Source organism: Anastrepha ludens, chromosome 2 (genome assembly GCF_028408465.1).
Source record: "Anastrepha ludens isolate Willacy chromosome 2, idAnaLude1.1, whole genome shotgun sequence".
Taxonomy (NCBI): Eukaryota; Metazoa; Arthropoda; class Insecta; order Diptera; family Tephritidae; genus Anastrepha; species Anastrepha ludens.
Genome location: NC_071498.1, coordinates 114,454,529 through 114,581,529, shown reverse-complemented (window position 1 = coordinate 114,581,529; position 127,001 = coordinate 114,454,529). Strand labels below are relative to the sequence as shown.

The following is a 127,001-nucleotide window of genomic DNA, read 5'->3' as shown; positions in this document are numbered from 1 at the left end:
CCCTAGCGATACCAGATGAAGACCGACCTCTATGAATACTAAAAGTAGTCATCATGTGGGGTATACACCCATAAATACTACATATCGATATGGTACGACGAGAGTAACTTATGTAAACTGCTGTTAATGTGCAACTGAAGTACATTTTGAGCATTTTTTTGTTAATTTATTTTGGTAATAAATATTAATTTTTCCTGTTTTCACTTTAATTCGCTACACCTTTAACTATCGGACCTTCCTTTGTGGAAAAAACTTTTAACAATCATGACCTGATCGCATTTCATTTAAATTTTTGCTTATACAATAGAAACCTTTCGAAAAATTCTTAGAATTGCATTTTTTTCAAACACAACTCTCCTTTAGTCGTTTTTAACAATCCAGGCTCGTTGTCATTTCATTTCATTTACTTATTTAAATCTATGGTTACAGTAACCTCTCGAAACATTCTTCCAATTCTGTAGCATTTTTTCAGAAACACTTCACTTACTTATTTGTAATTCTCCTTTAGTGGTTTTAAAAAAATCAAGCAATTGGATTCCGTTTTCAACTAAAACAACTCCAAAACCTTGCTTGTGTTTTAATACTTGCTCTCACAATTTGATTACAACACTTTCCTCTTTTTCACTTTTCATTAATCTCTTAATAATTTCGTGCCCTTAATATATCCGCTATTAAGAACTCAAATCCAGCAATAACATTTCTCTTTCGGTTGTATGCTTTCGCTTAAAAATAACTTCATCTGTCTTTAATATCTTGACACTTTTCTTAATTCACATACTTCTCTGCTGCTCTCTCAACATGCACAATGCACTTTTCTTATTTGCCATACTTCTCTGCTGCTTTCTCAACATGCACAATGCACTTTTCTTATTTGCCATACTTCTCTGCTGCTTTCTCAACATGCACAATGCACTTTTCTTAATTGCCATACTTCTCTGCTGGTCTCTCAGCATGCACAATTCACTTTTCTTACTTGCCAACCAGGCGCAACTGCAAATCAGTCGCCTTTTTTGTTTAACTATAAATGAACACTTGATGAAAATATCGTATTCAAACTTGGGCTTGAACGCACTAAAGATCGAAATAGAATACAGCGCAATTACTTTAAACAAATAACTATACTTATAAAATCACACAAAATATACGCAAATATAACGGAAGCCACGATCTGTTTGTTGGATTTGTACGACTTCCGCTAATTACAAAGCAAACTCAATATGGCGTCAGCTTCGAATGCACAAGTCGTCGGACTGCATATTGTTGGTAGGTAGACAGTTCACAACTTAAATCAACGTTTAACTGCTTACGTAACGTCGCTCACACATTCACTCGCCGTAACCCAACATACACATATATAACAATTATATATAAATAAGAAACTGAATAAAACATCAATCGTTTTTTACATAAAAATCGTATGACTTTTTCTAATATTGCTACAGTTTTTAGCTGTTAAAAGATCTAAAAAAATATTATTATTAAAGGGAAATAATGAAATTACGAAGAGTGAAAACCTAAGGAAAAAGGAAGAATTATATACAATAAATAAAATAAAAATAAAAATGAAAATAAATAAAAATAGTGTTATTTCTTTCAAATGTGAAATCTTTGCTTTTGGTAAAACATTTAATTTGAGTGATATCTCAAAATTTAGCTGAAGTTTGGTCTTATTTCTAGTTCAAATAATTTGGTTTTACTTTTTTCATCGAAACAACTGAGTTATTTTATACAATTCACATTTTATGCGAATCTTTACATTATTTTAAGTCAAACTAAAAGCACTTTAAAAACGAAAAAGGCAGAGCAAATCGAATGGTATGGAATAAAAAAGCTAGAGAATACCACTTTACGTGATATAATTTTAGCTTGTTTTTAATAATACATATTTATACTTATATTTTCAAGAAATGACTTATATTTTCAATTTAATTAAAAAAAAAACAGATGCAAAAATAAAAAGAAAAATATTACAATATTTGGAAAAGTTTGTCTTTAAGTTATATATAGCATAACATATGTATATTATCTTGTTGTAGTCAAAATCAGTACTTTTTTGACAAATGTAAATTAAAATTGCTACTGGAATCTAAAAAATAAGCTTAAAAATCAATTACTAACCAGTCCAAATTAAAGTAAAGCACAAATCATGATTCTTAAACCGAAAAAAATTAATTAAATTAAATACCTATGTATATCAACCAACAAAACATCGGATTAAAAACTTTCTAAAAAAGTAATACAGAATTGATGAAATATTACAACAACACGTTAACCTATCCAATAACTTATATACAAATATATATTTGATCGTAGCGAAGGTTAATGCATGCAAATAAAAATAATCGAAAAATGAAGTTAGGATTTATTATTCAAATAGTAAGTATTCGATTTAGTAACTATGATTTTTATTTGATTTTCATATTAAATTAAAAATACAATTTTAACTTTCATTAAATGTAAAGCAGCATGGACACATTGAAGGAGTAAAACGGTGAACACATTTAACGGCACTTAAACCTAAGACTTAAGTAAAACAACAATTGAGCTTAGTTTACGTAATTAAAAAATTTGATGACCTCTTTCGAATTTTGTCGCCGCATGCTACAAAAAAAAAAAAGCAAAAAAAAAACAAAAACAAAACAGAAATGACAAATATATACATATAAACAATATTTGAAACACACAACAAAAACACAAACTTTTCTGGCTAAAATAAGCAATGTTATAATTAGCTTAAAAGTGTGTTCTTCTCTATTTTTTCAATAATTTACGATAATAAAATATTTATACGCAAAATTCTAATAAATCTGAATTAATAATGTGAAACAATAAGTGAGTTTATTAAAAAGTAAACAAATAAATATGTAAACCGTAATGAAAATGAAAATACTAAATCAGAAAATGAAAAATATTGTAATAATAATAAAACAAATTTAATATTAGTTAAAATAAAAGAAATCTTGTTTTTTATTGAATTTGGTGAGTCATTTATATTTTAAATACGATAAATAAATGCGAATGTCAAATAATTGCTCATCTGGATCTAAATTACAAGGTGAAGTACAAAATCAACAAGACTGGCGTCATAAAAATGATTTTGATATTTTGATGGCGCCACCTTTTTAATGAGTTAGTGCGTTGGAAGTTACATTCTTAGTTGAATTCCAGTGAAAGCTTCGTGGCATTCAGTTCAGTGAAAGCGAAATTATTGCGTCTAAAGTGTCAGTATGTCTGTGTCATCGGTAAAAAAAATGAGTTTCGAACAAAGAGCTAATACCAAATTTCGTTTTAAAATCGGTGAAACGTTTACCGAAACATTTGAATTGATGAAAAAAGTGTATGGCGATGATTGTCTAGTTCATGAGTGGTTTACACGTTTCAGAGATGGATAAGAGGACATAAATGACAATGAACATACGGACCGCCCAAAATCAGTAGGCATCGAAAACTCTATCGAAATTCTTCGTAAATTTATCAAAAATGCACCGAAATCATCGTTGAAATTAATTGAATCGGAGTGGAATATCTCGAAAACATCGATTTATCGCATTTTAATTGGTGATTTTTGCTTACGAAAGGTTTGTGCTCGTTTCATTCCGCACAAGTTAATTGAGCACCAAAAATTTCTCAGAAATTCAACATTTGAAATACCTCATTAAAGAGGCGAAAAAAGACGAGAATTTCCTTTTATTGTAACTGGTGATGTCAAAGTGCCGAATGGAAGGCCCCGGTTGAGCCACCACCCAAAAAATCGCGTATGGAGAAGTTAAAAATCAAGTCGATGCTCATTTGTTTTTACAATTCCGAGGGAATTGTACGTAAGGAGTTCGTCCCAACGGGCCAAACCGTCAGTGCAATTTTCTATCTTAGCGTTTGGAAGCGTTACTGCGAAGGAGGAAGCTGGCGCTTATTGCATGATAATGCACCACCTCATCGATCCACTCTTGTGACTGATTTTTTGACAAGAAATCGCATTTTAACCATCAATCACTCACCGTATTCGCCTGATATGGCTCCCTGTTACTTCTACCTATTCAGAAAATTGCATTTGGCAATGAAAGGAAAACGTTTTGCGTCCATAGAGGCCATCCAAAAGGCTTGTACTGACATCCTGAAGGGCATTCCGGATTCCGGTCAGTGACCTGAAACACTCTTTCGAAAAGCTTTTAGATCGCGCAAAACAGCCTATCGAGGTCAGAGAGGGGGGCTATTTTAAATAAATAAACTCGAACTTATCAGAACAAAGCTTCTGTCTTTTCTATTTTAGCTCAGTCTTGTTTATTTTGGACTTCACCTTGTATTACATTGTGTAAATAGGTTTTTGGATACACGAACGTAGGTGGCGATCAAAAATGTGCCTTCTAACGTAAAACCACACAGAGCTTCAATGTTATCAATGATTTATTAAATCGATGTTCGGCAGATTAAAAGTAAAAACAATAGTCGTATATATATATATATATATATATATTATAGTACATATATATATATAATTGGCGCTTACACCCTTTTCGGGGGTTTGACCAAGCAACTCCTCCAATTTGTGGCGTGCGTCTTGAAGTTGCTCCGGAAATGGTGGGACTTTTTCATGGCAGAAATACACTCGGAGGCTTGCCATTGCCTGCAGAGGGGCGACCGCTACTGAAAACTTCTTGAACCTACGTCTTCCGAGCGGTAGTCGCGCACCAACCCATTCGGCTACAACGGTCACCGATAAAAAAGAAACAATACTTAACAAAAAAATACAATTAAACACAATACTTACTTTACTCATGTAAATACTATCCAGTAGCTTAAAACACTTCGTTCTTAAAGAGAAATATATCAAAAAAAGTGCAGGCATGCTTTCACCTTACCAGCTGCTCGCCGCCATGTTTGAATAGCTCAGCCGGCATTCCGTCGGCGCCCGCGGCTTTGTTGTTCTTTAGCCGCGTTATCGCTATTCTCACCTCCTCATAGTCGGGTAGCGGAACGATAATTCCGTCGTCGACGATCGGGTATCGGGATCTTCACATTCTCTGTGACATGCGCAGCTATCACTGTTTAACTGGTTCGAGAAGTGTTCCCTCCATAATTTAAGATTGCTCTGGATGTCAGTCACCAAATCGCCGTATTTGGTCTTGGTGCACTTTTCAGGACAGGGGAAATTAAAACTACTCCTACGGCAGCACTTGAAAGAATACTCAACATACCTCCATTGGCATTGCGGCAGAAGGTCTAGCAGCTAAATCTGCCGCAAGACTTAATGTAACGGGTAAATTTACCTGTAAAATATTCGGGCATAACTCAATAGGTATGAGTTATCGGACCAATACGGATTATATGACTTCGAAATACAATTGGGCGAAGAGATTGCGAACAAAAATAGAAGAAGAAGGGTGGAAAATAGATATGAAACCTAGCCCCAATACGCTTAACATATTTACCGACGGCTTGAAAATGATGGACGGTGTAGGTGCAGGGATTTATTGCATAGAGCTAAACATAGGCGGCCAATTAAGCTCCCGAACCATTGCAGTATTTTTCAAGCAGAAGTCTTTGCAGTAAGAAAGGCTTAAGAAATAGCATTCACAAAGACATCGAGCAACTCCAAAATAAATATATACGTTGAGAGTCAAGCGGCAAGAAAGGCAATAAACTCATATGAAATTTCATCTAAAAATGTGAAATGTTTATGAGCTCTACAATATGAGAGGTTAGAATGTCTCTCGGAGTCAGAGCTTCAGAGCTTACTTAGATTCGTACCACTAAGGACCAATAGGTCTATGTGATGGCTTTCAGCCAGCCAAGTCAACCTAACTTAACCTAACTGCAAAAAATTACATCACTTCCATTATTTTTAAGCAGAGGCCAATACATTTTTTATATTTATATCCGCATGAAAACTCATTAAAACAGCTCTGCCCAAATATTTTATTACGTAGAAACCTCCATAAAAAATTCTACCATCTGTTTCATACGATATGGAAAACCTATTTTCCCACAACTGACAATGAGTGGGTAAAGCATGTGAGCCGATAGCTTTTGAAGTAATTGATTGGAATGAAATTACCGTTATATTAAAAGTCAAAATTGTATCGAACTATTAGAAACTCCACTGTTTGACTGGCCAGTGGCGATAAAACATGATGTTAGTCTTACATAAATTCGTAGCAATTGACCGATTGATACAAAAAAAAAATTCGACAGTGGCATTTAGTACACACAATAGTCCTCCTAATGTATTATGGAGTGTTTTTTTTAAGAGCTGAAGAACTTAAAATGATAATACAAAAAAGAAACATTGTTGGAATGACTTTTTTACAATAATTTGGTAGACGATTTCATGGCATTTTTTTTTAGGATTTCCGGCACATGACCGCGGTTAGGAGTTAAATAATCAATCAGTCCAATTTTTTATTACTTTTTCGAATAAATCTAGAATATTGCAATCGTTTGTTAAGCGCGCTGTATGGCAAGTTGCGCCGCCCTGCCGGAATCAAATGACTTCTATGTTTAGATGATTAAATTTAGGGAAAAAAATCAGTCAGTAACGGCAGCTCCTTCCTCATTTCGGAAGAAATAAGGGCCGATGATGTCTCCACTGCTCTATGAACTTCGCGAATGGGTTTTTTTTTTATTTCTTTTTTTTTCAAAGTAAATTTCCACAATTTGGAGGCGTTGCTCTGGAGTTAGACGATACATGATGACTTGCCAAACCTTACGGAACAGAAAAGCCAACACAGTTTGCCATTCTCAGCTGGAAGCCATAGTTATCGATATTGATAGTTCTCGTGTTGCTAAAATAAACACCCGATATATAATTAATTTCGCACGCGTCCTTGAAAATGTGCCGTTTCACGGTTGAAGCGTAAGGTATTTGTTCATAGTTATGCAAATCATAAATCAGTTCAACCGCACTCAATAGTTAATCTTATCAGTATACTCACGCGCATCACAGACACTTTCTTATCAGTGGTTCTATAGACCGTTAAAATGTATGCATATATTACAGAAAAATAGTTCGGTTTATTTGTTTAAATTCGAAATACCTTTTGATTTGTTGTTTCTTTCTCATTATTACAAATTCTCGCTCTCAGTAATCTGATAAAAATCCGAAAATTTATAGATTACGAATGAAATGGTATGTATTTTTCTTTACAAACATAATGCTCATTAACTGATCATTAGTTCTTGATAATTGCACAATCGCCCTTTTAAATATACATACACAAATTAGCATATCCAACAAAAATTATAAAATTATTTACACGAACACCAGTGTCACGGAACACAGCTGTGCTTGTAAATTTCAAATACGCGGCAGTTTGTAGGACAAGAGAGTAAAGTTAATAATTTGTGCTTTAATTAAGTGCGTGAGCCACATTTCTTAGTCTTCTTTCCGTTTAATTTGCGCTAAATTTTGAACATTCGAATTTACATATAACTGCGTATTACTTTAATATTACGGCGGCTCATGGATGAAGCACCAGTACTTTATTTCTCCAAATGTCTTTTACGCGGTCTCCTTTTTCTCCAGGTATTGATAGTTGATGAAGCGCATTCCTTGCACAGTTTGAGCAGTGGAATTTGTTAAATGGCAAGCGAATAGAAGCATATTTCTTGGTTGTACTTTCCAAGCGAATCGCATGAACACGCACGAGTAGAGTGTAAGGGCTGAAAATAAAATATGGAGATTAAATATTATTTCTACCAAAAAACAAACAAAAACAAGAGTAACTAATCTGCTTGTGTTTCTCAGTGTTTGCCAATCAAATAATCATCTGGCTTTTAGCGTAACTCATATGCTTATTAAATACAAACAAACCGGCTCATGAGCAGACCGGTCGAACAATTACTCAGTTAGGTTAATACAAAGAATAGGAATTAAAACAAGATAAGAGCAGCTAGGGTGATGTGAAATGAGATTGACGTTGATGACCAGTGGCTACATCGCGGATGGAAAGGCCTGATAAACTGCTACAACAACAATGTTGAAATTACTGATTCTGAAGGTGTATGAATGCATACATTTGTGTGCGAATATTATACTTACATAACTTATATTAATTATTATGTTAGCTATGAACGCACATGCCCACGACAAAAACAAACTTACCAAGAGTCATTTTCCCTGAGATGAATTTCGGATCTTTTTTGAAATCTGCAATTGCTGCAAGTGGTATTCCCCAGTTAGCTACTGGCCCCCAAAAGTGTGTGCTGCAGCCGATGAATGGAAAGGATTATTTTAAATTATTTCTACAAATTATGCTTAAATGCTTTGCCAACCTCATTAAATAATCCCGAAACTCCTTGCTCTTCAAGCTGTTCACCATTTTGGAGAGCAGACTTTTGTTAGGTGCGCGTTGAGCCATCCTGATGTTGTCTTTCTAAACTGCTGAGATTACTTATTTGAATCACTTCAGAAGCGTGCCCTTTTGTTTGGATGTCTGGCGTGATGCAAAAAATTACAAAAAAAATTTCTTTTATTTACAAATTTCTTATTGTTATCGTAAAACTTTTATTGACACATGTCGGCATCAAAGTGTGAATTTCTGAAATGCCCTTTACTTTGTACCATTAATCACAATTCATTTGTAAAGTGTTTGCGTGCAATTTTAAACATGCAAATGCCCTAACTATGGTGCTTGAAAAGATAAGGAAGATAGCAATCTTTCTGCGACACGTTATGTAAATGACAACGTCCAAATGGATAGCGACAATTCAATACCCACCAAAACAAATCCAAAACCGATCCGCACTGTTCACTCGCACAAAATAAACAAGAGACAAACATCAAACTGTTGACGAGTGACTGACGTTTATCGATAAAATCGTCTGGTCACCTTATCTTGTCCTGTGATGCCACATAACTAGGCATTAATACACCTTCAGGAAATATCGGAGGTGTTCTGAAATCCGCTGTCTATTGAAATCGTAATGAAATAATCGCGCTATGTAATTCAAACGGTTACGATTTATCGGAAACTATGCTCGCATCAGATTACTTTGTATATCGATTTTTCTGAGACTTCCGTTTGAATAATGCTGAAAACAGTGAACGACGTACGCAGCACTAACACGTTTGCAATAGAATTGCCGAATACTTTTTATGCTCAGAGGTGGATTGCGTTCCGATAGTAATTTAAATGGCCCCGAATGATTCTGCAAGATTTTTAACACCTCACTGTGTGAAAATTTTTCTAGAGGTTTAAAAACATTTCCTGTGATTTTAATTTAAATAAATGGTAAACTATATCAAAAATTGGAGCTAAGTAAGCTATTAAACTCAAAGGTATACCCCTCTAAATAGAAAATATCTTGAATTACAAGATTCATAAGCACACTCTCTTTCAGTTATGTGGTGCAGGAAGACATTCAAATATCTGTTTAGTTTTCTTTTATTTTCATTTGTATGATGCTTTGTATTTATTTTGTATAATGATGACGGACCAGTCCAAATCAATACAATTTAGAAAAGTAACCGAATTTCAGAAAAAAATGGCCCCCTCTCCCCCCTTGTGACGCTCTGTGACAAATCTTTACATCCCTCCTAAAAGACACGTGATGATAAAAATAATGATCTATTCCGTAAAAAATACAGGGCTGTATGTCAAAAAGTGTGGTAATGATCTAGGACTATTTTATAATTTCAGAATTTGGGAGAGAAATTTCGCATGGTTAATCTCACCTTTTATTTACGGATTGGAAGTTAAGCACGAAAAGTAGATCTTCTATTTACATGTGAACGTATTATTACGTTGTAAAGTAAACTAAGTGCGTTTAGGAAATGGAGTAGGTGTGAATGGGCCTTATTTTTAAACATTTCTTAGTTTGACCTTGTTTTTAGAAAATTGTTCTAGAAATTTCAACTCCCGGTTTAGAATCATATCGTTGAAACCAAACGGATTTCACTGTCTGCAAATAATTTTCCATACAAATTTAATTGTTCTTCCGTCTTAATATTCTTCTTCATATTATTATTATTATTATTTATTTATTAAATTATAATTAATAATATTATAAAGTAATATGTTTACAGCACTAGCTCCCAGGGCTATCGGCTTCTTGATAATTATTAGTTCCGATAACATTACGCTTACGATATTTCTTTTATGTTTCTTTCGATGACACGAAATTTCTCCGGTTCAAAAATGTCTTTCGTTGGATGTGGCATCACTTATAAAAATTCGGATCTTATCTGAATTTCGGAGTAAGTCTAATTTTGAAGTTGCCAATATAAAAACCATTTAGGTGGAAGTTAATTTGAGTAATTAGAACTTTTGTAGTAAATACTTCAATCTTGATGGATACGTTGTAGGCTATATTGAAAAACAAAGACTTACATATATTATTTCAACTTCCATTTAATAAGTAAAGTCATTCCTATTAATTCGACCGTACACGTAAAAAATAAATATGACACTTGTTTTTTCGGACTAATTGTAAGTTGGGCAGCCCTATTAGAATGTCAGTTTGGTGTATTTTGTTGCTTTGCACAGGTTGGTTTTAGAGTGCGCTTGTGTGATTTTCGTCAAAATTTCTGTTGGGCATTGAATTTGTAAATGAACGTGAAATATAATCAGAGTTTTTCCGATCACATCACGGTTCGAACGTAAAGTAGTTTGAAGGTTACTGCGTCGGAATTATTCACAATTTAATAACGAAAGTAAAAGTGAAATAGTCTTTTCGTTACTGCGTTTGTGTGCGTTTTGTGCGGAGAGTTAGCTCAAGAACAGTGACTGCTGATATTAAAGTTCACATACGTGTTATGCACATTCATTTGCACTCGTGTGAAGTATTTATTTTGAAATAATTATCTTAATTTTATTAGAAATCATTTACGCGTTCATTATTATATCAGAAATGGTTTGATTTAAAACTTTAAAAACATAATGATTGTAATAGAATGCATAAATAAAATCTGTGGAGTGATAACCGAATAACGAAGACTTTTTGTGATAAAATAAGACGTGTGTGAATAGATTTAGAAACTTCAAAAGTAACACAAATTATTAGACCGATCATATTATGATACAATAATTATTAGAAGGTAGTGTGGCGTGATTAAAACATCTGTTTGCGCTTCGTATATACAGTCCCGGACATAAGTTGTGGCACACCTCCCATTATGAAAATTATTGTAAAATATATGCAACATTAATTTTTACGTGTTTTTCTCATTTATTGTTTACTGATGCGGTATTTTTGTAGTTTACTTGATTTGTTATGCTATTACCACTGATATAAAGGAAATTATCAGTGGCCAGGCCCTTAAAAATATATCTTCTGTTGTTAAAGTAAAAAAAAGTATGTGAATCTAGTGAATCTTCATATATGAAAAAATTACCAGGAACTCCTTGTGTTGTATTAACATAAAGATACTCAGCGGGTGATGCTCTCATGCTCGCTTTTAACAGGTTCTTAACCCAAGCAATACTGCAGGTATCACCAGCGTGCCTTGGTCCATGCTCAAACCCTATATATCTGATGAGCACTGCTTCGAGCCGCTTAGTGAATCCATCAACCACAGCAAGGCAGTATTTGCAACCCTGGGATTCACGTAGAGACCCGATTATATCCAAATAAATGTGATAGAACCTACCGTCTGTGCAGGTTAATGAAACCTTGGAGCGGTGATACGGGACGCATTCCGTCACAAGCCCCTTGAGTAATATCTTTGTTCGTCGAAGTAGTGTGTTCAAATTGTAATTGACGAATTTATTTTGAATGAACTAAAATTTCGTACATTACGAATTTAGATGTGGGTTAATTTATTGCTTTTTTTATTTAACACCATTTATAGTGATGAGCAAAAGTCTGCATACACTCCCTATTTTCTTTGGCTTGAAAGTTTTGTTAAAACTTTTTCTTTTTTTTTTTTGCAACTATTGCATAATGTCAAGCAGAAACGAAATAATGAATGTTTACTTTCCTAGTTCATTCGATTCATATAAGAATAAATTCGCCGGGAATCGAATAGTTTTCGTATTATGATGGCAGAAGTTTTAGGAAATGCTGTTCCGCGATAATAACAGATGGCGTGGGTCTCACAATATAATCATGTACAAAAACTTCAATTATATTTCCAACTGCCGTTTGAAATTTTCACAATATATTTCCAATAAGCTCTACTTTCGAAATACGTAAAAAATACTCGATTTTCTTAACAGAACTCACGGGATGGCCGCCGTAATTCTTTTATGTCAAGGTTAAACAGATATGGGGATTGAAATTTTAATCTTATTGACGACAATTTCATGAATTTAGCAAACCGCTGATTTGCTCTCATATTCATATTCGTTACCGATCCGCAATGGTATCAGTGATTCAGAGTCTATTCTGCTTTAAACTCTTCGCGTAGAATGCAACATGCAATGGGGCGCAAATAGAAAAGCGAAAAGCACTCTAGTCTATGTAAAGTATGCAATAAAAATTTTATAAAAAGGTGTAAATTATGGTTGTAAGGAATTCAGTTTGAATAAAACTAACATTTCGTACATAACGAATTTGGATGTGGGTTAATTTATTGCTTTTTTTGTTTAACACCATATATAGTGATGTGCAAAAGTCTGCATACACTCCCTATTTTCTTTGGCTTGAAAGTCCATAAAGTTTACTGAAAATATTAGTGATACAATTTCATTTGAAACCATCTTCTAATATCAATAAACTAAAAAAGTAAATAAATGCCGCGCACATTTCTATTAGGTGGTTGGCCGAGCGCCTCCTCCTATTTGTGTGGTGCATCTTAATGTTGTTCCACAAATGGAGGGACCTACAGTTTTGAGCCGGCTCGGAACGGCAAGTGGTTTAAAAAACATGTCTTAACATAAAAGCTATGACAAAAGTGTACGTAGGTGTGCTACGTTGTGATAAGGTAAAGTACCGTTTTTTTCTTAAATTTTAAGCTTCAAAACTAGCCGAACATGTATTAAACACATAAAAAAAGCTTGTCAAAGAGCAATTCGAAAAACTCTGAACAATAATGGTTTCCCCAGTAGAACACACTCCACAACTCTATTTGCACTTTCTGAAAAAAAAAAATAACTAAGCAGTTTTGCTCATAACTGCAAAGTTTTGCGATGGAAGCGAAAAAGTTTGGAGGAGGAAAAAATTATTCGCTTAATCCGAAGCATTTAGTATCCACTGTGAAGCATAAGCCGCTAGGGCAACGTAATAGTTTGGGGAGCTGTTGCGGCGTCTGGAGTTGGAAGGCTATCATTAAGTGAGTGAAAAATGGGTCATTATAAATACAATACAAGCCTTTACTGGTACATAATTTCACACCTTCGGTGGATACTTTCGAGCTTAGTGCATGTTGGACCTTTCAATAAGATAACGATCTGAAATACCTGACACACTTCCTTAAGGATTGGCTGGTTTACTTTGCACCAAGACAATTAAGCACACCACCGCAAAGCGCAGGTTTGAATATTATTGAATTGGAAATTGTAGAACGCAAAATAAGAAAAAATCAGGTTTCTAGCGCTGCTAAGCTCAACAAACGCATGATAGAAGCCTGGAACAGCACAACAGCTGCAGAGCCAACGTTCCCACGACAGTCGGTTCTACGTTACCGGAACGACCCGGATTTATATCCGGCCAAGGACTGTCACTTCAGCAGCATTCTTCATATATATATGGGGAATGTTTATGCTGCTACAACAACAACAACAACAACAAAGCTAACAAAATTAGTTATCTTCAGCTTCAAGCAGTTATTGATGTTAACGGTGGACCAACCAAATACTAAAAAATCACAATATCTAAAATTAAGTAAAGTTAAATTATTTTTGTACTGGATACAGACTTTTGGTCGCCCCTCGGCAGGCAATGGCAAACCTCCAAGTTTGTTTCTGCCATAAAAACTGCTCATGAAAAATATTGGCCGTTCGGAGTCGGAGAGTCGACGTCGGCTTAAAACTGTAGGCCTCTCCATTTGTGGAACAACATCAAGACGCACGCCACAAATACAGGGTGGCTGATGAATTTTGCTACATTAAGAAACTCAAATAACTTTTTTTTTAGTGTATGGAATTCATATATTTGTTTTTCAAGTTGAAGGTCATTAAATTTTATTAAATGTAGCTTAACTAGTTTTAAAAATAATTTTATTTAAATGCCCCCCATGCTCGTTGACTCAAGTGCGGCATCTTAGTAAAAAGTTGTTCATTGCTGCTTTGAGAGTTACGACAGGAATAGCCGCAATTGTTGCCCGAATGGATTGTTTTAGTTCATCCAAATTTGTTGGCTTTGTTTTATAAACTTCTTGTTTACATAAACCTCACAAGAAAAAGTCAGGTGCAGTAAGGTCAGGCGACCTGGGGGGCCAACGAAATTCGGAGTTTCTTGAAATCAGTTTATTGGGAAATTTTCGTCGCAACTCTGTCATAACAGTCTGGGCTATGTGAGACTTTGCCCCATCTTGTTGAAACCACACAGAGTTGAAAGGAATTCTCTTTCGGCGTAGTTCTGGATAGAAAAATTCTTTCAGCGTTTTCAAATAACGGTCTCCAGTAACCGTGACGGTGTGACCATTTTCTTCAAAAAAAAAAGGCCCGACAATACAGCGTGAAGAAACCGCACACCACACTGTCACGCGAAGAGGATGCAATTCCGTCTCGTGGAGTATCTGTGGGTTAGAAGTACTCCATATTCGACAATTTTGTTTGTTCACATTGCCGTTTAAATCGAAATGGGCCTCATCAGACATGAAAAGGCAGTTTAACATGTTTTGGTCTTCTTCCACCATTTGCAGGATCTTCTGGCAAAATTCCAAGCGAATCGGCAAGTCTGCTGCATTCAGTTTGTTAACCATTTGAATTTTGTAGGGAAATAAGTCTAAATCTTTGTGCATTATTGTTTGCAAAGACTGTCGGCTGACACCAAGTTGAGCAGATAAGCTTCTTGTTGAAACCCTTGGATTGCTTTGTATAGCTGCAGCTACAGCAGCGATCGTTTCCTCCGTCCGAACTGGTAGGTTTCGATGATAAGGCCTTCTTGCGACTGTTCCTTGCTCAGCAAAATTATTCACCAGTCTCATTATGGTCCATCTGCTCGGGGGATCGCCGCCAAACATCCGCCTGTACTCTGTACCAAAACTACGGACTCCAGTGCGTGATAGCGGCGGACTATCCAAATTCTTGTTTGCGTGTCCCAGTTATCCATTTTAATAAATTTTAAAGATCAATCTGCAAATTAAAACAAAAATGGAACAGATAACTTAAAAAGAAAAAAAGTTATTCAATTTTTTTTGGTAGCGGCTTTCATCAGCCACCCTGTACAAGGAGGAGCTCAGCCTAACACCCAAAAAGGGTGTAAGCGCCAATTATTTACGTATAAATAGAGTGTTGTCAACACGGTTCTTACGTTTTTCCCTCATAACTTTGTTATATTATTTTAAATAATGGGTTTTTTACGATTTATTATGATTAGAAAAACTTTTTGTACTTTCAAACCAACTAAAATAGGAGGTGTACTTCGACTTTTCGAATATCTAAACACATAATTTTTTGTTTTCATTTTATTAATGTTTCATTTGTCCCCCTTCCCCTTCTCCACAGTTAAGCAAAAAGTTCCTTTATTTCCGCTTACACAGTTTAAATCGAAAAACTACTCGCTGCAACTCGCGTAAGGATAATATCGTTAAAGTTTAATTTCCGGCAAAGAGCTTGGAAGTGAATGCGTTTACGTTATATTCCTTTCAATAAAAATCTAAATCCAAAGCAAGTAACTCACTTTAATAAAAAATAACTATTTGCTACGCACACATTGTTGCTGCTATAAACGGCCGTACAATTCTCTATCAACTAAGCTCGCAATTCGTCGCACAGTTTATATCCCTACTAAATATATTTTCATCATGACGCATTGGGAAGACTTTTATAATACTCATTTACCACCAACCGATTTCGAGGATAATCGTTCGCTATTGAAAGAGTTTTGTGAACGACACAATAAATTGCAGAACCGCATCGTCCTTATAACGGTAAGTTGTACATATGTATTGGTAAAATGAAATTGACAAATAATAAAAATGTGAATATACGTACATGTATGTATGTGTTTACATATGTATATGTGTATGTAATTGAAGTTAGATTTGTCTAACTGGAAAGAAAAAGTTTACTGGTTGTAAGCTTTAGTATGTAACTACACTAACAACTCCCACCTTGTTTCACGCAGGCTTATCCTAAAATAATATAATAATAATCTTATAATAGAAAATTTATTTTTTGGAACACTTCGAAACGATGGTCCGAACGAATGAACCGAATGCACATTTCAATGAACTCCAATAAGTGGTTATTCTTAATCCTGCCATAAATTCTGTTACAAGTTAAGTCTGTTATAGATATCCATTTATATTACTTTTTTATATTAAAGTTAGTTTTATGTAATCATGTAAATATTAAAAACAAAAATTTGAAATATTCATTCGAAATGGTTACCATTTGCTTTTGCACAATCCTTCAAACGATTATGCCATTCAGCTATTGTAACACGCACGGTTTTCATGGATATTGGCGTCGCTGCTCGAATCAAAGATTTTTCGAGGCTCTCCAAATTTCTTTGATGCCTTCGACAGGCCATTTTCTCCAATTCTGACCACAAACTTTAGTCCAATAGATTTACATCTGGACTTCTAGACGGCCAATCTTCTGCGGCTATGAACCCAGGAATATTTTTTTTTAGTGGTTTTTGGGTGATTTTTGCCTTGTGGGCTGGAGCGGAATCTTGCTGGAAGATCCAACGCTGTGCATTGAAGAGAGTACTGCTCAACTGCTCCACCACGTCTTCTAAGACATATTCCTGGTACCCTTTAGCATCGGTCTTAACCCCTTTTTCGCAGAAATAAAGAGATTTACGCCTTTTCAAGACACTCCCCACCAAACCATTATGGAGGCTAGATGGTGGTCACCCTGAACCTTTGAAAAAAAATTTTTTGGGTCTTTAGAAGTTTTTGGCATGGAATTTGGCGTTTTGCTTATTAAAAACTTCTTCAACAGTCAAAATTTTCTCATCTGTGGAAATAATATTTTCATGGCCGTTGACCGCGTGCCACCGAGGAAGCTGCTTGCATCTGTCGAGCCTAATTTTCTTCAAGCCCGTTGTCAAAAGATGACCAGTTGAGCGAGGGAAGGCTTTTATGTGGCGATCATCTCTAATTAGTCTTGACATGGATGCGGTTGATACATTCATTTCCCTGGACATCATTTTCTCCTTTCTTAGAGGATATCTGAGAATTCTTTCTCGAACAGCTTTTATGGCTGCACTGATTCGCACCACGGGAGGACGACCACTTCTTTTCTGTCTTTCACTTCAGACGTTTGGGAAAAACGATTGATCATGCACAAAACATTCTCGAAAAATTAAGTTTTTTTTCTGCAATTCGAAATCTCACCTACGCTTTTACCACACTTTTGTAGGTATGCAATCACTGCAATGCGATTTTCCTTATCTCCCCACGCCATTGCTAACGAGCGAAATTTCCCACGAAGCTGAGTATAATTAATGTGTAGACAAAGCATGTGAACAAAAACAGAAATAACGAAACTTTTTTTTGCGAGTTTGTTCCCGCCGTATGCATTGTGAAATTTGTCACAGAATTTATGGCAAGACGAAGTACATCATACATACATACAGGGATTCACAGTTTATTTGATGCAGGTTATACTTTTTTAGAAAAAATAAATTGATTCGATGTTTATTAAATTTAATAAAAAAAATGTATACGACGTGTAATAAGATATGTAATATATGTATGTATGTACTGTTTACCATTGCGCAAACAACAATAAGAAAAATAAAGCTTGCTGAAAAAATATAGAATCAAACAGTTGTCTCATCAAAATATGCTCACAGCTTAAATGATTCAGTGTATTTTATATTTTCTCTGAGAATGCAATAACGGTGAAATGTATTTTTTTCTGTTTAGCTTAGCGTCTTAAGTCATTCTCAAAAAATTTGTATAAAGAAAAGTTGAAAAGATTTAAATATTTTAAGATGGGAAAACGGACCCCGCTTGAACAAAGGGAAGACGTTATTCGTCATTATAAAGAGGGCAAAAGTCAACGAAACATTGCAGAAATAGTTGCTATTAGTTCCTCAACTGTCCAGCACATTATAGGAAGGTTTCGCCACGAAAACAGGATAGAAGACAAAGGCAGATCTGCGCCAAATAAAATATTTAATGATGCAGATAAGAGGTGGATTGTTCGCAAAGTTAAAGAAAACCCCGATTTAAGCGCTCCAAAATTAACGAACGAAGTCGAAAAATACTTAGGCAAGATCTGTATTCCTGAAACTGTTCGTAGAGTACTGCGCGCAGAAAATTTTCATGGAAGGACTGCCCGAAATAAACCGTTGATTAATGCTCGTAATAGAAATCAAAGCATAGAGTTTTGCAGACAACATTTGAACAAAGACATTTCGTTCTGGAAGACCGTTGTTTTTGCGGATGAAAGCAAATGTAACCTTTTCAGTTCTGATGGGAAGTCGTACGTTTGGAGAAAACCCAACACTGCGCTTCAACCATGTAATTTGCGCTCTACAGTTAAACACGTTGGGGGTAGTGTGATAGTATGGGGTTGCATATTCTATTGAGGCGTCAGAAATTTAACATTTATCGACGGAAACATGAATAAAGAGATGTATCTGGATCTGCTAAAAGATAATTTAGTACAAAGTGCGAATAAAATGGGCATTAGAGATTCGTTTAGGTTCTACCAAGACAACAATCGCGCATACGTCTGGTATTGTAAAAACTTGGCTTATCTGGAACTGCCCACATGTAGTAAAGACACCTGCACAGAGTCCAGATCTCAACGTTATTCAGAATTCGTGGTCAGTGCTGGAAAATAAAATCATTTAATCGAAATATTATTGTTTTTTACGTTTTTTGAATACCTTTAATTTAGTACATCATTTAAATTATTTTAATTTCCCATATCTTTCTTATGAAGAAACATTTTTTCTTATTAAATAAAACATGTTATTTAACAATAAAAAAATATAAGATTTTTTTCTGTAATGAAAATACCATAAAATATTCATATTTGATATTTTAAGAATTTTTTTTTGGTTGCATCAAATAAGCTGCGAGTCACTGTATGTATACTCAACTTACTTTTTATTAAATTTTCTGAATTCAAAATTTCTCATTTATTTCAATATTAATTGGTAAACATCTTCTTAAAATTTGTATACATTTTGAAGTTTACATAAACATACAAAATAAGCTTCAGTTCAATTTACGCTGTATTTTGTTTATGTTGCAAATCTTCATCTTGGATTGGGGTCACTTTGAATTTATTTATTGGTGTTTCTGATTCAGATATACATATGTATGTATGTATATTTGAAAGTAAATCTAACTTTTTTTTTTCAAATACAATTTAAACAAAAACTATCACGCATTTTCTTTTAAATAAAGGAACAGGCGAGGGAGCCACTGCACCCATAATGGGCCATTTGCAAAATATTGAGGCTACCTTAAGTGTTTGTCATTGCGCTTTATTTATTGTAATTACAAAACATATTTTGGAGTCGTTTAAATTGATGGGAAGTTTTGGAATAAAAATTTTATCTCCAGCACCACAGCGAGTCCAATTTGTTCACCCAAGCAAATGGCTTCTAACTGCCTTCACCATCAGTACTTCCACTGTTGGCTGATTTATTTGGCCGATTTATGGTGTGCGCCTTAATGTTTTTTCACAAATGGAAGGAGCTACAGTTTTAAGCTGACTTCAAACGGCCGATGGTTTTTTATGAGGAGTTTTGTCATGGCAATACACTCAGCCATTGCCTGCCGAGGGCTGACTGCTATTAGAAAAAACTTTTTATCATTTGGTGTTTCATGCACCAACACATTCGGCTACGGCAGCCGACCGCTAGATTAAATTAGGTAGTAATATTTCAGGAGTTTTTACTTAAATATTATATTATAGTTAGTTCATGTAGCGGCCTTTCCCAAGGGTTGAGGGAATTTGCAATTTCTATTGGGTAATGCGCTGCCTCGTTAGTATCTATTCTGTATCTATCGAATAGAAAGGCTGTTCTTCCGCATTCAATTTTGAAAGTATTAAAGCATTAACTGCATTCACCTGCTGATGGTACTTGTCCGTGCATCAGCTATCTGTTAGTTGGTTAAATGACAGTCCAGAGTATTGTTAGCAAGCGCGCGGAAGCATTTTGACGAGAGTAAACGCGAAAAAAGAAAATCAGTAATGGATTTCAAACGTAATAGTGTGATTGTATTACATTTGGAAAATTACAACCAGCGATTATTCGTGAGCTCGAGCACCTTAAGGTAAATAAAGTTTTTGTCTATCGCACCATTGCTCGTCACAATGATACTGGTAGCATCGCGAAACGTCATGGAGGTGGTCATCAAAAGACTGCAACGTCACGTGAAATGGTTCAAAAAGGGAAGAAGCGACTTGAGCGAAATCCCCGACGAAGTGCCAATCAAATGGCGCAAGAACTGAAAATATCTGACCGTAGTATCCGCCGCATACTGAAAAATGATCTCAAAGTCAAGCCTTACACGGTCCAAAAGGCGCATGATATCACACCAAAACAGCAGCAAGTGAGACTTAAGAGAACGAAGGAGTTGCTTCGCTTGGACGACGAGAAAATTTTTCAAATTGAGCAATTCGTAAACTCCCAAGACGATAGAGTTTATTTGACCGATCATTCATACAAGAATTAGAGTAATCGATTGGCCACCAGAAGGCAGCATCCGCCACAGGTAATAGTTTGAGTCGCTGTAACTACAGATGGGTGCTCTCCAATCGTGTTCATCGAGCCTAGCGTCAAGATAGATGCGATATATTATCGGGAAAGTATTCTGGAGGTTGCTTTGAAGCCGTGGGCAGAGAAGCATTTCGATGGCAGACCATGGACGTTTCAACAGGACTCGGCTCCATCTCAAAAAGCTGGCGTGATCCAAGAATGGCTAAAAAACAACGTTCCCAACTTCATAACGTTCACACAATGCCTCTCAAATTCACCAGACGCGAATCTGATGGACTTTGGCTCTTTGGGCCATTTTGGAGAGCAAGGTCCGAACTAAAATATTCACCAGTTTTGAGGCGCTGAAAAAAGTCATTGTCCGCGAGTGGGCCAAAATACCTGCAAATCACATTCGGGTAGCTTCCGATTCGTTTCTGGACCATCTCAAGCCCATAGTCACGAGCAAAAGTAAATTGATGCTTAATTTTATATTATTTTCACACGATTTTTTACTTTGAACTGAATAGAAGTAATTTTCCAAACTAAATTTATGGCCTTTTTAATTGGTTACACTTCAAGTGCCGCACCCTGTTCTTAGTGGAAATAACTTCGGCTGTCACGTATTGACAGTCCCATCAGTCGTTGTTTACAAGGATGAGAGATTACAAGATTTGGCCTTCAGCTGTGGTGAAAAACAAAATTGTGCAAGTAAATTTAGCTGCCCGTCACGGAGTTCTCGGCAGCAGAATTTTGTCCGCTCATTTCACACGTATTCACACACTCGTCCAATCAGTCGTTGTGTAGATGGAAACGAAGCAACATTAGCGTAGACTGTGTTGATTTTTCTCGTGTATCACAAACATAATCTCAGTTTTTCGTCAACAAACCGCTGTCATGATCCCGGTAACTTCAGCTAATCACCTGATTCTGTCAAATTCGCTGAGTGCCGGTTAACGGTCTGATATTGGCCGCACCTCTTGAATTTTTATCACCATGCCTAATAATGCTTACAAGACCACGGTCAAAATAATAGAAATGTAAAAGCAGTATTGCGTGGCATCACCAAACGAAAAAGCACCAGCAACAAGGCAAATGAGCAACCTCGTTAGTGCACTTTCTCAACTTTGCTTTATCTGCCGAACCAACACCATTTCTGTGAAAAAGTGTCACTTTTCCCTTCAACAATTTTGGTTATATTAGAAAATAATTAACTAATTTTGTTGATATTTTTTACGAGGAGCTTTTTTCATGGCAGAAATGCACTCGGTGATTTGCCATTGCTTGCCGAGGGGCGACCGGTATTAGAAAAAACTCTTTCTTCATTTTGGTGTTTCACAGAGATTCGAGCCTACCTTCTCTCTGAATTCCGAATGGTAGTCACACACCAACCCATTCGGCTACGGCGGCCGCTAATGTTATTTCAAACTCGAGAACTAGACAGCTGTAAATGCAAACAGACAAGCAAAGAAGCAAAGGAACAAATAAAGGTCAAAATAAAGATTTTCACTACTTAAAATAATTTCTTTTATTTAATAAAAAAGTTATTCAATAACAAAATTGGGTGATTAATTTTGCGTATATATTCGGCAGTATATATTTTCGACACAATTTAATGACTTTAAATTTGTTTTTGGCCTTCATATTGCAAATTATTTGATGTTTGAACCCCAAAAGCTAAAAACTAAAGATATATTCGCCCAAAAGCTAAGTGTACCTAAAATGGAGTAATTGTACTTAAGGTACCTTTAGAGTTGAAAACGTCGGAGAAAGTAACCTAAATTTTCTATCCTGGTATGCCCGGCCATATAGTCCAACATATAACATATACATCCGTCTACATTAGGGCGGGTCGATTTAAAAATCGCTCATTGCTCTGTGAAAATCGTATTCTAGGGATCAAAATAAGAAACTTTGCCGAAGAAACCATACCTCTAAAACGAATTCTGATGTCCCCCAATTTGGGTCGAACGAAAAATCCCACTTTGACCCATTTAGAGTGCTCCAATTGAGTCCAAATGTATGACCGACTCCCACTAACTTTGGACGGCCGATCCACTCATGCCAGTGGCACACCCCCTGGAACTCCCCTGGGGGGTTCCCCATACAATGATTTCAAAATATCACCATTTTTGGCCTTTACATGAGAAAAGAAACCAAAAATTCGATCCAAATTGGGGGACATCTGAATTCGTTTTAGAGGTATGGTTCCTTCGGCAAAGTTTCTTATTTTGATCCCTTGAATATGATTTTCACAGAGCAATGGGCGATTTTTTTGCCTCCCCACAAAATACACTAAAAGTTCGTCCCAAATTGGGGGACATCAGAATTCGTATTAGAGGTATGGTTCCTTCGGCAAAGTTTCTTATTTTGATCCCTAGAATATGATTTTCACAGAGCAATGGGCGATTTTTTTGCCTCCCCACAAATCGACCCGGCCTAATCTACATACATATATGTTAAGTTTGCATACTCATTACGCTATGTATTTTTTATATCTATGCTAAAATTGTTTTAATAAATCCATATCCTAACTTTGCGTTATTCTACTGTATTTCTACTTGCAGTCAGGTGGCACCACAGTACCTCTGGAGCACAATACCGTACGCTTTGTAGACAATTTCAGTGCGGGCACACGGGGCTCAGCGTCCGCTGAATATTTCCTCGACAATGATTATGCCGTGATATTTATGTATCGCGTCAAGTCGCTGGAACCCTTTACACGTCACTTTACCGGCCAACAATTCTTCGATATGCTCGACATAACGGATAATGGACAGAGTACATCGATAACGGTGAAACCGGATTCAGTTGATGTTTTCGCACCAATACTGGCCAAATATAAACAAGCGCGCGAATCCCAAATGATATTGTATGTTAGCTTTAACACAGTGGCGGATTACTTGTGGCTGTTGCGCGCCGCGTGTGAATGTCTGGCGGCATTCGAGGAGAGAGCATTGTTGTACTTGGCAGCGGCGGTGTCGGATTTCTACATTCCTCAAGATATGATGGTGAGTTTTTGTTGTTCTTTACGCATACATATGTACTATATACTACTATACAGAATATTTGTTTTGAATTGTATTTGTACACTGGTGACGGAAGCACCAGCTTTGAAAATTGGTACGTAGCACAAACTTGGGGACTTTGCAGTAGCAGAAACTATATTTTTTTACTGACGTTGCTATATAGTTCGCATTACCAGTAAATTTATATTGATTCCTGAAAAAAAATTCCAGTAAAAATATTTTTGTACTGATTACTGAAATTAAGAAATAAATAAATTACATCTATCACATTGAAATTTGCTGCCCAGACATTATTATTTTTATCCGTGTCTAAACAGATGGGTGAGCAATGCATCTTCTTCTTCTTGATTAGCGCGATAACCGCTGCGACAAGAGATTTCGCCGAGTTTAACAAAGTCGCCAGTCGTTTCTTTCTGGTTCTAACCGGCGCCAGTTGGCCTTCCTCTTCCTCTGCTGGTACCGCATCGAATACTTTCAGAGCCGAAGCGTTTGTATCTATTCGGACGACATGGCCCAGCCCACGCTTACCCCTATATAAAACTACTACATGCCAGGGTACATCTTCATATTCCTTTCTATGAACACAAAAACTTATTGCCTTGCGAGAAGCGTTGTTAAGCGTTGTTTTTTATTTAATTAAAATTTGTTTAAATGTTAGAAATTAATAAATTTTTGAGTAATATAATATGGGTCAAAGTATACCACGATTACCACGAAAGAATACAATTTTTATATCTCATTAATGCTAGTAACGATTAATTCTAATTTTACTGATAAATGAAGGAAAAGTAAAAATTATAAATTTAGAAGGTTTGTTCAATTTTGGTCACATATTTTAAAACATTTTTAATTTCATGAGGAACTTTCAGGTCGCAGTGCTAAATCCTCTCAGGTGTACATATATAGTCCTTTTAATCCCTTTAGGGCAGAAATATAGCAATAGCTGATTTTTTATTAATTTTTGAAAAATTTTCGCGGTGTGTATCGGCTCTCCGTATTGTAAAATACACTGCATCGAAAAATGCAATAAGACGTATGCTATCCATTCGTTTCAATTACACCCTTCAGTCGACTTTTCATGGCACATACCAGCTTCTTGGTTTCATCAGGCGAAATATTTTGCCACTCCTCTTCGATAATTCGCTTCAATTGCTCTTTGTTTTTTATTGTGTGCTTTCTAATTTAATTTTCCAAAATATCTCAATCGGATTTAAGTCTGGAGACTGGGGCGGGTGTGAGAGCACAGATTTACAATTGTAAAGCAAGTAAGTTCTTATAACTTCCGAACTATGCTTCGGGTCATTGTCTTGCATCACCCTGAAATCCGAGCCGAGACCAAGTTTTTCAGCGCTCTGCTTTAAATAGTCCTTTAGAATAGATACATATTTAAATCTATCCATAGTGCATTCTACAAATGCTAGATTTCCAATACCGCTAGCCGCCATTGTGCCCCAAACATTACATTTCCGCCACCGTGCTTGACGGTAGGAGTGAGGTTTTCCTTTCTGAGAGCAGTATTCGCTTTCCTCCATACAAATCTTCTTCCATCTGACCCAAATATGTTGTATTTACTCTCGTTCATAAATATAACATCGTTCCAAAAGTCATTTCGCTTATCAACATAGGTTTTTGCTTACTCCAATCGCTTTTTTGCATTCTTCGTTGATACAAATGGTTTTCTACGTGAGACGCACCCCTTGTACCTTTAGATTTCAGGAAGCTTCTTATAGTATGTTGGTTCACAACTGGTCACCCAGTTTCCTCAAGGTTCGCTGCAATCTTGGGTGCTCCAATTTTCGGGTCAGCTTTAACCATTCGTTCCGTTATTCGCTCCGTATACTGATTAAAAAATTTGTTTCGTCCCCTCCCTTTTGCCATGATAAACATTCCATTCTTTTCAAACGTTTTTACGACGGATTGAATGGTCGCACGTGGTCTGTCAACAGTTGCTGATATCTCAACCTAGCTCTTTCCTTCTAGCTTTAAATTTACAATTATTTTTTTAATATCAACCGGTACTCAAATGCTTTTTTTGTGCCTGACTCTCCATGTCGAAGTGTTTACGATCAAAAGTATAAAAACGCACTAAACAAAACGAGTATGGTTTCTAGGAACTGTTAGAAATTGTCAAAGAATTGTTAAATCTATTTCATCCTCATAAAGTTAAAATTAATCGAGACCAAAAATCGTTTAATCCTAAAGATATTATCACTTCCTTCCGAAAGTCAGTGCGGAATTTAAAATTTATTGATGTAGTATATCGCACTTGTTACGTTAAAGCGTAACAACTCAAAATCTGAACATTTTCAGTAGAGACGAAAAACTGTTTCCGTAAATATTATTAATATATTACAAGGAAAAAATATGTAATATATCTGCACGAAAATATCATTAAAAACAATATATCGGTTGTTTCATTCTTATTTGTTTAGTAGTTGCGCTAAAATAACAAATTTTTGAGTTGTTACTCTTTTCCTGAAATTTTTTTATGCACTAAGTGGCATATTTTAAGGGGGGAAGCTGGTCTAGAATTTTGAAAAAATCGAAAAATTTTTTTTTGTCTTAAAAGGTGCTTTAGGGTCTTAGAAATAATATACCAAATGAGGGATGCCAGCAAAAATGTCTAAATGCCCAAATTTTTCATTCGACGGCAGTGCCTCGCAGGTATGCCCCGAACGCTACTTACAACTTTAAACGCGTTTTTCTCGAAATCACTTTTTTTAAACTGGCCGAAGACATAACTCGAACAAATCTTTACCGATTCTTACGAAATTTTGACAATACATTCGAAATACCTTTCTCCGGAGACGTACGTAGGATTTTTTATTTATATTACATAGTTTTTTTTTTAATCAACAATTTTATGTCGTTCTTTATAGTGAAAATTGTAACTTTTTGTTCAAACGTGCACCATTTCGCGAAAAAACAAAATATCGAAAAAATCCTACGTACGTCTCTTTCTGTTGTTATATAGAAACTAAAAAAATTTTATTTTTTGATCCAGGACAAAAATTAAGGAGTTTACGTCTTCGGCAATGGACCCACTAGAAAAAAAGGCGCCTTAGGAGAACTGCTGGACAGCGGCCATTTTGAAATTAATTCAGACGAAAAATTTTGTATTTGTACCATGAAAGCTATATTATTAAACCTATTTCACAGATTTTCGATTGATTCCTTTGTTGAGTCAAAATAAATTCATAAAATATGCCCATTTTTTGCGCTCTAAACCAGCTTCCCCCCTTAAACAAACCGTTTGGTTGTAAACAGGCACAATTCAAAATGTTACACTTTATGTGACACAAATTTGTTCAAACACTTGGAGACAACTAAAAATGTAACACTTTAGTTGACACAAAAGAAGTCATTCTGAAAACAAAGAGAGAGTCATAACGGTTTTTTTAATGAAAGACTAGACAAACCACTGAACGATTTTTACAGTGCGTAGAGATGACCACTGTACATTGTTTTCTTGCAAAAAACTAAAATTTGGAAATTTTGAGTTGTTACGCTTTAACGTAACAAGTGCGATATATCCTCTTCTGCCAGAAATGCCGCTTATGTCAAAAAATCCGGCAAATTGATCTCTAAGATATTCAAATAGTATTGTTTTTTTTCATTATGCTACCAATGAATTAATATGCCACCACGTGAAGCAGCTCCGCACCATAAGGCTACCATCGCTATGCTTCATGGTTTGTTTGACTTGTTTTTCTTGCGGTCGGTGACAGCAATGCTGCTTCCCATCCGACTGAAAACGGTTATATGGGTCTCATCAGACCATTTCACTCTTATTCAGTTGTCAAAACCTCAGTGTGTATACTTTTTGCTGAATCTCAACCTCGTTTTTACGTTTTTGTCAGATAATGTTGGCTTTTGTAACTTAATGGTGGCCTCCAAACAGATTTTTTGCAGCGCTCTGGTGTTTTAGCTACTTGATGAATGAATAATCATTTGTTGCTCGTATCGTATCATACATTGCTCGTGCATATCCGAGAGTATATTAAGGCGCCTTTTTGAAACCTTTGGTGGCATTATATTCCATCGTTTAAGAACATTTCCATTTTAGCATTCATTCGTTTAAGTATAAATAGTCACTTCGCTTTAAGTCACTTGTTTCCCCATTGGTTTTTTTTTTGTTTTTGAAACATATCCCCATATACAGTAATTACAATTTCATATGGCTTGACACATTTCGAAAACTACATTTATGTCTGTATGTTTGCATTATTATTCCACATCGCTTATCTTCAAAAGACAGCCTGCTGTACATATGTATGCACCGATGTACTCAGATCGATAAATTGGCGTTTTTCTCAGTCATACATTTTGCACTTTATTCCACTTTGCATGCCATTCATTTTTATTCGATGCGGGCACGTTTTTCTATACCAGTGAATAAGTCGGTTTTGGTCACGTTCACTCATACTTATATGGAAACTTTCAAATCTTCTTTACTTCTGAATGGAACGTTTGCTATTTTTACCAAATATTTTTATAATACCAAAGTGGTTCATATACATATTATATGTACAGTGGCGAGCAAACCTGGCATTCATGGATTTTTGATTGATGTTGAATTGTTTTTCAAAATAATGCTATCAAATTTTCAGGTTAAATGTTTCATTCATTGAGTATTGATACGTACAGGGTGGCTGATGAATTTTGCTACATTAAGAAACTCAAATAACTTTTTTTTTAGTGTATGGAATTCATTTATTTTTTTTCAAGTTGAAGGTCATTAAATTTTATTAAATGTAGCTTAACTAGTTTTAAAAATAATCGAATTTAAATGCCCCCCATGCTCGTTGACACAAGTGCGGCATCTTAGTAAAAAGTTGTTCATTGCTGCTTTGAGAGTTGCGACAGGAATAGCCGCAATTGTTGCCCGAATGGATTGTTTTAGTTCATCCAAATTTGTTGGCTTTGTTTTATAAACTTCTTGTTTACATAAACCTCACAAGAAAAAGTCAGGTGCAGTAAGGTCAGGCGACCTGGGGGGCCAACGAAATTCGGAGTTTCTTGAAATCAGTTTATTGGGAAATTTTCGTCGCAACTATGTCATAACAGTGTGGGCTATGTGAGACGTTGTCCCATCTTGTTGAAACCACACAGAGTTGAAAGGAATTCTCTTTGGGCGTAGTTCTGGATAGAAAAATTCTTTCAGCATTTTCAAATAACGGTCTCCAGTAACCGTAACGGTGTGACCATTTTCTTCAAAAAAAAAGGCCCGACAATACAGCGTGAAGAAACCGCACACCACACTGTCACGCGAAGAGGATGCAATTCCGTCTCGTGGAGTATCTGTGGGTTAGAAGTACTCCATATTCGACAATTTTGTTTGTTCACATTGCCGTTTAAATCGAAATGGGCCTCATCAGACATGAAAAGGCAGTTTAACATGTTTTGGTCTTCTTCCACCATTTGCAGGATCTTCCTGGCAAAATTCCAAGCGAATCGGCAAGTCTGCTGCATTCAGTTTGTTAACCATTTGAATTTTGTAGGGAAATAAGTCTAAATCTTTGTGCATTATTGTTTGCAAAGACTGTCGGCTGACACCAAGTTGAGAAGATAAGCTTCTTGTTGAAACCCTTGGATTGCTTTGTATAGCTGCAGCTACAGCAGCGTTCGTTTCCTCCGTCCGAACTGGTGGGTTTCGATGATAAGGCCTTTTTGCGACTGTTCCTTGCTCAGCAAAATTATTCACCAATCTCATTATGGTCCATCTGCTCGGGGGATCGCCGCCAAACATCCGCCTGTACTCTCTCTGTACCAAAACTACGGACTCCAGTTCGTGATAGCGGCGGACTATCCAAATTCTTGTTTGCGTGTCCCAGTTATCCATTTTAATAAATTTTAAAGATCAATCTGCAAATTAAAACAAAAATGGAACAGATAACTTAAAAAGAAAAAAAGTTATTCAATTTTTTTTTGGTAGCGGCTTTCATCAGCCACCCTGTATTAATTGAAGTTTACAAAATATTAAAAAATAAAAAATATATTACAAAAAATTGAATACAAAATTTGATATGACCTTTAAATTAGTTTCAGTGAAGTCACCATCAGCGCTACGGCGAAAAGAAAAACTACTATTATATTATCAACAAATACAAAAGGAGTGTTGTGGCTCTATTTAGTTGCCAATATATTTGCCCGCAAAATCTGAATTAAAATCCAAAATAGTAAAATCAAAATTCTCCTATCGGAAAATTTATAATTTTTGCTAATGGCATCGTACGTGAATCATATTTGACATGTACAAGCTAGACAGTCGCAGTATACCTATAAATAGACAAGTAATGGAACACGTAAAGGTCAAGCAAATATTTTTTTGTTTTATTTATTTATGTATAAAAGTTATTCAAAAACCAAATTGAATGACTAATTTTGCGCCACCTTGTATTAAGTATTATATAATATATTGGGCAAGCTTCTCCTCAAATTTGTGATGTGCGTTGTAATGTCGCCTCACAAATGGAATGATATTCATCTTCATACTGTTAACTGCCAAATTACAGTTAGTTTTTGTGAGTAGAGCTTTCCATTGCAGGAATGAACTCCGTTTGCGGTTGTACGCCTAAAGACGACCGTTATTAGGGCTTTGAACCCGGACCCACAGATTGGTATTCACTCGCAAACCAATTCGCCAACGCTAGCCAGTAATAAGGAGTATTAAACTAAGCTGTTTAACTGTCTAAAAACGTAATCCCTAAACGGCATCTCTTTCGCTGATGTTCACTAAATATGCCAATTTTCTGCGCCATTGATACAGGCTGCTGCTCAAACTAGCTCAACCTGTTGCAGAAATGTGTCTCGTTTAAGCCTACAAGCCTTCATATGCATACATACATACATATATTTTAATATAATATACAAATGTATCTAGTCCACATGAGTACATCTGTACGTATCGAAATATATATAATTTTCATGCCTGTGGTACTAACATTCGCAATTGCGCCATTTCCAATACGTTTCCTTACTTATACACGCATTCATTGTGATTAAAACTTCACTATTTTTATATTCACAGCCGTCTCTTTTGCGATTATCATCTTCATTATCACCTTTGTCCTCCCCATGACCATTCGCAAAGTCTTTCGCCCGACTATCTCATTCAGCAGTTGACATGATTCAATCGTTTGCTGTTGTTGGCGCACAGCTCGAGTGAAAATGAATGAAATTTGTACATAGTTGGCGCTTACACAGTATGAACATTTCCAGACACATTGAATGAGTGCCGCAATAACGCTATGATATGTTCCTGCTAATGCCTCTGCCAACGATGGCGACAACGTTAGACTCAAGCAACGATGTCAGACTTGGCAACGTTTCAAACACAAAGTTAGCGAGGAGACACTCTCACACACCTGTCATTACGAGGGTTGATAAATAAATACGTGTTATTGAAGATGGAAAGCGTTGTGGAGGGAAGTTGACTCTAGTGTTGTGTATCATCACCTTGTAGAAAACGTCTTCATAATATTCTGATGGGCTATTCGCGATGGGTGCATATCAGTTGTCCCTTGTGCGCAGGGTCTTGCAAGCTTGATTTATTTTTCAATAGTATTTTGTTTGACAGCTGTCACGGTTCGCTTCATGTTTCTTGTGATAGAAAGCTTTTGTAAAATAGCATTCTCGAAATTGTCGGCATAGTGCTATAGTAAGCATAAATGTAAGCGGGTGCGCGGGGGACATTTGCAAAATAATATTTATCGTTCGTAAATTATGGACCGAATTGAGAGACCCTGTATGTGTGTGACTAACTTTATTGTTATTTTCAATATTATTCCATTCAGTTTAATTTTATCATCCGCTTGTGTCCATGCGCCACTCTACTTATTTGCACCCTATAGTCATTCGTATATGCACATACACATGCACAAGCATGTCTTCCACCAGCATTTGACTACTTGCACAATACATATTTCTTTTATATCTTTGGCTCGCCATAGGTGCTTTTGAAAAGTTTGCTTTAGATGTTGGTTGGCACTCGCTCGCCTTGACATTGTCCTTGTCCATTGCCTTGTTGTCAGTATTGCAAATAAACGTACTCTTGGCTTAGTTGGTTAAATGTCGCTGTAGTCGAGTGACTGCTCGGCTGTCGCTGCTTTGCTCTAATTCTTGTTTGCCCTGATGTTGATGTCGTCGATGGTCGTCGATGTCGGACCAAGCCAGTGAATGAGGCACGGATGTGTCATAGTGTGGCCATACTTATGGATGTGCATACATACGTATTCTTAATAATGTCTGTTGTTGTGTGGAGCTTTTGTGGTGGGCGTTATCTGCTTTTCTTGCCGCATGTTTTTTGGATCGATGTTTTTTCTTTGGAGGATAAATAAGAAAATAAAATGAGCATTTGAAGTACTCAATATTGCATAAAATATTAGCGATGTAGCACTATATAAAAACACATTGAAACCGAAATAAATAACATAACATAAAATAAAATAAAAATAGTCATAAAAATAAATAGAAAATAACGTAAAATTAAATAAAATTGAAATAATTCTGAATAAAATTACATAAAATACAATGAAATGCAAACTAAAAGTAAAAATAAAATAAGAAAGTAAATAAAACAAAATTTATAAAAAATTAAATAAAAAATAATAAAAAAAAAGTATGTAAATTAAAAAATTATATAAACAAAATTAAATAATATAACAAAAATAATTATTTTATTGGGCTTGGGAATAAGTTTCCGTCCTCGTAAAAGAGGTATCGCTGCTGAAACTATTTTTGTCTTCGCTCTAGAAATACATATACTCTTGAAGGTGTATATGTATGTGGGGTCTCGATCGCAGTAGTTGACATTAGTTTGAAGTGTAAAGATCCTTTTTTATCTGACGTCAAAAATGTCTACGTTCGCCCCGAAAAAAAAACATTTGTCGGAAGTGATGCTCATTATTACCTTTTAAAGAAAAGTGCAGCTAAAACGAGTCGCATATTGATCAATATTTTCGGTAATCACGCTCCATCAAATACAACTTGTAAAAAGTGGTTTCGACGCTTCCAAAGTCGCAATTTCGACGTGAGTGGTAAAGATCGCGAAGGGGCACCGAAAAAGTTCGAAGCTACTCAACTACAACAATTATTGGATGACACGCATGTCGAAACTTTGATGATATGTCTAAAAAGTTGATTGATGTTCACAGATAAACCGTAAGTAAACGTTTCCACCGCGATGGGAATGGTCCAGTAAGCAGGTAACTGGGTGTCACATCAATTGAAGTAGAGGGATATCGAGAGACGTTTGGTGATGTGTGGGATGCTTCTTGAACGGCAGAAAAGAAAAGGTTTTCTGGATTTATTATGATAACCCTAAGCGTCGAAAATGTGAGGCGTCCCAGGTCCATCGACAGCGAAAAAAGATATTCATGCATCAAAGGTTATGTTGTGCATCTGGTGGCATCAGAAGGGTGTCATCTGTTATGAACTTCTTAAACCATCTGAAACCATCACTGGCGATCGTTATCGACTGCAACTAATACGTTTGAATCGAGCTCTCAAAGAAAAGCGGCTGGAATGGGACGGTAGACATGACAAACTGATTTTGCTGCATGGCAACGCCAGGCCACACGTTGCTATGGCAAATCCCTCCAGAAATATTTCTAGGGGTCTGAATTGGGAAATCTTACCCTTCGGATTACCATCTGTTCCGATCAATGCAACCAACCCTTATTAGAGAGCAGTTCACTTCTTACGCATCGCAAACTGGCCCAATAAATGGATCAAGTCAAAAGAACTCGAATTTTTCGTCAGAGAAATCCGAATGCTGCCTGAAAGATGGAGTAAAGTTGTTGCTTCACATAATATCAGGTATTAATTAATTGTTTAAATAATTCGTAACTTTGACCAAGAAAGGACGGAAACTTATTCCCATACCCAATAAAAATAAAATTTATAAAAAATTAAAGGGCATAAAAAATTAAATGATTTAAAAAAAGTTATAATAATGTAAAAAAATAAAATAAAGAAATAAAAATAGGAAAAAATAAAATTTTATTTAAAAAAATTTAAATAAGGTACCAACAAAAAAAATATAAAAAAGTATAATAAAACAATTCGAGATAGTCAAAATCCGGTCTGATAGTATTTGATAAAATAGTTTCTTGACTAGGCGTTGTCACGGCCATTTTCCTAATTTTTTTTGTAATCGTTTTGATATTGCAACGTTTTGATTATTTAAAGTGCAATCGGTGTTGAATGACCCCTCGATCGATGAGTAGAATGAACACAAACATTAAGAGTTGGGTGAAACATACGCTGAAACGGCGCCAGAAACTATTTTTCTTGAAATATTTCTTGCACCGGCAGCCGGACGAAAGAAAATTAAAAAAAATTTACTTGGTTGGGAGATGGGCGAACCACGTTTGATAAGGAGTTTCATAGGTATACATATTTGCGTGGAAGTTGGCGGCGCATGACTGTTTTTCAGAATTTTTAAAGAGCTTATTTATTTCCCTGACATCATCCCGTATACGAGACTTGAATAAATTTATTTACTAATTATCCCGACATAGTTTTTTTAATTTTTTTTTTTTTCAAAATTACCGTGGGCGAGGTTAGTGACAGAGTTTGCTACTAAAGGGTGATGAATTTAGATGTATCGGATTTTAAAGTGAATAAAAAGTGGATAATCTTTATTAGTTTTGTGTAGAACAATTCATAACATTAAGAATATATTTCTATTATAGCTAACGACTTGAGCTTCCAGGTACATACCGCCACAAATAAAAGTCCAAGTGTGCGATATCACACGATATCAATCGACTAGTCTGCGACGAGCGATAAATTTCTCACCGAAACGACGACGCAGTAAATCCATTGTTTCACAGACTGTATGGCAAGTAACGCCGTCTTTTTGGAACGAATAGCGTTCGCCATTCAATGTTACATTAGCGCCAGCCTCGCCTTGAAGAAATATGGGCCGATGATTCCTCAAGCCCATAGGCCGCACCAAACGGTGAATGTAATGGCACTTCATGAATGGCTTCGGGTTGTTCTTCAGCCCAAATACGGCAACTTTGCTCATTGACTTAGTCGTTAGCGAAAAATGAACATCGCTGAACACCATAAGTTGGCATGAGCGGAATTTTCACAAATCGTCGATTTCTGTAATGCAATTCTACGATTTGTAAAAATTGTTGAGGCGTAAGTCTTTCCCTGATGAAGTGTCAATGAATACTGAAAAAGAAAATGTATTTAGTTTGGCAGTAGTCTGATCTGTCAAAAAACCCCTATTGGAAAAATTACCCTTTACTTCCTGGGGCCAAAAAAATTTAAAGAGAAGTGGATTAAATTTGAATTTCTCTAACTTCAAATAAAATTAATATTAATTTATATAAAATAAAATGGCGTAAAATAATAATTATAGAGCAAATAGAGTAATAAAAGTGGAAATCTCGCTTAGTTCTCCGACTTCTTACTAAAGCTCTTAATATAAAAAGGAAAATAAGGATAAAGCGGCCACCGCAGCCGAATGAGTTGGTGCGAAACTACCATTTGGGAGTGCATAGGTTCGAATTTTCGTGCATGAAACAGCAAAAACCAACCGGAGTCAGGTTAAAACTGATTTTTTTTTTGTGTGTTGAGGTGGTAAGAACTGTAGGTCCCTCCATTTGTGGAACAACATCAGGACGCACGCCACAAATCTCGGCCAAATATCAAACAAAAATGTATGCGTTAATTATTTATTTTTATTATTTATAATTTATAATAAGGATGACGAATTCTACTTGAAATAAGTAACTAAATATCTAGCAGAAGTGACGGGGCCTCGACGCTATCAATGGCAAATTTGTGCTGAGGTTTCCAAATTTTGCATGAGTTATCTAAGCGCCCGAACTTTGTTACGAATTATCGCCATTTCACTGTCATTGAATTTGGAATATTTATAAAAAGCCGCGGGTTATAATACAAAAGTTTACATATCAAATTGTACACAAATCCTTTAAAATGTATATTATTTGACATTTTTATCCGACAAAGTAAAACAAAATGGAGCCGTTGTATATACACGCATACCTACATCTAATAACAAGAGAATAAACGTAAAATAAAGTGAAGGAAGTGTCTAAGTCACACTGACCTAGTTGCAGCAGCGACTACGTAAATCCTAACAAACTCTGCTACATGGGTACAAATAAAAATGAGCTAAAGCCTTTTCTCCAACAACGACATGGTGCTGTGCACAACATCATACATACAGTGGCTCACAGCTTATTTCGTGTGCCTTTTTATCAAAATAAAAAAGTTTAATATTTTTGTATAAACTTTATTTAGAAAAAAAACTTAAACGTACATTCAAAGATAAATTATTTCTTGTTACAAACATACATAAATAAACTTAAATTATTTCTTCTTAAGTAATATATTTACAGCAAAATCAAAATTATAAGTAAATCCACGTCACACCTTATTTCGTGTGCTTAACCAAACTAGAAAAAACATGATTTTTTTTTTAAATTTATTAAGGTTTTACTAATCTAATATTTTGTAGGGTAGCCTTGCATGGAGCTAACAAGTTTTCCAGTGTATTCAGGAGATATTTTCTCCCACTCCACTTGCAATGCTGTTTTTATATCTTGTTTGTTGCTTATGTTATGTTTTCTAATTGTTTGATCCAGAATATTCCATAAATTCTCTATTACATTGAGATCAGGTGATTCTGCTTGCGTTTTTACAACATGAGGGCAATTCCATATAAGCCACCGTTGCACTAATTCCGACTTATGCTTCGGATCATTGTCCTGATAGTACCTGAACCTGTCCCGAATGCCTAATTTTTCAGCACTTTGTAGTAAATTATTTTTTAATAAATTCAAATAAACTGTTTTATCCATAATTTCGTCGATAAAAACCAAGTTTCCGACACCAGCTGTTGACATGCAGCCCCAAACCATTACATGGCCCCCATTGTGTTTTACTGTTTCTTCGGGTCCAGCTCCGCGTTGGGCTTACGCCAAACGAAAGACTTTCCATTGGAACCAAAGAGGTTTAATTTGCTTTCGTCGGCGAAAATAACGTCATTCCAAAATTTTTGGACTTTATTAACATGGTTTTCGGCAAACTCCACCCTTAATCTTCTGTTACGCTCATTAACAAACGGTTTGTTTCGAGCTGTACGACCATGGAAATCAGCTTTGCGCAGAATTCTTCTTATTGTTTCAGGATTACATGACTTACCAAGTACTTTTTCAACCTCTTTTGTCAAAGCTGGCGCACTAATTCGTGGGTCTTTTTTAATTTTTCTTAATATCCACCTTTCATCAGCTTCTGTAAAAATTTTGTTTGGAGCTTGGCGGCCTTTGTCAACCATTTTTTTTTCACGAGAAAAGCGTTGAATAATGTACTGTACTGTGGAAGTACTTAAATTTACAATTTCAGCAATTTTTTTCTGCGACTTTCCATTTTTGTAATGCTTAATCACTAATTCGCGCCTTTCAATCGACGTACGACGACCCATCACGGTATTTTTAAATTAAGCTGGACAACCGACTACTTTCAATGTGTAAACTAAATAAGGATATAATCCAATATACTATGCAAAACAAATTTCCTATAATTGCTAACCGGTTTACTGGCGCCGATAACGGTAAAAGTGAACACACGAAATAAGCTGTGACGTCAATTTACCTAGTATTCTGTTTTTGTTGTAAATATTCTACTAAAGCCGAAAAAATTTGAATGCATTTATACATGTTTGTAATTAGAAATAATTTATCTTTGATTGTGCATTTAAATTTTTTTTAAAGTAAATCAAATAAAAATAATTTTACAAATCTTTAGTTTAACATACACCCACACGAAATAAGCTGTGAGCCACTGTACATACTTAGCTAAGTCAACTGTTGCCTGCAAAGCTATACAAAAATAATATTAGGGTAGTGAACAGAGCAAGTGCGGGATGTGTAGGACCAAAAAGGAGCGAAATTATGCAGATCAAATCAGTTTACAGCGACACCGACAATGTCGCAACTAATGCGACTATAAAAAACAAAAACGGGAAATTTTATATAATATATGTATGTGGAAATCTTTGAATATGAATGTTGATAACTTTTATGGCTGTTGTTAGTACGAGATTAGAGATATTTTCAAATGTGTTATCACTTTTCGGATTTTTGTTTTTTGTTTTCAAATATCTTGCTTATTTGAAGAAATGGAATTAGTATCACACGGGACATTACACGTTTAACTATAAATTAATAAATAAATTAAATAACTCTGCTGAAATGAAACACACTCTTAATTTGGAACTTACTACCCGTCGTGTGCAACAAATTTTGCAAGCGGATTCTAGTCTAGAATATTTAAAATGAGTACCTCAACCTAAGTGAACCACACCACACAAACAGGCCCGATTGATTGACTTATTACTTTTTCTGATGATATTTTCGAGGAGGAGCATGACAACACAGCTTTCTTGCTTCTAAAGCAACAAAGTGTTTTTGGCAGCGAAAACATGCTTATTTTCGCTTGCATCCCTGACTAATCGAGAGAGAACCTGCGATTGAGTTCTCGGCGTCTTTAAAACTTGCATGTGTTTCTTAAATTTAGTTAATATGTACTTGAATATTTTGATAAGCAGCTATTTTAGCTTCTTCGGTTGTGTCGAGGAAGGTTTACTTAAGGGGTCTCGGTGGTTTAGAGGTCCAAAATTTTGGGTATTTTCAGGAATTTTTTTACAATAAAAAAATGAAAGACGATATTTAAATTTTTTAGGCTTTTTACTTAACTTCTTTAACATACAAAAATGAAAAAAAAAAATTTTTTTTTTAAGTTTAATAGTTTTAAAAATGGCGCTGAAGTTGACCCTCCTGAAAAATTTAACCTGGACGGTGTTTGCCCATTTTGCCTCTTCTATTTATCTGAAATACAAAAACCAAAAATAAGTATTAATCAGTATGATTGTAGCTAAGTTCCGGATGGAAAAACAATTTTTTTTGTCAAAATGGCGCGGTTTTGAATTTGAAACTCTAAACATCGGTTTTATTTTAGTTTTTTAATCAAAGAAATACAAAATATTGGGTAGTCGAAAAAGTCTTTTCGTATTTTGTCAATTGATGTCGTTGGAGTCATCTATCTCTATTGTTACCAATCACATTGTGTCATATCATATGGTGTTAGAAAGGTGACATTTTAAACTTCATTTAACCAAAAAATAATTAAATTCGGAGAAGTTGAAAAAAGTTATAGCTGTTCAAAAATGAGTGAAAATAATGAAGAAATTTGCTATATTTTAAAATTTGTGTATAAAATGTATAAAATGAAATTTGTGAAGTTTACGGAGACGATGCTGTATCAGTTCGTGTAGCACAACAATGGTTCGCTCGCTTCCGTTCTGGAAATTTCGATGTGAAAGATGCACCTCGCTCCGGTCGACCTATCGTTGAAAAAGTCGATGAAATTATGGAAAAAATTGACCAGGACCGTCACATAAGCTGTCATGACATCGCCAAGGCACTAAACATTCATCATCAAACGGTTTCGAACCATTTAAAAAAGGCTGGTTACAAAAAGAAGCTCGATGTTTGGGTACCACATGAATTGTGTGTGAAAATTTTAATGGACCGAATAACATCTGCGACTCTTTGCTGAAACGAAATGAAATCGAACCATTTCTGAAGCGAATGGTAACAGGAGACGAAAAGTGGATCAAATACGACAATAATGTGCGAAAAAGATCATGGTGCAAGGGTGGTGAAGCTCAACAAAGGGTCGCAAAGCCGGGATTGACTCCTCGAAAGGTTATGCTGTATGTTTGGTTGGATTGGAAAAGAATCATCCACTATGAGCTGCTCCAGCCTGCTCGAACGATTGATTCTACACTTTACTGTCAACAACTGATGAGATTGAAGCAAGCAATCGAAAAAAACGCGGCCAGAACTGATCAGCAGAAAGGGCGTCGTCTTCCATCAGGACAACGCTAGGTCACACACATCTTTGATGACTCGGCAAAAACTGGGAGAGCTTGGCTGGGAAGTTTTGATGCATCCACCATATAGCCCTGACCTTGCACCATCGGACTATCATTTGTTTCGGTCAATGCAGAACTCGCTTAATGGAGTAAAGTTCTCTTCAAGAGAAGCCTCTGAAAATTACTTGTCGCAGTTTCTCGCCGAGAAACTATAAAAGTTTTACACTGACGGAATAATGTGTCTAGAAGAAAAATGGCAAAAGGTGGTTGACCACAATGATACTTATTTGGTTTAATAAAGTTCATTATAAATATAAAAACAAATGAGTTGAAGTTTGATTAGAAATACGAAAAGACTTTTTCGACTACCCAATAATTAAAATGATAATATGATTCTAGTACGTGCGATAGCCATTGAATATTAAATATTAAAATTTCAGGCTATTCGGTAGAATCGTTTTTTTTTTATTTTGACAACACCAGACCGAAAAAAGTCGTTTCGAGATAAATAAGTTTAGGTACAAGAGCTACAATATTGAGAATTTCCGCATGGAAATTTCGCAGTCTATTCTTAAGATAATATACTTTCAAAATATCGAAAAAACAAAAAAATCGATTTTTTGAAATGTCTAGACCACCGGCTCCCCTTAAATTCTTCTTTTTTATTCACTTTGATTTGAATCTATGTAGTTTCAATTTTATCTTGTTTTATGTTTATTTTGCCAAACACCCAACATAGTGTATGCGCCAATTATTTATTTATTTTATTTTTATGCTTATTCTGCGCTTGTTTTGCAAATTAATCAAATTACTTCAAAAGCCCTAAATTGCCCAGTACTAAAAGCCGTCAGCATTCATTTTCCTTCCCTGTAATTCAGCGTATTTCCTTTTTTTCTCTTGAAGTTCATTATTTTCTTCTTACCACATTGCGCTCTGCAGCACCTTTGCGTGGTTTTGGTGCACAAATACATGGATATCTAAATTTAATATTTATTGGAAACGTGAGTTCATTTTAATCTGATATGAGTGGAATTGAATTATTTTGTATGAATAAGCTAAAATACTCGTACATCAATACACATACATATAAAAAAAAAAAAACACAAAACCATCGCTTAGTGCTGTGTGCTCTTATTCGAGTACAAGTAGAAAAAATTCACTGAACATTTTTGGCATGAAATTCGTGGCGTAATATTACACTTGAAGCTGAATTGTTTGTATTGGTGGCTTCCGAGTGCACGTGTGTGATTGATGTATATAAGTATGTGCAGCATATGCATATGTATAGGTAGACTTCGCAGAAAATTGGCAAAATGTAAGTAGTATTTCGATTTGGTTGAAACCTTAAGAAATAATACTTTTATATATAGGGGTTTTCAGTAAGGGCGGGTAGATGTTGAAAATGTCAATCGTGGCGTTTGCTGTGTGGCACGCAGCGCCGTTCTGCTGGAACCACATGTCGTCTAGGTCCATAAGAAATTGGTTATCATCGTTGTGTAGCGCTCGCTGTTGACGATTCGAAGCCCAGTCAGCGAACAAACGGCGTTATCTATGGTCATCAACTTTGAGCTCCTGGGTCAGTTGGATCTTGTACGGGTGTAGGCCCAAGTCCCGACGCAAAATTCGCCAAGTTGAAGTCTGCGAAAGGCCAAGTTCTTCTGCACGGCGAGGAATAGACTGCCTCGGGTTCTGCTGTACACTTTCACGGACCGCGGCAATGTTCTCGGCTGATCTTGCGTTCCTTGAACGTACGGGTGTTGGCTGATTGTTTACTGATCCGGTCGTCTCAAATTTGGCCACCAAACGTTGAAGGCCACCACGTCTACCGAAAAATGGGCGCAATGCGCGCAACGATTGCGTTAATGAACACTCATTTTGATAATAAAGTTTTATCATTTGAACGTGCTGTTCAATCGTGTAACTTGCCATGATGATTTGGCATAAACAACTGAATTTGACAGATGTCATCAAAACAAAATGGCTGCCACAGGGCGCCAAAATCGACCCACGCCAATTGAAAACCCCTTTATATGTGGCACTTTGAAATCAAAAAAAAAAATATTGAACAACTTTGCATGTTGAAAATATGGAAAGCGTTTTTTGTTTTCAAAATTTAACAGCTCCGAGACTATCAGACGGATTTTAATACAAATTCCAGACAATATAGCTTATTTTACACAGTTTAATACATTTATATGAAAAACATAAAAAAAATTTAATTATGCCTAAAAAAGTATAAATTGTTATATTTTGTACAATATTTATTGGTGCGCAACTAAGTTCTCGCTGTGTTTTTGATGAAACTACAACTTTATTCTGAAAAAATTGTTACAAGTGAATCATTGCCCATCGCTGGCTACTACTTTTTTCATCCTACTGGTAGATCTCGTATACCGTCGCTTTAAAACTGTTTATCTTTTGATGCTATCCACGGATCAAGCCATTTTTTGATGTCTTCATATGAATGGAACTGCTGGTCAGCTGGACCATGTGGCATCGATTGGAACAGGTGATAATAATCGGACGGCGCAATATCTGGAGAATATTGAATTGGGCTCAATTTGAATTGCTGTAATGAATCCATTTTTCATCACCCGTCACGATGCGGTGAAAAAACCCTTCCTTTTTTGCCACTGGAGCAGTTGTTCACAGGCGAAAAAACGACGTTCAACATCCCTTGGTTTTAACTCATAAGGAACCCAAGTCCCCTGTTTCTGAATCATTCCCAAAGCATGCAATCGCTTGGCAGGAAACTCCTAATACTGAAGCAAGCTCTTCTTGCGTTTGACACGGATCCTCATTGAGCAATGCCTCCAATTCAGCGTTTTCGAAGGTTTTTTGGTCTTCCTTCACGGGGACGGTCGTCAACATTAAAATCGCCGTCTTTCTCTCGATGCGCTTCAGCCTCCGTTTTTCTTTTCGAATGATAGAGGAAAATCAACATTATTCGGCACAAAATCAGACATTTTCACAAACCCAAAAGTAGATGATACCAAAACAAAATCACTAATGTGTCGAAGCAATTTGATTGCCGTATGTCTAAGCTTGGTTTAAGACGTTTAGGTATGTTACAATCCACTAGCACACACTGCAGGCGGCGTCTATTGACAACTTACACTGAAGAGCAAAACTGTAACAAAATGTAATACTTTCTATTTCAACACATTTTTTTTACACATGTTTTAACAAATCAAATATTTTTTTTGCATAACTTTATTGGCATGTATGTACTCACTCCTTCAAACCGGTTTGGTGTCAATGCAACAACAACAACACTAGTAGCAAGCAATAATGCAAATAAAGACAAATGTTACAGTTTTGCACTCACTCTTAATTTTCAAATTTTCCGTTATTTTTCTCGTAATTATATATTTGGTGGATTTTTAATTATTATAAACGTGACCGTGAATAAGACAAAATGTTAAATCGGGAAGTACAACGCCAAATAATTGATTTGCTGAAGAAGGGCAAGTCTATAAGGAAAATAGCTAAAAAATTCGAAGTGAGCCACATGGCTGTGCAAAGGCTGCGGAAAAATGTACCAGACGCTGTTCCCAGTAACAAAGGAGGCCGGCCAAGGAAGATAAGCGACCGCGATGCCCGCCATCTGGCAAATTTGGTAACAAGCAGCAAGGCGGTCACTCCCAAAGAAGCACTAAAGATGCTGGATATTGATGCCAGTCAGTGGACAGCCAGGCGCAGTCTGTCAAAACGGGTCTAAAGGCAGCGGAGAAGAAAACCAAGCCAATGCTGACAAAAAGACATGTGCGGTTGAGGCGGGATTTTGTTGCGGCTCGCCAAAGCTGTACAGTTGAAGATTGGGATCAGGTACGTCTTTATAAATGGATTATAAAAGACCTTTTTTCATAAAATTTCAAAACGATTGCAGGTTATTTGGTCTGATGAAACCAAAATCAATCGATTTCAGTCAGATGGTCGGGCCTGGTATTGGGTTAAAGACCCAAATGCAGTCCAGCCACATCACATCAAGCAGACAGTAAAACATGGTGGTGGCTCCATTATGGTGTGGGGCTGCATTTCCAAAAATGGTGTGGGTCCTTTAGTACGAATAGACGGTATAATGCGGAAAGAGGAATACCTGGCCATATTGCAACAAAATCTGCCGGGTGTAGTGGAAAGTAATTTTTCAGCAAGACAATGACCCTAAGCACACCGCACATGTTGTACGAAATTGGATGCAACGCCAAAAATTTCGTAACTTGAAGTGGCCTCCACAATCACCGGACATGAACCCAATCGAAAATTTATGGAGTCATGTAAAATCGAAGCTTGCCGAATATTCAAGTCCGCCCAGTGGAGTTAATGAGCTGTGGGAGCGAACACGCGATGTATGGGATGCTATTCCGACTGACTTTGTCTTGAGGCATACACGAAGTATGCCCAATCGTATCCACGAGCTGAAAAAATCCAAAGGATATTGGACATCTTATTAATATTTATTTTATTTATTGTAAAAAATAAAAAATGGGTTGAGTGCAAAACTGTAACATTTGTCTTTATTTGCATTATTGCTTGCTACTAGTGTTGTTGTTGTTGCATTGACACCAAACCGGTTTGAGAGAGAGAGTACATACATGCCAATAAAGTTATGCAAAAAAAAAATTTGATTTGTTAAAACATGACTAAAAAAAATGTGTTAAAATAGAAAGTATTACATTTTGTTACAGTTTTGCTCTTCAGTGTAGTTGCGCACCAATAAATGCGCTGGTTTAAATTTATCAATTTTCCTACAATTGTTATACAAATTTCCAAAAGAATAATCCAAATAAACGACATCAAAGGTTTCACGTCTTCTTTTGGTTTGTTGAGCTGTTTTACATATACCGATATATTCAGCCGGAACATCAATGTTTTTATTTTTCATCGCTCGCTCGCCTCCATTTGCGTGAGGCAATGTTTTGTTCAAAAGTAATATTATAGGCATCTTATTTTCGCTAAGCGTTATAAATGAGCATATCTTGGCAGCGCTAGAATAGAGCTGCCTCAAATTATGTAAAATAGCGAGTTTTACCAGTTTTATAAGGTACTAGCGAAAACCCGCCCGTTCCGCTGGTCGTCTTTAAAAAAATCTAGATTAATTAATTAAATTACGCCGAAAAATACTGTGTGTTTTTTATAAAAATTCTCGCGCATGAATAGCAATGAAAGAAGTTTCAAATAGTAGTAGCAGTTAAAAAACGTTTGATGTGATTTACTTTATTACTTTTTTTATTGTAATGCTCTTTGATATACAATATTCTTCGTTTTTCCATGCGTTGTTGAATAAATGAACAATACCGATGGCTTACCAACTCTTGAGCATGAAACATAAAGTTGGCCATGAGAAAAACATGGGTATTCTAAATCAATACCACAAATTGATAAAGTTTGGCCTTGTCACTTATTAATAGTAATCGCGAATGCAAAGCGAACAGGAAATTAATACCGCGAATACCAATACCATCGGATATGCCGTTTGAATTCAAACGTCTTCACCAGAGTATTTTCCATTCAAAATTGTTGCTTCAATGACGTTATTCATCAATCCCTTAACTGTTAATCGAGTGCCATTACATAGTCGTGGTTGAGTTATGTTTCTCAACATAATAATCGGTGCTCCTATTTTCAAGTTTAGCATGTGTGGCGGTAATCCAGGTAAATCAAGGGAATTCAAAAATTCAGTGGGATAATTTACAATATCATCTTGATTTGTCACAGTGTCAACGGATCGATATGTTTGTTCTGGACTTGGTATGTTAGCCAAAATAGCCGCATTCACTTCATTCACATCTTTATTTTTGCCAGCCATGATGGCTCGTTCACTAAGCTAATCATGATTTTTGTAATTTTGAGGCAAATTTGGGAAAATACTTTGAATTAACTGTTCTTTCGTTTGACTTATTTGACAAAAGTTTGGTTGTAAAGTTATTAAACCAGTGAAATTATCGACAGGAACTTTGCCATTTCCAATATCCAATAATTGCTGTGAAAACTCAGCAGCTGATGGATCATTTTGCATTAGAACTCGTACATTTGTAGTTAGTTTGAGTGTTTGAACATGTCTCCACAAATATGATGATTTCAAACATGCAGCCAATTCATCTGCTACAGTTGCTCGAGGAATAACAGGCAGTGTTTGTCTAAAATCACCTGCCAGCAGCACTAAGGCACCACCAAACATTTCATTTTTACTACGTAAATCTCGTAATGTCCTATCAAGCGCTTCCAGTGACTTTTTATGTGCCATCGTGCACTCATACCATACAATTACGTGTGCGAAAAAGCGGAGAAGGAGAAGAGAACTGTTCTATTCCCCCCCGCTTTAACCCAGCTATGTGTTGAGGTGCAAATGACTTTTTTGCGTGAAGTCTGATATAAATGAAGTTCTATTTACTCTTCTTAAATTTATATAAACTTTTCCAGGCGAAGTAAAAAATCTGACATATACCTATGTGCTTCAACCGTATATTTGTGAGTACACAGGTAATACGTAAATATGTGACTGATATAGGTAATACCTATCTCATATTAGCATAACCTTTCTGCAAAAAATTAAGGAAACAATCAACAATCACGCCGGCAATGAAACAATGAATTTTTCACTATAACTGACTTCAGATTAACGTTTATATAATAAGCGTATATGTAACATTTTAAAATTTTTTTATAATTTTTTTTTTTAATTTTAATAATAAGTGGTCTTCCTCTTCCTCTTCCTTTAGCTATTCCTTTTCCTCTTCCATCTCCAGCTCCATCTCCTTTCTTTATCCCGGAAACGGGCAGTAAAAATTACTTCACTTAAAAGCTTTCATCAACAGCTTCCATCTGATACCCATACTGTACAATCACATCCAAGGGTACCTTGGTCCACCTTTTCGGCTATATCTCGAGACCCTGGTCACTCAGAGATCTAAAAAATACTCTGTATTAAAGCACTCATCAGTAGCTTTGATTTGATACCCACAATGTAAAAACACATCCTAGGGTTACCCGGGTCCTCGTTTTGGCCTTCGGCAGCGCCATCTGGTGGCGAGTGGAATCAATAAGCATATTATACTAACCTTCACCGTGGAAAAATATATATATATACCAAATTTCATAATAATCGGCCCAAAATGTATTCAATTCTAATGAATGCTATGTGCGGTACAAAAAATACGTGCGGCAAATAGCAAAAACACACTCACTTAACCGACGCACCGCACACACACGCGTTATCGAATTTCAGCCAAACTTCACAGAAACCTTTGCCAAAGCAACACCAACAATGTGTGAAACTTTGATTGTTTTCCTTACACGCGTTGCTGAGATTATCCCGGACAAATGCACACTTTTTTCGGCTTAATTTTTATATATATAGATAACCATACTCGCTAGCGGCGAATCTTGCTCGATAACTTTGTTGTTGCTTTCATATGCAAATTTTTCGCCAAATGAGCAGAGAAGTGGAGAATAGAAGAGACTTTATGTTTGACGGCTACATTAAGACCGGCATTACTCATAAAACAATTACGATTTTGATAAGTATAACCATCACTATAAACCATGACTGGATTGTCCTTTCGACAGAGAGCTTTTTTGAGCGCACGAGTTAAAAATATCTAGCCCTGTCTAATAAGCCACATGCGGGGTGTTTTTATTTTATTCTTGTTTTTTTTTTTCTGTGGACTTTACATATTTGCATAACAATGCGTAGCAACTAGTAAGAACGACATTACGATAAAGTAGTTTTTTTTGTTTTTTGTCCATGAGGTATTTTGAGTTGGGCTATCTACCTGCATTAAAATCTCCATTTTTATATTGTAAAAAGTGCACTCAGCACGTTTGCATACTAAGCCAACGATATTTTCAATTTTGACGGCCAAAACCAAGGTAAATAAAATTTAAAAAAATTGAAATAAAAAATTAATTCTCACAGTTGATGAAATTTAATGTGGAACTAATGTCCTAGCCTGCCTGTCACGTTATGAAATATGAAGGTTTTGAAATATTAGTTCATGGATTTTTTTATTAGTTCACCAATTTTGGGCGATATTCACGAAATTGCGTTCTGTAGACCCGCGAAACACAGCTGGTGATTCAACACCAAAGTCGAAACGAGTTTATCCATTCATCGTTTTTGGTCTGGTCCATGTCGAAAGACATAGAAAATCATTATATGAAACTATTAACGATTTAATTACGAGTTGAACCAAGATGAATGTTTCAAGTACCTGTGAGCAACAAAACTTGCACTTGTACAATATGATAAAACTTTTTCATTAAAGCCATAAAATTTTTCAATGAAAATATTCAATTTGGTATCCTATCTTGAAGCTTAAGTAGCATCCTACGTATGTCTTGCTTTTTGGGATAAACCCAGCAATTTTCAATGGAATTAAAATCCGAATAGTTGTTGGGCTCAGATAGTATGAGTACTCGATATTCAAAGCATGCGTGCCTCACTTAGCGATGCGCAATGTTGTATGAAAGCGTAATCCTTTGCATTTGTATGGACCATCTAAAACAGTTTCTAAAACTCTCATAGACTAGGCAGATAGCCATGTTTCCTTTTCAAAATAAATGAGTCCTGGATGTTATGCAGGTCCTGATCATCACTGCCGGTGGATGTTAAACGCCCAATGTAATGAAGTTACATGGATATCTCGTCCACTCCCTCCTCCACACAAATTAGTTAACTTCCGTTATCTCTTCTCGACGGGATTCGGAACTAACGATCACCTAAAATATAAAATAAAGGGAAATATTTCTTTTATGTTGAAGCTTAAATTTTTTCAAACAGTATTTTAGTCCAAGTTGGTATGCTCCAATGCCGTACAAAATTCGAAAATTTTAATATGGTTTTTTAAGTAATTTGCTTTATTTTGAAGTTGATGGTCTACAAAACTGCACATTCAAAAATAATCTCAAATATCTGAAATCGATGTTTTTAAGTTTTTATATTAGGTATCGGCCGCCGTAGCCGAATAGATTAGTGCGTGACTACCATTCGGAATTTAGAGAAAACGTAGGTTCGTATCTCGGTGAAGCACCAAAATGAAGAAAAAAGCCGTGGAGCTTAACATTACTTCAAGTACACCTGTAAACATCTTTTCACCATGTTTTGCAGCAGCAGTCTGGAGAATGAGGTGAAATCAAATCAGCACCTGCTCCTCAGCGGCCCTGTTTTTTGCGAGGCTAGTGAATGCTAACTTGAATGAATTTTGGCTCTCTCTGCTTGAGTGCGCCTGAGCATACAGTCCGTTTGGATATTTGCCACATCCTGAATTTATTATCATCATCACGAAGCATTTCTCATAGCGTTAACTAACCATAGCTCGTATATTGTCTTTATCTATTCCTCTTCTTCATCCCAATGGTAGCACAACGTACGAATTCAAGCTCACATTCAAATGAGCCCGCTTCCATTTGGGAGCAATCATCTACCCTAACCTACTTATTGATCGAATATCAATCATTCAGTTTTTAACTCTTTTAAGTTTTTAAAGTTGTATTTAGTTGAAAAGTTGATTTTTAAAGCGAAACAGAAACAAACAACAGGCGCCAGTCAGTCATAACTGTACAGTTATATCATCGGGTGTGTTCGTTTAAAAATTAAATTCAAATGCTTGTATGTCACAAGGATTTTCATTTAATATCAAATGCAAATCATTCGAACGTCGAAATAAATTATATTATATTCATGACAGTTGCAGCGAATTCAATTCATAATTTCATCTTGCTAAATGGGCGTTGTAGGCAGATTTATATTTGTGAGACTCAATGTTAGTTGGATGACAGCTGGGGTTGTCCCCCATTCTTGCTCATAAATATACATCTCTCTTTATATTCTTTTAAAATGTTCAAACGCACTTGTTTCGATAACGCAACCTGGGCTTACCATTGCTTAACACGTTGACTGCCGCGCCGGCACCCATTGCCCGGCGCATTGTACTGCCGCGCCGGGCAATGGGTGCCGGCGCATTGTTTTTGGTGTAATATTGCGTCAATTATATTTTCTGTCGTTTGATTTTAAAATTGAAAACATATAACAGGATATATATATATAATGTATGACAATTCAAATATATGTAAATATGTGATGCACACTTGCGGCGCTGTGTGATAACCAGCAAATTTCGCTCGGCAGTCAACGTGTTAAGCACCAATACTGCACATCCAGCCAAACAGGCAGACCGCAGTTTACGCCATCTTCGCTAAGTGACAAACTGAGCTACCGTTTTTTTTTCTTTTCATTTGTTTTTGTTTTAATGGACCCCCCATCCTTTTTAATGCCTTTGGCTTCATTTCCCCCCTCCCCTCTTCACGTATACAGGGCCTTTCTAGCTCGAGTACCTTTTTTAAATTCAAATTAAACATATACATATATATTTTGAATTAAAATGCATTAGCTGTTTATTGTCATACATATATGTACTAGGTTGTTCCATAAGTTTGACTGTTCGATAAGAAAAACATAATTTATGGTTTGAAATACAGTTTATTATTCAGTATAGTCTTCCTGAACACCAGTACACTTGTTCCAACGAGATTCCAATTTATGGATTCCATCTCTGGAGTGAGAATCTGGAAGGGCTGCAAAATACGTTTCCACAGTTGTTATAACCTCATTATTTATTGAAAAACGATTTCCACGCAGGAATTTTTTTAGGTCTGGAAACAGATGTAAGCCGCTTGGGCCAAATCAGGTGAATACGGTGAATGCTTCAACAATTCGAACTTTAATTCATGGATTGAACATTGTCAAAATGCTCTTGTGGCACGGTGCATTTTCTTGATGAAAAATAATTGTTTGTTTTTGCAAAATGGGAATCCCACAATTTTTTTCCTTCAGTTGGTCTAAGGTGATATTCAGAATTCATTGTTTCACCAGTTTGCAAGTAATCCACAAACAAAATTCCTTTCTCATCCCAAAAAACTGAAGCCCACACCTTCTTGACTGATTTCTGGGCACTACCTCCGTTCGGAACCGAAGAACCATTTTCGCACCACTCTTTAGACTCTTGTTTTAATGTAGAGTCATGGTGATAGACCCAAGTCTCATCCATCGTGATGAATTGATGCGCAAAATCCACTTTATCCTTTCGAAAACTCTCTAAATGGTGCTGAGAGAGTCGCATACGGATAGGTTTTGTTCCATTATTAGCGAAAGCGGCACCCATGTGCACACAGCTTTCTGATACCCAATCTTTCAGTAAAAATATTCCTGACATTGTTCAATGCCTATGGCTTCTACTAAATCTTTTTCAGTACCTCGCGATTTACGTAATACGATATCCTTTATTTTTGCATTTTTTCTACCATTTCTACCATTTCTGGTGTTGCTGCGGTTTTTGGTTCTTGACGTGGATCGTCTTCAAGAGTGCAACGACCACGTTTAAATTCAGCAACCCATATTTCTACTGTGCTAATTGATGGCGAAAAGTCTTTATACACTTTGAACATTTGTTCATAAATTTCCTTTTTCTTTGCTTTTAAAACTTCCGAAAATAAAAATTCAATCTGCCCGGTACTTGATTTTTTTCCGTTGTAGAAAATACTGTGACACGTCGAAATGGCTTGTAAATATATAATAAAAAAAAAAAAATAAAAAAAAAGAGGTTGTCTGTAAAGTCGGTTTACTGACGATAGTTTAACGTGACAACGTCATAAGAAAATACTGATGTAAGGGTTGCAATTTTCAAAACAAAATTTTAATTTTATTTGTTTGATAGATATTTTGTATGGATATAGAGGAGGGGGTAAATGGAATTGCAATGGAATAGGTCAAATTACATTTACACAAACGTGAAAAATGACGAAACATTTATCAAATTCATGAAAGATATCTTCAATTTCGATTGTGCATCAGACGTTAATAAGTCAACAACACTAAGAGGCATCATCATCGATTTGACTTTCTCAAGACACATTACACTTGAAACACTCCCTTTCATTTCCTATTTTTCCTATCATCGTTTATTCTCAACAGAGAAATGGTTCATTACCATGCACACAGGAAGAAGGCATATGCAAATACAAGTATGTGAATTTATATACAAATGCGCATATACATACATATACATACATATATATGCTCACTCAAGTAGGACAGAGCCAGATGTCGAACGTTGCCGAACGCGGGGGCCGATTGTGCTCTTTGTCGTTCGTTCCGCGCTCCCGCTTGCAGTTCAAGCACGTTAGTTTACATTTGCTTGCGTACGAAATAGATTCGTATATTTGATATGTCCATATGACTTGTATGCATCTTTACATATAGATTTGTTCTTTTTGAAAATTGCGCGAAATTGTATATGTATATGCATGTTTATATACATATATTAGTATACAACATATCTTATAAGGTATGTGGTAAATATTACCATACATTTTTTCCTTCATATATAATAAAAAAATTAATAATAATAACATTAAAACAACAGGTATTATTAACAAACTTGGTTTTATTTTAAATTCTTCAAGTAAATCAAATTAATAATAATCAATAAGAAGGCATATGCAAATACAAATACGTGAATTTATATATGTACATATGCGCATATACATACATATATACGCTCACTTAAGTAGGAGAGAGCAAGATGTCGAACGTTGCCGTTCGTTTGCTTTGTTTGCTTTGTCGTTCGTTCCGCGCTTTCGCTTGCAGTTTATTCAAGGTAACGACAATGAGCAAGGTAACGACAATGAGCAAGGTAACGACAAATGAGCAAGGTAACGCCTAATGAGCAAGGTAACGACACATTTTTTCGTGCGTGCAGCCGGCTAAATCGAATTATAAGACGTTATCACGCCAAAAAAAGTCATTTGGCTAGTAGCAACGCCCTCTCTTATCGAACCGCAACACTTATTAAACAACCTAGAGAAGGCATCCAATTTATGAATGATAAATTATATTTTCCAAATGTGAAATTTTCGATGGCATTCGGATATTATTGGGGCTGTGTATTTGTCATTTTCACGCCGAATATTATCTTTCAGAACTTCAATTGCTATTGATTTCTTCACATAAACCATACCTTTGAGATGGCTGCATAGAATGTAGCTCAAAGACGTTGAATATGTAGAGGGATCTTGGCTGCCAAATTGCTACAGGATATCATGAAATTATTCTCCCCGGGAATTTTTTATTACTACAATATTATAAAATTATTTTTTCGTAGGCACTGCCTTGCTGAAACCACCTATCTTCATTATCCATAACAATACTAAAAAATGTGTTCCGGTGATGTCCGATGCTGTAGACTCCGTTCAATTGACAAATTTTAACCTTGAATGCTTCTATTCTATTTTCAATAGAATGGCCGAGACGAGCGAGCACTGGTGCTTTATGCAGTGTGCCGCGTTATTCGACTCAAATTTTAGGTTTAACTTTTCTTATTCCGGGCTTTGTTGTACCATTTAATACCCAAAAATATCGCCAATTTTGCGAAAAGTAGTTTTAACTTATCCAATATTTTTGTAATTGCGTTTTGCATTTTTCTGAATCCTTTTCATATAAAATCGAACTAATAATAAATTGTAGATTTTTAAATTCACATTTGTCAAAAGAAATCCCATCGAAGTATGGCAGCTGTCAAAATAAAACACTGCTAAAACAGAAACTCCAACTTGAATGGCCCTCTATGTATATAGTGCATCTATGAACTTGTATATAAGTAGTATTTACATAACGCTATTACATAGCAGCAAAAGGATTTATGAGACTTCAAGGCTATATGCGCAGCACAGTCGAGCGAAGCAACGTTGGCGTTTGTGAATGAAGTACAAATTCCTGCGTTCGCTTTTTTCACTGTCTTTTATTTTCGCCTTTAAAATTTTTTTTTACGTTTCGTTGCCTAATTAAAGTGTAAATAAACTAATTAGATAGATGCTTTTGATTGACACAGGCGGACAGGGGCAATTCAAAGTGAAATTGTAAAATGTATGGTAAAATAGCAGTAAAGAAGGCGACATGCTCTAATAAAAAAAAGGCAAAGTAACGTAATGGCGGCAAGGTCAAATGTTAATTATTGAAATGGCTGTAAAATGTGTGCATTAAATATTTGGTATTTACAACTGATAGGGATTGTAAATAAAAGTAGAGTCTGTCACATAAAAGACGCAGACACTGGTGTGGGAAAACGAAACTATTTTTTAAATTTAAATGTTTACATCAACACTTACTTATGCCATAAATTTATAACATTTTCAATTTCCAGTGACTTTGGAAAATAGTTCTCATCTTTCAGCGCCCAATTCTTCAAATTTGTTGAGTAAATTTGTGAAATTTTACACGACTCGCACTTTTACGAAGCTTCGATTTGATTGCGACTAAATATTTTTAATTTTAAATTGAACAAAACTGTAAGAGTACCTTTGGCTGCCACGTCGCAGGGGTCAGCACAATAGTTCCCGTCCATTTCTCACGTATTCTTACGCTCTTTCAATCAGTCGGCAACGAAGTAACATCGGCGATTGCTGTGCTGATTTTTATCGTATATTAACACCATTTCAGTTTTTGTCAACCTCTGTTGTAAACTAGCCGCTGTCATATCCCTTATTACGTCAGCAAATCGGTAGATTTCTTCAAATTCGTTGAGAGCCGATAACGGATTGATATTGGACACACCTTTGCATTTTGTACATCGTGGGCTGATTATGGCTGCCAATCCAAAGTGATTACACCATTCCGTTCCGGCCGTTTTTGAAATTTTAATATGATATTTTAAGTTATGCTTATAATCAAAAAAACCTAAAAATGATTTCAAGTGTTATGTTCGCACCTTTTCCAAACACTTTGTCAAAAAACCTACAATTTGGAAAGTGCTCGACCTTGAATAAAGCATAGCTCATCGGTAATACATTGAAAAATTGGATGTGGGTGAGCTTTCGTGTCAGATAATCACATAAGTCGTCCAGCAATACGCTGTTTTGGAGATGTTAGTTGACTCAGGCGAAGCTGTGATTTGATATTATCTAAGACTTTTTTTTGAAAAGTGCCGTAAAGTTCGATGTAGGAGCCTGCAATTTCGAATGAATATAGCTGAAAAAAAGTCCGAAACCATCGATTATCAAATTGAATTGAAAGGATAAGCCAGTACAGAATAAACTAAGAGAATTCTTCCAATGAAATATATTCATTGATCAATTGGAAAATTTACTCATTCTAAACAATAAAAGAAAAGTCATTGAGAAGTATGCAATAACGATTTTTATAGGTTAACTTCGAATTCATATATGTTAAAGAAGCTCAGAATATGAAAAGAGAAGGCCTGGTCCTCATCCGCCTCAAATACCATTTTCGCACTCTGAGCTAACGCTACCCTCGCCGTTGGGTGCAAGCAACAGCATGGTCAGAGAGCTTAGTTGCAACTTAGACTACTACACATTGCTGCCCTGCTCTCGCAGAATACAATGCCGTTCATCGTGCGCTGCATTGTCCAGGGTGTGCCGGCGCTATGTCCGTAAGCGCATCTAGAAGGCAGAGAGTAGGATTTACACCGCACAGAAAGTGATTTTGCTTTTTGCTTTACGGTTGCTGCACATAGAAAGTGATGAAATCCATCACTTCGAGCCTTCACGTTTTTTTATATCGCTGCCTGAGGGACATTTTCAGGAACAGTTGAAAGGAACCTCAGAAAGAGCTTGAGTGAATTAAAATACATTGCCAAGAACCGCACAAGATGGCGTGCAGGCGTGGTTGATGCCTTATGTCCCATGAGAGATTGAGAACCGGAGGAAGAGGAAGTATTATACGGTGTCCCAAGATAATTTATCACGAACATAGAGCCCTAATCCTTAATAACTTAGAACTTAATGTTAGAAAGTATTGAGATTGCAAAGATGGTTCTTGGGCAGAGTTTCGCAGTTGCACATTTAAATAAAGTCGATACTACAGGTTGGGATAAATTGTAATTTCACCATTCCTTATTTGGTGTGAATGCACCTACGGTCAAAATAATAGTAGTGCCTGCACTGTGAGGAAGAACTGAAGAAGAAGTAAGCTTGTTTCTGTTAATTATTTTTGTTGTTTTTATTTTAAAGAAATATGACTGTTTACAATAAAATCATGAAAGTAAACTTACAAAAATAATTCATTATAACGGTATTTAAAATTAAATTTCATACGAACTTTTGCATATGGGCGGTCAAAAAAAAGTACAGGGTTGCCCATATTCGACGGACCCATCTGGCAGCCCTGTATCTTTTGACAGAGATGTCAGATCGCTTAATGACATACCGCGTTGGAAGCGTCAGTCCAAGCAGATTTTTACCATTGAACAGTACACGCCACGCGAGCGCTACCAAATTGTTGAAATTTACATTCAATAAAAAAAGTCAATTGTGAAAACTCAACGTGCGTATAAAAAATTAAATACTGTGAAAAATCCGCCTTCTAAGGACACCATTAAACGTTTGTACGAAAGGTTTTCGACTGGTGATGCTCTTTCTAATCCAAAGAGGCCAAATAGAAACCGACCAAGGCGATCGGATGACAATATTGCTCTTGTACGGGCCAGTGTTGAGACGTCGCCAAGGACATCCCAAAATCGCCGTTCTCAGCAGCTGGGCATTGCTCGGACCACGTTACAATGAATTATCCGGATTGGTTTGCATTTGTTCCCGTATAAGATTCAGTTGACGCAAAGATTGTTGCCTGCGAACAAGCCTCGTCGATTGGAATGGGTCCAAAGAGTCATCGAAATGACTGAAGATGACGAGCAATTTTGGAACAAAATCATCATGTCCGATGAGGCTCATTTCTTATTGAATGGGACGGTAAACAAGCAAAATTGTGCCACTGAAAATCCTCACGAAATTCAAGAGGTACCTCTTTACGACGAAAAAGTCACTGTTTGGTGCGGCGTTAGTGGGAAAACGGTTATTGCGGCCCATCTTCGAAAATGAAGAGGGTCAAGCTGTTACCGCCAATCAGGAGCGTTATCGCGATATGATAACCATTTTTGTGATACCAATTATTCGTCGAAAGCGTATGAGGCAGTTCTGGTTTCAACAAGACGGCGCTCCACCACACACAGCTCGCACCGCAATCGATTTTTTAAAGAAATTGTTTCCTCGTCGTTTGATGTCGAAAAATGACGATTTTGAGTGGCCACCTGTGTTCGATGTTACCACAATTAACGAGATTTTCACATCGCTTCTTAGGCATCGATTGCCATGCCCACTCTACTCTTACTCAAGCCTTGTTATTACTTGTTCGAAGAGCATCAGCAACTGCCTCTTTCACATCGCATCACAAATTCTCTATTGGGTTGATGTTTGGAGACTGTGCAGGCAATTTCATATCCTCAAACCACGGCTTGCTTGTATGCTTAGAGTTATTGTACTGTTGGAAGACAAAAATAGTGGCATTTCTTCACGAGCATATGATAACATGACTTCCTCCATAATTCGAATTTAGACGGTACGGTCCACGGTTTTCTTGATCCAGTATATCGGTCCTACACCATACAATCAAAAATATACCTAAATAATAATACTTTATTCTCCATGTTTAATGGTTTTAGTTGTACTCGGAGTTAGCAGGTCGTCTAACGTATTGGTGTGGTCCTCTCGCACCACATAGCACGATTTTGGACTCATCAGTGCACAAAATATTTCTCCATTCCTCGGTAGACCAATTGAAGTGCTCATTTGCAAACTTTAGCTTTTGTGTCACATGCCTGCCTAGTTCTGTTCAAGAGAACGTTTACGAATAGTTTCCACGCTTGCTTCCACCTGCAGTTCACTTTTAATTTAACGAAAGGATTATTCTTTGAATATTTAACCAGACGATCAATTGATGGGACGCCGTCTACTTGTTTCCGGTTGGAATTTATATTTTAATGCGGTACAAATCATTGAACAGCCCACAATAGATTCAGCTTCTTTCAAAACTTTCCCTTTCGAAATTAGTTTTTTGTTAAGCTTGAGCTGTTCAGCGGTGCAATGCTTGCCTTGTCCAATATCTGAAAAATGTTCAATCATATTTTCACAAAATATTATGGAAATACAATGCATCAAAAAGTGTAATACTCACCTTTTTGTAGATTTTTGACTCAAATAAATATTTTATATTGATTTTTCCGCAGCTCACTTCTACTACTATTATTTTGACTGACTCATCTGCCAATAGTCTTGAAAATAAATGAAATTACGGCACCAAGTGCTAATGTATACAGTTATAACGGCACTCTTTTTTTATTGAACTCTATCTATACAACAGTATCTTAGAGAATAAAGCACAAGGAAGACAACGAGAAAAAATAAAAACATTAAAATATGTGGGGGGTTGTGCTAGTATTACTATTATTTTGATCGCAATTGTAGTTATAAACATGTAAATTCTACTTGGATGTCGATGCCCTCCAAATTACTTCTGCATTCGTTGTAGTAAATATTTATCCCTTGTGCCCATCTGCGTACATTTTGTTGAATAACTTTTTTCCTATGATATACTGATATAGGAGTACGAAAGTTGCTGTACATAATATTATTGATGTATTCAGTTATAAATATGTTCTTACAACATAAATAAATAAATATTTATCGAATGTATACAACTATTTCGGGATATAGAGGACTTATACTCGTCGGGGTACCCGGGTACCCAGGTGGCAGAGTATGTGGATTTTTTGTGGGTAGCAACACAAGGGTTATATAAATGCAAAAATACATCATTTATGCATATAAGTATTTAACAATAAAATAACAATTTTTGCTTCGTCCTTCTTGTTCTAATAATTTCATCTCTGCGTATATTTTATTCATGAGTCACGCATAGTCCAAAGTCTAGTAAATGAAATTGCAAACATATCAACAAAGCATTATAATATATTATTTACATACATAAATGTACAAATATACGGAAGACAAAGCTATTTATATATGCGCATACTTGTGAACGTCGTATATAATAATATGATATATTTTATTATGACTACCAAGACTGGCTAGACGGCAGGGCGTATGAGTAACCCCTTGATAAATATGTAAATGGGATTGCTGAATAAGTTTTAGGTTTCATGCAAGTTTTAGGGGAAATATTTTTCCGCTAAATTTCGATGGTGAAATTAATACTGCCTCGATTATTCGAACTATAAGTAGATTAAATATGCGGCATTTTGTTCGATATACAGTGGCTCATAGCTTACACAATACATACTAACAATTCCAATGTTTCACGATTACGAAACTAAGAAGAGTATCAACGAGATATTGGTAGGATTGTAAAAAGGAATAACTCAAGTTTAACACTTCTTGTGAAATTATATGTATATAAATAGCTGAAAACTAAGAAAACTGCTTAGTTTACGGTCACAGCTTATACGGAAAACTTGAGGCCGACAGTGAAACATGGCGGTGACAGAGTCCTGGCCTAGGCTTGTAGGTCGACTGCTGGTAGCGGAAGGTTGATGTTTATTGGAACCAATTTTTTTTAAATTATTGTCCTCCCAATAGACAAATTTAATTATCTATAAATTCTAAAGAATAATCTGTCGCAGAGTGCCTTGAATCTGTTGATTTGATCAGGATAACGATCACGAACTAATCAATTAAAAAGAAAGCAAACTCTTAATTTCGCTATTGAAGAAGTCCTCGTTCCTATTGGTGGAAAACTTGACCAGCTCATTTTCACAAACTCCTCTTGATGCCATTTTTGTAACATACATTTCTTCAAATGAATGTCTGAGTTTCTCTTGCATCTTTAAAGTTGAGTGCGAGCTTGTATCTACTTCAATCTGATTAGTTGCTGAGAGTAGGGGTCTGACAATTGAATGATTGGCTCGAGGGAAACAGCTCATAGTGTATGATAATTCCCTTGAATCCCGCTAAATACACACTGAAACCTTTCTTGCCGAGCTTGGAAATCGTTTGGATCGGTTCACTGCTATTTGAGTACGATCCTGTTGTTCTTGTGTGTAATCAGCTACTATCCGCTTCAAAAATGGGTAGGCCTTGTTAAGTTTCAGTAAAGAATCGCAGGCATCAAGTCAGTCCAAAATGTTTATTTGTGTGTGTCTAGTGGAATAAAGTGCTTTTTCTTCTACAAATTTCTAAAGTCGGGTTTCTGGTTTCAGTTCAGTTCTTGATAGATGGATGAAGTACTTACATCCCGTTCAAATTCAATGATTTCTATGATTCATTCATAAAAACTGATATTGCCGCCTTCAAAGCACTCCCCATCAACTGCAACGCACGTATGCCAGCGTTTTATCCAGCTCTCGAAACATTTCTGGAACTCGGTATAACAATCGCAAGGAGCCATATCAGGTGAATTCGATGGCTGTTGGGTGGTATTCGTTTCGTTCTTGGTCAAGCAATTTTGGAAAATGATGGTGTTGTGCGACGGTGCGTTATCATGGTGCAACATTCACGAGTTGTTTTCCCACAAATCCTTTCTTTTTGGCAAATTACTTCACGTAAACGCGTTAGAGACGCCCAAATAATTAACTGTCTGCATTTTTGGCAGAAATTTGTTGGTGTACAATACCGTTATAATGCACAAAAACCGTGAGCATCACTTTCTTTTTTTGACTGAAAACGATGTGGGTTTTTGATCTTGGTTGATTCGGACATCTTCACTCCCGCGCCTGATGTCTGGATTGCGTGTCGTACTCATAAACCCACGTACCCACGTCTTGTCTCCAGTAATAATGCCTTTGATGAATGTTGGGTCAGACTCAACCTTGGAAATCATGTCTTTGGCATCAAATGATCCTCTGCCAGCTCTCTGATGGTTAATTTGCAGTTATTGACTAGCTTTTCTTTACTTTTATTCATGTTTTCATCACGCTCTCTTCTGAAGTATTCTTCGTGCCACTCGTAAACGTCTGTTTTCTTGATAGTATCATTTCCAACATTTCATCAAAGGTTTCGCACCATTGAACTCATTTTCAACGCAAAATTTAATGCAAGCTGGTTCTTGCAAATTCAAATCCATTTTTAAAACAGTAAAACATCGAAAACCCGTGCAGAGGTACATTTACTCAAGACGGCGTAACTTTTACAAATGGCAGGCCTTGGCGATAAAATTTTAGTAGGAATAGGTAGGTGGGTGAAATAGTTGAAGTGCCCGTCTGGCACTCCCCAGGCTGTCGCAGAAAGGAGCGTCCAGTGACAGAGTTTACAGAGAAAGTGCTCAACAGTCTCCTTTTCTGAAAGGTTCCCTTAGCTTCTGCAATGGGGGTTATATGGTAACCCTAGCTTTTCCGCGTGTGCGCCGGTCGCCCAGTAACCACGAGTTTGAAAATTGAATGGCGAGGAGTCCAAGGGACTTTCTGAGTCCTTCGTATATCGTATTGGGACCAAAAGCTTTTCGAAATAGCACATGAAGTAATGGAGCTTCATCTTTTCTGCGCTTTCCTGAGAAATATTTTGTGCAGTTCCCCTTTAAGAACTGTCAGGGGGATGCCGATAATCGGGTTACAGGTCGCTGAGGCCAATTCTCTCCCTTTCCTGGCAAGCGCATCAGCAATTGCATTTCCCTCTATGTTCCTATGTCCTGGAACCCAGATCAGAGAAATGTTACCTACTCACCCAAGAGATTTGATCTCAGAGATATTATTTACTGATGTGGCAACCTAACAAAAAATACAGGACTCAAATCAATAGACTTATTCAGAATAGAATTGTTCTGTCAGGGGGATGCCGAATCGTTGGAATCACTGATTTGCTGTTACATACGTTTTTGCAACCTGGTCTTAGAGGTACTAAAAAATTATCGACATTTCTCTCTTTCAACCTCTATTGTATATATCGTAAGATAAGGCTTATTAAAGAGTACTTGCGAGAAATGGTAAGAACTTTTAACTCCTCCTTAAAGTAAGTTGAATACCTTCCAATACCAAAGCGGGTTCGTTGGGATAATGACCGTTTATAGCTTCATATGTTGCCATATTGAAGACGTTCATTTAATAGGCACACCTTGTCGTAACGTCGTTATGTATATACGAATATATTTATTAGTCGGTTTGCCAATTGCCAAATGGAAAAACATATTGGCGAATGTGTGTATATTTATTATCCTAGCATTCACTTGTAAAACGCCTACGTAAAACGTTCGTTCCGCTGTGCGGGTGTGTGAATTTATTACTTGTACGCTTGCTTTTTAGGTTTATGGTAGAATTTTTATGTTTATTCCGAGTACGCTTATTAACTTTTCTTCCCTCGGTACATATCTTCTCATTGTCTAAGTGCGAATGAGTTTTTCTATGTTTTATTCGTTCAAGCAATGACTTTAAATGATAATCAATAAATACAGGGTGGTTCAAAAGTTTCTGTTCACCACATATTTGTCCATAAAATTGGAATGTATTGAAATTCAACCATACTCAAGAGAGACAATCAATAACTCTATGCTACCACGGCAATTACCTAAAGTTTTAATAGAAACTCCGTAGTTTACCGTTAATTTTTTATCATGTTTTGTTTGTTTAGCTCACTATTTTCATTCCTCCCACGGTTGGCTCCGCAGTAGCGAACTGTTACCCCAGTTTCCCAAGATTTTAGCTCTAGCTCACGAATGGCTACAGTATTTACATTAAGGTCCTTAATCTTTAATGGATTTTTCGGTCCTCCACGTCACACCACAAAAAAGGCTAATAGTGTTAAATCATGGCTCTGAGGGGCCACATCGCCGAGACGGCTGTTGACACGATTACCTAACGTGGCGCGCAAAAGATCGGTTGCGAAATGGCGCGTCATCGTGCTGGAACCAAAGATCATCCAAGTACATGTCTTAAATTTCATGCCACAAAAATCGGTTTCACGTCTCTGCAGTGCTCACAATTGACCGAAATGGCGATTCCAGCAACATTTTCAAAGAAAAATTAGCCAATATTGCCCCAGCTCCGGACTGTTACTCTGCAAAGATGCATTGGCATCGATCCCGTGTCGGTTCTTTGATCCCCAAATGTGGCAGTTTTTTTTTTGTTAATGTTGGCGTCTACATATGAAAATGCACTTTCTCAAAAAAGTTGATCTTGACTTCTTTTCAATAAATGCACTGTTTGCGTTACACAGCATTGACTTCAGAAATAAGTGCGGAATATGTTCCAATGTTGCTCAAGCGTTGCGTTGCGATTCATTCCACTTAACGGAAAAATGATACTGAATTTCCGTTTAGATTTACTGCGCAAAAGAGCAGTCGCTGTCAAATAACATGTGATTAAAAGAAAACCAATCCATATGATCACCCTGTATGCTCAAAATCCCATAAAAGTATATTTGTATCAAAGTATGTTAACGCACTTTCAGAATGGAGTTAGCTCAATTTTGCTGACTTAAGAAAAAATGTTATGTTAACAGTGATGACAGCATAAGAAATGTTAAGCTTTTTATGAGGTGTTTTCGGGCGCAGCCAAAGCCGAAACTACACAAGCAAGAGAGGAGCCATTAGTTCAGTTTTGTAAGGTACAGTTTTCGTACAGAAAATTCCTCTTTTCTTTATTTTTTACATAAAGTAGTGTGGAAATAACAAAAGCTAAAAAAGCTGCCCCTAAGCATGGAACCTGCTCTGTCAATCCTCTATACATAAAATTGCAGGCAGTTCTGCTAGCAACAAACCTTAATTGTAAGCGAAAAATAGCTGTTTGAGTTAACTCAATTTCTGGAAACTTAACTGGAGTTGAGTTATTGGTGCAAGTAGGCAATAACACTGTACCCGTTAAGAAAAGATGACATTATTTTTAGGTGAAGAAAACAACAATGCCAAGATAGTATTAAGTCCTGCATCGAGGAATACTACAAAAATAAAATAAGGTGTTTTATATTTCAAATTGTCCTCAAACAGCAGACGTAACGGAAATGCAGTATAGTAATTATAAAGGAGGAAAAGCTGTAGAATGCTGCATCACCTGCCTTGTTCTTAAACGTCACAATTTTTTTTACAGTGCATCAAAGCTTTTCTAATATGGTCTCAAATTGATCTAAATTATTTGAAAAAACTCGTCTAAAACTGCATTTGTCATAAATAATGCCTTTAAGAGTCTGGAATAAAATGGAATGGCACATACCTGTTTTTGAACATTTCAACCCAATGTTTTTGCTTGGGGCATTTTATTTTTTATTTTTAAAAATCTGAAAAATAATAAGTTTATGGGGTCGGTGAAATTTTTTCACCAACCTTTGAATTGTCGACTTATACGGTCGATTATTTTCACCAGGACGATCATTTTGTTAATAAGTTTCAACAATTTTAACGCGTTGTTCTATCATGCAAAATTGTACATCTGTCTACTTGACAATTATCAAAAATGGTACCTTGTAGAAATTATTCACCACTGACATCTAGGCGCCACTTTTGAAATACCCTTTACTTACATCCATTTTCGTTTTCGGGAAGTTTTTGTTTTGTACGCTAATGTAAATGCATCGAAAGCACGTACAGCAAGTAAATGTATTAATAAACTACCAAATTTTGTTATTACGTTTTCAGTAAAAATATTCAAAAGTTTAAACAGCTCTCGTGTAAGATTTCAATGTATTGGGTTGGGGTATAAGTTCGTAGCGTTTTTGCCAAAAACTTTTATTTAAACAAAATTATATCAATAAGTTAATTAATTATATGTTCGCCGTTGCTCGCTCTCTCGACCAATTTGTTGATGCCGTTCCGCCAAAAGTCACCTGGTCTGGGGCCAAAGAAGTTGTGCCAGTTTTTAAGGGCCTCTATGCTATCGAAGGTAATTCGCGGAAAAGATGGTAATCGGTCGGTGCAAGGTCCGGAGAATACGGCGGATACTAAAGGACCACCCATTCGAGCTCTTGGAGTGCAGCTTTGACGACTTGTGCAACATGAGGTCTGGCGTTGTCGTGAACGAGTATGGTATTTTCAGCCGTGGCGATCAGGTTTTTTCAGTCGAATAGCCTCATTCACGCGGTGTAGCTGGGCAAAGTAGAGCTCCTTCTTACCCCTGGCCTTCTTTTCAGGCATTTCCCAATGCACTGTGCCCTCCCAGTCCCACCGAATACATACCATGATATTTTTTGGATGAAGTTTCGCGTTGACTCTCGCCTTGGCGTATCTCTTGGAACCATCCACTCCTTTCTCTGCTACATATTGATCTATAGGTACCATTTCTCATCTCTCTCCACGATTCGGTGCAAAAAGGGTGTTGCTCGATGGCTGGCGAGATGCTAAGAAGCAATTTGAAGGCGACTTTCTTTTGTTTTTTTCTTTGAGCTTGTGAGGCACCCAGCCAGTTGTGATTGCAGTTAATTTTTTCCGACAATTCACCACTGGTTTGGCGACCGTTCTCCTTCGAAAGTGATTGAGACGTTCTTCATCGAATCCAGAAGGCCTTCCGCTGCGGGACATGTCATCGACGTAAAAGTCGCCATCCATTTTGGGACTTTGCAAACCACATCCGTTCTGTAGGCTCGTAAATTTCTCGGGCTGCTTCGGCAGCTTTTTGACTTCGAGGGAAAGCGAAGAAGAGCAAGTATCGAAAATATCGATTTTTGCCTTCTGGGTATTCCATTTCTAAGCCTCAAAACTACTAAAAAATACAATTAACATAGTTTTGTGGAGCAGAAAGAAAGAAAGGAAAGAAAATATAAAACCGCTATGAACTTATTCCCCAACCGAATACATACCTATGTACAGTCTGATTGAATGCAGTGCCGTAGCTTGATAATTAAATAATGTATCGAAAAAATAGAAACACTGTTTTAAAGAGGACAAATTATTAATAAAAATATCTGCGTTATTATTATATTACTCGTCTTTTAGTGCATTGCAAGGTCTATTTGTTGGAAATATTATGTTTTCTGAAGTTTTTTTTCTAATAATGCCCATAAATTTTCTATTACGTTTAAGTCAGGACACTGGGCTGGTGGCTCCATAACATATGGACAATTCCATGCAAGCCAGGTCTGCACTATTCCCGACCTATGCTTAGGGTCATTATATTGATAAAACCTGACGTTTCGTCGTAGACCCAGCTTTTTGGCACTCTGAAGTAAATTGTGTTTTAGTACACATACAGAGACATGGTCTTGTGCATAATGCCATCAATCAAAACTAAATTTCCCATCTCTGATGCTGCCATGTAAGGTCAAACTGTTACACCTTCACCACCGTGTTTTACAGTCGCTCATAGATTCTTCAGCTCCAACTGTTTATTTGTTTTCCGCCACACACACGATTTGTCATCTGAGCCAAATAGATTAAATTTCGACTTGTCAGAGAAACTTACGGTCTTCCAAAACTTTGAGATCTTAGAAATGTGCGTTTTTACGAAGTTTAAGCCGGAAACTTTATTTTTTGACATATGTACGGTTTGTTGGGTGGCACTCGGCCATGGAAATCGGGTGGCCGCAAGAGGCGGCGTATTGTTGGTGCACTACATGATTTGCCAAGTAAGTTTTCGACATCATGAGCCAATTTTTGAGCCGATTACTTGAGGTTTTCACTTATTTTTTTATGACCCACCTTTCGTCACTTGCAGTAAGGATTTCGTTTGTGGCCTTTCTTCCTTTGTTCTTTACTCTGTTTACTCTCACTAAACGTTCTATTAAATGCTGCACTGTAGATGATGGTATTTTCACTATTTCAGCTATTGAACGCTTCGTTTTGCCTGTTTTACTATATAATGGTGAATGACCGACTCGCGTTGTTCAATTGTTGCAGGTCGCCCCATACTTTAAATTATTGATGTTTTCTCTCGTTTCACTGCGGAAACATGTGCGTGTTATTAATAAACATAACGGTACAAATTCGTTTGACATTCTTTGCATCAAATAAACTGCTCAATGTGGAAAGTGCTGAAAACAATGAAAATGTGATCTTGAAAAATAACTTGAATTCTTCAAAACTGCATCTTTTTTTTGTCATATAGGTTAAGTTTTGTTAGTTAATAAGCTGCCGTGCTTAAATCTTTGAATATTGTCTTACATCAAATAAGCTGGCACCCACTGTAAGTGCAATATTTTTATGAAGGCTGTTATGTATTTTAAGTTATTAATATTTTTAATAAACTCGCATTGCTGCATAATTATCGTAAAATCCCGTTCAACGCTTTTCATTCTTTTCTATTATTATATGTAATTGCAGCCTACTCACAAAATACAGTCTGGTCAAGGTGCTCCGACGATTTCATTGCAGTTGGTGCCAAAAATGTTGGCTCCATTGGCAAGCCTATGGGTGCCTCATGCATTTGTTGTCTCTTTCAAATTGGAAACTGACGAGAATTTATTGATTACGAAGGCTCGCGACAGTTTATACAAATACAATCATAAGGTGAGTACACGTGCACTTGAAAGTTGAACAATACACAAACATACACACATACATATATATAGCCATACAATATGATGTACATATTGGACTTTATGTTAATATGCTTTTGCTTGGGTATATTCTCAGGCAATTCGCACCATTAGCATTTTTAAGAATTCCCTTACACAACACTGCATGTTGTGCAATTTAAAATATCAATATTTGCATTTGTGGCCTGAACTCTGTTGGCCTGGCGGTCTGTTGGTAATGACAGTGGTCGGCAGCACGACAATCAAATAGGCTGCCATGCCAATTTTTCATGGCAAAAACATGCTCCTGCACTTACATACATACACACATACAAGTTATTAATAAATAGTTGCTGTTTTGTTGGCGATGTACTTTTTGTACATTCTTTTAGGTTTTTTAATTGATTAAATAATTTAGCGGTATAGGCTTGGGCAAAATTTAATTTTCTTTGCCTTAAAATTGGCTTAAATATAAAATTTTGAAATATGTAAGACTTTAATATTGCAGAGAGTATTTTCAATTTATTTTAATTTCATTCAAATGTACTTTTAAATGCGAGAACGACAAATACATTGCCATATTTGGGCATTGGAAAATATACTATAATATGTTTAGAAGCCTTTACCTAACTCGCCTGGTCGTATGATTGGGCCATTTTTCTTCGAAAATTCAACTGGAAATGCGCTTTCCGTCAACTGATTGCGATGTCGAGATATGTACAACTTTGGCCAAAAGTATTAGGCACCCCATTAATTACTGAATTTCTCGTTTTAAAAAGTGAAGTAATTATTTATTATTAATAAATCGGTACAAATCAAAAGAATTAGTGATAAGAACATTACTATTTAGTAGGTCCACCTTTTGAATTAGACCAGCAATCCTCTGGGACATGTAGCGTACAAGCTTTGCACTTTCGGCTGCACTTATGGCGCTCCACTGGTGAATTAAAGCATTTTTCAGGACTATTTGCGATATTAGCTGTGTTCCTTTGCTTTACGTTTAGATCTGAAGACTGTGCTGGTCAATCTAACAAAACAATGTTATTGTCTGTAAACCAACGCATCGCAGTCGCTGATTTGTGACAAGGAGCATTGCCTTGTTGAAATTGAACTCCATCTAACTCGCATCGCCGAAAATGCGCGTAAACGAAAGCAAAAGCACAGTTTTTAATACATTTATGTACCGACAGCCATAAAGGCCCAGATCACAATGTTGCCTCCCCCATTCTTAGCAGTGGTTACCACGCAATTTGAATGGTATTTCTCGCCAACGCCTGGAGTGACGTTTATGAAGCGACAAGAACGTCACACCAGGTGTTCCAAATACCTGTAGAAAAGCAAAAAAATCGTTTTAAAAGATTTGTGCTATGGTTGCTGATATTTCAAAAACTAAATTAAACATGGACTGACATCCCACCAAATTGACAACCTCAATCTAAGACTTCCCTTCCTCACTTAAAACTTGGATTCTCGCTCTTTTGTCGTAACAAAGTACACTGTTTTAGGAATTTCGATAAAAAGAAATTATTTACATCCGCTTGATAATTTTGTACTAAAGATTATTTTCACATTGACTGACAAATTAAAATTACCAAAATATTTTAGTATACCTTTAAAAATGCCATTTTTTAGACTTTACGCATCAAGTGTGGCATTTTTGTTTTTTCCCCCCTTGTTCTCTCCTCTAGAGAGCATAGGGCCTCGACAAGACTTGTCTTGCGTTGGTTTCGTTAATCTATTTGATTTCTGAGAGGATATGTGATTAGCCTGCTCCTACCAGTTCTTAATAGTGGGAATGCCAACCTCTCGTTGCTTACGAACAACGCCTTCTTACTGCTTGGAGCGCCAACTGTGTTTCACATTTTTCTGCCAGAAGGATCGCACAGATGGATGAGGACTTCGCTAAATTTGGTGTGTCAAGTGAACCATTGCTTTTCCATAATACAATTTATTGTTGTAATCAAAGGTTAAATATGCTAGCGGCATATTTGCAAAAAGCAGTGGTCACTTTGGTAGCCACATTTGAAATTACGTATATTTTAGTGGGGTGAATAATACATTTGGCTAAGGCTGTATGTTGACAAAATTTTTTGATTTATTTTTTGTGGTACAACAAAGTGTAAATAGAGCTTCAACTACGGCTGAATGTCATAAAAAGGGTCACTAAAAGAATTTCCTTCTACAAGTTGGGACGTTTGGAAAATATAATTTGTCGTTCATAAATTGTTGACTCTCTACCACGTACGTCAGTGAACAGATAATATATCCCCTCTCAAAATATGTGTCATTTGAGAGCTTATATTTTTTACCAGAATCACACTGTGAACCCAGCCTAAGCACTTAGGCTTATTTAATGTGAACTAGGCGCTTTATTTAGTTTGAAACTATGCAGTATTAGTCCGTTGTGACACCACTATGCGACACGGGAACCTCATATATTTTTCTTCATAAAACCATTTTGTGGCTCTTATGAAGCGGAGGATTATCCTAAGATATTTACCAAGACGACCTTCTCTGATTTTAGCTAGGGGTGGACAATTGCAAATTAAGTGCTCAACTGTTTCCTTCGCTTCCTCATCTCTACAACTTCTTCAATATTTATAGGAGAAAAGTCAATGGCCGCTTATACAAACCACGACCTTCGAAATATCCTCTCTTGCGATGCCAACTGGCCTTTTGGATAACAGGATAATGTTATTCTTAATTAATTTACTCATGGCCATAGGTATCCCAATAGTATCAGGTCAGTCCATAAGTTCATGCGTATTTTATTCATAGTTTCACTTTTGTACGATTTTTGCATACAACAAATTATTCGCAGAATGTAACGGAACTATTTATATTTTCTTTGCATTCAACAAGTGATTTTAATCGCGGATAGAAGCACGTGTTGTTAAAAAATAAAATGGAATCTTCGAACGCGTATAAGAGGCATATTTTGTATTTTTTTTATAAAAGTGGTAAAAATGCAACAACTGCTGCTGCAGAAATAAACACTGTTCACGGAGAGGATACCGTGAGTGTAAGGACTGCGCAAAAGTGGTTTTCAAAATTCCGAAGTGGCAACTGCGACGTGGAGGATGCCCCGCGCGCTGTTCGTCCTGAAGTCTTTAACTCCGACGCCTTGCTTGCTAAGCCGTGAAAGCTGAGCCAAATTTGACAATCGATATGATAGCTCAGAGGTTAAATTCATCGCATGGAACAGTTCACAGGCACCTGGTTCAGTTGGGAAAGGTTTCAAAGCTGGGAAAATGGGTTCCGCATAGACTTTCCGTCGCCAACCTTCAGCAGAGAGTGATCGATGTGTGCTCTCAGCTGCTGCAACGGCTTGAAAATGAAGGTTTTTTTTAACCGTATCATTACTGGTGATGAAATATGGGTCCTTTACAATAATCCTGTTCGTAAACGCCAATGGTTAGATAAAGATGAAACACCAGAACCGATCCCCAGAGATGGCCTTCACCCCAAGAAGATTCTTCTGTCTATTTGGTGGGATATGACCGGTATTTTTTATTATGAACTTCTGGAACCAAACCAGACGATAACTGCTGATTATTATTCCCATCAGCTATCAACCTGAATGAGGCACTTAACAAAAATCGACCGTCTTTAGTGAATGTACGCAAAGTTTCGTTTCACCATGGCAACGCAAGACCTCATACCGCAAGGTAAACATTAGTCAAGCTGAACGAGCTGGGATGGGAGCTAATGCCGCATCCACCATACTCTCCGGATATTGCACCTTGTGATTATCACCTTTCCGAGGACTTCAATCCCATATGAGAAGAACTACTCCTCAAGAGAAGCTATAAAAAGGGGTAGCGTATTTTGGCTCCAAGGACAATAAATTTTTTGAGCAGGGAATTAAAAATTTACCTAAACGTTGGGAAGACATTGTAAATAATGAAGGAAAATATATTATTGATTAATAAATACTTTAAACATATTTTTTTATTAATTTTAAAACCACCTTGAAAAAACGCACGAACTTATGGACTGACCTGATCTAATGCGGCGTTGGCCTTCCTTACTATTTCCACAGTATTAGGCTTCCACATCAGTTTCCTATCTAATATTAGTCCTAAGTACTCTCTCTCGAAGGAACCTCCACGAGCTTGAAAGGCTTACAGGGTATATTTTTAATTTCAAAAATTCCTATGATCCTAACTAACATGACATTTAAATTGAAGCGTCCCCATTGCTTTCATAATATCTATAAGAAAAATTTTGGTCGAGTGAGTAGAACTTTGTCGATTTATTCTGGGAAATCCGTGTTTTGCTTGACTTAGGGCAAAATAAGTGACAAGCTCGACAAAACTAAATTGTTCTGGCGAAGATTTCGACAGGAGAATTTCGAAAATCTGTTTTTATGATATTTCTTTTTCTTCTGTTTGTTTGGCGCGCTTAACCGCTTAAGCGATTTAAGCCGAGCTTAACAAAGCGCGCCAGTTGTTTATTTCACGTGCTAGCCGGCGCCAGTTGGACACATTGGGTCCCTTTTGTCTTTTCCGATAGTAAAAGCGCCCAAAAATTCTACCAGCAAGTTAAATAGTAATTGCGCGTTAAATTATTTTTCAATAATCTAATATTTCAAAAAATTAAAAAATGCAAATGCAATTATTTTGCAACTAAATTTCTTTCTGCGAATTTATTAGAGGTAAACATACATCAATCTGAAATGTACATACACTGCCTTAAATAACTATGACATACAGGGGCATATTGAGAAGTTTGGCAATTTATTTGTTTCTCATTTATTTCTAAATTTAACAAACTCCATCACAATTACACACTTTTAATCAGTAGTTTAGAAAAATGTGTGATATGCAGCTTTATTTCCCATTGAGTTTTGGTATAATAGAGTGCAAATTTCAAGTGGCTCAAAAGTCGCGTGGAATTTTGACAACTTTGCAGAAAAACATGGTTAAATAAATATTAAACTATTCAAATTTGCGCAGTCTCTAAGGCTTCGTTTCATGTATACCACCAATTAGTTTGCACGTGAAATGCGGTCTAACTGTGTTTGCGGTAAAATTGTCGTCCAAGTCTAGTGCGATTTCAATGCCAATATATTTTGTATTTTTACGTATTGCTTTTTATTTTTTACTGTTTGACTATTTCACTTTTTTGCACTCGTGGCCTTCATTCGGCCATATATGCATGTACATTGTATGTATGTATGTATTTGTTGAATGTTTATGAAAATGAAAACTATTTACACGCCATACATTTTTCTCCTTTTATACCCAAGCGCACAAATCCTCTGCGGTATTTCAACTTTGTTCACATAACGGCTATTTGCCACTGCATATCGTTCTGCTGAGAATGAAGATAAAATTGTATTGCAAAAATATTCGAAAATCGGCGTGGCAACAAGAAATAGCATTGAATAGTAGAGTTTGAAAATTAAATGGGCGATGAGGAGGCAAAAATCAAATCAAATAAAAATTTTAGCTCAAGTGTCGAAAGTTTATTCATTGGAAAAATCAATGAAATCTTCAAATTATCGGCTCTAAAAATTGGTTCATGAAACACAAATTGTTGGAGAACCAACAACTTGTCGTATCGTGCGTTCGAATGTTCGTGATCGCAAAACCGAAGAAGCCGCTTGGTATAAAACAATTTCAAACTTTTGAACACCGTAATTTTCCATGATAAATTCAAATTTAAAACATTTGGTTTTAGTAGAAGGTTGGGTATGGGATTAGATCGCATATGAACAATTCGATTTTAAAAAAGGTACGTGCCACAATTATGAAGTATAGGAAAATGTTCCAAGCCAACTTTGACTGCACCATTTCCAGTTGAATTTTATGAAGGGTCAATTGGATGTTCGAAAAAGTCAATTGAATTTTAGAATATGATAGTTTTTGTGCTTCCCAGCGCACATCTATCTCTATATAAGGGAATTGGAATAACAAAACTCATGAAACGAAGAGCAAAACGTACAATCGTTTTTTGAACCCGCTCGCACCTTCTAATATGACATTCGTGGCAGGGTATTCAGATAAAACAATCATACTACTGTGGGCAAAAAGTAAGGTGAATTTATTTGTCAAACTTCGCGGGATTAAAATTTTGCTCTAGTTATTTTTTTCATGAGTTGGCAGCACTGTTAATAACATCTGGGCCAACTTTCATGTGAATGTCATTATCAGTAATATATTTACGCTTGTGTTTACCAAACGACCAAGAGTGCATTTTTCGATTTTTACAATGTCTGATTTGATTGAGCAGAGAAGTGCCATCAGATTTTGTTTGCGGAATGAAATTTCGGCTGCGGAAACGTTTAGCATGTTGCAGAAGGCATTTGGTGATTCGACCATGTCGCAGAAAAATGTTTATAAGTGGTACAAAGACTTCAAAGAGGGTCGAGAACGTGTTGATGACTGGGAGCGCTCCGGACGACCATCCATGTCAACAGATGGCCAACACGTCAATAAAGTGAAGGAGTTAGTGCTCAAAAATCGTCGGTTGACTGTTAACGACCTTACTGATATGATCGGACTACGAGTATCAGAAGGATCTGTGAAAACCATTTTGAAAGACCATTTGGGCCTACGAAAAGTCAAATCTCGTTTGGTACCGAAAAAGTCGTCGCGTTGATGTTGATGACGTCAAAGTCGTTCAAAAATAAAGGTCATGATGACAGTTTTTTTCGATTTTCGTGGTGTGGTGCACTATGAATTTCTTCTACCTGGCCAAACTGTTAATAAGGAATATTATTTGAGTGTTATGCGTCGTTTACGTGAAGCAATTCGTCTAAAAAGACCAGAATTATGGGCCAACAACTCTTGGTTTTTGCATCACGATAATGCACCGTCTCACACTGCACTCGTTCTTCGTGACCATTTCGCCAAAAATTCCACGCATACCGTTCCGTAACCACCGTATTCGCCTGATTTGGCTCCGTGTGACTTCTGGCTATTCCCAAAACTCAAGAGACCACTCCGGGGAACGCGTTTCGAGTCGATTGAGGAGATAAAAGCTGAATCGAAGAAGGTGCTGATGGCTATACCGGAAATGGACTATTTGGCATGTTTCGGGGATTGGAAAAATCGTTGGCATAAGTGTATTTCATCGAGAGGGGATTATTTTGAAGGGGATGAAATTGACTTACAAGAATAAATAAAGATTTTTCATTTTACAAACAAATTCACCTTACTTTTTGCCCACAGTAGTATACCAACTTCGTGCGTACGAGCAATGCCAAGAATACTTAGTTTAAAGGTATAGGGACCCGAGAAATCGGAGCTAAAACGAAGCAAGCACTGAATACGTCTTATAATACGTTCACATATAAGTAGGTGATCTACTTTTTCGCGCTTAACTCAAAATCCGTAATTAAAAAGCGCGATTTCCCATACAAAATTTCTCTCCCAAAATCTGAGATTATAAAATAATCCTAGATAATAACGATACTTTTCGACATACAACCCTGTGTTTGCAATTGCGCAATTAAATTAGCTATTCCTTCTCCTTGTATTGTCTTCATATCGTTAATAATAATTAAACAAACCAAAACCACCGAAATATTCCAGCAAAAGAATTCCTATGAAGAAAAACCTCTCAAAGCAGTATTGACAGCTGATTGTCAATTCTGCAGGTAATCAGCCATATGTGAACGGGTAGATTAATATGGTGGATTTATAGGTAATTAATGCATATGTGAACATATTATTAAGTATGATGGCATTTAGATGAGTACTAAATAAAAAAATCGAGTCGAAAACCACACCTGAGTCAAGGATCTCCTTAAGAGCGGGTAGTCTCGTGAACTCAGTAACAAGTGGGGATAACGACATGTGATTTAAAGAGTGATAAGTAAAAACACTGCCTAGATTTAACTGTAGACCATTGGTTCAACACCAGGCTGAGACATTTTCCAGATGAGTTTGGGTCTTAATGGAGTCTGAGGAGTTTGAATGTTTGTTTGTAGTTTGCTGTCTTTAAAAATTCGTTTGCTAAATACCATTGACTTGCCTATAAAATGTTACAGAGCTGTTACGGTCTAGAAAATGTGAGCATTCTACCGATTTTTTTTAAGAACCAGTTGCATGATTTGCAGCTATTACTAAGAAAAGTATAATTCTTTTTTGTGTAGTAATGTGACTCTTTTCGATTCTAAATGTATTATCTAAACTTAAAACTGGCGCTTGTAGTTGCATTATATTTAAAGATTTTTCAATGACTCACCTACAGGTTCATTGAAAGGCCGTTGCAAAACTTGAGTTGTTTAAGGCTCAGCTAAATATGTAAGTTGATTGTGTTTCATATAGGTAAATCTACCTAAAAAAGCTTCAGACAAACATTCTCCTCTTGCCATGAGATAAGTACTACTTTTGTTGTTGTAACATCATAAAATATTCCCAGTAAATATTTGGTTAATGCAACTGAAGAGCCATTCCTTGGCTGGATATAAATCCGGGTTATTGCGGTAACGTAGAACCGGTACCCTGGGAAGCTTGCAGTATGGCGAGGTTTAATAATGAGTCTTTCAATCCTTACCTTGCTATGAGTACTATTTTTTATGAGGTCAAAATGTTAGGCCACTTTAACGGTGAGATAAAAAGGATAAGAACTTCGTAAAGTTCTGCCCGGAATGAGAAAGTTAACGCACAATCAATGTCTTCTTGAATTAAATTAAACTCACAAATTAAATTAAGACTCAGGCGACTTTAATCCAATTATTAACAAGCGGGAGCTATAAGAGAGAAATCTGTCAGAAGCATTAAAAGATCTTGGATCAAATTTAAGAAACATCTTTTGTAGCCAAGTCTCCAAATAAATGAAGCACATTCCAACCTAGATCGAAAAAACGTGGTAAACAGTAATTTCATCGCGTAAGGGTCTGAGAAGTTTGAACTATTACGTCTAATAAAACCCAAGATGACTTGAGAAAGAAAAATATGAGTAAAAAATTTCCCCAAGGTCGTTGATTGCATCCACCCATTCGAGGATATTATTAGAGATAAAATATCGGGTGTTTTCGTAGCTGCATGAGATCTATCACAATTTATTACTGTGACTCCTTACACTCTGTATTAAGAGTTTGCGAACAAAAAAGAGAACTAACGATATCGATAACTATGGTTTGAGAGCTAAGAATGGCACACTGTGTTAGCCTTCATGGGAAAAGATTTTTAGAGCTCTGCTCTTTACCATACTGCTATTAGGTTTTGAGCGAATTTGACAGCATTAGCTGATGGGCTAACATAACTTGGGATGTGCTTATAAAAAAACTTAGACTGTGTTAGTTATATACGAAAAAAATCAACCAATTGCACTTCGTTGCCGTCTGAACAACGACTGATTAGACGAGTGTGTGAATACATGAGTACTGATCGTGCAAATTTCGACTGCCGAATCCCCAAGTGGCGTCGCAGCCGAAGTTCCCCTCACAATTTTCTTGTTCACCATAGTTAAAGAGCAAATCTAGTGAATCATCATCTTCGGTTGGCATTTCTGTTCACTAAGGCTTGGCAAGCCATCATGAATCGTTTAACGCCAGCACAACGCTTCCAAATTGTTCAAATTTAGTTAAAAAAAAAACCAAAAACCAATTAAATAAAATGAATCTGTTCGCGAAGTTCATAGAGCAATGGGAACATCATCGGTCCTTATTTCAACTGAAATGAGGAAGGAGCTGCCGTTACGGTGAATGGCGAGCGCTATCGAACCATGCTGACTGAGTTTTTGTTTCCAAACATCAATCAACTAAACGTTGACGATATTTGGTTCGAACAACACTTCGCAACTTGCTATGCTGTGCGCTTAAAAATCTATTTATTTCAATATTATGTGTATGTAAATGGTGTCAAAAATTGGACTGATGGGATGGACTACTTAACTCGTAGCCATGGCAGACATATGCCGGATATCGTGTTCAAAAAATAAATGCCATGTAATTATCTGTCAGATTATAATACAACAATTTCATTCCAACAATATTTCTGGTTTGTATTATGATTTTAAGTTCTCAAGCTCGTAAAAAAAAACGATTGTTGATTGTTACAAAAATTTGGAATACGAGGGGTGCCTTTTATATGTCGGGATTAGAGAACAAAAACAAATTTTTATCATCGAAAATCACTTTATTGTTTTCCAAAATATTCTCCATGATGATCTATACACTTTTGCATGCGTTTGAACCAATTGTCAAAGCACTTTTGCCACTCTGAATGAGGTACCTCCAAAACATGCATTCTGAATGCCGCAACCGCTTCTTCAGGTGTCGAAAAACGTTTACCTCTCAGTTTGTTTTTTTTCGTACGAGAATAAAAAGAAGTCATTCGGTGCCAAGTCAGGACTATACGGCGGTTGACCCATTAATTCGATGTTTTGGGTGTTCATAAATGCAATTGTTTGAGCCGATGTGTGAGAGCTCGCATTGTCCTGGTGAAGAGTGATCCGTCTTTGGCGATTGGTTTTCCTAATTTCTTGGAAGACAACTGGCAAACATATGGTTGTGTACCACTCAGAATTTACTCTTCTGCGTTGTTCTAGTGGTACGGTTGCGACATGTCCAGTTTTTCCGAAAAAACAGGCGACCATTTGCTTGGAAGTGCTTTGTGCGCGAACAATTTTTGTTGGATTTGGCTCATCTTGAAACACCCATACAGTCGACTGCTGTTTACTCATACGCGAAAATCCATGATTCATCACCTGTCACGATGTCATAGACGTGTTTCGAAGCCCCGCGATCGTATTTTTTTAGCATTTCCTTCGACCAATCGACACGAGCCTTTTTTTGAGCGATTGACAAATTGTGTGGGATCCAACGCGAACAAATTTTTTTGACAGTCAAGTGTTTATGCAATATTGAATGTATGCTGGTCCCACTAATGCCTAAGATTGTCTCAATCTCACAATAGGTCACACGACGATCTTGCAATATCAGTTCGCGCACAGCATCAATGGTTTTCGGAACAACAACTGATTTTGGACGACCTTCACGAAATTCGTCTTGGGGTGAACTACGACCACGATTGAATTCACCATACCATCGATAAAAACAACCTTGATGGAGCTTCATCACGAAAAAATGAATTAAGTTCATCCATGCAATGTTGCTGAGTTAATCCACGTCGAAAGTTGTAAAAAATAATCGCACGAAAATGTTCACGATTTAATTCCATTTTTGGACCTAGATATATATTTTTTAAGTTACTGTAAACAACACAAATAGCGCTGGTATTTCAAAACGTTCTGAGTACGTAAAAGCCAAAAAATGTCAACTTTGCGATACAGCTGTCAGTTGCCAGATTGCAACACCAGGGTCGCCAAATCCCGAAATATAAAAGGCACCCCTCGTAAGTGACTTCAAAACATGTATTTTTGTTGAAAGGAATACATGAATATATACTCAAAGCAATATTACTATTAAGGTCAGCAAGAAGCAACAACTTGTAGTCGTTAGCCTTGTGGCTGATAAATTAAAAGCAACTGCTAATATCATTTATACTTACATTCTGTCCAAAAAGTACCGGGAATTGTTCAATAGAACGCAAAATAATTGTTTAATCATCAAAATTTATTTTGTCGTCTTCCAAATAGGCTCAATTAGTCCAGTCATCAAAACACCTTTTAAATGCGTTTGAAGAGATCATCTTCAGCCGTTTCACCTTAATGGCCTCTATCGACTCAAAGGCACCCGCGGAGTGGCATTTCAAATTTTGGGAAAAAGTCACAGGGGGCTAAATCCGGTGAATACGGTGGTTGTTCGATGATATTTGTCGAGTTTTAGGTCAAAAAAGTGTTCACAGTATGAGCCTTGTGAGACGGTGCGTTCTCATGGTGCAACATCCATGAGTTTTCTTTTCTCAAATTGGACCGTTTCCTACGCACATTCTCTCTCAAACGTCGCATAACTTCCAAATAATACTCTTTATTTAACGTAGAACCATTTGGAACGAACTTCGGGTGCACAACACTATGATAGTCAAAGAAAAGGAGAAGCATGACTTTCACTTTTGACCGACTTTCACGTGGTTTTTTGGGTTTCGGCTCATGTGGATAGCGCCATTCAGCCGCCTGTTGACTGGTTTGCATGTCAAACTCATATACCCATGTCTCATCACCTCTTATGATGCGCTGGAATTGGGTTATGGTTGGGTCCGAATTCACGTGCTCAAGCATGTTTTCAGCCACCTTCCTCCGATGCATTTTTAAAAGAAATTAAACTTTCACGAAATCCCGTTCAAAACACAAAATTTAAGGGGTTATACGCAGTTATGACTTTCAAAAAAATCGATTTTTTATTGCATTTTTGTAATGTACATATATTCAAAAGTATACACACGAAATTTGAAGTAGATCTAAGCAATACTTTCGGAGTTATACCTAAATATGTAGAGATGCCTCGGCACGTTTTAAGGTAGGTATTGAAACTTTAAACGTGTTTTTTTCAAAACGGAATTTTTCAAGTGGGTGTACACGATATCTCGAAAACGGCTTGTTTGATCGGTCAACCGTTTTAACTCAATCTTTAAAGATACATTTTCTAGTAATTAATCGTTCCTTTTGTAAATCTGATACTTATTTTCCATTTTATAATCAATTTACGGCCAAATTTTAACGTAAAAATCGAAATCATTTCTTTTAAAAGCTGCCATTTTGTGAAAATTCACTATTTTGATTAGCCGAACGATTAATTACTAGATAATCTAATATATTAACAAAATTTGTTTGGTTTTTTGATTTCAGATAATCCAATCCTGAGTTACGATGTACACCGTAAATCGTCTTTTTTTAAAGGAGGTTCCAGAAATCGCCTGCAGCGCGTTCTATAATCAACATTTTCATAAATAAAAAATTTTGTTACGTTCTTGAAGGATGCTTTTATAACCGCCAAAAATTTTCAAATTAAAATATTCTGAAGCTTCTTCAGGATAAATCCTTGACAACCCGCCTTTTATTTGCTTCATAACTGCGTATAACCCCTTAAGACAAATTCTTTGTTCGATATTTACATCCATTGTGAAAATCGCAGAGCACACCTGGGATGGACATATAATCAAATGTCAAAAACAAGCTAATTTACAGATCACGGTCAAACTCTGCGACACTATAGATGACAGTTGTACCAATATTCTAGCAAAAACAATTTAGACAATGTGTAACGCGCGCTTGCTTTTTAAATGAACAATTCCCGATATGTTTTTGACAGAATGTAAATAAGATAAAAAGTAAGCCATCATTTAATTACAAAAAAATCGATGTTAAAAACATGCACCGGGTGTACAAATTTCGTTTTCGCCCGAACTTGGGTGCTTTTCATTACTGTTTTTTATCTAAAACTGGCACCATCACGTGCACGAAAGCCTGTGGCAGGTAACAAAAACATGCAAATATATTATATAGTACATATATTGTCCATGCAATACATGCATATGCATTTGTATTTATTTTTTTTACTATTTCACTTTCATAAGTATGTATAAGTATGTAGGAAATCTACGTTTTATTGTAGTCAACAAAATAACATTGCACTAAAACAACCGTCTAGGTACTTGTATACAAATAAACAAGTGCACTTAGCCACTTAAGCGCCGCATCCCACACGTTTTCCTCTATTTCCCCCACAGATTTCATATTTTTCCATTGCGTTCATTCATTTTGTTTTTCTACTTTCATGCTTCTACATCCCACCAGATGGTTATTGCGAATATTCTACAGACGCGCAAACATCGCGTTGTTTTTGTCACGCCAACCATGTCCTACGAGGTGCATCTGAGCAGAGAGCAAGCGCTGCAAGGACTTGAAATTGAGGAACCAATTGTTGCCGATCTGGTAAGTACCACAACCGCCACTCACTTGTTAATTTATTTAATTGCATAGCAATATTTGATGTCATTATGCACTAATTGACTGTTTCCATTTCATGAATATTTGTATGCAAAATTTTTTATTTCGTTTCACTCCACTAAAAAGTATGTCGTTTCTTACACTCGGGAAATTCGTAAACAGACTCCCGTGCGAATTGAATTAATGTTTGTGTTGTCATCTTGAGACAGGAAATTTTTTTTAATCAGCCTTTTTCGTGTTCTTATAAGTATTTATAGACAGTACTATTCTTTGAGTGCTGAAGGTGCTAAAAAATGGCCTCTTCTAATAAGACGCAGCTATGTTATCTTTGGCATCATTTTCGACCATTTTGTTTAAACATCCCACTATTTCGCGATTTTTATTTGGTAGCTTTTTAATAATTCCCTTGTGTTTTGGATTGTACTGCTACGCTCTTTCTGTTTTTTTAAACTAAATTGGAATTAAATTCTAATTTACTCATTTATACTTTTTTTGTTTTTTTTTGTTTTATTTATTTATTTTTTCATTTTTATTTATTTATTTTTTTTTTTTTTTTAATTTATTTTTTTATTTTTTTTTGTATTACCTTGTGGATTCGATTGGATTTATTATTTTAGTTTTATTGAAATTCACTTAAGTCCAATTTTTGCTGCATTTTTTACCAAAGTTTTAAGTTTTCGTTTTGTGGCCTGCAACAAATGTGTGGTAAAACAAATATCATTCGGATGGTCCAAATCACATAGCTTTTCATGGGGCCTCCATTGGACTCCTTGCGGACATTCTTTGTTTGTCTTCCGTTAAATTTTATCTAGGACTGTGATGAAAAGAAGTGGTAATTACATACTGCCCTATCTCGCTACGTGAATTTTTCACTGAGTTTGCCTTTACGATGCACTGTTTTCTTGAAACATTATAAAGCTCCTTTATTAACTCGATAATTTCGATTGGTACACCGTTTTCTCCGAGAGCCTGCCAAACTACATTTCTCTGAATGTTATCAAACGCACGCTCGGAATCAACAAATACGAGAAATAAAGATGATTGCTATTCTATGGATTGCTCTATCATTACACATAAGTATATAGAGTATTGATATACTCTAGACATGAGTGCCCAAAACCACGAATATACGTCATATTTACTGTAGTGAGAAGATGAATTCACTTTTCGTCTGAAACTTAATCCCAAATCACTTTTTAAATTGCACTAAACAGCTCTGTTAATTTTAATTTCATCAACAGTCTGAGTCAAAAAAAGGATCCGCGTTTATTCATGAAGTATAAAAGATATATATTTAAAATTTTTTTACATGAAAAAACTACTAGTCGCAATTACTCAATAACCCGACTAGAAATTTTGGTAAGGCGGTGATTAGGCGCAAATAAGGCAGACCGCATTCCAAATGTGCGCCTCATAAGGCAGCCAAACTAGGCCCAAGTCCCGAAAGGTATCGCTACACATCTGCCTGATTAGGCGCAGGTTCTAAAAACCGAACTTCGGTAATACTCCGGATGCCCTTCTACAAATCAGTTAGGGATTCCAATTTATGCCTAAGTAAGACACTGCCACAGATTTTCGTGACCACAACCAAATTTGGTATTGTTCTGGCATGCCAATCTTTCCTTGCCTAACGTGGGCCTGGTAAGGTAATAGTGAGGCGTGCCTCAGTAAGGCCTGCCTAATTCGGGCCTAACTGATTCTTCGGCATGCCTCACTGTAATTCTAGTCGGGAAGCCGTGCCGTCGTTGTCGAGTATAGCCTGGCATCTTCTCGGCATGCTTTGAACCAGCTTTTCTGCGTATTTCGTCGACAAAAGTTGGACGATCACTTTATCCTGCTTTTATTGTCATCATTGGCTTCAAGCCGCGCTCGGAAAAATCATCAACGTGTTTATACACCTTATACCACTGATTCCACATCAAGTTTTCATCAACTTTTTTGATTTTTAAATTAAAAATGGTTACCATTTGCTTTTGTCCAGGCCTTCGAACGATTAGGCCATTCAGCTATTGCAGCACGGTTTCCATGGATATTGGCGTCGCTGCTTGAATCAAAGATTTTTCGAGGCTCTGCAAAATTGTTTGAGGTCTTCGACAGGTCATGTTTTCCAATTCTGACTAGAAACTCTTGTCCAATGGATTCAGACTCAGACTATTCAGATATTGACTTCTAGACGGCCAATCTTTTGCGGCTATGAATCCAGGAATATTGTTTTTTAGCCACTGCTAGGTGGTTTTCGCCTTGTGATCTGCTTCAACGGCTTCACCACGTCTTCTAAGACATCCTCCTGGAACATTTTTTGCCTGGCCTTAACCTCTTTTTCGCAGAAATGAAGAGATGTAACGCCTTTACAAGACACTCTCCACGAAACCATTACGGAGGCTGGATGGTGGCCCTGCTGAACCCTTAGAACAACATTTTTGTGTCTTTAGCAGTTCTAGCATAGATTTTATCATTTTATTTATTAAAACAGTGAAAGTTTTATCATCTGTGGAAAGAATATTTTCATGGCCGTTGACCGCGTGCCACCGAAGAATCTGTCCAGCCTAATTTTCTTCAAGCGCGTTGTCAAAAGATGACTAGTTGAGGGAGGGAAGGCTTTTATGTGGAGATCATCTCTGCTTTTATGGCTGCACTGATTCGCATCACGAGAGGACGACCATTTCTTTTTCTATCTCTCACTTCAGACGTTTGGGAAAAACGATTGATCGTGCGGTAAACAAGCATGCTCGAAATATTAAGTTTTTTCAGCATTTGACACTTTTTGTAATGTAATCACTGCAATGCGATTTTCCTTATCTCCCCACTCCATTGCACAGTGGTCCGGCGGCCGGACAAAATTCAATTTTTCAACATTTTTGAAATAAAAATTTGATAATGCAGATGTTTTCTTAAAAATTCAAGGCAAATTTCCTGAAAAGATTACTTAGTTTAAAAAATTTTTCATTGTAGTTCTTTGACTTTAAACATGAAATTGTATGCAAATCGTACTTCATACAAGAGGTTCATTTTCATGTCTGCAAATAAATATTACCATTTGATTGGTAACCAAATATTGAAAAAAAAAAAGATAATTGAATATATTAACGGAAACAGTAATAATTCTCTTGAGTTGTGGTACAAAATCCATTTTTTTTTTTTTTGAAATTTCAAAATTTTTCGAAAATTTTTTTTTTAAAGATCATTTTTTCGAGTGGTCCACACCGGTCCACTTGAAATCAACATGAGTGATGTAGCCACATGTTTCAGCTATGATCTCAAACTGAAACCTGTTGCGCAAAGTTGCGCAAATTATTAAAAATAATGTAGCTTTTGTGCATTTACCCACAAGCAAAACGTTACATATGGCTAATGCAATTTTGTGTAAAAGACAGAAAAAGACATCACAGACCCCATCAGCATTAAGAGACAACTAAAAAAAAAATTTTATTAAAAAAACAAAATTTTTTGTTAAAATTATTACAATATTAATATGATATATGTACATATATATAACACTATATACAATAAAATTATATATAATATTGTAATATAACATTTTTTTCTGTCACTGGAGGAACGAGCATAAGCCGATTAGAATATTAACGAATATCTGAGAATTGCGTGTAATAATAAAATCAAAATGACGTATAGTTTTGAAAAAAGGAGTTATTTATATTATTTTTTTGCGTTCTTCAGAAAAAAAAGTTTTGAGTCAAAGATGTTAGAATTACAAGATTACGTTCTTGAGAAGCTTCAATACCATGATGATAGTGTGAAAGTATTGAAAGATCAGGTTTTGAAGATTGTTAGTAATTTTTGTAAAGATATTAATAGAAAATTAGAACGATCTAACAGACATTGCGGTCGCGTATTAAATGACAATGCATCTTGGTTAGCTGAAAAAATTGATTTTCCCTTAAACGACAAATTTAAATCCTCTTCATCTGGCTCTGGTAGCTGTACTAATGTTGGCCGCCCCGTAAAAACATTCAATGATGTTTGCGAACGTTCCAAGAGACGTAAAGTAGAGAATTTACGTAAATCAAAAAAGGTTATTGCGCTTTTAAATTTGAAAAATGATCCAGCCTCAGAAAACAGCTCATCAGAAACCGAGGATTCTGAATCATAAAATAAAATTAAAAATGAAAAACAAAAAAACAACTAAATATCCAAAAAAAATTTAAAAACTAAAACAAAACCAAATTTAAAAATTAAAAATATAAAAAAAAATTTAAAATTAAAAATAAAAAAAAAATTTAAAAATTATAATTATAAAAAAAAAATAAAAAATAAAAAAAATCTAAAAACAAAAAAAAATGAGGAGAGAATAACCTTACCGTAAACCTCCACGTGGTACTCTCTGGGGTCGTGAAAAATGTCAAAATGAACTCACCCGCTAATTACGGAAGTAAAAATGTATTTATAGTATTCAATGAATTTAAAATTTGCTAAAACTAAGGTCAGATTCGTCATCACTGATCCTTACAACCCCTAAATATATATTTTCAGCTTAATTAAATGAGTTTTTGAATTTTGTCCGCCAACGCCTTCTGGTCGGACCACTGTGCATTGTTAGCAAGCGAAATTTGCCACGAAACTGAGTATAATTTATGTGTAGTCAATGCATACGAACAAAAGCAAAAATAACTTAACTTTTTCTATCATTGTGTTCTCCCTGTATGCATTGTAAAATTTGTCACAGAATTTATGGCAAGACTAAGTAGATACCTTAACCCACACCGACTTACACAGCATTTGTCCTTCTATTTCTGGTATTTAAATTACTAAAATGCAATTTATGCTTATTGTTTAGCGGTTAACAAACAACAGTTGTTTGAAAATTACATAATAATGCAATGAAAGTAATAAAAAAAATTTTCACTGTAACTGTTTTACTAGGTATTGATTCAAAAATAAAATTAATTATATATATTTATTTATCATAAAAAATATCTCTCTTTCATATTTCATATTTACTTTTTTTTCTCCAACAGGCGAAAAGGCACAATGAATACATAAACGGCGCTTCGATGAATCGGCAATGACCACAGTCGGTACGACAAAGACGTCACACGCAAGTCGATTGTCGCGTGACAACACCACATTTTTGTCGCTTATTGAATCCAGGACCAGGCGTCGGACGCAAATATTAATTTAAGGTAAATGTGTATAGATTATAAGTAAGGAAAATAAGGAAAGTAATTACATGAATATTGAAATGTGTCGATTGGGGTAAAATATATCACAGTTAGTTAGTAAGAATACAATAAGAATTGTGCAACTAATTAAATACATAGTTTTTATACTATAAGCATATTGAAAACAAACAGAGTAAACTTCAACTTTTATATACTTATACATACATACATGTAAAGTCCATATCTGAGTCCCTAAAATACCTCCTAATAGTATATACAATTAATTTTTGTCGTTGTTTTTTTTTTTTTTTCTAACTGCCCTTATGTCGTTCTATTTTTGGAAATATAAAAGTAGAAACACGCAAATTTATTTGATTGTAGAACTCATATTTTATAAATGTTTACTAAAGTGTAAATGTGTGGGGGTTGGGATAATTTATATTTCTAGTTGATACAAAGGGGGGAAAAATATATACATATATAGTGAGGGGAAAGTAGCAATTTATCTTATCAGGTGTCAGTGATTATTTAAGTAATTAAAATAGCTTAGCACATTTAATTAAAATCTTTAAAGTTTGTTTATTTTTGTGGGTATTAATAAGTTTTGCTCTATTCATTAACATTGGAATTGCATACATACATACATATGTACAGAGAGAATATTACTTTTAGCATGAAACGATGGTTGATGGTCGATGCATTAAAGATTTTTTATCACTTCCACGTGTATCTGAAAAAAATAACATGTTACAAATAATTGCTGTGAAAGATTTGCATCATCCTTGAATCATCAGTGAACAAGCAAAGGAAGGTATATTTTTTGGGGTCTGATTGAAGTTCTATGCAGATTTATATTTTGGTCTGAACGATCAATTCCTTCCATGTTCTACTTGTAAACCTCCGAGTGTATTTCTTCCATGTAAAAAAGCTCCTCATAAAACATATCTGCCGTTCGGAGTCGGCTTGAAACTGTAGGTCTCTCCATTTGTGGACAACATCAAGACACACGCCACAAATAAGAGGAGGAGCTCGGCCAAACGTCCAGAAAGGGTGTATGCGCCAATTATATATATATATGCATATATATACTACATGGTCTAATATAAGGTGAGAGGGTAAAAACAATTTTTTTAACCAAAATTCATTTTATTCTTCAACATAGGTCCCTTCCAGGGCGATACACTTTTCCCAAAGGTCTTCTAACATTTTGATGCCTTTCGAAAAATGATCGATAGAAAGTCCTTCAAAATACGCGTCTGTTTCCCATTCAACTTTTCATTTGATCGAAATCTCTTTCCCTGAAGCCATCTCTTCAAGTTTGGAAACAGCCCAGTCGCTGGGGGCCAAATCTGGAGAATACGGTGGATGGGGAAGCAATTCGTGGTGCAATTCGTGAAATTTTGCTATGACAATCGTTGATTTGTGAGGCGCGGGTGCATTGTCTTGGTGGAACAACACTTTTTTCTTTGCTAAATAAGGCCGCTTTTTCTTGGTTTCGTCCTTCAAACGGTCCAACAAGCTGGCATAATACTCGCAGGTGACCGTTTTACCCTTTTCAAGATAGTCGATTAAGATTACACCGCAAGCATCCCAAAAGATGCTGGCCAAGACCTTTCCAGGCGATTGATGCGTCTTTGGACCTTTTGGTCGGCTTTGGTCGTTCCAACTGACCCTTTCGATATGCTTACGGCCTCTGCTAACTCGCACACTTTCACTTTACGATCATCCAGAATGATACGATGGATTTTTTTGATGTTTTCTGGAACAACTGCTTCATTTGGACGTCCTGAACGCGCTGCGACCTCAGTGTCCGTACGACCGCATCTAAATTCACGAAACCATCGTTCAACAGTTCCGATCGACGGAGGGCAGTCTGAATAATACTTCCGTAGCCATTGGTGTGTTTCGACAGTGTTGTTTTTAATTAAAAAACAGTGTTTTATCAATACACGAAATTCTTTTGAATCCATTTTTTTCACAAAACCAAAAGTAGCTTCACTTAAACGACTGTAACTCACAAACTAATCGGCAAAATGTCATGAAAATTTGACAAGTAACTCCTAAAGAGCGGTTCTCACTAAATACCATATGCCTTTGATATTGACGTCGCCATCTATGCCTCACCTTATGAATTTATTGGACCATGTAGTATATATATATTGTTAAAGTTGCTTGCAAATTATGAATTCTTTTATGATTTTGTTTAATTCTTTTTGCAACAACTTTCGAAAGCCGGAAACTTACAGTATCAGAGTATTTTTGTATAAATAACTCCCGCCTACTTTAATTTTTTGCACGATTTATTATGTTATAAATAATTTTTTGGATTAAATAAAACATTTCTGCACAGTTTTTATTATTGTATAATTACAATAGACCAATCACCTCAAATGGTACCCGTTTTCCAGCCACTCTTGCGTCCATCATTGAGTGATTTTCCAGTTGAAGTCTTAGCGGATGCGTTGAAAACAACTCTTAGTTTCGTCGTGTCACTTCAGTTAGCCGTTCCATGTGATTCCTTATGAACTTATCTCATCTGTTAGACGCGTTTTGTGCAGAGTCTCTTCTAACTCCCACAACCTCGTAAGTGCTCTTTTTAGTTGAATATCACAATGTAATATATGTAGTTCGTCTACTCGACCAAAGAGTGACCGTTTGTTGCGCCGTAGTCAACCCTGCGGTTTTCCGGACTGAGGTCTTGAATGTGCGGACATGTCAACGCGTTAAGGTTTGCGTTGGCAACTCTCGCGTAATTTTGGGGAAAATAAGCCCATTGATTGTGTAACATTTGTCAGAACTGTTGTAATATAATATATTATAATATATGGTACACTATATATTCATATTGTACACATAATGTAACATAATGAGAGAGAGAGAGAGAGAGAGATCAGTTGCTCTACACCAAGTATTCGAAGTGAAAGAGCTTAAATCAGTTTTTGTAATTTGATCCTAATTTAAAACCGCAGATAGGAAAAGCCAATTGTGGAATAGCGAAAAGACATTGTGTAGTCGAAAATTTCCAACTCTGGCAGAAGCGAAAAAAATAGCGAAGACGCAACGAGGAACTGGAAGTAGTGGAAGCAGCCGGTTGGTGTATGCAAAGGTAATAAAGGAAGCGGCGATATAATTAGTTCTACCGTTTTTTAAGGTTGTTCCATGTTCCCGATGTCTGGTTTTTGACGTTTGCTTATTTTCTCTTCTCATTCAATCATTGAACAATTATGGCCGTTAAGGGGGTTCTCTTATCAGTGGCTTCAAAAAAAGGTGTTTTTTCTCATTTTTTTTCGAGGCGAAAAAAGCGGCACACTGGAATAATCTTTTGCATTTATTTTAAGGCATGATTGAAGAGTAATAACAATTTTTTAACATAAATAAAAAAAAAAAAATGGCGGACATAAGAGGGATATCGCACAGCTTCTCGTTGCGCGCTAGTAAAACGGCGTGCAAGACTGCGGTCGTAGTTTTCACCTGAAACACAAAAGAAAAATCTGCAACCATATTTTGCGTTGATATGTGTTGTAGCTTCAAATGGCCAGCGGCGACTGTTTCACCAATGAAGTGATGCTTAATGTCGATGTGCTTCGTGCGGGCATCATCCAAACATTGAGCTCCTTTATTATCAACAAAAATTGTTATGTCGATAAACTCTCGTAAAAGTTAGTCACGAGAGATGCTTGGATGGATTTGGATTTTTCACTTAAGTTGACCTGCTTATTGAGGGGGCGTGTTGAAAATATTTCACTACTTCTCTAATACGAGTACAATATGCACGTCAGTATGGCATCTCTGTTCAAGTGTCAATATTCTATTATACTTTTTCTCTCTATTTGTAAATTTCTTATGAGCATGTATACGCTCCCCAGCGGCCATTGCAATAACCGCACTTCCCGATGGTTGTTCACGTGCCTCGTTCTCTTCAATAAACTTGATCTTCAATATATCAGCTTTGGGCAGTTCGTCTCTTGACTCAATAGCACAGCGAAAGTGTTTGTACGACGATGGCAAACTATGCAGTAGCATAATTGACAATAAATCACCATTTATTGGTACACTCATGCCTTCCAACTTGTCAACGACATCGAAGAACGTAGCAATATGCTCTTTAACATTACCACCTCATCTAACTTTTGTAGCATTAGCTGTTTCAAAAGAGTTGCTTTGCGCACCGGCCCTTTTGATGCATAAATTCAATCCAATTTGAGGCACACGTCCCGCGAAGTGTCGCAGCCACGAACTTGCTTCAATTCTGATCGTTGCATTGAAAGAACTAAATCTGCCTTAGCCTTTTTATCATTTTTCTACCATAATGCTTTAGCAGCAGCATTACCCTCTGTTGGCATAGCACACGTACCATTGACGTAATCCCACAAGTCATTTTTAATAAACAACGCCTCTACCTGCATACTCCAAGTGTAAAGTTCTCCTTGGACAAAAGCTCAATTCTGGATGAGCTAGACACTGAATTCATAGCCATCTCAGATGCACTTTCAAGAGTCGATCCACGTGCCTGATGGGTAATTTCTGAATCTTCTTTTGGAATCGCCTCTTCGTCGGTTTAATCACTACGCGCAATCGAAATTATTTCAGCAGGGTTATTTTGGGTAACTGGGGGGCCCATAACCTGTTGAGAATATGAAAAGTGAAATTGTATTTTATACGCTTTATACTATTGTATTTTTCCAATTGCTTAAAAAAGTCTTTTACATATGCGAAACACACAGAATCTTCGTTTTGAAGTTCGGGGAGCTAAGCTTTCTATTGTAAAATTTTAAAAGACTAAAAAAAAAGCTACAACTAAATCTCTTTCCCAATTACTACAACATAAGAAGGTATAACATTTTTCATTGTGTGAAATAAAATTTGACCTATGCCTATTCTATGACAAGTTGAATCAAATTCTGCCTGAAAAATTACTTCAAACTCCTTTACGTAATCTAAAAATCCGTGGGGCCGGCTTTAATAAGTTACACATGCCAACCTGCCTCTGTTGTGTGAAATAAAATTCAGACGTGATTAAAAATGGTAAGGGTTGGGTACAACCATGTGCCTTAAATATATTCAAATAAAAATAGCCGCAAAAATATGCATAAGCGTTTTCCTTAAGGAAATGAACTTTGTAGCTGTTGTAAAGAAAAGAGGATTCTAATTTTTAATAGCTTCTTTGATTGATGCTTTAAAAAACCTGTAAAGGTATTTATTTATTTTATTCTTTTAGTTTTTACATATTTTTTACAATTCATAGTTTAATTATATTTCAGTTTTTCTTTACCTTAGTTTTCCTCTCTTATTCTTTATTTCTTTCAATTAGGCCTTATATGTGTCCGCGTGCACCGATAAAAGTGAAATGAGCGATATAAAAGAGTAAAGCTTAGTTATAGTGACAAGTCATAATTTCGCGCAGAGTTGCTCTATTTCGGAAATTTTTACGGGTTGCTTAAGTCGGCAACAGTAGCATTCTTGCGTAGAAGTACTACCATCACCTAACGTAATTTCACACTTGACATATCGGTATTTACAACCTTTAAAGTCCATGACAGACTTTAGATTAGCGCTTGTTACGCTAGTACGTGCACCACAGTCAAAAAATGCTTGACCTGGTACACCGAAAAGTTGTACGTTGACCATAGGTATGTCTCTTCCAATACCATTCGCAGTTATTGAATTAAAATTCACGAAACCTTCCGCGAGTTGATTTTTGTTCCGACATGTTGCACAATTTGCGCGAGTAACGCCTGGGGTATTACTACCATAGCAAGCAAATTTAGGCTTAACAGTTACTGCCTGTGCAAATGCCACTGATGAGCTTCCGCAGCATCGGCCTTTTGCTTTTTGAAACAGTTTTCCGGCGTGTGACCTTTCTTTCGACAAAAATTGCAACGCAATGCCACTTCACTGTTAACACTCTTTGCAGTTTGATCAGAGTTTCCACTCCTACGTTCACTTAAAAAAAGTTCGGCTTCTCGAGCCTCGCTGAGTAATGTTCTTTCAAACAAGATTTTATCTCGCCTTCTGTAATAAAATTTAACGTTGAATTAACAACGACTTCAGTTAATGGAGTATATGTAAGATATCAATCGGAAAATCAAAAAGAGGCTGAAAACATTTATATAACGGATCATCATTTAATCGTATAGCCTTAAGAATTTTTATCAAAAGTTTATCTTCATTCGCAGCGAATAACTCAAGTCTTAGCTAAAAAGTCCTTTAGCTAAAACTATGAAAAAATCTGGATTAACATCGACTGTTACCGCATGTTTCAAGAGATTTTCTCCCTTGAAATGAAAAGAAGTTTGTAGCTTCATTCTGAATATATTATACCAATATATTCTATTATACTCATTCACTCGTATAAAGAACTCTAACATCCGCGTTGCACAAGTTGTCAAAAATTGCCGATAAGGCATTGAACTGTTTCCTCGATCTAGGAACGCCATCGCTCCTAAATATGTCCTCCATCTACCTAAATGCATAGATGAATTCCTTATTTCTTGGGAATCATCAGTGTCAACTACATAATTATTTCTTATACAAATATTAGGATAATATCTCCTTAACAAGTCATTCGTCTTCGGGTATCTGTTCTCATTACCACAAGAACCGCCCTGACCATTTTTAATATTCAAAATTAACTCTCGCTTCATTGCTCCGTGTTTTTAAGTCATAACCATTTAAAGAAAATTCATTTGGTACACGCTCTTGATTCAGTTTAATCACATCAAGGGCAATTCCCCATGCGATCAAAGCACGATCAACAGCTATTTGAATTTGTTTTGAGGAATTAATAAACATCGATCCCTCATCATACATTAAAAGCATCCTTTTACATAATGCGGTAAATCCGCGAACATAAATTTCTGAATCCCCCATAGGAAAATCAATATTTAATATTATTTCGCTTGGTAATAAATAAGAATATAAAAAGGATACGAGATATTCTGAATATTCCGCTTTCCATGCACGATTTATTATATCAGTAATATGGCTAGCACGTGTTATGCTAACAGTTGTAACGTTGTATTTCGTTTATTATTAAAACTTATGACGTTGTGTTTCTTTTATTATTTACAACTTATAACGTTGTGTTTCTTTTTTGTAAAATTTCTTTCTCCAATAATCGTGTTTTAAGATCTTTCGGGGCCCTAGCATCTATCAACTTGTCTTTCAAATTATAATTTATAACCTCTTCTTTAGTTTGACCAAACTGAAATTTGTTTATCTGATTTCTTAACCGCAAAATAAAATGACTTAAATTTTCACCACTTTCTGGTAGTAGTGATCGGAATAAGTCCAAAATTGACGTCCAAGTTGCACCCGTAAACACTGGAACAGAAACTGAAGGCACTGCAACGACAGACGTATTTGATGGAACAGCGCCTGCAGCATTGCGTTTCTTCTTGGTAGTGGAGGGCTGACGTTGAGCTGGTCTTTCCACAAACGTTGACACTAACTTAACATTAAGGCGATCAGTTGACCACAAAGCCGCAACATTTCCTTTCCCTCCCCATGAAATCGTCGGAAAGGTGTGACTAGGCAATCGCGTTTGAACTCGAGTTATCCAATTCTTATAAGAATGGATATCCGCGAGTATTTCTGCAGCAGCATACCTAGCCGGCCATATTTCGTCGGCATTAGTTAGGAGCTCACCAGTAAAACGTGCTCCAGGGATTGAATTATGACGAATAAAATCCCGCCGAGTTTCAGAGGCCGTTGCTGGATCTGAAAGACTGACCAAAAGCTCGCGAATAGTGTCAGGATTAATAACGAGACTTGGATATTCTGTATCGCATAGCTCACGCGCAGGATAACCCGCATCCCATATAAATCCATCCTGTTCAATCTTTCCAACGGAGTCAAGTATCATCGCCATAACGTTTGGGACTTGGGTGATAAGTACCAACTCTTCTCTAATTTCATCAGCTAAGAAAATGTGTTCAAGAACATTGTCGATCGAGAGTTCTTCAGTCTGCATCTGCTGAGCAAGATACAATTTCAAGTGAATCAGCATTAAATGTACTCTGTAAACCGTATGGATAGTTGCAATTTCCGCAATAGCTGCTGTTGTCCATGTAGTACAAGTGCGTTGATAGGCAATGGCAGTGGCAAAATCAACAGCGCGTGTGGTTATGGATATCGGTACCGCACGGAGTTGGACAGATATCTGAACGGTATTGACTACATCTGCAATTTTCCCATCCTTATCGGCATCCAATAATCCATAAGTTGCTCTCAACTTGTCATTAAAAGCTTCCAACTGCTGACTGCTAACTCGAGCTCTGAATGCTTCCGTCGACTTCTTCTGTGCTCCTTTTCCTTTCTTCTTATTTACATTTTTCTTCTTATTTTCTCCTCCTTCTGGTTGCGAAGCTGAAGCTTCAGGTAATGCAATATTTTCCTTGTTATCCTTGTTATCAATTCAGTAACGAAAATCTGTGATCGGAATAAATGGCGCTCAAACGTAGAGTTTCTTTTGGGCGAAAAATATTCGTTTAGCTTTTTAACTAGAATTTCAAACGCATCTTCATTTGTGGTCAGCTCTATCACCGCACCAGGAATATTATATATTACTTCTTGGAGTTGTATGCCACCTAGGTGCATTAGCTTATTGCGTTACTTTACCGAATCTTTAATTTCTCCTGCTTCAAGATATAATCTAAAAGCCCGACACCATTTCTCCCACTCAATTCGAATTAAAGATTTATCAATTGTCTCACACATAAATGATACTATGCCTGTTGAACTCATAGCTACACTGCAATCAATATCTTCTCGCCGCAGCGAATTTAAAATTGTATTTGCAAACAGCAACTCGGTGCTTCAAAATATATTGTTTTTTTCTTTGTCTTTTCCTGTTTATGTTTTTGTTTTTACATGGTCTCACGCATGCTTGGCATTGACTTGTCAGTGTGCTTCTGAAACAAAACAACACTAACACTTTGCGTTCCTTTGCATTAATAACATAAACTTACATTTCACTTACGACACTTTCGTTAAATTCGCATTCGTCCCTTTCCAAGGGATCTGCATTTGATTCCAAATGACTTGCTAATGCGTTTTCTGAAAACGAAACTCCATTAGCACTTTTAATCATATTTTAGATCACAGAATGTACATATGTGCATTCTTGCATTCAAATATGCAAATTAGTATTCTCCGGTCCTGTTGCGGGTGAAGATTAGGTTGAGAGGCGAACTGTGCCTCTTATTGCTGGCCTCGGGCTCAGACAATAAAACAAATTATTTAACGGCCAAGTGCCGGAGTGAATATTTATTTAAGCGACTTATTGGAAGAGCGCTGTATTCTAAAACTAATTTCTTAATACATAGAATATTTCACTTAAGCTAAGCCAAATCTCGCATCACGCCACAATGTCATGGTCGGCAAGCCGACTCAGCAAAATCTTTGGCGATAACGGAAACTCTTGCAGCAAAACAAAAGTGTCCGGTTACCGTCGCTGACCATTGCAGCTATAGCGCGCTGATACAACTTATGTAATGTCGCAATTGCGAGGGCTGTTTCTTAACTTATGAAGCACGCGATAGGGAGGGTTGATTATAAACTTATGAAATATCCTATATTAAGTGTTATTTGTTAACTTGCACACACATGTATGTATGTAAGTTACGTTCCTCTAGGTTTAGCGAACGTGAATAAAATACCTTTTGTGTATTTTTGCTAGGCGTATGTATGCCTGCTTTATTCAAAGTTAATTTTATAACTTAAAACTAAATTTACATTTTTTAGTTTTTATACAAAATATTACATTGAATATGTACCAGACGCTTACTAGGTATAAATATGTAATTGCAAAATAAAAGAATAAGTTCCTGTTTATTACTTTATTAATTTTAACATATATCTGTTGACGTAGCTATTATTAGCTTTTCGGTCAACAGCTAGCGTAAATATCAGTCAGTAATTACTGGTTAATGTAATTTGCAAATATTAATAAAGAGGAAAACAGTTTCCTGTTTACCAATTTATTGCATTCTATTTCGACACAGCTATTATTGGCTTTTGGGTCAATAACTAACGTAAGTGTCAAGTCAGCGAAGAATTAATAAAGCGCGTGTTAACTCTTCCCGTCTTAGGTCGATTGTCCTCAATCGGCGCAAGTGTTATGAAATTATAAAGTGACCTGGAAAAATGGGCCTTTAGGTACGTCTGTTACATACTCTTTAGTTACATGCAATTTTTGGTTATAATAATTTTTTTTTATAAAAAAAATGAGAGAAACAATAATAAAAATTAGCATAATTATTGCATCAGTACTTATACTAATTATATGTTTGTTTTTATTATCTTTTACCAACAACTGAATGTCGCTCTTATGTTCTAAATGGCTTACATATAGAGCCTCGATTTTTAAATTCAAATTTGTTTAATTTTTTTTTCTTATATGCGTTGTTAAATTTGGTAGAATAAATGTGCCATAACTTTTTAGATTAAAGTTGTTGTAGGTTACGTTTGATATTGTGATTTTACAATTTATAAATTTTATCAAAAATGTTCCTTTATTAATTCCATACAAATGTTTCAGTATTAGTATCCCTGGTTCGATTTCTGTTACTGAAGATTCTGTTAAATTTTTTAGCTTACATTGAGCTTCTCTAAACTCCAAAATATTGATTAAACATTCGTCATTTTTCGTAACTAAATTTTTCTCTAAATTATCCCTTATTATTATCTACAAGTACTTCATATTCGCTTAAAATAATTGATTTATTTAAGGTATTGGGGAGGGGCGCAAATTTTATTTTTTTCAAACAAAGCCGCCTGGTTTTGAAAAAGAGCTGCCGCTTGTTTTTGTAGCAGATGACGCTTTTGCACAAAATGAACATTTTATAAAATCCTATAGCCAAAGTGCTCTAACTCGGCATCAACAACAATATAATTATCGTCTGTCACGGGCAAGAAGGGTGGTTGAAAACGCGTTTGGAATTATATCTTCCAGATTCAGAATACTGCTGACTACAATACATTTATCTCCCGAAAAGGCATCAAAAATTGTTTTAGCAATTTGCTACAATATTTACATAACTTTTTAAGCACAAAAAGTACTGAATCTTATCTTCGAATGATAAATGATAAAGGTGAAAGGTCGAAACCTGCTTTGATGCAAATAGAAAAAACCAAAAATCGGAATAGTACTACCAACGCCAAGGAAATTCGAAACTCATTTTGTGAATACTTTAATGGTGTCGGATCAATGTAATTTCAAATTTCTTTTTATAAATAAAAATATATGCATAAATAAATAAAAATGTCCTGTTCTTTTTACTTACGTCTTCGAAAGTAGTGTCCTCATGTTCTTCATTTTCTATTGATGTCAAACCAGTCATCTGTGTTTCTTGTTCTTCCAAAAATGATAGATCATCAAAGTACCACAATGATGGCACATATACGTCATCAACTCCTGCTCCAGATTTCTCACTTCGCTTTAATTTTTTTAGTTCGCGTCGATAACATGAGCGAATTGAGTTTATTTTATATTTTAAACTTTCCACAGTTGCTTTTGGATCTATCTCCTTATATTTTTCTAGAAGTGTTTCATAGGCAGCATTCTTTTTTATTTTATTTTTGTATTCTTCGCTTTTAATTTTCCAGATTTCTGGATAGCTTCGATATACTTCGAAGAACTCCTTCCAAATTTCTTTGTTTGCGTGCGATGCCATTACTCTCCAATTTTTGCTTATCGACTGGAAAAATACACTACGTGCATGATGCAAGCGTTTACACTATCACACATGTGTGTCACACCATCATGTTTTCTAAAATTGTAGAAAACAATCACACATGTGTGACACACACGAATTTCTTATGTTTACACGCTCACACTTCTCATCACACCGCAAATGTTAGTCACACAGTGTGATCGTGTAAAGGGCGCTATAGAAGCAGTGGAAGCAGAAGTCGGCGTTGTTATACTAGGTGATGATCTTCTCAGAGGCTCTGCCGGTATTTTAGCCTCTCTTGACATAGCAGCAGCAGCTTGAGTATTCGAGCAGTTAGAAACAATAGAAGCAGCAGTAGCTTGCCCGAATTCACGGTGGAAGAAGAATGAGGAAGATGGGAAGTGACGGCAGATGAAAAAAGAGCGGCATCCGTTGTATGTGACGATGACAGGCGAGTAGCTGCACTAAATTTTTTTTTTTTTTGTGCGTATGTTATCATTACTCGATTTGTCTAATGATGATTTAACAACGGTATGTAGGTCTTTGACCTCCGCAGAGAGAAGCGCAATCGCTTCATCCTTTTTGATGAGACTTTGTTGTAAAACGATAACAGCTTCATACATAGTATCCATATTTTTCTGCAGGTTTAAGTTATCACCATGCAAGGTGGATAGCAAATTTAACAAGCGGGAATTCTCAGCCCGAAGGGAATCAATCGAAACACACATAGATTCCAAAGAAAAGCCCTGTTTTTTGCTGTCATCAGATGTAGTTGCAGTAGGCTTCACAATAGTAGGAGGTTTTGTACTCGAAGAAGTTGGCTTAGCAGTGGTCACAAATTCTACTGGATGCACATTCTCCACAGCAGCAGATGGGGGAGGTGAGCGGATTGAATTCCGACAAGCAGTAGTGCAGAGTTTACAGAAAAAATTCTAGTTTTCGCTAAGCATGAACTCCAAGTCTGATGGGAGTATGTCAACACACACGGTGTGGAAGAAATTATTGCACTTCGCACATTGAACTTTTGGTTGCGCGAATTATGTATTAAAAGGTTATATCTCTTGAGAGACAAATAACCACAGAGAACTGTAAGTGAGCGAATTATGTTATGGCGAAAATAAAAATTCTTGAGAGCTTTTGGTTTTCGACTCAACGTTTATTAACTCAGTATAGCTTGAATTCGGTCTTAAGACTACCTGTATAATTTTATTTGGCATATGCAAATGCCCTCTTGTTTACGCTTAATGTTGCCAGCTAAGCATTTCTTTTATCTGTCTATTTATTTCTTTTTCATGGATTTGGGGATACCTATATATTTTAGAATATAAGGGCCTGTCCACTGTAGTAATGATTTCGTGGGAAATCCGGTTTGTTGTTGACAAAACACGCGCGGTCAACCTTATTTTGGATTAAGCAAATTAAAAAGAGTCACTGTCTCAGAAGATTAAATTTGCACCTTTGCAAATTAATTATAATAAACTTTTATTTTCACTGTCTCAAATGTTTGTTTAATAGCATTTGCATTATTAGAATTATAGCAAAATAAATTGAAATAAAACGGAGTGAATAAAAACAAGTCTAACACCATTGGCTGTGAACACAACAACACAAACATTTAGTAATGTTTTCACTTGTGATTCTACCTCGCCTTTCAAAGATGCTGGATAGGGGTAGAATTTTGAATATACAGGTGAATCATTTAATGTTCTAATTTGTCCTAAGACCTTTATTTGTATATGTTAGCTTTTCATCGGGTTCAGAGAAAAGATTGGGATATGTATTTACGATGTCTTTCATAATGCCCCTCTGTTTGGGGGATAAGCCTTCCTCTTTTATATTTATTGCATTTACGCTTTGTGAAGCCTGCTGCTTAAGTCTGACCGTACGGCCATTTCCTCAAATCATCTTGTTATCCGCGGTGTATATTACTGCTTTTAGTGCTCTAAGTGTGTCGATTCCCAAAATACCATCAAATGATTTCAATAAGTGCATAAGATAAAATTTAATTTTTTCTTCTATATTAAAGAGTTTTACGTAGGTGTGTTCTACTATTTTTATATCTCCTACAATTGATTTTGTATTCGTTTTTTGGCTAAATTTGGTTTCGCATAATTTTTACTAGAGCCTGTATCTATTAGGAATCTCAAAATGTTTCCGCGTCCGTCTTCACTTCGATGTATGGAAGCGAAGAGCTAATCATGCTAAAAAATGAACGTCATTGCATTCTGCATATTCGTCATATTCAGTTTCCGCTTGGTTGTCCCCTCCTGATGTGTCTATATGAAAATTCCTTTGATTTTTGGTGGGTGGCTGATTGTTAACCGATGGCGGTCTCTTGCCCTGAAACTGATTCTGAGGTGGTCTATTCATATAGTTGATTTTTCGTGAATGTAAGTTTTGATCTACTTCCATTGGTTCTGGCTTCGGTTGAGGCTTCGGTGGCCTTGGAGGAACATTAGTAGATTGATTTTGGTTGGAGTATTGTGGTCTAGCCTTCCACCTTGTTTGATTTACTTGTGGTGCGTAAGCCAATTGTGGGTAAAAGGACTGTTGTTGTGTTGGATATTTTCCCGAATTGGGGTATCCTTCTTTAATATTTTGTGCATGATTTGTTCGATAATTCTGGTTGTCCAGTTTCATGCATAAATGCGGAGCTTGGGGAAGATCAGCAGGCTCTCTGATACCTAATAACCGTGGTAGATCCCCATTCCGACCCCTGATGAATGTATCAAGTGCCTTGTCCCTATAAGATTGGGTCATCATGCGAAGAGATTCGCTACCCATTTCTACACATCCTAATTTGTTAAGTATTCACGATAGATACTTATACACTTGTTGGTAGAATTCCGCTACAATTTTATTACCTTGCACTAAGGTGGTTAGTTGATATTCCAAAGTGGAAATATCCCGTTTGTCTGCATAATGCATTGCAAGACACTTTACAATCGCTGACCAATCTAGTGGCGTATTATAAGATTCCAATGCCGTATCGGCATTTCCCGTGATTTTGTTTCTAATGACGCTAAGTATTCCGTAATACTTTGGAGTTCCTTTTAGTGGTTCGTATATACTCAATATACGATCTACACTTTTCTTCCAGGAGTTAAATTCCCCAGGACGTCCAGAGAAATCCTTGAGACATTTAACTACTGTAAAGTGAGGCAGGATCGTCAATGTATAAGTGTTATTATTTTATGGAAGAGCTTTAGAGCAAACCTGCCGACTAACGATTCCTTTGTAAATAAAAGATTTTTATTCAGTTAGGGCAAATGACTGCCTTCCAACTATCAGGTTGAGACTGAGCTGCCTTCTGACAGAATGGCTTTATTTTTATACTTTCTTTTTGCCTTGTCATCAATAAAATATGCATAATTACAATCAAACATTGTTACAAGTAAAAATCAATAACAAAATTGTAAACACTTAAAAATACTATACAAATGAAATTTTGCTTAGGTTGACTTAAATTTTGTTTAGGTTAACTTACTTCACAGTGAGCTATGGCTTTGCTTTGGAGTGGGGTATCATATGACAAAAAAATGTATTTGGTGTGTGCCACGTGTTTACTTATGTTTCGGGTTTCAAAAAAAAGGAAAAGAATTTTTGTTATTGAAATTGAAGAGTAGAGTGAATTGAAATGGTTTACATAATTTGAGTTTGAGTGTTAAAATATATTTAAAGAATTCGAAAGAAGTTTGAAAGTGGAGTGGAGATACTCTACACTACGTCTGGTATTTTATCTAAATCTGCCAAGTTACCCCGATGCCTACCCTCAATTGTTTGGTATATCGCTGAACTTAAAAATGCATTTGGATTAAGGGTAGCCTGTACTACTCTTGGTCCCTGTTGCTGCAAAATATCTGTTGCTATGTTCGTTATTAAGGCCCTTAAGTGTTCTACGCCTAGTTGCCTATCATTTGCCGCTTGAGGGGCAAGGACGGGAGGACGGATTAGATTGTTCGGATTTGCCATTTTAAAAAAAATTTAAACCGAAGCACAAGTAACTGTTTTAGAGATTTTTTCCTCTTATTTAATGGGGGAAATAAAGACGTAATACAGGATATGTTTAACTTTAAAAGGATACTTAAATAGTATTATTTTTATAATTCTTAATTACGAGTATTAGATAGCTTACTATAATAAAGACAGAGCTGCTCTCGTTCTGGTATGATAGTGTTGAAGGGTCCTCTATGATGTATCAGGGCTGCTGTTATTGCGTTGAGGCAGTTACAGTTTTTAGCACTTTCACAGAAAACTCCTTTTTGTTGTATCAGGGCTGCTATTGTTGTGTTGGGACAGGCACAATTCTTCTCACTTTCACAGAACTATCCTTATTTGGTAATGATTTATTCTGCTCAGTTTTTGTCCATAATTTATTTTAGGTTTTTTGTGACAGATTTTTTTTTTTTTTTTTTTTAAATTCATAGTATTAGTTCGCGCGTATTTTTATATAAACCCTTAGGTCTTCTGTGGTTTTCACTTAACAAATTTTTATTTTTGGTTGTGTTTTATTTTTGTTTTTTTTTTTACATAAACCGTTTGGTTATTTTAATGTTTTTACTTTAAAATTTTTATTTTAAATGTTGTGTTCTTAATTCACAGCTTTGAATAGCGTGTGTGTTTTTTTTTTCGTTTTTACACATAAACCGTTTGGTTATTTTAGGTTTTTCACTAGCAAAGCGGCTGCGTTCCAAACGCGTCCTTTTTCCCGCAAGGATACTCGGGGGCCTCGTTCTTTGCTTAATCGCGATGGTTACTTATAAACCAACTTTACTTAAAAAGAAGATGAGTTTGTTCGGGGAAACACACAGCCTACCAAAGTCATCTGAAATAGAAAATTCAAAGAGATTATTATTCTGTAGACTTTATTTTAGGTCCCGAACCTAAAATATACAAGTTATCGACTGCAGGCCACGACTATTGAAAATGATTTTTAAGTTTCAACTGAACCTGATTACTTTATTTGCTGATGTCTTATATATTACAAAATTGCTTACTCGCTAATACAATTTTGCTTACTTACTAATACAATTTGCTTACTTACTAAATTCTTATTCTGCTACAATTTACAATGAAATTGCTTACTTACTAAATTCTTATTTGTGTAATTTATAATTACTATTGTTGTTGTTGTTGTTGTTGTTGTTGGAAGTAAGTAAATATTGGCTAAAATTGCAAATGGAACAGGTAAGTAGGGCTCTTCACATTTTGTCGCGATCACTTCCGTTCGCACAAAATGTGATTTTGCTGTTTCTGCAATTTTTTGAACAGCGAATATTGACTGTGTTAACTTACATATAAAAAAAAAAAAAAAATGGCGGACTTGTGAAAAAAGTTGTTAAAAACTAATTGTTTTCTTCATAAATTGTTTAAATGAAATAGTTTATTATTAAAAAATTAAATGTTTTAAAGGTCCGGGATCTAGATATGTGTGTCTAGAATAACAGGTTAAATTTTTGCCAAATCGGTTGAATGGTTTTGAGTCAGTGATTCCCCGAAATTTCAAAAACATGGTTTTGAGAAAAACGCGTTTAAAGTCACTCCCAACTGCTCTGCCATCATTTCTTGCGTTTGAGCATCATCTTCATCCAACAATGCTTGCAATTCGGCGTTGTCGAAACGTTTTCGGTGGCCGGCCACGGTCCTCGTTCTCCACGTTAAAATCACCACATCGGAATTTTTCAAACCACCTGAAGCACTGTAGTATACTTAGAGCATGTCCACCATAAGCTTCTATAAGCATTTGATGAGCTTGAGAAGCGTTTTTCTTCAATTGATAACAGAAAATCAACGATGTCCGCAAATCGTAGTTTGAAGGCACGAAATTGCAACAAAAATGCATTGTTGTATGAAACGTAACAAACAATGAACTGAATATTGTTGACAGATGACAGACGAAAAAAACAAGACATTTGGGAAGGTTTAGAAATACTCCTAGCGACATCTATGGATTAAAAGTTGAAAGTCTCATTTCATAGGTATCTACCATCGGTCCAGTAGTTTTTGAGTTCATCGATGACACACAGACAAACATTCATTTTTATATATGAGAAGAATTTAATTTCTAACAAACCAATAAATCGATCGCATACTTCACAATTTGAATCAACATACCGAGCAACTAAAGCAGTACTTTTAGTATTCGAAACATCTGTTGTTTCGTCAACGTCAAGAAAACTTGATTTTCCTTAATACCAACAAAAATTTGCTCACTCGCCTGCTTACCATTGTACTCCTTAACTTGCATTGCTTTTGTTCTTCCACATTTAACCATTTCTGCAATTGCGGAGCCCGGGGAGCACTCTACTAGCAGTCCAGGAAGGCTGTCCATTAAGAAAAATGGTAAATTATGTGTTATACAGAACATCACCATGCTAAGTTCCGCATTTTTAATTTCCTGCTGTCGATTTTGTTGGTCGTTGCAAAAAAAATTTTCCAATTGAAGTTGTTTTTTACGCGTTTATAAATTTTGAATGTGCAAAGAAGTTTGTTCGTGCTCTTTCAGGTGACTAGAATGATTAGCGAGTGCCCTTGCGCAAGCTACACAAAACGCCAAACCATTTTGCTCGCGTAACCATTATGTAAATGATTTTAGCCATTCAGATCTAAATTTACGTTTTTCACTTGCCTATCTCGATTCTCTAAAAATGCAAAAAATCTCATTTGAATAAACTACCATGATATGCACACATGCTAAAAATACCATACTAAACAATTTTCGATACTTACTCAGAAGAAACTTCCTCATTCTTGTTGCTTTCACACTCCGGACGTCTTTGCCTTTTAATAAATCTGCTTGTACAAAGGAATTTGCGTATATTAGCGTAAAGCTTTTTTTATTACTACATATTGAAGTTAAGGTGCTCCCTTTTAGGGAGCACCAAAAAATTAAAGTTGGGGGCCAACCACTTGGCCCCTTTTCCATACTTACTCCTATTTTGCAGCAAGTGAAAATACGTTGCGGTTTTCTTCAGTCCAGAACTAAGAGTGTCTTGACAATTTATTCTTATGCTTAAGCTAAGCTAATTCTTAATCTAACATATTGCTGACCTAGCGGTTCACACGGTGCAGCGGCGGTTATATACTAACGCTGCTGCGCATGTGTCATCTGATACGCATTGCTAGCGTATTGCAGTCAGGTAGCTGCTTTAACTCCTCCCCCTTCAAAGATCTGCGTCCCGCAGATGACAGCGTTGTAGCCGGGGGGTTTCAGTTGTGGCGGAGGAAGCAGGAAATTGATGAATTTCAGCCACACTAACAATTCTGGGTATATCTACTCCTGAGGTGATTTTCCGCCAGATCATATAGCAGGCTGATGCTAAAATTATAAGGACAATTCCGTCCGTTGCCCAAGAGAGGTGAAAATTCCAGGAAAGCTTCTTAAGTTGATTTATGTTGTCCAGACTGAGTCCATGAATGTAGGATAAGCTAACCTTTAAGCCATCATTTGTGACATTTGACAAAACAGATGGTAGTACTTGTGAAGTTTTAGCAATCGTGCTCGAAAATGTTTGATTGCCCACATGCACCGTCTCGTTATTAATGCGAATGAGGAAGGTGCCGTTTAGCGTTGCTGTTTGGTTTTTGCCCCACACTATTCCTTGAAAATTAGTCAAGAATATTGTATTTTCCTCGATGAGTTCTATAGTAGTGCCCTTATCGGGCTCGAATTGGCAACGGGCATTGCCTCCTTTGATCAACCTTGGCAAACAACTATTCTCTGGTAGTTTTTCTATTGAACTTCTGTCACAGATAGTGGAATTGTTAACGGAGAAACAGTTTGTCGTCACGCCATAAGTTTCATCTCGGTTGATAAGGACTTTTCTGTACTCAAGAACTACGCGCCTGCCGTCCAATGCTGTAGGTCTAGCTAACAGAAGGCGGTATTGTTCAGGTTTGACTTTTGGCACCGAAAGTACATAGAGAAGAAGGGTACCGTTGGAGTAAAAGGACGGGCTTGCGTATTCTGCGTCTTCAACCAGGTTCTGATATGGTAAGGCATTCTCTTCGAAAAGTATTCTTTCTATTTCCTCTCTGTCCAATAGGTTTGTATCAACAATTCCGGATTTCGCCATCTGAGCTGCACGTACGATTTCTGATACTTGCTCCTTTAGAAGTAGAACCTTATTGAATATAATTGCGCCCCAACCTTCTGCATTAATATTTCTGCCAAGGGCGTTCGTGTATTCTACCATGTCGTTTGTCATCTGGATTACTTCTTGCGTAGCATTAAATAACTTTTTATTTGTGACGTATTGGTTATTGTCATTCGTCATCAATTCGTTTTGGTTTTTAACGATGTAATCCCAATCTGCGGCATCAGGGGATCCCGCAATCCATTTCCATGCGGATCCAATCCAATTGATGGATCGTGTTTTTCTTGTTTTTTCTCCTGTCAATTCAATGAGGCGCAGACGTGTTTGGTTTAATTGAAAGTCGATGAGTTATTTGGCTGCTTCCTTTCCGATCCTCTTCTTGGACAGAGTTGTTAATTCTGCCAACACGGTGTCGAAGTATTTTAGGTCAATAGCGTGGATTAATTTAAAATGGCCGCTGATGACATAGGCGCTACCGTGCTCCACCGTAACGATTGGGGATTCATATTGAAATTTCAAGTTTAAAGATATTCTCGAATATAATAATTTGTTCTAAAACTATTGTAGTGTTTTGAACTTCTAGGCAATTTTAATATGTTCTATTTTTGTTTTTTAAATTTTAGTTTTACTTTATAATTTTGTGTATTAATTAATTAATTAAAATTTTGTGTATTAATAATAGTTAAAAAAAAAAAAAAATTTTAATTATAATTTTTTCTTTCTTTAAAGTGCCATTCTTTTTCTGAAAAACTCTCTATTCATTTCATCATTCCCATGAGGAGTCGAACCCCGATATTCAAAGAATATCCACCAATTTTATGGGTTGAGAGAGTCATTCTTATTGTATTTATTTTTTATTTCAACGTGCCAAAAAATATCTGTATTTTTAATTTTTATGTGCCTTTTAAAGTGCCATTTTTATATATTGTATATATATAGGTATATATTTTTTTGTATATTTTTACTCATTCACTCTTCCTTATGAGGAGTCGAACCCCGATATTCAAAGAATATCCACCAATTTTATGGATTGAAAGAGAGCTGCTTTTCTTTGTACTGTGCCTCCCCCCATAAAAATCGTGAGGGTGAAACTATCCAAAAATTAAACACGTTGGGCAATTGCATCAAGTTTTCAGCACCGAAGTGAAATTTTTGATAGAAAGGTTAAACAAAATGTATTCTGATTATGAGAAGAAACCTACGATTTGCCCCTTGGCGTTTATAGTAGTATCGAAGCGAATTAATACTCGTTACTTCATTAATGGCAGGAATCCACCTCCAGGTTCCGTGGTTGAGAAACTCGAGCAAGAGTATAAGCGTGTGGGCTCTGAAAAACCACCTATATTTGCATATGTTGTGGTACCAAAAAGTATTAATACCCGACTCTTTGCACGAGGCCGAAATCCGCCTCCTGGTACAATAGTCGATGATGTAGTTACGTGTCCAGAACGTTATGACTTTTTCTTGGTATCTCAGTCTGTGCAACAAGGAACAGTGTCCCCAACAAACTATAATATTGTATACAGCAATATTCGTTTAACACCAGATCAAATGCAGCTTTTAACATACAAAATGACCCATCTGTATTATAATTGGAGTGGCACTTGCCGTGTACCTGCCGTGTGCCAATACGCGCACGAACTTGCATTCCTTGTCGCTGAGAGCATTCATCGTTTGCCAAGCAACGCTTTAGAAAAGCAACTTTATTTCCTTTAAACAGTTTGAAAGTTTATATATTTTATACATAATGAGATAAACTAAATTTTATCCATTTCAATTTTTCCTTGGGACGATTCCTTGGGACAACTACCTTATTAAAGGCGTTAGCGTGGATAAGGGTATTCCTCATTGTCAAATTTTGTATATCTAGGCAGGCTGAGTATGCCTCTGGCAACGATCGCGGCTTTTGTATAATTAACATCTCCGAAAGTTCAGGATTCAGGCTACGAATAAATACGTCCAACGCCCGATTCCTATAAGTTCCTATTAGGACATTTACTGTTTCCTCAGAGTACTCGTCCGTTTTAATTTTATTGACTATGAGTGACAACTGATGGTTAACAGTTGCATAAAACTCGTCAAGTTTCGAACCCTTTTGCGTCAATTGGTTTAATTGGTGTTCGAGGGTTCGGATATCCTTCTTATCAGCGTAATGAAGGGACAGCACTCTTTTTACCTCCAACCAATCGTTATTGAAAATATTGTGTAACACCAGGGCGGCATCGGCCCTACCCCTAATTTTTTGCCTTATATGCTGCACTATTGACCTATACAATGGTTTTCCTTTAATTGTCTCATAATCTCTAAGAATTGATTCTACATTGTTGAGCCAGGAAATGTATTGTGAGGGGTTCCCTTCAAAAACTTGAATTTCCTTTACACAGTCGGGGAGTCTGCCTATTTCTCTAAGCTCTTCCTCCGTCATCGGAGCCCTAGCAATAACCGTGGGCCTTACTTCTTCGGCAGGACTCAATTGGGTAAAGTCAAATATCTTCTCTGCCAGTTTTTGCTCTATGAGCGAGATCGACCGCCCCAATTCGCCATTTGAGCCCTCCAATGCTCCTAATCGATTATGGAAATTTTTTAGTTGATCGAGGATAGCGTTAACCGCCCCATTTAATTCAGTAATTGACTTCTTCAGGTCCTCCATTTTTTAATTCTTTACCTAAACCTTAAGGCACAGTACAATAGAAAAAAGAATGAATAAATTTGAGTGTTACCTTGTTTTTCTTTTTTATTTTTTTCTGTTTTATCGGCACGGCACGGCACGGATTTGTTTTTTGCTTAATCGACTTTGCTTCCTTACAGAATTTTTTCCATTCGGATTCCTTTGGTTCTTTCCTCCTATAAATGAGAATTAATGAGTTTTTATCTTATATGATTCTCTACCATTTTTTTAATTTTTTTAATATTTAAAAAAAAAAATTTTGTTTTCTTTTTTTTTTTTTTGTTGGATAAAACAATTTTTTATTATGATTAGTAGGAAACATTAAAAAGAAAAATTTGTTTAAATTTACTTTATATTGTAATTACAAAAGTTTTCATAAATAAAAATAAAAAGGAACAAAAAATTAGAAAAAAAAAATTAAAAATAAAAAGGTAAATATGTTGGGGTTTTTCCTCTTTTATGTTTTGTTGGTAACGATTTTTTTCGTTTTTCAAAAATTTTGTTTCTTTGTTTTTTTTCTTTCTTCTCCAACGGATTATGCGAAGGAGGCATTTTAAATTTCGTTTTTTTTCTTTCTTCTCCAACGGATTATGCGAAGGAGGCATTTTAAATTTTTTTTTTTTTTTTTCTTTCTTCTCCAACGGATTATGCGAAGGAGGCATTTTAAATTTCTTTTTTTTTTTTTTCTTTCTTCTCCAACGGATTATGCGAGGGAGGCATTTTAAATTTTTTTTTTTTTTTCTTTTCTTTCTTCTCCAACGGATTATGCGAAGGAGGCATTTTAAATTTGGTTTTTTTTTTTTTTCTGTCTTCTCCAACGGATTATGCGAGGGAGGCATTTTCAATTCTTGTATAGGACAGAGGGCCATACTGTTCTCGAACCAGCTACGGAGAGATCGCCAGAATCCCGTTTGGAAGTAGTGTAGCCATTTGTCAAATTCGATGGCACTACGAGCCTACTAGGGCACGATTCATCCCACTAACAAGCCCGCTCTTGTAGTAATGACCATTTCCTTTGTACCAAGTTTACTTTCTTATTTTAGTTTATTTCAGTATAATTCTTTATTATTTTTTATTGTAATGTTTTTATTAGTTATGTTTTATGTTTTTTTTTATATTTTATTATTAGGTCACGGAAGGGCTATGTTATCCTTTTTAGTCACCCGCAATCAGATTGCGGACAACCTACTAAGGCACAGCTTGCTTCACCCAGCTTGGCCCCATTGCAATCTCCAATGTGGAAGGTGTAGCATGACTACTATTGCGGGCACACAAGACTGTAACCGACCGACATTATAGTCGCAGGAGTCCGTCCTAGTAGGCGTAGGCATACGGCCTCCTGTGGCAATTCTAATGTCACCGAGCGCAGACGAAAAATCGTTGTGGTGCAGTAACAAGTAACACTTTGTTTTATTTTTTTTTCATCCTCGTGAGTAAATTGCCAGGAGGGTCCCCCGGTGGGTGGTGAATCGCTGAGCAATATTATTCCGAGTTTTATATTTATTTATTTGTTTTATTTCATTGACAAATTTAGCAATTTTCCTTTCGTCCTCGTGAGTAAATTGCCAGGAGGGTCCCCCCGTAGGTGGTGAATCGCTGAGAAATATACTTCGAGTTTTATATTTATTTTATAATTATTTTTTCTTATTCGAAAGAGAAAGAAACCTACTTTCACCAAGCATTCACCCTTCACTGCACCTCACAAAATTATCGTCGCACTCCGCTCCATTTTGCCGGATATTCCCTTATTAAACAGGGAAATCCTTTGTGAAGCCCGCATTGCGGCTGTTATTTTGCACAAGTGCGGCTTCACATTGCGGAAGGGCATTTTCAAGTGTTCGTGATTTTTCGTTTTGCGCCGTGAACCGTCGAGAGTTTTTTTGTTTAACACTTAATTTGATTTAATTTGAATTTATTTCAAATTCAGTTTTAATTTCCGTTCAGTTATCTTCTATTATTGTTTAATTTTCACTCAAGTTGTTTACTTTTATTTTTACAATAATTTTAATTTTAATTACATTTACTTTATTTGTTTAATTCTATTTAATTCTAATTTCATATTTACTTTTTATTTCATATCATTGTATTTTATTTTAGTTTATTTTATTTTAATTTCATTTTATTTTGTTAACTCCATTTTTTAATTTATTTATTAAATTTCATTTGAACTTAATTTATTTTGTGTTAATTTACATTAAAAAATTTACTTTAGCTATGATCCCAATTTTATTTTCCTGTCTAATTTTAATTTGGTTTTAATTATAATTTGATTTATTTTATTTTATAAGATTTAATTTTATTTTTCAATCATTTTATTCTATTTCATCACATTTCTTTTATAACACGGCGCACTCACTTTTTCACTTTCACTTTTTGCCACTTCCTTATCATACACAAGAATTCCTTTGCGGAGATCCTTGTTAGGTACCCCATCTTTTTGAAAAAAAGGGGGGTCCCTGCTCGGGCGCCAGTTAAATTAAAGTTGGGGGCCAACCACTTGGCCCCTTTTCCATACTTACTCCTATTTTGCAGCAAGTGAAAATACGTTGCGGTTTTCTTCAGTCCAGAACTAAGAGTGTCTTGACAATTTATTCTTATGCTTAAGCTAAGCTAATTCTTAATCTAACATATTGCTGACCTAGCGGTTCACACGGTGCAGCGGCGGTTATATACTAACGCTGCTGCGCATGTGTCATCTGATACGCATTGCTAGCGTATTGCAGTCAGGTAGCTGCCTTAACTTTGATGATTTACCTATCCATTTATGTTTATGGTATTCAATTATCACTGATTTGTATATTTCTAAATTTTTACAGCAGCAGATTTTCTTTTATTAAAATATTACAGCAAGTGATGCGTTGTGGTTTTCTGTTTTTACATATGTATGTACAAATTGAGAAAAATAACGTTGAATCAGCGCAATTATTGTTATCGCATTTGACTAAGAAATTTATGTGGTTTGCCAACCAGCTAACAGAAAGAGACAATGATACATATGTACATGAATATTGAAATGTTTCTGTGAGCAGTGTTACTAAAGTGACGAAATGCAGCAAATCATAGATGATTTCTGAGGATAAAGCTTAAGGCTACCTTATATCAATAGATTTTCAAATCAAGCTTAAATCGGGGATGCTTAAAACCGACCAAAATTCAAGTCGTCCGACCATCAGACCAACGGAATAAAATCCAATCAGATTTGGTCGGAATCGACCAAAACTACAACGCTGTCATTGATCTACAGCAAATTTAATTTGATCATCGTCGTTATAATCAATACTCTTATTAATAATGGTAAATTAATAAAAATGCTTGATATTTTTATTTTCGCGTACTGCGATGCTAGTCGCTTTATTCACATTTACTTAATGCCATACTATCTGTTGATGACGGCAGTGTGACGCGCGGCTAAATTCCTTTTTTCCCTAGCTCTTATGCAGCAAGTAAGGCTGTGTTTGTTTGTTTGTTTCGGAAGGCTGAAACTTTATTCGAATCAATAAATTTACAATTAATATGTGGAAAATTTGTCTCTTATCATCCTCCATGCAATCGAAACGAGTTGTAAGAAGTTCATCGGAAAATTTCTTAATTCCAGTAGGTGAATTCAATAAAGTAAACTCAACAAATATTGTGTTTAGGCGTCTGTCAAATTTCTGCACTAAATAAAAGAAAAGGACTTCCAGTCCAATACACTTAAAAAAATTAAAGGGCCAACTTGCCCTGCAAATCAAACACCTAAAGGATTACAATTACAATTACACCGTTTATTAACTATACAGATAATCAAAGTTACAGCTAACATAAGGTTAGTGTCCACTACGCAACTGCCCCTTGATGTGCGCTGCAGGCCTTTATAGATTTTGGTCGTTCTGCTGTCTTCAGCTTATCTTTTTGGCACCGTACAGATACGACCTCAAGTTGTCCAATGCCCAAACAATAGCTAACATCTCTTTTTCATTGGTGGCGTAGTTTTCCTCAGCCTTGTTGAGCGAACGAGAAATGTATGCGATTGGTTTGTCTGTATCTATATCTCCCTGGGACAGGCCTGCACCAATTGCGTAGTTCGATGCGTCAGTGGTTAGGTTAAAGGGCTTGCCAAAATCAGGAAATGCCAGAACATCAGCGGAGGTTAGCATACGTTTTAGATCAGTAAAAGCTCGTGAGGCCGCGCTGTCAAGTTGTATTGCCACTTTCCTCGATGCATTTGCCCTTATTTGTGCATTTTGCCCGCGCGTTAGGTTTGTTAGGGGCTTAGCTATTTTTGCATAGTCCCGGATGAACTTCCGATAGTAGGAAGTCATTCTCAGAAAACTGTTCAGATCTTTCAAATTGCATGGTGGCAAGATCGAATTCATGGCCTCAACCTTTTTTGGGTCAGGTCGAACTCCTTCGGGAGTGATGATATATCCTAAGAATTCGACCTCTGTCTGCAGGAAACATGTTTTTTCTAAATTCACCTTAAGCTTGGATTGTAGTAATTGGGAAAATACCATTCATTCTTCAAATGATCGTCAACATTCTTGCCGAACACAATGATATCGTCTATATAGGTGTAGCAGATTTTGCCAATGAATTGTTTCAATACGTCGTCGATCATGCGTTGAAAAATGGCCGGCGCATTTTTAAGGCCGAAAGGCAATCTCAAAAACTCATACTTTTCGTTCATCGTTGAGAAAGCAATTTTGGGTACGTCGGATTCTTTCATAGGGATTTGGTGGAACCCAGAAGTAAAGTCAATGGTTGTGGAGTATCGAGAGTTACCAAGGCTACACAAGGTAGCGTTTATATCAGGAGTAGGGTAGGTGTCGGGGATAGTTACGGCGTTAAGCCTTTTGTAATCTATCACCATACGGTACTGTTTCTCCCCATTTGGCTTAGGTTTTTTAGGCACCACCCAAATAGGAGAGTTATATGGGCTTCTGGATGGTCGAATAACTCCTTCTTCCAACAATTCATTCACTTGTCGGTCGACCTCTTCTCTCATACAAGATGGGTACGGGTAGCTTTTGCTATAAATAGGTTCATGAGTTGTTGTCTTGATTTCAGCGCGTAAACAAGTGTCCACTAGTTCCTTTCCATTTAGGGGTAAGAAAAGATCGCTAAATCTACCAATAAGGTTACACACTTTTCCTTCTGTTCGAAGTGGGAGATCCTTAGACAACGTATAATTTACCTGCGTGGACATTCGGGCTTTCAATGGAATTTTGTATAGCGCCTATATCCCTAAGTGTGTCGTCTCCTATGTTTCCGTCAAATGACGTCAATCCTGGGAGTACAAAGAAGGTTGTCTCGGAGTCATTACCTACGTCCTTAAATAGGTTTAAATTAATTTTCCCTTTTATGGGAATATTTCCGCCAGCTGATCTAACGCAAAAGGGATTGTCGATCAGAAAATCTAGGGTGCGGCCGTCGGGTAGTACGTACTCTATGTAAGGTATGCTAGATGCCCGTCGGATAAAAAATTCTCCTCCTGTGCGTCTTGTGTATCCGCTAAATAGTTATTCACTTCGTCTTTGGTGTTTTCTGTTTCTATGTTGAACAGCTTTTGCTGTTTCCGCGGAAGGTTGTCTGACTTTGCACCCCGCTTAAAGGGATTTGGTTTATTCATGTAATTTACTCTACGTGACTGGACAGATTGGTCTATGTCCATTTTCTCGACGGGTGGCTGAGAGGTTGTTGGGGGATCTCGTTTAGGTACAGTGTATCCCCCTCGATTTTCAAAGGGATATCGTCGCTCTTGGGGACGATAGGTTATCTTTGGTGGTAGCGGAGGTGCTTTTATGCCCTCTAGGCCATGCATGTGTTCTGGCATCGTATTCATAGGTGCGACGATGCGATTATTGAATCGCGGAGTATGGAGTGTGTAATTTCTAAGGTTTGTATTTTGTATTTCGAGGCACCTTGAATATGCCTCGGGTAGAGTTTTTGGGCGCTGAACCAGGAGCATCTTCGAAAGATGCCCATTCAAACCGCGGATGAAAACATCTAATACGCGGTTTCTGTACGTGTATTTAAGGACACGCACTGTTTCCTGAGAATAATTCTCTGTTTTAAGTTTGTTGATAATCAACGCAAATTGGTGATTCACGGCTCCGTAGAAATCATCAAACCGTGAATGCTTTTGAGAGAGTTGGTGGAGTTGGTACTCCAAGGTGCAGATGTCTCGTTTGTCTGCATAATGGAGCGATAGAGACTCCTTCATGGCGGCCCAGTCAGTGTCAAAAATGCTATACGATATGAGGGCAGTATCGGCGGGCCCTCGTATTTTTTGGCGAATGTCCTGTAAGATTGCACGATAGATTGGCTTACTCTTTACCAGCTCGAAATCGGCAAGGATGCTTTCAACAGCGTGCACCCATGAAACAAACATTGTTGGGTTTGTAACTCCTTTACGGAGTCAGGAAGCCTCGAGATATCTCTTAGTTCCTCCTCGGGGTTGAACGTGAGCTTCCACCGTACTTTGAGCAGGAGTAGCAGCTTCTATCGAAGCGACCCGGCTTTGGAGTGTGTCCAAGAACGATACAAGCCTCTCTAAACCATTTAGTTGATCCATGAGTGCATTCACTGCACCCGTCAAATTCGTCACCGTAACTTGGAGTGAATCCATCCTGGAAAAGGAAGACGAGAAAGGAAATAATATACAGCTGTTACTTACAGAATCTCTGTTAGCATTAAAACTTCGATTTTCTAGCTCTTGGCTGTTTCACTTTTCTCCACTTTCAATTTTTGTAGCTCTTGGCTATTTAAAGGAGAATTTATTTTTATTTTCGCTTAGAATTTTTTCACTTTTACTTTTGTTGCCCTTGGCTGTTTAAAAATTGTATTATACTTTTTATTAAATTTTTCCTTTTAAGAACCTTTTTATTTAAATTTGCAGCTTTTTCTTTCTTCACTTTATTTTGTAGCTTCTTAGCTTTTTCACTTTTAATTTTTGTGACTCTTTTCACTATATTTTCTAGTTCGAACTTATTTTTTCACTTCACTACTGGCCCCTGCTCGGGCGCCAGAAAAGGACTTGAAGTCCAAAACACTTAAAAAAATTAAAGGGCCAACTTGCCCTGCAAATCAAACACCTAAAGGATTACAGTTACAATTACACCGTTTATTAACTAAACAGATAATCAAAGGTTACAGCTAACATAAGGTTAGTGTCCACTACGCAACTGCCCCTTGATGTGCGCTGCAGGCCTTTATAGGTTTTGGTCGTTCTGCTGTCTTCAGGTGCGCCGTGTCTTGGTACGCTGGCTCAGCGCCTAGCTTCCCACGGTTGGCATGCACTGGTGGCATGTGCAACTATTTCACAATCGTGATATCACACAATTTGCTGACGCTACGTCTGGCTCTGTTCATATTGCGTAAGCATTAGTACGTGGCACTTGATATGCAATTGGCCTTGACTTAGGGTGTTGGGTTGTACTATAGAATAACAGCGATTATGCTGATGCAGCGGCACGTGTATCGGTAGGGTGTGGGAATGCAATATGTTGGGTGCCGCAGCGTGTTAACTTAAATATTATCCCCAGCAACGAAATTATTGCTGAATAGTAAGTCAATATATGTATGTGTCCCTTCTGTGTGTATACCCAAAATACGTATCTCCCAAAAACGTAAAAGAAACATACTTAACTCCATTACGTTCAAATTTACGAAAATGAACTCCCATCCCAAGTATATCGTCTTCATCCATAAGTAACACACCTTCGTCAAAAATAAAACAAGCATAGGCTTTTAGGCATCTCTTATTAGAAAGAATCGTTCCAATATCCCTCATATCATAAGTGGAGTGCAAAAAGATAGAATAAACTGATCTTCTTGCACGTAACAGCATTATCGATACAAACACTGTTATCATTTCTCGTCATTATGTCGTATAAATGTTTTTCATCTATCTTTGCTTCGATACGTAGCCTATCCAATTTCAATGTAGTATCTACTAAGCGAGCGCAATCATTTACGCTTACATTACCAACACATGAATGTATATTTGGTCTATTGATATTCTGCATTAAATTCGCTCCAACATCGGAAATAGGATAATCCCAACGCTCATCAGCGGTAATGCGAGTATCACCATGCCCACAAGCCAATAACATCCTTTCCTGTTTGTTTTATGCGCGCCCATGCGCTTTCATCAAAGTCTAAAATAGAAAAGGAAATTAAATTTGCTTCTGTTTCACAGCTGTTGATTGGCGAATGAGAGAAACGGAGAGGAGAGAAAATGCGAAATGGGTTGCCAAAGTGACCTTTCGCAACACTATCACTCGAACTCAGTTCAAGACACCACTGTCAGCTCTTACGCGAACTAGGATTGTTGTTGATTTTGGTAGTTGCAGGTTTTGGCGGGAATTTAATGTACTGTGTTGATTTTTGTTAGAATTGCTGCAATTCTAGGCGTCAAAATGCAGCTTTTGCTAATTATATATTTGGATTTATTGTTAAGAAAAATAAATTTAAAACCTTAAATTAGTTACCGACACGTGTCGGATTCAAAAAGAGAAGAACATTGAAATTGAAAATGAAATGACAGATCATTCAGTAGCACGGCGTTGCCATAGCAAAATTAATACAAATTCAACATATGAAATCTTAAGGCTAGTGTACAATACAATTATTTTGTGGATACGCCACGTTACTCCCCTCTTAGAAGCATCGCAGCAACAAAAGCAGGCTTAAGACGATCGATGGTAGTTTTGACGTGTTTGCTTCCTATTTGAATTGTGTAATATTTCAGCGTTCGACGCAGGACTTTATAGGGGCCCTTGTACGGCGATGAAAGTGATGATCGAATTGAATCATCTCTGATAAAGACTTGCTCGCAGGACTGCAGTAATGGATGGATGAAGACTTTGGGTGTGAAGTAGAGCTGCAAAACTATCGATGGTTGCAACATTCAATAGTTTCGATGGTTTGGCAACAAATATTCAATAGTATCGATAGTACTATCGAAAATATTTTCAAATTCAAAAACTTAATAAACGCATACTTAACAATAAAATTTAACATTTTAATAAACATTTCATATGTTTCATATGTTTAACATAATGAGATCCTTCATGCTTAGCTTTTAAGGCAGCTCTTCGTTCCGTTATAATTTGTCCAGCTTTGCTGAACAATCGCTCCGACTCTGTCGATGAAGCAGGAATGCAAAAATATTTCGTAGTAAGGTCTTTTATACTACTTTCGTTATTCTGTAAATACGGAAACATTAAACATTTTTGAAGAATTTTTGTTAAGCTACATACCTGCCAATATTTGAGGGGATCAACATCGCCCAAGGAGTGATGTTTCCCAATATATTGTTGTAAATCAATTATTGCATCGGAGCGCTTGGTCCTAGGCAAATTTTCTATGTTGATTTTTACAAATTCATAAAGAGGATGTCGTGTTGGTTTTGGTTGATCAATTGGTGTTGGTGGCTCTGAGGTGAGAGCTGAAGACTTGCTCAGATGAATAAGTTCTTCAATTAAAAGTTTTTCAGCATTTTTGGCATTGTATTGCGAACGGAAACCTTGTTTTTTAAACCTTGGATCAAGCAATGTAGAAATGCTAGTGACTGTGCGATCTTCGTACTTGTACAACTTTTTGATTACGCAATCAATTAAAAATTCGTTTACTTTAAGGCCAACTTCGGTAAGAAGATTTTTTGTGCTATTTTCCAAGTTGTTTAAGAGGCCACAAGTAACTGGAATAACTAGTGATACTGTGACTTTAGAATTCGACGACACTTCTTTGGAAGCAATGTCAAAGGGAGAAAGTATTTGTGACAAGCCTTTTAATATGTTGATTTCGTCAGCTGTGAGAGGCTGTGGCGCTTTCGACAAACTTAGAAGTGTTATATTGATTGGCTCATGTGTTTTTAAGACTCTTTCAATCATTAGGAATGCACTGTTCCATCTGGTGGCAACTTCCTGTATTAGACTATATTTAGTTTCCGTCAATTGAGAATCTTTAAATTTCTTGTAAGCAATCGTGCTATTTTTAAAAAACGCGACAATGGAATTGCATTTTTTAAGTAATTCTTTTGTGCAATCCAGCTTAAGGCAATCTTGCACCACCAAATTAAGTGAGTGTGCATAGCAGGGTAAATTCCTTTTTTTAAGCAGCTCACACGCTTTGATCATTGAGCTTGCATTATCGGTCACAATTGCAGTTATTTTATCAAAAATTCCCCATTCGTTGCAAACAGCCTGCAGGGTATCTGCTATATTCTTAGCAGTATGATTTGTTTCATCAATTAGCTTATTTGTTGATAAAACAGCAGAGCGAAGACAGTAACTATCTGTAATAAACGAGCATGTGTCTGTCATATAAGATTCATTTGCCAGGGACGTCCACATATCAGTTGTGATGGCACAGTGATTTATTTTGCTGAGCAAATTTTTTAATTTAGGTTTCTGCTCATCAAATAAATTTGTCATCATGACATTAGAGAGGGTAGTCCGCGACGGTAGTTTGTAGCGTGGGTCGAATAGTTTGATAAAGTCGCGAAACTCAGGATCCTCAACTATAGAAAAAGGTTGCATGCCTTGAGCTACAAATTTTATGAGTCCTAAATCAAGCTCTTGTTTGCGCTTTGACGTAGATTCATATGTTGTGTTTAAATATGTATCTAATATATTTTACCAGAAGTGATTGACAAATCGTTAACACGCTGACCGGGATGCGCACGCTTCAGGTGGTCAAATAAATTTGAGGTATTTCCGCTCGTCTTATACATTTTGCCGCAAGAGCGACACTTTGCCGACATACCGTTGTTTATTTTTTCGAAATGGCCCCACACCGATGATCTTCCGACTCGCTGCCTTTTTGCTAGCTGGTTGTCCTCCTCAATTGCCTCAATGCTGCTGTCTTGTCCATCTTAACAAAGCACATGCATACATAACATAAATTAGTTACTTGCGTTGCTGAGCAGTAAATGGAACTTACCCTGTGAGTTTTTCAAGAGAAATTTGTCCATCCTTCCGCCACCAACACCAACGAAAATTTACCTACAAATAAACACTTATTTTAATATTTAATTACCTTTTACATATAAATGTATTTCTTACCAAAATTTGCTGCCGACCTGCAAAGTTGCGCCAAAACAAGTGATGTGCAATGTATGGTAATGCCACTATCGATAGTGAACAATAACCATCGATAGCGACGCAAAAATATAAAAATTCGATATATCGATAGTGCCATCGATAGTTTTACAGCTCTAGTGTGAAGTGCTATGCGGAGTCAACAGGTTTCAAATTCTGCATGACTAGGCGAAGTTCAGAAAGCATCTCGTGTTCGTTATTGAAGGTTTGCTGTCTACCCAAAATTCCTAAGGTAGCCGAAGTGTAGTTCCGTAAACAAGCTCGGCAGTGGTAGCCATTATGTCATCCTTGAAAACCGATCGTAATCCTAGCAAGATTAAGGGCAGGTACGCCGTCCATCTCTCATGATTATGGCATAAAATCGCTGATTTCAGAGTACGGTGCCATCTCTCAACCATACCGTTTGCTTGAGGATCCACGATGGAATCAGCAATTTTAGATTTTTCGTCAAGAGGCACTTTTGCTACTATTACAGCTGCTTGTACATACGGTGGAAGACGCGTTACCCACAAGTCGTGCAATAGGCTGCCGTTGAGCGAGTTATTATCTTGTATCGATAATTGAGTAAAAGAATATGTTGTTACAATAAGATGTGCATTCTTTATTCATAATCTCAGACTGACTCGTTTACATGAATCTTAGAACTATTTATACCATTCGGAACCTTCCATTTCTTGCAAATCGTCCATTGAATGGTCGTTGACCAAAATGTAGTATTGTGTTTTGTTGTCCTGTAGCTTCAGTACAGCTACCAATGAATTTGCTTATCGCATCGTTCATATTTGTAAAATGGCCAGCTTCCATTATTAATTTGACCTTTTCAATGCTGCAGTTTTTGGTCAATGCTTTTACTGCCGTTTGTGTCGAGTATCTGCTTGCAAGTTCTGCCGACAACCCATCTGTGATATAGGCACTTTCTAAGGTTTTTGCAAGAGCTTCTATCTCATTACAATAACTATTAGCTGGTTTGTTGTTCTGTCTGATACTCATTATTTTTGCAGCTAATACTTCTACCGATTCTCCTTTAACCGACCTGTTAAGTTTTGTAATTATTTCAGAAATTGTTTTTTCTGTGTCTATGAGATTTCTGGCATTCCCTTTTAATTTTGTTTTTATGAGTGAAACAGCAACAGTTTCGTGCTCACCCTTGATCACTTCAACTAATTTTAAGGAATCTAAAAATGACCGTAAATTTTCCGGTTTACCATCGAATTCAGTCACTAGCTTTGCAGCCGTGCTGAGAAACTCCACAACTGTTTGTGTCATTTCGCCTTCTTCTTCTGATTCTATTTCTGAATTAATAATTGGACAATCTGTTCCCTCAGAAACTGTTTCAAGCTTTGTTACTAGATTAGCTGGTAGGTTTTCAATAATAGTTATTGAAATTTTCTCACTAATCGAATGAGATACTTCTTGTTGAATGTTGTATTTGGCTAATACTTTTATTAATTGATCTCGTAGTTGCCAAAATATGTCAAGAGCTTCTTTTTGATGATCCTTTGTAAGTCGCTCGAAATTTATAGGAGTTAAATTTCTAATTGATTTTAATGCTAACACTAAATTTTCTATTGTAAATGTTTTTTAACTGTTTCCTGTTTTATTTGTATATTTTTATTAATGCATTTAAACGATTTTATAAAATTTTCTTTTTCTATAAGTAAAGTTTTATGAATTTCGGACCATTTGTTCATTATATTTTGTCTAACTCATTAGATCTACTCATATACCTTCTCTTCAATTTTTTATTATGCATAGCATATAATTTTAATGCTAATATCAATAAGGTTATTACCGTGATTATAATTAAACAAATTTCGATATTTATTAAATTTAAGCCAGTATCAATGACTACTTCGTTTACTACATTGGCATTGGGTTTATCAACTTTCGATAAAGTTTTTCCCATTACAAAAAAATTAGCTATTGGGAACCTTATACCGTAAATCAAATAATAAAATAAAATGCATAAACATGTTGAAAAATTTTTTTTGTATTAAATGAAAATTTAAAAAAAATTTTTTTTTTTTTCTGCGAGCGGTTAACGCTTGTCAGCCTATACTGTCTGCGTGAAGCACGCACAGTTTTTTGTTTTGTATGTATTTGTAATTTATTTAATCTGCTTACGCTGTTGCAGCAGGAATTCCAACTTTGAAACGCGTTCCCAAATGGAGCAAGCCTGGTTCCAAGGTGGTGGTGGCTGAGTGTTGACTTCTCGTAATAGATATCCAATCTCTCGTTTAATGCGCTGGGTATAGACGCCTCTGCGCTTTGGCTTCTTTACGATTGGTATGACTATTTCGGCTGGTTTCTTTATTAGGTTATTTTTTCTTCTATACTCCTCAATGGAGATAGCTTTCGGCCCTTCTGTGGTCATCTATCTTCTGGTCTATTGGCCAGACCAGGAACTTATACGCAGCTGGCAGATCTTATCGGCTGATCAATACCAGGACTTTGGAATTTTTTTTTTTTAATTTTGAGTGCTGAACAATACATCACCAGTGCAACTGGATTGCAAAAAAATCTTAGCACCAAGCTGGCAGGGTCGCCATGTAATCAAATAATTTATAAAAATTCTTTTAATATACATTTCTTTATTTTTATTTCAAGCTGGGCATTTCTGATTTCTTACATACTACGTACAAGCGTTTTTATAGGAATTTTAGTCAATGCAAATCATTAATAATTTTTCGGTGTTTACTAATGCAATATGATTCTAGCATTCACGCGCCGAACATAAAAGAATTACGTTAGCTATGTTTGCATTTAATTTCAAGTGTAATGAACCTTTTTTAAGAAATATGATATTATTTAAACGGCACAGCAAAGTGAATGCATAAGTGGACAATAAATTATTTTAAAACCAAAACAAAACAATAAATGTTTATGAATATTAATGTTAAGGAATATCCGACTTATAATCATACTACAATTTATAAATATATTTATTTTTTTATTATAATTATTACAAACATTTAGAGTTGTCACCAAACGACTAGCGTAAATCGCGAGGCATTCGCCGTTAGTTGGGCGCCTGTTCAGCAAATTTAAAAACATTGCCGACGACGTCTCGTTGTTTTTATAGCGGTGGAGAAATAATTCCTTGAATTCATTCCACTTAATGCAGGGATATGAAATTTGGGTTAACCACTGTGAAGCACTGCCCACCATAGCCTCACTTAACGCCATGATCAGCTGGCTTCCTTCTATGGGCTGCTCCGTTAATATTATGTCTGCGGTAATACACCATTCGAGACATCGGCGTCTGCGTTATCAGAAGAAAATTTTGGCAAAGTGGCGCCAAGTGTTTGCTGCTGTTCGCGTGTTGATGCTTGCATGGTTTTTACAAGCTCCAACAGGTTTTGATTTTGCATCTGTAGGAAAATGCGCCATTGATCCTCTGAGAATGCAGAAGGTGGTGCCGATCCCACTTCTGATGTTAAGGAACGCTCGCTTTCCATTTTTTTAAAAAGCGCAGTGAGTTTCGGTGCGTAGGTTTTGTGATTCAAAATTCGACTGCCCTTTTTCTGTTTCTCTACCTCGCACCGAACCACACTCGACCACAGCGCTACAACGCTGTAGTCGCGCTATAACGGTCCTTCTTCAAGCGACAAAATGCAAATAACCAATCACAGCACAATTAGCGGCTGATGCAATATTACTAATGTGATGAAATTATGATTCTGGTGAAATACCAAAATCGGAATACTCATATATTTATTTGTAGAGATTGAAACGCCTGAAGAAAGGGCCCATGAGGAAATGTGGGATAGGATGTTTGTGAAGGTAGCCATTACGACATTTAGGTTGGGAATTTTAGAAAATAGAAGCACATCATCTGCATACATTTGGTGAGAAATGTTAGGGAAATAGGAAAAAATTGTACTAAGCTCATCAAAAGCTATAGTGAAGAGGATAACGGATAGGGGTGAACCTTGCAGGGTACCATTGTCTAGCGGAAACATAGGGATTCGGACGTTGGAAATAAGAACACTAAGCTTACGAGAGGATAGGAAAGATTTAATAAAATTGTAGATTCTTGGCCCAACTTTCCACTTATGGAGCTGCCTTAAAACGACCTGTATACCTATCCGATCAAAAGCCTTGGCAAAATCCAATGAGAGGAGCGAAATATGATTTCTCCTTGACAGAGCTTCGGAAACGAAGTGATCCAGATATAATAGAGCATCAACCGTACCATGCCCCTTCTTGAAGGCAACTTGATTGTGGTGGATGAGCTTATTTGCCTGCACATACCATGATAGTCTAGTAGCAATGATTTTTTCCATTAATTTCCCTAAGCAGGGAAGAAGAGATATAGGACGGTAGCTGTTTACCTCGCATTGTGGTATGCCAGGCTTTAGGATAGGTACGACGAAACTATACCTTTTCAACTTCAAATTGGGACTAAACACATTCAAATTGGGACTAAACACATTCAAATTGGGAATAAACACATTCAAATTGGGACTAAACAATTTCAAATTGGGAATAAACAATTTCAACTTTAGTAATAAGAATTTTAAGTTGGAATTTAGCATTTTAAGTAGAAATTAAGCATTTTTAAATTGATGCAAATTTGAAGTTATTTATTGTAACATACTAAACATTATAAATCATCATAACAAATAACACAACTAATAATTGAAAAGGTATATATATATAATAACACAACAAATTAAATTGATTAGTACAAATAATTATTACATATGATTAAAAAGACATGTCATTCATATTTAACGCATCTGGTATAAATCTTTGTACATGGGCGACATATTTGGCACAAGTAGCTACATTTAATTTGGCGATGTTCGGTTGTATTACATTTTCTAGCCGTTGCAGGCGATACTCAGTTTGAGTCATATCTACTCTATTTTCGCCAGCCAAAATTTGTGGCAGTTCAATTGCCAGCTCACGTTTTACACCAGCTCAATTGGGTTGAGCATTGGGCTGTATGGACTTAATCTCAGCAGGCGGTGATCAACAAATTCGTTTTCTGCAAAGACATCCTCAATGGAAGTATGGCAAGGTGCATTATCTATTACCAATATTACTGGTGATTGGTAAATATTTCGAGCATTACGAAGACAACGACGAACAAACTCATTAGCTTCTGCTTTTTTAAATGCACCTCTTCTTACTTCATGATGAATTAAACCCAGATTTCCTATACATCCAATTAGGTGAATATTAGCTCCACGACTTCCAGCTGAAATAAGCGTACAACGGCTTCCTTTTTTGGACCGGCCTCGTTTTCTGGATATAAATAAGTTAAAATTGGTTTCATCCATATAAATAATAGGTTTATTCTCCGATTGATATTCTAAAAGTTTCTGAACATACACACATCTTTTTCTTTTATTTTCTTCATTATTTGCTCTTTCAGGTTCGTTTCGAATCTCTTTCAATGTAGATTAAATATATATCAATATAGATTAAATTATCTAAATGTTTGCGGAAACATTCTGTAGAGGCATTAACGTGATGATGGTGCTGGAATTTTTCTTTAAGTTGTTTTAGTGTTATTTTTGGATTTTCTTCAATATATTGTTCCATTAAAAAATGATGTTCATTTGTTATTTTATTTTTCCTTTTTCCTCCACGTTGTTTTTCACTTTGTGGGTTTTCCTTAACCCACCTATATGCAGTAGACTTTTTTACTCCTAATGTGTTTGATAGAGCTCTCCAATCTTCATTCTTGTTGTACATTGCTTGAATTTGTTTTTTAATATTATCAGCTTCAATTTTTTTAATGTAAGCCATTTCACGGTGTCATATTAATTAATAAAATATGAATAAAATAAGAAAAACAAAATTCAATAAAAATATCGGTTTTATGCACAGCATTCTTTATTTATTTAATTACAATCCTTATGACTAAAGTTTAAAAGACATTCAAATTGTTTATTCCCAATTTGAATGTGTTTATTCCCAATTTGAAATTGTTTAGTCCCAATTTGAATGTGTTTATTCCCAATTTGAAGTTGTTTAGTCCCAATTTGAAGTTGTTTAGTCCCAATTTGAATGTGTTTAGTCCCAATTTGAAGTTGAAAAGGTATAGTCTTCCAAAGGATGGTATAATTACCGGTTGAGAAGATGTTGTTGTAATGATTGAGGAGGCGAAATAAAAGAGACAAAGGTAGATGTTTTATAATGGGATAGGATATTTTATCAAATGCAGGGGTTCTACCTTTAACTGCTAAGAGAGCGAAATGGAGTTCCTGTAGAGATAAATCAGCATCCAATTACTTAGAAGATGAAGACAATCTTGAAGGAATGGGACGATTACATTGGAGTTGGGAAAGTTTGCAAGCGGAAAATTCGGGAGGAAAGTTGGAATCAGAAGAGGCATTAGAGAAGTGGACGGCTAACTCTAAGGCTATATCATGGGGATATAGTAGATTGCCTTGGGATGACTTAAGGGAAGTAATTGAAGAGTGGGAGGAAAAACAATGTAAGTTTTTTTATGTCAGCCCATATCCTTTTTGAGTCGGATGAAGAAGAAATACTGCTGGTAAATTTTTGGAAGCAGCGGATCTTAGACTTTTTGGCACTGCGCCGAAAAAGTGCATTGCATTTTTTATACAAGATAAGGTTTGATTAGGTCCGACAGCGCTTGAAATCATGCCAGGCGTTCTGCTTCTTAGTTCTTAATGTTGAAAGGTCGTTGTTCCACCACAAATGAGCAGGCTTGATCGGCTTTGTTGTAGAAAGAGCGGTGGATTGATTTGCTGAGGAACGGATTATTTTTTGGATGTTAGAAGTTTCTTGCTTGATGTTAGATGAAATAAGGAAAGAACAAGAGAGAGTTTCGCAAGCAGACTCAAATTTGGATCAGTCCGCTCGGTTAGTTTTGAAATAGATTCTGGGTTTGAAAAGGGTTTGGGGGCGGCATAATTGGATTTTAGAGAGGATAGGGCAATGATCACTACCATGAAAATCGTCAATACAAATCCATGATACCTTGGAAGAGAGGGATGCAAAGAAAGGGTAAGGTCAATATGTGTAAAGGATGAATGAGTGGAAAAGTGGGTGGGAGACCCATCATTTAGGATAACGACGTTAGAAACTATAATGGAATCTTCAATTGCTTGACCTTTTGAGTTGGAGGAAACGGACCCCCAGAGAGGGCTCCAAGCATTAAAATCACCCGCTACAATAAAGGGGTGGGAAGAGGAAGGAATTAAGTTGTTGAAATCTGTTGCGCAAATCGATTGATTAGGAGGGGAATAACCGCACACTATTGTGATTTTTTGGAAGTTTATAGTTCAATGGCTAGAGAAGCAATATTCGATTGGGGGAGAGAGGATAGGTGAGGTAGGTTTCTTTTGACAAGGATGCCAATGCCCTGTTTGTTAGACGTAAATGTGGATGATTATAAAAATGATCAATATAAGCTTTTGGGAAATGAGGAGAGACGTTATGGGCAAGGTGAGTTTCATTTAATAGGATGACGGAGGGGTTATGATTTTTGATTAAAATTTCCAAGTCAATATAATTATTAAAGTAGCCATTCAAGTTATCGACTGCAGGCCACGACTATTGAAAATGATTTTTAAGTTTCAACTGAACCTGATTACTTTATTTGCTGATGTCTTAAATAGTACAAAATTGCTTACTCGCTAATACAATTTTGCTTACTTACTAAATTCTTATTTGTG

The 127,001-nt window shown here is 36.4% G+C and overlaps 4 protein-coding genes across 11 annotated transcripts; 2 read left to right on the top strand and 2 right to left on the bottom strand.

The window, feature by feature from the left end:
• Positions 1 to 6,988: 6,988 nt before the first annotated feature.
• LOC128859092 (mitochondrial pyruvate carrier 1) lies at positions 6,989 to 8,818 on the bottom strand. 2 transcript variants are annotated; one of them, XM_054095810.1, is made up of 4 exons: positions 8,715 to 8,818; positions 8,269 to 8,429; positions 8,099 to 8,199; positions 6,989 to 7,656 (listed from the first exon to the last, which is right to left on the bottom strand). In XM_054095810.1, exons 2-4 carry the CDS (start codon positions 8,352 to 8,354, stop codon positions 7,496 to 7,498), a joined length of 348 nt encoding a protein of 115 aa, XP_053951785.1. In that variant the 5' UTR covers positions 8,355 to 8,429; positions 8,715 to 8,818; the 3' UTR covers positions 6,989 to 7,495. The 2 variants fall into 2 exon arrangements, with proteins under 2 accessions (XP_053951785.1, XP_053951794.1); XM_054095819.1 differs by lacking the exon at positions 8,715 to 8,818 and adding an exon at positions 8,558 to 8,678.
• A 1,581-nt stretch (positions 8,819 to 10,399) lies between these two features.
• Positions 10,400 to 87,895, top strand: LOC128855137 (phosphopantothenate--cysteine ligase). Of its 7 annotated transcripts, none has more exons than XM_054089801.1 (6): positions 10,400 to 10,481; positions 15,546 to 15,970; positions 23,283 to 23,726; positions 66,701 to 66,886; positions 80,548 to 80,685; positions 85,677 to 87,895. In XM_054089801.1, the coding sequence occupies exons 2-6, from the start codon at positions 15,845 to 15,847 to the stop codon at positions 85,725 to 85,727; spliced, it is 945 nt and encodes a 314-aa protein (XP_053945776.1). In that variant the 5' UTR covers positions 10,400 to 10,481; positions 15,546 to 15,844; the 3' UTR covers positions 85,728 to 87,895. The 7 variants fall into 7 exon arrangements, with proteins under 7 accessions (XP_053945776.1, XP_053945777.1, XP_053945775.1 ...); XM_054089802.1 differs by having other exon boundaries at positions 10,456 to 10,586; XM_054089800.1 differs by having other exon boundaries at positions 10,456 to 10,594.
• Positions 87,896 to 106,764: 18,869 nt separating this feature from the next.
• Positions 106,765 to 107,307, top strand: LOC128871880 (protein piwi-like). The gene has a single exon (XM_054114017.1). It carries the CDS (start codon positions 106,765 to 106,767, stop codon positions 107,305 to 107,307), a length of 543 nt encoding a protein of 180 aa, XP_053969992.1.
• Positions 107,308 to 117,255: 9,948 nt separating this feature from the next.
• On the bottom strand, positions 117,256 to 119,449 carry LOC128871871 (E3 SUMO-protein ligase ZBED1-like). The gene is made up of 5 exons (XM_054114006.1): positions 119,308 to 119,449; positions 119,186 to 119,247; positions 118,883 to 119,116; positions 117,502 to 118,763; positions 117,256 to 117,447 (listed from the first exon to the last, which is right to left on the bottom strand). The coding sequence occupies exons 2-5, from the start codon at positions 119,214 to 119,216 to the stop codon at positions 117,256 to 117,258; spliced, it is 1,719 nt and encodes a 572-aa protein (XP_053969981.1). The 5' UTR covers positions 119,217 to 119,247; positions 119,308 to 119,449.
• Positions 119,450 to 127,001: the final 7,552 nt, after the last annotated feature.

Excerpts from the sequence above, each read along its gene's own strand:
- LOC128859092 (XM_054095810.1), bottom strand. The coding sequence starts at position 8,354 with ATGGCTCAACGCGCACCTAACAAAAGTCTGCTCTCCAAAATGGTGAAC. Across the intron at positions 8,200-8,268 it reads TTTCGGGATTATTTAATGAG|CACACACTTTTGGGGGCCAG; the intron begins GTTGGCAAAGCA and ends CATCGGCTGCAG. Across the intron at positions 7,657-8,098 it reads CTCAGGGAAAATGACTCTTG|CCCTTACACTCTACTCGTGC; the intron begins GTAAGTTTGTTT and ends TTTTATTTTCAG.
- LOC128855137 (XM_054089801.1), top strand. The coding sequence starts at position 15,845 with ATGACGCATTGGGAAGACTTTTATAATACTCATTTACCACCAACCGAT. Across the intron at positions 15,971-23,282 it reads ACCGCATCGTCCTTATAACG|TCAGGTGGCACCACAGTACC; the intron begins GTAAGTTGTACA and ends TTCTACTTGCAG. Across the intron at positions 66,887-80,547 it reads TATACAAATACAATCATAAG|ATGGTTATTGCGAATATTCT; the intron begins GTGAGTACACGT and ends ACATCCCACCAG.
- LOC128871880 (XM_054114017.1), top strand. The coding sequence starts at position 106,765 with ATGTATTCTGATTATGAGAAGAAACCTACGATTTGCCCCTTGGCGTTT.
- LOC128871871 (XM_054114006.1), bottom strand. The coding sequence starts at position 119,216 with ATGGACAAATTTCTCTTGAAAAACTCACAGG. Across the intron at positions 119,117-119,185 it reads TCTCTTGAAAAACTCACAGG|ATGGACAAGACAGCAGCATT; the intron begins GTAAGTTCCATT and ends TGCTTTGTTAAG. Across the intron at positions 118,764-118,882 it reads CGATTTGTCAATCACTTCTG|TTGAGGATCCTGAGTTTCGC; the intron begins GTAAAATATATT and ends CTTTTTCTATAG.